Source organism: Nerophis lumbriciformis, linkage group LG11, assembly GCF_033978685.3.
Source record: "Nerophis lumbriciformis linkage group LG11, RoL_Nlum_v2.1, whole genome shotgun sequence".
NCBI lineage: Eukaryota > Metazoa > Chordata > Actinopteri > Syngnathiformes > Syngnathidae > Nerophis > Nerophis lumbriciformis.
Window position 1 is genome coordinate 30,061,910 of NC_084558.2, and position 144,179 is coordinate 30,206,088.

The 144,179-nt window shown below is 42.2% G+C and overlaps 8 protein-coding genes across 16 annotated transcripts in view; 6 read left to right on the forward strand and 2 right to left on the reverse strand.

The window, feature by feature from the left end:
• Positions 1 to 11,679: 11,679 nt before the first annotated feature.
• On the forward strand, positions 11,680 to 20,503 carry LOC133610058 (serine/threonine-protein kinase SBK1). The gene is made up of 5 exons (XM_061966119.1): positions 11,680 to 11,856; positions 18,889 to 19,033; positions 19,106 to 19,308; positions 19,380 to 19,541; positions 19,606 to 20,503. The coding sequence occupies exons 1-5, from the start codon at positions 11,851 to 11,853 to the stop codon at positions 20,233 to 20,235; spliced, it is 1,146 nt and encodes a 381-aa protein (XP_061822103.1). The 5' UTR covers positions 11,680 to 11,850; the 3' UTR covers positions 20,236 to 20,503.
• Positions 20,504 to 31,076: 10,573 nt separating this feature from the next.
• LOC133610528 (uncharacterized) lies at positions 31,077 to 41,409 on the forward strand. Of its 3 annotated transcripts, none has more exons than XM_061966869.1 (10): positions 31,077 to 31,157; positions 33,115 to 33,182; positions 33,273 to 33,375; positions 33,449 to 33,604; positions 33,672 to 33,800; positions 35,221 to 35,341; positions 35,432 to 35,607; positions 35,684 to 37,322; positions 39,925 to 40,008; positions 40,189 to 41,409. In XM_061966869.1, exons 3-10 carry the CDS (start codon positions 33,307 to 33,309, stop codon positions 40,200 to 40,202), a joined length of 2,388 nt encoding a protein of 795 aa, XP_061822853.1. In that variant the 5' UTR covers positions 31,077 to 31,157; positions 33,115 to 33,182; positions 33,273 to 33,306; the 3' UTR covers positions 40,203 to 41,409. The 3 variants fall into 3 exon arrangements, with proteins under 3 accessions (XP_061822853.1, XP_061822854.1, XP_061822852.1); XM_061966870.2 differs by having other exon boundaries at positions 31,080 to 31,157; positions 33,299 to 33,375; XM_061966868.1 differs by lacking the exon at positions 31,077 to 31,157 and adding an exon at positions 31,231 to 31,367.
• Positions 41,410 to 41,547: 138 nt separating this feature from the next.
• LOC133610529 (germ cell-specific gene 1-like protein) lies at positions 41,548 to 50,884 on the forward strand. Its single transcript, XM_061966871.2, has 6 exons — positions 41,548 to 47,499; positions 48,149 to 48,343; positions 48,413 to 48,472; positions 48,783 to 48,941; positions 49,011 to 49,122; positions 49,206 to 50,884. Exons 1-6 carry the CDS (start codon positions 47,304 to 47,306, stop codon positions 49,699 to 49,701), a joined length of 1,218 nt encoding a protein of 405 aa, XP_061822855.1. The 5' UTR covers positions 41,548 to 47,303; the 3' UTR covers positions 49,702 to 50,884.
• A 5,767-nt stretch (positions 50,885 to 56,651) lies between these two features.
• On the reverse strand, positions 56,652 to 61,221 carry LOC133610526 (recoverin-like). The gene is made up of 4 exons (XM_061966866.1): positions 61,088 to 61,221; positions 60,489 to 60,979; positions 57,320 to 57,431; positions 56,652 to 57,066 (listed from the first exon to the last, which is right to left on the reverse strand). The coding sequence occupies exons 2-4, from the start codon at positions 60,867 to 60,869 to the stop codon at positions 56,981 to 56,983; spliced, it is 579 nt and encodes a 192-aa protein (XP_061822850.1). The 5' UTR covers positions 60,870 to 60,979; positions 61,088 to 61,221; the 3' UTR covers positions 56,652 to 56,980.
• Positions 61,101 to 90,131, forward strand: LOC133610525 (coiled-coil domain-containing protein 106-like). Of its 5 annotated transcripts, none has more exons than XM_061966865.1 (7): positions 61,101 to 61,225; positions 76,325 to 76,426; positions 76,569 to 76,760; positions 88,828 to 88,998; positions 89,064 to 89,270; positions 89,332 to 89,492; positions 89,652 to 90,131. In XM_061966865.1, exons 2-7 carry the CDS (start codon positions 76,381 to 76,383, stop codon positions 89,805 to 89,807), a joined length of 933 nt encoding a protein of 310 aa, XP_061822849.1. In that variant the 5' UTR covers positions 61,101 to 61,225; positions 76,325 to 76,380; the 3' UTR covers positions 89,808 to 90,131. The 5 variants fall into 5 exon arrangements, with proteins under 5 accessions (XP_061822849.1, XP_061822848.1, XP_061822844.1 ...); XM_061966864.2 differs by lacking the exon at positions 61,101 to 61,225 and adding an exon at positions 73,668 to 73,747; XM_061966860.1 differs by lacking the exon at positions 61,101 to 61,225 and adding an exon at positions 73,737 to 73,879.
• tmem238a (transmembrane protein 238a) lies at positions 68,674 to 73,646 on the reverse strand. Its single transcript, XM_061966867.1, has 3 exons — positions 73,484 to 73,646; positions 69,342 to 69,521; positions 68,674 to 68,975 (listed from the first exon to the last, which is right to left on the reverse strand). Exons 2-3 carry the CDS (start codon positions 69,490 to 69,492, stop codon positions 68,812 to 68,814), a joined length of 315 nt encoding a protein of 104 aa, XP_061822851.1. The 5' UTR covers positions 69,493 to 69,521; positions 73,484 to 73,646; the 3' UTR covers positions 68,674 to 68,811.
• A 903-nt stretch (positions 90,132 to 91,034) lies between the features above and the next one.
• Positions 91,035 to 113,748, forward strand: LOC133610524 (CCR4-NOT transcription complex subunit 3-like). The gene is made up of 19 exons (XM_061966859.2): positions 91,035 to 91,211; positions 91,798 to 91,878; positions 95,614 to 95,681; positions 95,914 to 95,988; positions 96,116 to 96,205; positions 96,563 to 96,691; positions 96,802 to 96,897; positions 100,815 to 100,943; positions 102,551 to 102,641; positions 102,724 to 102,857; positions 102,990 to 103,046; positions 103,159 to 104,044; positions 104,132 to 104,237; positions 104,318 to 104,468; positions 104,570 to 104,666; positions 104,780 to 104,978; positions 110,771 to 110,903; positions 110,982 to 111,107; positions 112,657 to 113,748. Exons 2-19 carry the CDS (start codon positions 91,854 to 91,856, stop codon positions 112,753 to 112,755), a joined length of 2,691 nt encoding a protein of 896 aa, XP_061822843.1. The 5' UTR covers positions 91,035 to 91,211; positions 91,798 to 91,853; the 3' UTR covers positions 112,756 to 113,748.
• Positions 113,749 to 120,845: 7,097 nt separating this feature from the next.
• Positions 120,846 to 144,179, forward strand: part of shisa7b (shisa family member 7) — a 54,318-nt gene continuing 30,984 nt past the window's right edge. Inside the window, exons 1-2 of one of the 3 annotated variants that reach the window (XM_061966850.2) lie at positions 120,846 to 120,908; positions 143,374 to 144,179. The exon at positions 143,374 to 144,179 is cut by the window's right edge and continues 621 nt beyond it. The gene's annotated coding sequence lies outside the window, so the exon portion shown is untranslated. Of the gene's footprint in view, positions 120,909 to 130,323; positions 130,510 to 143,373 lie in introns of those variants that run through there. The other 2 variants (XM_061966849.2, XM_061966851.2) reach the window with 2 other exon arrangements.

Here is a 144,179-nt window from a genome sequence, read left to right on the forward strand (position 1 = left end):
ATGATCCATATTTCCCTTCTTTCTGTGCACATTGGCTCTTTGCCTATCACAACAGCTTAACCAACTATGTGTGTGTGTGTGTGTGTGTGTGTGTGTGTGTGTGTGTGTGTGTGTGTGTGTGTGTGTGTGTGTGTGTGTGTGTGTGTGTGTGTGTGTGTGTGTGTGTGAGTGATGCAATTTTCAAAACTAGCAATCTAGCATTAACAGTCAAAAGCAGAAATCAGCTGATTTCTATAAGAACTGATAACAGATTTCCAATCAATGCTAAACTCAGACAGCGAAAGTCACTAGATGACGTTTTGAGTCGCCAGTCATGTATGGCCAAAAGTCTCTAAATCGAATGCCAACGTTGCTTAATCGCCAACACACTGGGACTCACTGAAGGACTGACAGTGAATAAAAAAAGATGATTAAGATAATTGTGTACTTTTCTCTTCTGATATTTTCACTAAGGACCCTAAGCTATCTGCATGCAGCAACAATGTCTGACAGACAGGAGAGCGGAGTGGTCAGTGATGAATGGCAAGGGAACAGACTGATTTGTACTGAGGAGAAAGAGAGAGCCAATTACAGTGAAATAAATTCCAAAAGAGCCAAGTGACTAGCTGAAGGCAGGGACAAATGCCTTGGAGTGACCAACAAGAGTGCAAAGTACCAAATGGCAAAATGTGGGAAGACCAACAGGCAGATCTGCTTTTACCACTTATCTTCACAACCAAAAAGTCGCTAAATGATGTTTTCAGTCGCTAGCCAGGTATGGCCAAAAGACGCAAAATCTAGCGGTAAAGTCGCTCAATCACACTGACAGTGAAACAAATAATTTTTAAAAAGATAGTAATCGTACAATGTCTTGTACTTTTGTCTTCTTTCTTAATATTTCTCAAAGGACACCAAAATGTCGCTATCTGCAGGCAGCTTGCTAGCTATGATGGCAGCAACAATGTACCTTAGAGTGACTGACCAACAAGAGCTCAAAGTACCTAATGGCAAAATGTGGAGAGACAGACACAATAAATTGCATTAAGATGAAGAGAACTGTTGCTATTATTAATTTTAACAACAACCAGAAAGTCGCTAAATGTCACCAGCCAGGTATGGCCAAAAGTCGCTTAATTGGCCACACACAGTAACAGAGAAACAAACAAACAAAAAAAAGATCATAAAGATAATAGTTGTACAACTTTGTGTACTTTTGTCTACTTTCTAAATATTTTCACAAAGGACACCAAAATGTTGCTATCTGCAGGCAGCTTGCTGGCTATGATGGCAGCAACGATGTCTGCCAGACAGGAGAGAGTGGTCAGTGACGATCGAATCGAGAAAATGACAAAATGGGTCAAAGACCAAAAAGTTATTAACTGACAGCAGTGACAAATGTCAGACTGTAAACTTTTTTGAAAGAAAAGGACAAAATGGGAAGATGCTGATAATAACAGCAAAATGGAAAATATAAGAATTTCCAAGTAATGCTCAACTCAAGTGTGTGTGTGTCGTGTGTGTGTGCGCGTTAAACTTCTTGTGGAATGATTTCAAATTATCTCTGAGTCTGAACTGAGGGAAAGGAAACCAAATTTTGAGCAGTCACTCACGAGTTCAAAGTACCAAATGAGGAGATTCTAAAAGAACAGACCGGTTTATGAAAGACTCGATGGAGGAGGGGCACAGCTAAGAATACTTGAGTGAGATTCTGTGATCCAAATTCGAGATAGAGCTTTTTGATAATGATCATTTGTCAGAGTAAGGTTGTGTAATCAAAATTTGAGAATGAGCTTTGCCAATCAATCAAGAATATTTGCATTAAGTTCTGTGATCAAAATTCAGAAACAACCTTTAATAATTGATAAAGAATATGTGAGTGAGGTTGTGTGATCCAATTTGAGAATTAGCTTTGATAATAATGATTGAGAGCCTCTGGCCCTCTGTGGATCGTGGCCGCGGGGCCAAGTTGGCCTGGCCCCTTGGAGCCTCTGACCCTCTATGGATCGGGGCCAAGTTGGCATGACCCCTCGGGGCCTCTGGCCCTCTATGGATCGTGGCCGCGGGGCCAAGTTGGCCTGACCCCTTGGGGCCTCAGGCCCTCTGTGGGTCGCGGCCGCGGGGCCAAGTTGACCTGGCCCGTTGGGGCCTCTTACCCTCTATGGATCGTGGCCGCGGGGCCAAGTTGACCTGGCCCCTTGGGGCCTCTGGCCTTCTGTGGGTCGCAGCCGCGGGGCCAAGTTGACCTGGCCCCTTGGGGCCTCTGACCGTCTATGGATCATGGCCGCGGGGCCATGTTGGCCTGGCCCCTTGGGGCCTCTGGCCCTCTGTGGGTCGCAGCCGCGGGGCCAAGTTGACCTGGCCCCTTGGGGCCTCTGACCCTCTATGGATCATGGCCGCGGGGCCAAGTTGGCCTGGCCCCTTGGTGCCTAAGATTATTATTTTTGCAAAAGTAGTTTTGCATGCGTCGCGGCCGCGGGGCCAAGTTGGCCTGGCCCCTTGGGGCCTCTGGCCCCCTGGGCCTGGGCCCAGTAGGCCCGTTCATTAATCCACCTATGTTTGACCCTCACTAAAATGTCTGTCAAAAAGAACTGTGAAAAGAAATGCAACAATGCAATATTCAGTCTTGACAGCTAGATTTTTTGTAGACATGTTCCATAAATATTGATGTTAAAGATTTCTTTTTTTGTGAAGAAATGTTTAGAATTAAGTTCCTGAATCCAGGTGGATCTCTATTACAATCCCCAAAGAGGGCACTTTAAGTTGATGATTACTTCTATGTGTAGAAATATTTATTTATAATTGAATCACTTGTTTATTTTTCAACAAGTTTTTAGTTATTTGTATATCTTTTTTTCCAAATAGTTCAAGAAAGACCACTACAAATGAGCAATATTTTGCACTGTTAAACAATTTAATAAATCAGAAACTGATGACATAGTGCTGTATTTTACTTCTTTATCTCTTTTTTTCAACCAAAAATGCTTTGCTCTGATTAGGGGGTACTTGAATTAAAAAAATGTTCACAGGGGGTACATCACTGAAAAAAGGGTTGAGAACCACTGCTGTAAAGCAGCACCAGTCCTACAGAAGTTTAGACTGCGGCATGAAAGGGGACCGGGAGATTTTCAGTGACTAGCCCACAGCTAAAGGGATGGCCTGTGGCCGAACAAAAGCCAAGGCATTGTGCGAGAACGTCATCGCTCACTATTCAGTACAGGAACATACCGACTACATAAAAGAAAACAACCTACCCTTTTCCGTGGCAACCGACGCCTCAAATAAAGGAACAAACAAGTGTTTTCCCATTGTGGTAAGGTATTTTCACTTTGATGAAGGCATCCAACATGTCCTGTTGGACTTTTATAGTGACAGCAACGAAACGTCAGAAGCCATAACAAACCAGCTGCTGGCAAAACTTGAGATGTCTGGCTTAGAGGTGAAAAACATGTCTGCATATGCAGCAGACAATGCCAGTGTCAATTGTGGCAAACATAACAGTGTGTATCAGAAGCTGAAACTGAGCCAAAAAGATGTGCTCCCTGCAAACTGTTTGGCCCATATTCTGCATAACGCAACCAGATATGCAGCAAGCAGCCTTGATGTTGATGTGGAACATTTTTTGTGGCATTTTTCTTTTTATTATATATGTTAACTACATTTAAGTCCACACATGTTATGCTTTGTGGCACTCTGCACTTGAAAAGATTCATCTCAGTGGTCACTTTTTGAACACCACAATGTATTGAATAAATACAAATACTGTTAACAAACACTTGACTTTAATATTTTTTCCTATTCAGCCACACAAACATCATCTTTAAACCACTCAAAATTGTACTATAAATAAGGTATACCAGAGTCCTATGTACACCATAGTAATTTATTGATATGCCGCATAATGTCCTCCTTTTTGGTGTCATGGAAGTGGTCACCCTAGTGTGAATGCCTGAGTCGAACTGAGATGCTAACGATAGCATGCTTAAAGTTAGCATGTGTCAGGTACCAAGTTTAATGACTGTAAGGTATATTTCTGAGAAAATGGTTAAAAAAAAGTTAGCATGCTAAAATTAGCGTGCTAACAGTTAGCATGTGACACGTGTCAAGTTATATGACTCGGAAATTAGCAAAAACAAGTGTAAAATTAGCTGAAAATGTTTGCATTCTAATGTTAGCATGCTAGCAAGCTGACGGTAGCTTGCTAGTTGTTAAGTAACAAAAGCTAGGAGCATTTTGTTTTTGAAGACGTTCAAATCCATTGAGAAATGTGGAGTATGTACAAGTTTGTAAGTTGCCATTCATTTTCAATGGGGGGAAAAAATTCTGGTAATTTTGGATAATGCAGGAATTTTCGTATCCGGGAAAGAAGCTGGCTCAAAAGTCCAGGATGAGTGAAGTGTGTGGATAGTGCAGGGGTCGGGAACCTTTTTGGCTGAGAGAGCCACAAAAGCCAAATATTTTAAAATGTATTTCCGTGAGAGCCATATAATATTTTTTAACACTGAATAAAACTAAATGCGTGCATTTTTAAGTAAGACTAACATTTTTAGAATATAATAAGTCTCTAATTATTTTTAATAACATTATTCTGAAGCTAACCAATAATAAATAAAATATTTCTTACCATTAATGCGACTTCTTGAACAGGTGCGCTAGAACACAGATGGATGGATTAAAAATGCATGAGAATGTTTTATATTTTGAACGTTATTTTTAACACTGTGATTACCAGCGCAATTATTTGTTACTTATCGTGTTAAGCAATGTCAGCTAAGATTTATCTGAGAGCCAGATGCAGTCATCAAAAGAGCCACATCTGGCTCTAGAGCCATAGGTTCCCTACCCCTGGGATAGTGGAACGGTTTGACTCGGGTGAGAAATGTGGGAGTTGTAGAAGAATTCCACAACAATTCCATTTTACATGTCGCGGTAAATAGTTTTTTTTTTGTTTGTTTCAATTTTACATACCGTATATTACCAAATAGTAGCCCGGGCATTTATTTCACAAAATCGATTTTGGAGACAGGCGTTTAAAAGAAGCAGGCGGTTATTTGCACAAGGCTTTTATTTATTTTTGCACCAGCCTGCACCAGGCCATTATTTGGTTACAATGGTTACTGTCCAGTATTTTTTTTTCGTACAAAAAACTTTAAATGTAAAAGCTATTGTAAACATACAAACAAAAAAAATAAGAGATCAACATGATGTAGGCTATCAAAAGACAAGAGATCAACAAGGCCTCAACATGGCAGTAGTGCAACAATTTCCCCTAGGGGGGGGGGGGGTTACCCACATATGCGGTCCTCTCCAAGGTTTCTCATAGTCATTCACATCGACGTCCCACTGGGGTGAGTTTTTCCTTGCCCGTATGTGGGCTTTGTACAGAGGATGTCGTTGTGGCTTGTGCAGCCCTTTGAGACACTTGTGATTTAGGGCTATATAAATAAAGATTGATTGATTGAGATTGATTGATTGTCAAATAGAATACCAATACTAAAAATAAATAAACTTTTTAAATAAAGCAGCCTACCGGTAAAAATAAAATTATGGTACCAAGTACTCAAGTATAAAACCCACCATCAAAACAGAACAATAATACTGTCACTTAAATAAAATAAAGGCTACATTACTCCAAGTTTTAAATAAAGCAGCATACAGGAAAAATAAAATTATGGTACCAAGTACTCTATAAAACCATCAAAACAATAATACGGCAGCAAATGCAACCCCAGTAGCATTTTAATCTAAATTATGCAAATAACAGCCCATGGGCGGCTATTTGGACATAGGCGGTTATTAGGAAGAGGCGGTTAATTCACAAAATGGGGTCAGACCCCAGGCGGCTATTAGGACATGGGCGGTTATTTGCCCAAGGGCGTTTATTTGGTTGTATACGGTATGTTAATTTAGCCCTGGAAAGGGACAAGCGGTAGAAAATGGATGGATGGATGGATATCGTCATAGGTGAATGTAAAACGTGCATCCTTTTTGGTACATGCTGTAGAAGTGTCTTTCTGTCACACACACACACACACACACACACACACACACACACACACACACACACACACACACACACTAGTTATCATTTGGAACAGACCCGGCCCTAACCAATCTGGCGCCCTAGGCAAGATTTTAGGTGGCGCCCCCCCACATCGGCAGTGAAGTGTATATACTCACAAGAACCCGAATAGCTTTGTCTTTGACCTTTTTTTACTTACAACTATACCTAATATTTAAAGGGGTGGAAAAGTGACTATTACCTGCAGGGCAAACATTAGCTAACCAGAAGGCAATAACAATGTAAACAAAAAACACCTGCTTAAAAGATCTAATACAAATGTCCCTGAGGAATGTAAGGTGGGAGTACTGTAATTACCTAACGTTACATTATTATTTTCCATAACAATTTAGCCCCCTCCACAATATTAACCCGACGTTAAAACAGAACTAGCTATTTATTGATTAGCAATTGCCGAATCATGTAACATTAGCTTAATGCTAAAAAGCCAGGTTACTATCACATTCTGTAACAGACAAATAATTTCATGTAGGCTAACGTTACCTACCTGCTACCTCTGTCTTTTCTCGTTTCTCCTCCTCTTCTTTTCTCTTTTTTCTTCCCTGGGCACCTGACAGTTTTGGCCGTTTTGACATCTTGTGTTGATTTTTTGATGTGGTGACGTCCAAAAAGAGTCATGATACGGAAAGGGAGGGGGCGCACCGTGCGGGGGGAGGAGGGGAGGCGTAATGTTGTAACAAATAATATTTCTATTAAATAGGCTTTACTTTGCATTTTAATTAACGTGGGATTATGTTTTGTATTTAGAAATAATAGTACCAACTTTTTTTTTCTCCAACATTTGTGGCACTGGCGTGGCGCCCCCTGATGGACGGCGCCCTTAGCATTTGCCTATACGGCCTATGCCACGGGCCGGCCCTGATTTGGAATGGGGACCAAGTTTTTGCTCATCACTTGTGGGGACCACCCTTTCTACAGGTTGTGGAGGCATAAACAAAATGGTGTAAAATGGCCACTGCCCAGTTAGCTCATACACGTCTTTAAATCTCTGGATTGATGAAGTAATGTGCGGATCATTTTTACTGGGGACCCTGGGGAAAAAGAGTTAATATGGTTCATGGGGACCAAATTTAAATAATTTTGCATAATTCACACAAATTTGTACGTGACTACTGAGGACCATTTAAAAAATAAAAAAAAATAAAAAAGTTCTAATTAAATATGACACAGCGCCCCCCGCGACCCCAAAGGGAATAAGCGGTAGAAAATGGATGGATGGATGGATGATCCTCAGAATCATTTAAAAAAGTTTCCCTTTAGGGGACCTGTTTTTTTGTCCCCATACCGTCAGTGGTCCCCTAAAGGGGACACACACACAATTACTACAGTTGTAGTACCATGAAATACATCAGTCACAAGTTTTTTCACTTAATACTTATCTTACTCCAGTAATTATTTGGATGACTACTTTTTACTTGTATTATTACTCTAAAGCAGGGGTGTCAAACTCATTTTCACTGAGGGCCACATGGCAGTATCGGCTGCTTTCAGAGGGGCGTTTTTTTAAAATTAATTTACATTATGCATGCGGGTAATAACCTGTGATTGTGTGTGTCGAAATGCATATGCATTTGATAATTCGATTTTTTTATGTACAACTTGCTTTAAAATCTTGAATAATGGTGACAAGCAACTGTTTGTTTTTATCTCACAAAAATAGCTTTGCAATACAGTACCGGTATATAATAATATAATTGGCATGATCAGATAATATTAAAGTTTAAAATATGCTTTTTTTTTTTCCCTGTCAAAATTGAAATAACGAATTAATTAAAAAAAAAATTTTAAAGTATTTTATTGAAACCCATTTTTTCCAGGCTTTCGCGGGCCACATAAAATGATGTAGCGGGCCAGTTCCCCCGGGCCTTGAGTTTGACACCTGTGCTCTAAAGTAACGATACTCTTACTTGAGTACAATTTGTGGCTACTCAATGAACCATCACCTACCTGGTCTGACCACACGCATGCAGGAAATAAACCACATTTTTGGAAAAGTGCCATTCCGTTTTAAATCCTTCCGTTATGCAGCAGGCATGCATGTTCCAACTTTTGTGACACTTGTAGATATTTTTTTTAGTAACCATACTAGTAGTTGGTGGTGTTTTTGTACAGTGCATCCGGAAAGTATTCACAGCACTTCACTTTTTCCGCATTTTGTTATGTTACAGCCTCATTCCAAAAAGGAAAGAAAACACTTTTGTCCTCAAAATTCTACACACAATATCCAATAATGACAATATGAATTTAAAAATGTATTAAAAACAAAACATAAGTATTCACAAGGTTTGCTCAATGCTTTGTTGATGGACTTTTGGCAACAATTACAGCCTCAAGTCTTTTTGAATATGATGCCACAAGCTTGGCACACCTTTGGGCAGTTTCGCCAATTCCTCTTCGCCCATTCCTCCTTGTAGCACCTCTCAAACTACATCAGGTTAGATGGTAAGCGTCGGTGCACAGCCATTTTCAGATCTCTCCAGATATTATCGGATTCAAGTCTGCTCATTTCTATGGCTTTGAGGCATGCTACTGATTAATTTTAATTGTAAAATATTACAAGTCGATTTCCACACCTCCAAATTTGGTAATGAAAACTACAACTAAGATGCACGTTACGATCAAACAGCTGGTGTGTAATAAGTAGAATGCTTACAGTATAAACACATTGCGGGGCTCAACATGAGACTAGACTGGCACATTCAACAAGACTACTTGCCAACATTTTGTAGTGAGGTAAATTATACCGCATACAATTTTCTTATATGAATGTGAAGTAGCATGTATTTGTGTTTAGTCACAGAATCCTTTAGAGCAGTGGTTCTTAACCTGGGTTCGATCGAACCCTAGGGGTTCGGTGAGTCAGCCTCAGGGGTTCGGCGGAGGTCAAAACACACCCGACTCATTGTGTAAATAAAAACTTCTCCCTATCGGCGTATTACGGATACGTCAACAGCAGAAGTCAGACTGATTTGCAGGTGTGTAATTTGTTGTGAGTTTATGCACTGTGTTGGTTTTGTTCTTTGAACAAGGTGATGTTCATGCACGGTTCATTTTGTGCATCAGTAAAAAAAACATGGTAACACTTTAGTATGGGGAACATATTCACCATTAATTATTTGCATATTAACATGCAAATTAGTATCATATTGGCTTTTAACTAGTCATTATTAAGTACTTATTAATGCCTTATTCGGCATGGCCTTATTATAACCCTAACCCTCTAACCCTAACCCTAACCAAATAACTTAAATTAAGTCTTTGTTAATTAGAATATGTTCCCCATATTAAAGTGTTACCAACAACATATAACTTTGTCTTGAATTTGAAAAAAAACATTTTATTTTTCACTAAAGAAGGGTTCGGTGAATGCGCATATGTAACTGGTGGGGTTCGGTACCTCCAACAAGGTTAAGAACCACTGCTTTAGAGGATTATTCTAGTAAGGTCAAAAGTGCACATGTCCAGCACAAGCGTTCCAGAGAGTGGGTTTTTGCCGCCAGGACATTGAGGAACTTAAAGGACAGCAGTAGTTGGATTTTAGGAGCGATCATGAAAACATTAGCAACATCTGGTAAGAAACCCCCACAGGTAGAAGTAGAGGATAGGGGTCGGAGGTCACCTAACTCAAACTGATCAGAGGAATAATGTCAAGGAAAGCTTGAACCGGCCAGACTGGCCATCTAAAAGGCTAGAGTTAAGAACCCCGTTTCCATATGAGTTGGGAAATTGTGTTAGATGTAAATATAAACGGAATATAATTATTTGCAAATCCTTTTCAACCCATATTCAATTGAATGTACTACAAAGACAAGATATTTGATGTTCAAACTCATAAACTTAATTTTTTTTAGTCACTGTGGTCCGAGAGGACATCAGAAGAGATTCGGCCCATTCTTTCTCCGGAAAACTGCAGTTCCTGTCTGAGGCTCACTGAAGCAAATAAAGCGTTTTGTTTGACGATTCCTCTTGGCGTTTTCTTGGCTCATCACCCATCACACGACCATCAAATATACAACAGTAGCCTATGCATTACTGCCATTTAACATCTGAGAATGGCAATTGCAAGCAAAGTCTACTATTTAATACTTGCAAATGGACTTATAAGTATAATAAACAACCGGACCACACAGTTATTATAATCAGCTCATTTTTAAATGTCACATTAAAAAATCAATTAATCAATCTGTCATGTCTGTGTGATCATGTTTTGTTTTAGTCATGTTCGGTTTTGTTTTTGGACTTTTTGTGCACTTTTGTTTGTTTTGTCACCATAGCAACCATTAGTTTTCACCTGTCACGTCACGCACCTGTTTCACGTTTTGAGTCACGTACCTGTTTTCACTAATCATGTCTGTAGTATTTAAGTTCATTGTTTTCAGTTTGTCTTTCTGGCGACATCCGGATTCATACCCCTGTCACACTCTGTTTACCTCTGCGCACTTCATAGTCCATGCCAAGTAAGTTTTTGTTCATTAATGCCACAGTTAGTGTTTTTGTTTCATTGTTCACAGTTTCTGCCTATGTGCAAGTTTTGTTTTCAATAGCCTAGTTTTGTACCTCCGCCATTGTGCGCGCTTTTCGTTTGTTCTTTTTTGATATCCATCCATCCATCCATTTTCTACCGCTTATTCCCTTTGGGGTCGCGGGGGGCGCTGGAGCCTATCTCAGTCTACAATCGGGCGGAAGGCGGGGTACACCCTGGACAAGTCGCCACCTCATCACAGGGCCAACACAGATAGACAGACAACATTCACACTCACATCCACACACTAGGGCCAATTTAGTGTTGCCAATCAACTTATCCCCAGGTGCATGTCTTTGGAAGTGGGAGGAAGCCAAAGTACCCGGAGGGAACCCACGCAGTCACGGGGAGGACATGCAAACTCCACACAGAAAGATCCCGAGCCCGGGATTGAACCCAAGACTACTCAGTACCTTCGTATTGTGAGGCAGATGCACTAACCCCTCTGCCACCGTGAAGCCCTCTTTTTTGATATATTAAATAAAATATGTACTCACATTCCCGTCTCGCCCGAGCCAACTTTCCGTTGCCTTCAGGAAAAACAAAACCCCAGGACCAAGTCGTGACACAATCAATCAATGTTTATTTATATAGCCCTAAATCCCAAGTGTCTCAAAGGGCTGCACAAGCCACAACGACATCCTCGGTACAGAGCCCCCATAAGGGCAAGGAAAAACTCCCCCCAGTGGGACGTCGATGTGAATGACTAAAAAAATGACATTTTATCATCAAACAATTAACATTTATTAACAAAAGCACCGAAAATTGTATCGGGAAAAGCATATTGGTTTAAATGTGAAAAGGTACCCACCCCTAGTGATGGCATACACAGATTTACATCCACACAAGGATGGTTGACAGGGGGTGAAAGAGAGTGTGCCCTGTGCGTTTGTGCGTGTGTGTGTGTGTTCGTGCGAGTGTGAGTGTTCATGTGCGTGTGTGTGTGTTCGTATGTGTGTGTGCATGTGTGAGTGTTCATGTGCGTGTGTGTGTGTGCGTGTGTGAGTGTTCATGTGCGTGTGTGTGTGTGGGTGAGGAGAGATCATGTTGGCTAAAGTGTTGCAGCCTCCATCCTGCCGCTCACACACATTTTGCTCTTTGGCTGCAGAGAAGCTGGACTGACTGACTTTTGTGGTTCTGCTTTGAATGGTTCTTGTGGTTTATTATTTTTTAGTGGTTCTTGTGGTTCTGCTATCCAGCACGCCTGCAGGCGCTGAAGGGAAGACGCATTGTGGGAGGTTTTCTGACCAAAGAAAGTCGACAACGCGAGATGACGGTAAGAAAACTTTTAGTTTTAGAAGCCTTTTTGCTATCAATTCCCAGCATTTTGATGGTAGAGATCTGACAATGACAATGAATCAAGGTGAAAAAGTTAATTAGAAATTAATTGATATGCCACAAGGCGTTTTTACTTTGTGAGCGTACTAAAAATACACGTTGTTGATTGTGCACGCTAACAATGACTTGTGCGCTTACAAACGTGACGCGTTGACACACACTAAATATGTTGGACATTCTAAAGGTTCTTCCTTTCCTCGTTAACGTCGCCAGCTCGGAGCGCCAGCTTTCACTCTCCGCAAATACCATCTGGACGTTTAGGATGCGCCTCTGAATGTTGTTACATCACCTTACGTAAGAAGCGCCCGTAATAAACACGCTTTAGGAGGGAGACATTTTTAAAGTTTGTTTCCTGGACGAGAGCCAGGCACAACACAAACACACACACACACACACACACACACACACACACACACACACACACACACACACACACACACACGCACACACACACACACACACACACACACACACACACATTTATGTAACCTGAGATTCCCGCAAAGAGAAAGTACACAACTTGATGCTGTCAGTAAAACCTGAATAAGTTCACAAACTCAGTGACCTCATTTCTGTTTTTTCACCACATGGGTTATTTGTCCAACGTCAAAGGTGACATATCGTTTGTTTGTGTGGGTCACCGTTCAACTTCCCTGTGTGCATGAAAGTGTGCACTAATGGTGGACATGAGGACCCCTTTTTGGATGACGGCAGTCACTTTGATGACTCATCAAAATCCACATTTATTGCATCACTTGTGTACTCACGCTGAGTTTCTTGCTTGCAAAACAGTCAAAATGGTGAGTGCGCAGTGACGGACACTTGCCATTCTCAGTAGTCGTCATCTTGGCTCTGTAGTCGAAAGGGGAAGGATTAACTCGAGTGGTTGCAATTCACAATTAAAAAGGAGAGAAGAAGTGGACGTTGTTTCTGTTAAGTGTGGAACGACAGAACAGTATCAGGTTTGGGACAGCAGTGCACTACACTGTCAGAATTTGCACACTTAGCAGGTGCATAGTGTACATAAGTAAGATAATTGTTGTTTTTTTAAGCACATTCTACAACATTTTTGCCCTAAATTAAGCATTTTCAAGCACAAAAATGGCTAAATGAACTAAAAATATCAATAATAGTATAATATTGGCCACTTGATAACCGATCAGATCACATGGTTCATTATTAGGAGCGATAATGAAAACATTAGCAACATCTGGTAAGAAACCCCCACAGGTAGAAGTAGAGGATAGGGTCAGCATTACTATTGTTACATTCGGGTCGCATTGCTGCGATGGTGGTGATGTTCTTACGATGCGGAGAAGGACAGGAAGCTCCAGCGTGCAGGTAAGATTAGTTTATTCCATTAAAAGGCAAAAACATTTTTTTTTAAATGTGTCGCTCGGGGGGCGCAGTAAGCCACAAAGCAAAAACTTAGCTTAAAGGGGAAGTGCACTATTTGGGGAATTTTGCCTATCGTTCACAATTATTATGAAAGACATGATGACGGATGGATTTTTTAAAAATCATTCTAAATATTAAATAATCGTAAATAAAAGTCAGCTTACAGCGGAGCCAATGGGTGCGGCACTATTCCGCCCATAAAATCCAATAAATAGCCATCCAAAAAGCACCAACGCTACTCAATTTACATTTTGTGACTTGAATATTACCCAAGTATTAGTGATATTGTTATTATAAACGCTAACACAGACAAACTATCTATAGCGGCGATGTGCTCAATTCTGTGTGTCCCTATGTTTACATTATCGAGTGGTCTCTTTGCTCCCTGTAGGTTTATTGTAGATCATAAATCATGCATCTCACCTGAAAAATAGATCATTGAGAATATAATCCGACAAGTTGGGACACTCTGACAGCCGTTTCTGGCGAGGATGACACAAAAAGTGCTTGTCCTAATGACACTGAACACTCAACGGAAAACAGGTGTGATCGTTTAGTGTCTACGGCAACCAAAAGTAAACAAAAGGAAAGAGGGTAGGGAACAGAAACAGACTTAAACATAGGAAAAAAGCTCCGGAACATAAATCAAGACCTGACACGGCAACAGATCATGACAACTATATTGTATTAAAAGAGTGTAAAGGTGACTGAAGGGTGACATACTATATGTAGAAGTCTCTCATATTTGGAAGGTCGTAAACATTTTTTACTCCAGCTTTGAAAATATCCATCCATCCATCCATTTTCTACCGCTTGTCCCTTTTGGGGTCGCGGGAGGTGCTGGAGCCTATCTCAGCTGCATTCGGGCGGAATGCGGGGTACACCCTGGACAAGTCGCCACCTCATCACAGGGCCAACACAGATAGACAGACAACATTCACACTCACATTCACACACTAGGGCCAATTTAGTGTTGCCAATCAACCTATCCCCAGGTGCATGTCTTTGGAGGTGGGATGAAGCCGGAGTACCCGGAGGGAACCCACGCAGTCACGGGGAGAACATGCAAACTCCACACAGAAAGATACCGAGCGTAGGATCGAACCCAGGACTACTCAGGACCTTTGTATTGTGAGGCACATGCATTAACCCCTGTTCCACCGTGCTGCCCTTGCTTTGAAAATATTTAAAATGATAAATGGGTTGTACTTGTATAGCGCTTTTCTACCTTCAAGGTACTCAAAGCGCTTTGACACTACTTCCACATTTACCCATTCACACACACACTCACACACTGATGGAGGGATCTGCCATGCAAGGCGCTAACCAGCACCCATCAGGAGCAAGGGTGAAGTGTCTTGCTCAGGACACAACGGACATGACGAGGTTGGTACTAGGTGGGGATTGAACCAGGGACCCTCGGGTCGCGCACAGCCACTCTTCCACTGCGCCACGCCGTCCCTGATTTATAAATACTAATTCCTACTTTGCGGAAATTAATTTACGGGCCCAGAACCAATTAACAGCGATAAACAAGGGTTTACTCTAATGCAGGGGTCCCCAAACTACGGCCCGCCAGTGTCCAAAAAAAAAAAAAAAAATATTATTATTATTATTTTTTTTTTAATCTGTCCTTTGTAATCCATTTTCTACCGCTTGTTACTCTTGGTGTCTCCTAGCCGCTCAGGCAAATCATATTATCCAAAAATGCATTTTCCCATCGATAACGCAAGTGCGCGCTCTTTAAGTCAATTAGTGCGCGAGGAATATATATATCCATCCATCCATCCATTTTCTACCGCTTGTCCCTTACGCTGCCCCGGAATATATCTCTATATATATATATCTATATCAGTGGTTCTTAACCTGGGTTCGATCGAACCCTAAGGATTCGGTGAGTCGGCCTCAGGGGTTCGGCGGAGCCTCCGCCGCGGAGGTCAAGACACACCCGACTCATCGTGTAAATAAAAACTTCTCCCGATTGGCGTATTACGGATACGGCAACAGCAGAACTCACACAGATTTGCAGGTGTGTCATTTGTTATGAGTTAATGCACTGTGTTGGTTTTGTTCTTTGAACAAGGTGATGTTCATGCACGGTTCATTTTGTGCACCAGTAAAAAAACCTAACTTTGTCTTGAATTTGAAAAAAAAAACATTTTTATTTTTCACTAAAGGATTGTTCGGTGAATGTGCATATTAAACTGGTGGGGTTCGGTACCTCCAACAAGGTAAAGAACCACTGTGTTACGATCCGCTGCCCGGATCAGAGTTTGTTTATGTTTGTGTCACGTGTTTTCAGCACCTTGAGTTTAGTTTGTTTCTGTTGCCATGACGGCAGATTGTGCGCACCTGCCTCTGGTTAGTGTTCGGGACGCGCACCTGTTGCCCGGGCGCTAATCAGAGGGCTATTTAGTCTTTGCTCTGGCCTCACTCTGTCTGGCTTCGTAGTTTGTTCTCACACAACTGATGACGACGATTATTTACTGTTTCTTAGCTACTAGTTCTCACGCTAGGCTCTTTTGGTTTGCTAGCTCCCACGCTAGCCCTTTTGTTTATTCATCATATTATTTATATTTAAAATAAATAATTTTTCCTACCTGCAAGCTGTGTCCAAGCCGTCTGCATCCTTGGGAGAACCACACCCGCATCACTATGCGACCACGAGGTCACAGTACGAAGCCAGCAGAAAACAATTCTCCCGCACTGGCTAACGAGGAGTTGGACGAAGGTACGCTCATGGTGTTGCGAGCGATGGAAGCCGAGACGCTTCGCTATTCGACGGAGGAGAGGTCGAATCTCATGTGGGGACCTGGAGGCTCTCTTATCCCCATCGATTCCCTCTGGTCGGAAGACATCGCCGCTACACCGCAGTACCGTGCGCGCCGTCAAAGACGGAAGCCGGCCAGGAGGTCTTTCCCTCGCCGCCAAGACGCGCCGCTCCTGCAAACTCCTCCCCCGGACCGAAGCAAGCTATATGCAGCTCAAACTTCCCCTCCTCAGATGTTTGGCAACCCCATCGACCACTTTGCCAAACAGTTCTCCGATTGGGCTGTAAGTCACATGGACAGTTGCAACAGTAATGTCATGTCAATGGCGCCTCCCGAAGAGGTAACTCCGCCCACTTCTGATGACATCATTGAACAAGATTTTTTTTTTCCATCTTCTAATTCTTTCTGTCAGCCGATACCAAATGACTTTCATTGTAAGATAAGACATTATCAGGACATTTTTATTAAGTGTAAGTCTAGTCAGTCACATTCTGATTTTCAGACTCCACCTCCAGTGACTTTGGTTCCGCCCCCAGTGACTATTGCTCCGCCCACTGCACATATTTTTTCCCCCTGTGCTCCCACCCAATCTCAAGTGGGGGATGATAATAGTCAATTTGGACAATTTGAAGAAGAGTATACCCCCCTCCATACCTCCCCCCACCCACCCTTGAAGACAGTTCCAAACCGCAAAGAGCGCGTCTGGTATCCGCGTCTTGAGGGGGGGGCTAGTACTGGGAACTGTGCTAGTGCGGTGGCACAACTTCGGCGTGCTAAGCCGCAACCTCCTGCACGGCCACCGCCACCAGTTTTTCGGCGTGCTAAGCCGCAACCTCCTGCACGGCCACAACCGCCAGCTAGGCCACCTCCAGCTGCACCTCGGCTAGCACCTGTTCCTGCACCTCGGCTGACACACCAAGCTTCGTCTCCAGTACCTCCACCACGCCAAGCTCCACCATGCCAAGTTCCTCGGCTGGTTCCCACACCAGCGCCGGCTCCAAGGCTGGTTCCCACACCAGCGCCGGCTCCAAGGCTGGTTCTCACACCAGCGCCGGCTCCAAGGCTGGTTCTCACACCAGTGCCGGCTCCAAGGCTGGTTCTCACACCAGCACCGACTCCAAGACCAACCCCTGTCCCGGCTCCAAGGCTGGTTCCCACACCAGCGCCGGCTCCAAGGCTGGTTCCCACACCAGCGCCGGCTCCAAGGCTGGTTCCCACACCAGCGCCGGCTCCACGGCTGGTACCCACACCAGCGCCGGCTCCACGGCTGGTACCCACACCAGCGCCGGCTCCACGGCTGGTACCCACACCAGCGCCGGCTCCACGGCTGGTACCCACACCAGCGCCGGCTCCACGGCTGGTACCCACACCAGCGCCGGCTCCACGGCTGTTACCAGAACCTGCACCTGCTCCACGGCTGGTACCAGAACCTACACCTGCTTCCACGGCGACGACGTCTCCTCCTGCCTCCACGGCGACGTCGGCTCCTCCTGCCTCCACGGCGACGTCGGCTCCTCCTGCCTCCACGGCGACGTCGGCTCCTCCTGCTTCCACGGCGACGTCGGCTCCTTCTGCTTCCACGGCGACGTCGGCTCCTCCTGTTTCCACGGCGACGTCTGCTCTCTCCTCGTCTTCGTCTCAGCGACCTCGAGTGGTCTGGCTGCGCAAGCGGCGCTCTCGGAGGTTTGTTTATGGACGCCAGTGGCGCAAACAGCAGCGACACCCGAGACGTAGTCGTAGAACTCTCCGGCTGCTGAACTTCTGGCGCCACTCACGCCCACCTTCTCGGCAGCCACGAATGTGGCCTTTCCGTGGTCGCCCGCCTCGCCTGCGGCAGCGGCGTTCCACTCGCCGCCGCCACCTGACTCTTCCCCGGTGGATTCGGGGACACGTGGCCTGGCGACCCACCACCAAATCCTCCCTCCACCCTCCCTTGACTCTCGAACTATTTCTTGTTTTTTGGGTTCTAGTTTTATTTAGTGTCAAGGGACATCTGGAATCTGTCCTTTAAGGGGGGGGTACTGTTACGATCCGCTGCCCGGATCAGAGTTTGTTTATGTTTGTGTCACGTGTTTTCAGCACCTTGAGTTTAGTTTGTTTCTGTTGCCATGACGGCAGATTGTGCGCACATGCCTCTGGTTAGTGTTCGGGACGCGCACCTGTTGCCCGGGCGCTAATCAGAGGGCTATTTAGTCTTTGCTCTGGCCTCACTCTGTCTGGCTTCGTAGTTTGTTCTCACACAACTGATGACGACGATTATTTACTGTTTCTTAGCTACTAGTTCTCACGCTAGGCTCTTTTGGTTTGCTAGCTCCCACGCTAGCCCTTTTGTTTATTCATCATATTATTTATATTTAAAATAAATCATTTTTCCTACCTGCAAGCTGTGTCCAAGCCGTCTGCATCCTTGGGAGAACCACACCCGCATCACTATGCGACCACGACGTCACACACTGGTCTATATATATATATATATATATATATATATATATATATATATATATATATATATATATATACACAGCCCGGCCCCCGGCCAAATTGGAGACCCCTGATCTAATGAGTTTGGCACAGCAGTACACTACACTGTCAAAGATTGTACACTTAGGTTCTAAGTATTACTTCTTGAAGTTTACTAACAAAAATACTCTAAGTGAGACGCAGCAATTGTTGTGTTGTTATTGTGGTTACCATGGTTACCAGACAAACATGAGTATATCCGTTGATCTGGATTGCCTTACCAGTGTGTGTTTGTGTTTGTGTGTGTGTGTGTGTGTGTGTGTGTGTGTGTGTATGTGCAGGCCGCCACCAGGCTCCTGGAGGACATGTGTCACCTGAGCGCTCAGTCTCTAAACAGACTAGACACGGCGAAGCACTTCAAGGTGGTCAAGCTGCTAGGTCAAGGGTCGTACGGGAAAGTCATGCTGGCCGTGCACAACAAAAGCGGTGAGTGAGCTTGTCCGCCCCCCATCCCCCAGTCGTGGTAGCAACACGTCCACCTCCTCGTGTCCCCCTCAGGTACTCCCATGGCCCTGAAGTTCTTCCCTCGCAAGTCCACTCCCCTGCCGTCCTTTCTGAGGGAGTACAACCTCTCCTTGTGTTTCTGCACGCACCCGTCTCTGAGCCGCGCCGTGGGCATCGCCTACTTCACGCCCTCGCACTATGTCTTCGCCCAGCAGGCCAGCCTCTTTGGCGACCTCTTCGACATAATCGTGCCCGAGGTATTGGAATGCGGCCGCTTGCCTTTTTCTGCTCCCGTCCTAAAGCGCTGCTGCCGTCTTGTGTCCTTCAGGTGGGGCTGGAGGAGGACTGCACCCAGCGGGTGGTGTCGCAGCTGTGCGGCGCCCTGTCCCACCTGCACTCGCTGGGTTTTGTCCACAGAGACGTCAAACCTGAAAACGTCTTCCTGTGTGACTCCGCCTGTCGATGGGTCAAGCTGGGCGACTTCGGGATGGTGTGTTCACTGCTTAGCGTGCAGTGGTTGTTTTTGGCATCCACCTAATCTATCATCTCCGCAGGTGAAGTCCAAAGGCAGCAAGGTACCAGAGGTGTGGTATTGCTCCCCCTACTGCACCCCTGAAGCTGAGGTGGCCCGCGGCAACGTGGACAGCCGGAGCGACCAGAAGCCAGACAACAGAGTCCAGGTGAAGACAGACGAGGAGAAGAACCGGCGCCCGCGGGTTTTGTCTTCAGTGGAGCCCAGCACGGACACCTGGGCCTTGGGCATCCTGACCTACGCCATGCTGACCGGCACCCACCCTTGGGCTCAGACCTGCAGCGACTGCAGCTCTTACCTCAAATACCTCCAGTGGTTCAACGCTGCCAAGAGCCCTGAGGACGACCTGGACGTGTGGGCGGAGCCATCGCATCCGGACGCGGATTCACCGAAGGCGGACACCGGTGGGAAAGAACGCCCCCTCTTGGCGCCCCAGTTTGCTTGCTTCACCCCGTTGGCCCGTGCTTTCTTCCATTTGCTCCTTGACCCCAGCCCAGAGACTCGCGGGCGACCCGAGGACGCGCTGGCGTACCTGGGAGGGGCGTGGCTACGGGAGGGGGAGCGCACTCGGCTGGACGAGGAGAGGAGGAAGAGCAGAGGGAAAGGAGCCATGAAGAACGTGAAGGAGACGGAGGGGAGAGGACAGAGATGAAGTCATTGGTTATGGTTACTTGCTCAGAGGTGCTAATGCTAATTAACCTGTAGACCATGGGTGTCAAACTCTGGCCCGCGGGCCAAATTTGTAATTTCATTTGGCCCTTGAGGCGATATCAAATTAACACTAAAGCTGGCCCGCCGATCCTCCCGGTAGTCTTCCAAACGCCAGCCAGCCAGCTAGTGCTGGCCCAGTCACATAACATGTGCAGCTTCTGCACGCACACACATTAGAATGCAACGCATACTTCATCTACAGCGATACAGGTTACACTGAGGGTAGCCGAATAAAAAACTTTAACACTGTTAGAAATAAACGCCACACTGTGAATCCACACCAAACCAGAACCCTTTGCAGCACTAACTCTTCTGGAACGCTTCAAGGTGTGTGTGTGTGTGGGGGGGGGGGGGTTGGTGGTAGCGGGGGTGTATTTTGTAGTGTCCCGGAAAAGTTAGTGCTGCAAAGGATTCTGGGTATTTGTTCTGTTGTGTTTATGTTGTGTTACGGTGCGGATGTTCTCCCAAAATGTGTTTGTCATTCTTGTTTGGTGTGGATTCACAGTGTGGCGTGTATTTCTAACAGTGTTAAAGTTTTTTTATACTTGCACCCTCAGTGTAACCTGTATCGCTGTTGATGAAGTAGAGTATATTAAAGGTTAATTTGTTCAACCATGGCCCACGGCTTTGTTAAGTTTTAAATTTTGGCCCACTCTGTATTTGAGTTTGACACCCCTGCTGTAGACTATAGCAAAGCTTTGCATTGAACACTGCAGCAACGATACCTCCACCAAGGCTTCCACGTGTGAAATGGTGAGGATGAAAATGAATTAGATCTGGATTCATTCTTGAAATCCTGACCTAGGTTGCTGACGGCTGCTAGCTAACCGTCCATGCATAGGCGCCGATCCCCTGGGTGCTTCGGGGCCCCAGCACCCACGGACAATGCCGAGCACCCACGTGGGATTGATGGCAAATTCTTTCTCACCACATGCTCAGAAAAGTAGCGTCAGATTGACCGCCCGTCCGAGCACCAACTGGCAGAAATGGAGATCGGCGCCTATGTGTCCATGTTGTTGATTAGAAAAGTGTTGACAGGAAGTCCCACGGCCTCCTTGCACACATGATGCAACAGGTGAGGTTCTGTAGAGTTGTGCTGCTGGAAGGCCATCACGTCCTTGTCTGTGTCTATATTTGGATGTTTGAGGGCTGCTGGCAACTTTTCCTGGCCAGCGTATTCAGCCGAACACACGTCTGACTTCCCTGACCTCCTCACATTTGGCAGCTGGCTCGTTTGCATTCAGCTTTAGCGGCACTTTAGCACTGACACTTAGAATAGGAACAACTTTCTTAAAGAGTTTATTTATTTTTTTATCTTCTAGATCAGTGGTTCTCAAACTTTTTCACCAATACTTGGCTCTCTAAGTACCACCATTAAAATACATTTGCGCAGTAGGCTTAAATATTCATTGAAAAACACGGCAGAAGTTTTATATGACAAGTATATTTAATATTTTGGCCACTGTAACGTTACACACAGTTTGACTGTAACAGTGTGTTTTAATTATGTGATTCTTTCTATTTCGGTACAACACAGACACACACACACACACACACACACACTTAAACCATTGTGGGTGGCCCTGGGGGCAGGTGGGTAAAGTGGCTTGCCCAAGTACACAACAGCAGTGGCGAGGATGGCGGAAGCGGGGATTGAACCTGGAACCCTCAAGTTGCTGGCACGGCCGCTCTACCAAGCGAGCCACACCGTCTCAAAAATAAATGCACAGTTGTTTAGTTTAGTCTTTATTTGAAGGGACAATGCACAGAAACATGAAACTCAAAGACAGTTATGTTCTGTACCAGATTAAAGCTAAATAGCTCATTTCCACCTGCAGTACCTGGCTACCTAAATTAAAGGGATACAAAAATCATGCAATAAAATTATAACAATAAAATCATACTATAGCATGTAATCAAATTAAGAAAAGTCATAAAATTCCCTTTCATTGACACATACTTAATATACAATACAACCACACCCCATTTACATCATCACACAAAGACAATACATGCTGTTGTCATGATTTATAAAAACAACCATGATTTTAACAGACACACCTCACAATTTACAACAAAATGCTCTCAAGGATAAATATAACTTGTTGTAAACTCGATACGACATCTTTCAGCAGAGGCTCGCAGGTTTGAACCCTCGGCGTGTCCTGACCCACTTGACCAAATTCTAGTGTGGACCACCTCCAAACTCGATGGAGTTTGACCTTTGTTTTGTGCTCCTATCGTAACCATGACAACCTGCCTAACCGGGACTTTTATTTTGGAAGGAGTTCTTCAGGAAGTGCTGTTGTTTTGTTGGACGTACTCACTAAAATGCGACTAAAAACCAATAAAAGTGATTATATTATCTTTCTCACCTCTTCATCAAAAGGTTTTCTACAGAATGTTGGAGGCCTGAGCATCAGCTCCCTGCCATGTTGCAAGTGGAAGAACGTGGTCATGAATTAGCAGGCTGGTTAATGGCTGACACTTCAAAGCTCAGCAGGAAAGCTGATCCCATTCCATGGCCGGCATGTTAGTCGTCTCCTGACATCTCGGCTGAGAAGTTGCATGAAGGAGACACTTATGGGAGTCATACCAAGCCATCAACATTTGGACTTCTTCTCGGGGCTAAAACCACCCAGCATGAGCTGTGCAGAGGTGACAACGTGAACTTCCTGACCTAAAAATGTATCAATAAATCAAGTCATAATTGAGAGCATCTATTGAGCAAAGGATTCAAATTTGGTTGTCAGCAAAAGATTTAAAAAAAAACCTGTGATGGTTTTCATGTTTTAATTGGAACAAATTATTATCACATTTAGGGCAGAAATAAAGCATATAGAAATGTAGATATGTGTTTTCTTTTCTAATCTTGAAGTAATTCAAATCAAATCAAATCAAATCAACTTTATTTATAAAGCACATTTAAAATTTACCACAGGGGTAGCCAAAGTGCTGTACAATGAACAGGTTAAAAGATAAAACGAGTACCGAGCAAACACAACACAACACAAACAGAACACGATAAAAAATAAATAATTAAAATAGAATAAATAAAAACATAAAAACAGGTTCACAGCAGGTGTATTATGGGGCGCCATTGCAGAATGGATATCACTCAGTGTTAAAAGCCATGGAATAAAAGTATGTTTTTAAGAGAGATTTAAAAACAGGAAGAGAGGAGGCTTGTCTAACACTCAGGGGTAGGTCGTTCCAGAGCTTGGGAGCAGCAACGGCGAAAGCTCTGTCACCTCTAATCTTCAGCCTTGTGTCAGGGACCGTCAACAGCAGCTGATCGGCTGATCTTAAGGATCGGGTGGGGCAGTAAGACTGAAGGAGGTCGGAGAGATAGGTTGGCGCGAGGTTGTTTAGACATTTAAAAACAAATAAAAGAAGTTTAAAATTGATTCGGTAACGCACAGGGAGCCAGTGAAGGGACGCTAAAATAGGGGTGATGTGCTCACGTCTGCGGGTCTGTGTTAGCAGACGAGCAGCAGAGTTCTGCACGAGCTGCAGGCGGGTGAGGGAGGCCTGGCTAATGCCTACATACAGGGCATTACAGTAATCAAGACGAGTCGAGATAAAGGCGTGGATTAATTTCTCAAGATCATGTCTTGATAGAAGCGGTTTCACTTTCGCTATTTGGCGTAATTGATAAAAGCTTTTTTGAACGACGCTGCTGATTTGTTTTTCGAATTTAAAATCTGAGTCAAACTTTACCCCCAGGTTTGTGACACAGTCGCTGAGATACGGGGTCAGAGTGCCGAGGTCAACGTTGGGGGAGGGAGAGCGACTTGGACGGAACAACATAACTTCTGTTTTATCTTCATTTAGGCTCAGGAAGACTTTGATGTCGTGCAGGCAGTCAATAAGACGTTGAACCGTGTTATTTTGTGCCATGGGAAAATAAATCTGGCAATCATCGGCGTAAAAATGAAATGCAATACTGTACTTCCTAAAAATAGAACCAAGGGGGAGAAGGTAAAGCGCAAATAAAATTGGGGCAAGGATTGAGCCCTGGGGGACCCCATGTGGTAAAGGAGCTGTGGATGACATAAAACTGTCTACTTTTACACAAAAACTCCTGTCGGTTAGGTACGACCGGAACCAGTTGAGGGCGGCGCCCTTAATGCCCACACAGTTCTCAAGACGAGTGATTAAGGTGGCGTGGTCGACGGTGTTGAACGCAGCAGACAGATCTAAAAGCACCAGGACAACATATTTACCAGAATCAGTGGACAGGAGGATATCGTTAAAAACTTTTAGAAGCGCTGACTCTGTGCTGTGGAGGGCTTTAAAACCGGACTGGAACAGCTCAGTGATACCATTATCCTCTAAGAAGGGCAACAACTGACTGTAGACAACCTTCTCTAATATTTTGGAAATGTATGGAAGATTAGAGATAGGTCTGAGGTTAGAGAGGAGAGAGGGGTCGAGGCTGGGTTTTTTAAGTAGAGGTCGTACCACTGCATGTTTAAACTCTACTGGAACTATTCCAGAAGAGAGGCTACTATTGATAATGTTAAGGACACTTGATCCAATAGTAGCAAGTACCTCCTTAAACAGGCGAGGTGGGAGGGCATCTGCAGGAGAACCAGAGGGCTTCATATGACTAACTGTGTCACTTAAAAAAGAAAAGGACACCGGCTCAAACTGATGGAAAACAGAAGAGAAATGCAGAGGAACAGAAGGGTCATATGAAGGCTGAGATAGACTGGCTCTAGTTGACACAATTTTGTCAGTGAAAAAATTGAGACAATTTTCACAGAATTCACAAGAAGCATCAAAACCAACAGATTTGGGAGCATCAATGACAGTGTTAATAGTTTTAAACAGAACTCTGGGGTTGTTACAGTTAGAAGATATAATCTGAGATAGATATATATTCATTTCTGCTTTTACAGTCATCTGAAAGGAAAACAGGCTTTCTTTAAAAATGGCAAAGGACACATGCAGTCTGTCTTTTTTCCATTTTCTCTCTGCTCTTCTACATACGCGCCTGGCAGCCCGAGTGACGTCATTCAACCAGGGCTGAGGCGTGCCTTTAGAGCGGCGGCATTTGAAAGGCGCGATCGTGTCCAGTGTTTGTAAACAAATAGAGTTGAACCCAGAAACCAACTCTTCAGTATTCAGACATACAGAGGCTGCAGAATTATCATCACAAAGAGTCGAAAAAATAGAGGAGAACCGAGCAGGAGACGAAGAATTAAACATGCGAGAGCGTTGGGGCGGAGCGCACAATTTAACTGGACACTGCGTGGGAATATCAAACAAGATCGGCATGTGATCAGAGAACACAGCGTCGCAAATGTCCAAATTAAAAACACACAAACCATACGAGAGCACTAAATCGAGTGTATGCCCGCGTTCATGTGTAGAACCACACACAGACTGTACTGTAAGTTAAATGAGTCGATTATATTCAGGAAGCTCCTGGAAAGCGGCTCGTCTGGACAGCAGGTGTGAATATTAAAATCACCCACAATAAGGACACGATCATATTTGGGCAGGATATCAGCCAGAAATTCAGAAAAGTCAGTTATAAAGTCTTTGTGGTACTTGGGTGGTCGATAGATGACGGCACACAGGACGACATCAGAAAGACCCAGTTCAAACATGCACAGTTGGAAGCTTGAAAAGGAGGATTGTAGGCGGATCTGACGGCATTTAAAGTCATTTTTAAAAATGACTGCTAATCCTCCTCCTTTTCGACCGGACGGCCGTGGGGAATTAAAGTAGGAACACTCCGGAGGCAGAAGTTCATTAAGAGGGGCGGACTCACCGGCTCTCAGCCATGTCTCCGTCACACAGAGGAAGTCCAGTCCGCGGGAAGTGAAGAAATCCTTCAGGATAAACGTTTTGTTTGTCAAAGATCTTGCGTTCACAAGACCGAACCTGGCGGGGGCCAGCACGTCCAAGGCCGCAATTAATCCGGGTGGGGCCCGACACACAGCCCGCAGGTGGCGGGAATCCACCCCGCGCCTCCGGGGGCGGGGACAGCAGGAGCGACGACGGCAAGGCTCTTCCTCCAAACCAACGATAGGAACCAGCCAGGAGCCGATGGGATCGAGCGAGCGTGGGTGCAGGAGGAGACCGGATACCGCACCATTCCTCATTCGGGAAGCCACGGGAAGTGCCCTAACTTTCACCAGCTGGCCGCCACGTTTACCGCGGCGCCGGAGACGCTTCCGCCGGGGGAGAGGAGCCAGGGGGCGGGAAAGGAAGGCAGGAATTCGGCCAGGTGAAAAAGCTGACTGGGACGTCGAAAAACCAACGTCGAAGTTGATCATATCAGTGGGAGAGGGGCAAAGATCCAACAGTGTTTGGCGGTCATACACAAGCAGTGAGCTGACAGAGACGAAAATAGACGCAAAAAACACAAAAACGAACAGAGCTGACAGCGAGAGACGGCAGGCCAAAGCACATACTGGCGCCATCTTGGTCACAAAATTTGTAGTCCACTGACACATGCAAGTTAATGCAAGCATTTTAACAACAATGCAACAACTCATTGGAGAACTTGCAGTAGACGTATGCTTCACAGCTCGAAGCAGATTGCAATTAGCTGAGTGTACTTATGCTAAAAGGTAAAAAAAAAATCTATTATTAAAAAGGTACATAACAACAACTTTCTACAATGCTTAATGTGCACACTGTCCCACTCGGCAGCCATGTTGTTATACGTTCCAAGGCATGGTAGTGGCGCACACTAATTTAATTATATTACTACTTTAGTATGTATCCTCTGTTTTGTTTTTTTTCATAGTACTTAACTTTATTTGTGTGTGTGTGTGTGTGTGAGTGTGTGTGTGTGTGTGTGTGTGTGTGTGTGTGTGTGTGTGTGTGTGTGTGTGTGTGTGTGTGTGTGTGTGTGTGTGTGTGTGTATTTATATATATATTTTTTTCTTTTTTCCATCCTAATTATTGATATTAATCTTATTGAAATGTGTCTTGCGGGGTCGTGTGGGCCTGCGGTGTGTTCCCTGGTTCCGGCCTGGCGGGCTGATCCTTGGTGGTCTAGCGGTCGGGGATGGTTGGGGGTGCCTAGGCGGGGTTTGGGGTGGGGGTGGGGCTGCGGGCGGCCGCCTTGGGTCGGGTGGGGGGGCTGTCCCTCTCGTAGGTGGTTGGGCGGGGGCCGGCCCGTGCCCCTCTGGCCTCGGGTCTCCTTGGGCTTCCTCCTTCCCCTGGAGGGCGGAGCGGGAACTGTCTGTATATATATATATGTATATATATATATATGGTAAAATCTGTGTGTATGTATATATGTACATATATATGTGTTGCTGCCCCAGTGTGCATTACTGATCGCAGTGCCAGATCTGCTGAGGTGCCATGGCATGCCGGCTGTGGGCCCGGGGCTGGGCCCTTATGGCCTTTTGCCGGATGGGATGCCTGGTGGGTTGTGAGCGGGAGGCCCTGGACGTGCGGGATGGGTTGCGGGGTTTGGTGGCGCTGGGCACTGTTAGCGACCAGGCCTCTTGTTTGTTTATTTTTTCATTTTTTTATTTTTTTTATTAGTTGCAGGTCGTTTCCTCCCCTAACCGGGGCAGCTGCGTACTGTTCGCCTCTCGGTGGCGTTCCTCGGCGCTGTCTGCGGCTCTATGGAGCTGTGGCGCTGGGTGTGGTTGGCGGCGCGTTGGAGTGTTTGGTTGTGTGTCAGCGTGTCTGTGATCTTCTTTTAATAATTATTTATATATATATATATATATATATATGTGTGTATATATATATATATATATATATATATATATATATATATATATATATATATATACATATATTAGAGATGCGCGGATAGGCAATTATTTCATCCGCAACCGCATCAGAAAGTCGTCAACCATCCGCAATCCACCCGATCTAACATTTGATCAGAACCGCATCCGCCCGCACCCGCCCGTTGTTATATATCTAATATAGACGATGCAAGGCATTAGTGAGGTTATAAAGCTTTTGCCTGTTAAAGAAAAGAGACTGATCCAATGCAGCATTCGCGTGCCACGCTGTCACGACCCAGACGTACACCAGTGCGCAATCATATGGGAGCCGCGCTGAGCGCACCTCCAAGCGCGTCTCGCTGCCGGCGACGGCCGGGTATATGGGCCCGACGCTCCAGCGCCATCCATTTTCAGGGCTAGTTGATTCGGCAGGTGGGTTGTTACACACTCCTTAGCGGGTTCCAACTTCCATGGCCACCGTCCTAGCTGCTGTCTATATCAACCAGGGTGAGCCCCACCCCTTTCGTGAGCGCACTGCGCGCGGAGTGACCCCTGTTACGCGCCCCCGGCAACAGGGGTGGCGGGCAGGTAAGCTGCGCGGGCTGAGCGCGCGGAGTGACCCCTGTTACGAGCCCCCGGCCACGGGGGTGGCGGGCAGGTAAACTGCTTATCTGCTGCGCGTGACGCTGGCCGCGGCGAAGGCGGACGAGGCGGGGTGTCGGTGCGGTGGGCGTGGTGGTGACCGTGGACGTGCGTCGGGCCCTTCTCGCGGATCGCCTCAGCTACGGCTCCCGGTGGGGCCCTCTCGGGGGAAGGGGCCTCGGTCCCGGACCCCGGCGAGGCGTCGGGGGCCTTCTCCGCTCCGTAAAAGTGTCCATCTCTTTTTTTTTTTTCTTCTGTTGTGGCATATGCTGCAGGTGCCTGCTCGTTTTTCGTATGTGGGTAACAACATTTAACTATGTATATATATTTCCGAATTGGTTTAACTGCCACCCGCCTGAATCTATTTAAAATCTAATTTTTTTTTATTTCAATCGCCCGACCCGACCCGACCTGACCCGCTGATAAAATCTAATTTTTTTAAATTTCATCCGCCCGATTCGCGGATAATCCGCGGACTCCGCGGTTGTGCCCGCAAACCGCGCATCTCTAACATATATATATATATTTTTATTTTTTTATTTTTTTTATCTGTATTAAAAAAATGTATCATTATTTTTTATTTTTTTATTTATATATATTTTATTATTATTATTGAATTTTTTTTTTTTCCGACAGGGCAGTTGCTGATTGTTCCATCTCCATCGTTGGGGTCCCTGCAGGTGGGGTGGGTGGTTCCCAGAGCCCCGTGCTGGGCGGTCCTGTGGCGGCTGACTTGGGTGGGAAGGCCTGGGGCGGGCCGTGCCGTGCTCTCCGGGAGCTGGGGGGTGGGCTTGTGGGGGCCTGCTTGCTGGTGGGGCGGGGACAGTCTTCCCGTCCGTTTGCAGGGAGTCTCTGGGCCACTTGGGCGGGGCGTCCCGCCTTTCTGCCCGTGTGGGGTGTGGTCTCTCGCAGGCTTGTTGGCTGGCTGTCTCCTGCTTCTCCCGTGCCTTGTCCTCTGCCGGGCGCATCTGTCTACGGCCTGCTGCTGGCTCTTCCGGGCGGAACGGTGGGCCAGGCTTTGGGGTTCCTGTCGTTGGCCGGCTTGGCTGCGTGGGGCCGGTGGTCCCTTGTTACCTGGGCGTCACACCTGCTGTTTTGGGTTGGGCTCTCTAGGTGGCTGGGGCCGTACTCTGGCTCCCGCACATACTGGGAGTCAAATATATTGTACATACAAATACACATATATACTCACATACACACAGTTATTCATACATGTATACATACATACGCGCACACATAGGTAACTACGCTCCCACATACATACACAAATACAGTACATACCTACACGCTCAAAGTCCGTACATTCACACGCACATTCACTGTACAAATATACATATACACATACTGTACATATACATTCACTGTACAAACATACATATACACATACTGTACATATACATTCACTGTACAAACATACACACACTGCATGTACATATACATATTAACGTGGTTGCCCTACGGGAAACTGGGTAACACATGGCACACTGACAAAGCTTAACTTATTGTTACTATAACAATCTACAAGGTTAATATAGTTTGCTTCTCTTTCTTCTCCTCCATTTATCTGCTTTATTTTGTATTTCAAGTTATCATTACATATATGTATTGTTGCATTTGAACAATTGCATTGTTGATAATAGAGGTAAATTATTGGTATTATTCATTATCAATAGTGCTATTTCTATTGGTATTTGTATTGTTCCATTTGAAGTGTAATAATGTTCATTGTCATATCTGTATTATTATTTATTTCACTAACTGCTTCTTTGCTATCACTTTTACCATCTTATTTGTACATATCATATTTGCTGATGAGGTGGCGACTTGTCCAGGGTGTACCCTGCCTTCCGCCCGATTGTAGCTGAGATAGGCTGCAGCGTCCCCGCGACCCCAAAGGGAATAAGCGGTAAAAAATGGATGGATGGATATTTGCTGATGTTGTTCTATTATTGTTGCTGTTGTTGTTGTTGTTGGTTTTGTTATTGTTATTGTTGTGTTTGCTGTTGTTGTCTCTCTGTCTTATCCCTCTCTTGTCCCCACAATTTCCCTCTCTGTCTTCCTTTTTTTCTCTTTCTATCCCCTCCGGCCCGGCTGCACCAAATGATAATATAAATCCATTTAATAAAGTCAAATACAAATAAGGCAACAAAAGAAGTATCCTACACTTCTTTTTTGTAAAGTAAATGTGTACAGACGATATGGGCATCTACATCAACTATATGATCTGCCTGAGTAGCTGGACTAGACAAACAAACAAACAAAACAAAGAAATGTGTCTTGTTGTTGTTTGTCTCTCTCCCCCTGTTTTGTGTGGTGTTTTGTTGGCATTTACATTGCCAACATTTCAATGTATACTAAAAATTTTAAATCCTGAATAAATCGTATATAAAAAAATCATAGTGTAGTAAATGACGCTGCAGTAAGTGGGGGCGTGATCTCACCAAGAACCGGAAACGGAAGCTTTCGTGTCGTGTCGTCACCTCGAAGATCTCTGCCTGTTTTCAGGGTTAGTAGCATCATTTTGCTTATATTGTGCACGCTGTCGTCACATTTCAAACGCACCAGATGAGCACGACTTGTAAACATTTACTGGACGACGTTTATTGTAATCTAGCTGTCGTCTCGTGTCCCAAATGGAGCATGTTACGACGAATGTCGCGGGTTGACAGCGAAGCTTCTGCGCCGCCATGTTGGCTCCTCTCTACCGCTCTCCGAGGTTCTGAAAGACGGCGACAAACATGCTAGTTTTGTTCTTTGTGATAAATTAAGTCCTATATTAATGTCTTTCTCACCTTGGAAATTATTTAGTCTGTGGTGGCTTACTCGACTAGCAGTTAGCTTAGCCTCGGAGGCTACCCGAAGCTAGTTACGATTATACAAACCCCGTTTCCATATGAGTTGGGAAATTGTGTTAGATGTAAATATAAACGGAATACAATGATTTGCAAATCCTTTTTAACCCATATTCAATTGAATGCACTACAAAGACAAGATATTTGATGTTCAATTTCATAAACTTTATTTTTTTTTGCAAATAATAATTAACTTAGAATTTCATGGCTGCAACACGTGCCAAAGTAGTTGGGAAAGGACATGTTCACCACTGTGTTACATGGCCTTTCCTTTGAACAACACTCAGTAAACGTTTGGGAACTGAGGAGACACATTTTTTAAGCTTCTCAGGTGGAATTCCTTCCCATTCTTGCTTGATGTACAGCTTAAGTTGTTCAACAGTCCGGGGGTCTCCGTTGTGGTATTTTAGGCTTCATAATGCGCCACACATTTTCAATGGGAGACAGGTCTGGACTACAGGCAGGCCAGTCTAGTACCCGCACTCTTTTACTATGAAGCCACGTTGATGTAACACATGGCTTGGCATTGTCTTGCTGAAATAAGCAGGGGCGTCCATGGTAACGTTGCTTGGATGGCAACATATGTTGCTCCAAAACCTGTATGTACCTTTCAGCATTAATGGCGCCTTCACAGATGTGTAAGTTACCCATGTCTTGGGCACTAATACACCCCCATACCATCACAGATGCTGGATTTTCAACTTTGCGCCTATAACAATCCGAATGGTTCTTTTCCTCTTTGGTCCGGAGAACACGACGTCCACAGTTTCCAAAAACATTTTGAAATGTGGACTCGTCAGACCACAGAACACTTTTCCACTTTGTATCAGTCCATCTTAGATGAGCTCAGGCCCAACAAAGCCGGCGGCGTTTCTGGGTGTTGTTGATAAACGGTTTTCGCCTTGCATAGGAGAGTTTTAACTTGCACTTACAGATGTAGCGACCAACTGTAGTTACCGACAGTGGGTTTTTGAAGTGTTCCTGAGCCCATGTGGTGATATCCTTTACACACTGATGTCGCTTGTTGATGCAGTACAACCTGAGGGATCGAAGGTCACGGGCTTAGCTGCTTACGTGCAGTGATTTTTCCAGATTCTCTGAACCCTTTGATGATATTACGGACCGTAGATGGTGAAATCCCTAAATTCCTTGCAATAACTGGTTGAGAAAGGTTTTTCTTAAACTGTTCAACAATTTGCTCACGCAATTGTTGACAAAGTGGTGACCCTCGCCCCATCCTTGTTTGTGAATGACTGAGCATTTCATGGAATCTACTTTTATACCCAATCATGGCACCCACCTGTTCCCAATTTGCCTGTTCACCTGTGGGATGTTCCGTGTTGCTGGCATCAAATTCTAAAGTTAATGATTATTTGCAAGCAAAAAAAAGTTTATCAGTTTGAACATCAAATATGTTGTCTTTGTAGCATATTCAACTGAATATGGGTTGAAAATGAATTGCAAATCATTGTATTCCGTTTATATTTACATCTAACACAATTTCCCAACTCATATGGAAACGGGGTTTGTACAACCAAGGTTTACTGGAATGTTCTAGAATATTTCCAAGCCACTGTCACTGATTCTACTGTTTGTGTTGACTCCTTGCAGCCTTCAGGAAGAGGGCAGAGCAGCGCAATGAGCCATTAGCTGCTCTCACGCGTGCCTCATAGATTTAGGTATGTGTTGTGGCTACACCACACATGCCTACATACTGTACTTGCTGTACATATACTAATAGTGTATGTGTGGTAACACCGCTTACTCAGACTGTGGACTCCTGGTTCTCCATCAGCAGACATCATGACATCCTCAATGCTTCGCAGACAACTGAAGAACCTGGTCCAGAACTATTCTGAGGCCGAGGTTAAGGTAGAACAGCCTCTGGTATATTTCCTCAGCAGAAAACGTTGTTTTATGTGATACAGTTAATATTCCGTTGCAGGTTCGAGAAGCCACCTCCAATGACCCCTGGGGGCCCTCCAGCTCGCAGATGGCCGACATCTCCGACCTGACCTACAACGTGGTGGCCTGCAATGAGATCATGACCATGCTGTGGAAACGTTTAAAGGATGACAGGAACTGGAGGCACATCCACAAGGTAACACTGAGGCTAATTGTCACAACATTGATGTTTTCTAGCACTTTCTCTACTTTGTCAATTCCAGTCGCTGACCCTGCTGGAGTACTTGCTGAAGACTGGAGACGACCGCGTGCTCCTGAAAATGAAGGACAACGTCTACATCGTCAAAGCCCTCACAGAGTATCGCTTTGTGGAGAAAGATGGCAAAGATCAGGTAGATGCAACTTCCTTTTTATGGATGGGGCTTTGTGGGTTCCACAGTAACCATAATGACGTGTTGACTCCATTAAATTTTTAACTTTTACATAAGGCTGGGTGATATATCAAATATACTCGATGTATCGCGGGTTTGTCTCTGTGCGATGTAGAAAATGACAATTTCGTGAGTATTCGAGTATACGTTCCCACACAGTTGCTTTTAGCTGCGGTCATTACACTACAGGCTTTTCTCACTCTGTCTTGTCGCTTCTTCTCACAGAGACATAAAACAAGCGCACCTTGTTACATACGTCACATACTGTCACGCATGCAACGTCATACGCCCTTGCCGAGCAGAGAGGTTAGCGGCATGGGTAACGTTAGCTGTGGCAGGTGGTGCAAGCGGAGCAGCGCGAGTGGTAATACGAGAGAGAGAATGTGTGAATCTGGTAACAAATGGATGAAGAAGAATGAATTCCCAAGAAAAACAGCATGGGGTCAATCGTCTGGCGGTGGTTTGGCTTCAAGCGGGAAGATGTTGAACAGACAATCATAATATGTAAAGTATGCGGCAAAAGCGTTGCTACAAAAAGTAGCAGCACTACTAATTTGTCACCCGCTAGGAGAATGAAGAGTGCTTAAAACTCCACATGTCAACATCTCCGGCCGGTGCCACACCCAACAAAAGGTCCCAGCAACCAGCACTCATCCAATTGAGCCTGGCATCTTCCATTTCCAGATCAACACCGTATGAAAAAAATAGTCTACAACAGAAGGAGATAACGTCCGCAGTAACCTACCACATAGCAAAGGACATACACTATTTGATTTCCTTTAATGCAGTTAATTTTTATTTTACAGTTTTTGAAATATCTTGTGTAACATCATGCACAAAAGTGCACTTTATTTGTTTTAAAATATTGTAGTGGCGTTCTGTACAAAAAGTCATCTTTGTGACATCATGCACAAAAGTGCACTAATAGCTTGTACTTTCTGCACTTTCTGTTTTGAAATTACATGAACGTTTGTGCCACTACTTAGTAACTGTTTAATAAATACTGTTTTGGTAAATTGACTTAGTTGTGAGTTCCCTCTCTGCATGAAAGTTAAAAATTAGCATATATTAATGCAATAATGTTTTAATGTAGACATAGAGAATCCTCATACTGGTGTGATTATATACATCAAGTGTTAATTCAAGGCATAGGCAAAATATCGAGATATCCATCCATCCATCCATTTTCTACCGCTTATTCCCTTTGGGGTCGCGGGGGACAATATATATCGTGTATTGTGACATGGCCTAAAAATATCGAGATATTAATAAAAGGCCATATCGCCCAGCCCTACTTTTGCACATAGCAGCATAGCTAGCTTTCAGTTGCTATTTGTACTAATTGCCTGTGTGTGTGTGTGCATGTGTGCGTGCGTGTCAGGGTTCAAATGTGAGAGAGAAGGCCAAGGTGGTTCTTGTTCTCATGGAGGATGATGAGAAACTAAAAGAAGAACGAGACTTTGCTGTCAAGACCAGAGAGAAGACATCTAAAGGTGCTGCAGGTAAGACTTTAGTTAAAAGTAACACAAGATTAATATCTTGGCCCGACTGTTCCTGTCTGACGGATTGACTAACTAACATTGACGTGACAGCCTCATCGTCAGACAGCGTCATGGATCCTAACTACAAGCCGTGTTACGTTGCCGGATCCTCGGGTCTTCCATCCCTAGACAACATTCCCTCAGTGGCCGACCTGACTGCTTCCTTCGCCGCCCGCAAGGAGGAACGCATCAAGCAGGAAGTGCAAAAGAAAGAGACTGAGAGGAGGGTGAGCTGTGGTGCAATGTACTTGTGGGTAGAAGTCAACAAGAAGTAAATGTTTCGTGTGTGCTTCACTTCTCCAGGCAAAATTGTCCGAAGATGAGCTCAAGTGGGAGGATGCAGGAAAAGGAGAAGGTGATGTCCAAGACGCCTGGGGGGGAAACAAGAAGAAGGAGGAGGAGGTCAAAACAGAGCCCTGGGGGGCGTCAAAGGAGGCCACTGATCCTTGGGGCGCAGCTTCCAGACCCGACGCATCCGAAGCTGGTTCTGCTAAAACTGATAAGAATTCTTTTGACTTTTCATTAAAGAACGGAGACGCTCCTCAGGACAAGCCAGACCCATTTACTGCTTCACCCGAAAGAGGCGATCCATTTGTGGCCCAAAATGACTCCACGGCAAAAACAATGTCACCAAATGACAAAGAGGATATATCGACTACTCCCGAAAATGAAACGCATCCATTCAGTTCATCTAACAGCGACCCATTTATTGCCCCCAAAGACGGCCCATTCAACGCCCACAAAGAAGACCCATTCAACGCCTCTAAAGACGACCCATTCAACGCCCCTAAAGACGACCCATTCAACGCCCCTAAAGACGACCCATTCAACGCCCGTAAAGACGACCCATTCAACGCCCCCAAAGACGACCCATTCAACGCCTCTAAAGACGACCCATTCAACACCCCCAAAGACGACCTATTCAACGCCCCCAAAGACGACCCATTCAACGCCCCCAAGGACGACCCATTCAACGCTCCCAAAGACGACCCATTCAATGCCCCCAAAGACGACCCATTCAACGCCCCCAAAGACGACCCCTTCAACACCCCCAAAGACGACCCCTTCAACGCCCCCAAAGACGACCCCTTCAACGCCCCTAAAGACGACCCCTTTAACTCCCCTAAAGACGACCCCTTCAACGCCTCCAAAGACGACCCCTTCAACGCCTCCAAAGACGACCCCTTCAACGCCCCCAAAGACGACCCCTTCAACGCCCCCAAAGACGACCCCTTCAACGCCCCCAAAGACGACCCCTTCAACGCCCCCAAAGACGACCCCTTCAACGCCCCTAAAGACGAACCCTTCGGCTCCCCCAAAGATGACCCCTTCAGCACCCCTAAAGACGACCCGTTTAATGCTCCCAAAGATGATCCACTCAAATCCCCTGGAGATGACCCGTTCAACGCCCCCAAAGATGACCCATTTGATTCCCCTAAAGACGACCCGTTTAATGCCCCTAAAGACGACCCATTCAGTGCCCTTAAAAACGGCGACAAGTTTAGTGCCCTGAAAGACGACTCATTTAGTACCCCAAAAGATGACCAGTTTAACACCCAGGAAAACGACGACCCCAAAGCTGACCCTTTCAGCGCCCCTGAAGATGGCGACCCTTTTAGCACACCTAAAGAAAAATCCCCCTCAAAAGAAGATGTTTTGTCAGCAACGTGTGCAGATGCTGAAGAGAAGCCCCCCTGCAAGGACGAGCCTTTTTCTGCCTCCGCTAAAGAGTACCCCTTTGCAGTCCAGTCTGACGCATCGTCAGACCCCTTCATTGTCCCTCCATTGAGCTCGCCCCAAGACGGGGGAGACATGTGGGGTGCCCCCCCATGCTCTGCACCCACCCCTGGTTCGGATCCTTGGGGGACTGCACCCGTTGATGGTGGCGATCCGTTTGGGGACGGTGCTACCAAAGCAGACAATGACCCATGGGGGGGCGCAGGTAAGGAAGTTGATTGTGTTCCAGAATGTTCTCTAGTCTTTGGCCTCGTTTACACTGCACACCAAGTCTGATTTTTTTTTGCCCTCAAGTAACACAGTTCTGATTTTTTTTGTGCCAGTCTAAACGCTCCAAAGTGCTTCAAATCTGATCTTTTGGCATCAGATTCAGGCCACATCAGAAGTTAGTCCTGAATCCGATTGGAATCTGATATTTTCAAATGTGACTGCAGTCTAAACGCAATCCACCTTGTATGTGACCTGACTCTGATTTTTTCGTCAGCTTTGGGCAAGCTATGTCACACGTAGATGCCATGGCTATTTCATCACATCTGGATTCGGTTTTTATTTAAGACGACCAAATTCCCGGTGCATCACTTGTGAATACTGCACAGATAATAGGCTATATGTAATATATTTATATATATTTTGATTCCGAAGAAATAGCGATTGTTGAAAGACGGAATTTGACGCTGTGGCGCATTTGCTTACATGTGAGTGGAAAAATACAGCTCACATAGATCCACACTGATGTCCGTGTTTCCTCTACTTAACAGCCATAAAAAGATTACAACCCTCCCAAATATATTACACTATATTCATCCATTCATACATTATATTAATTACATTTACTTTCTCATAAAAACACTAAATTTTAAGGTGTTGCGACTTTTATTTTATTTATTAGTCCAAAACAAAACCAGTGAAGTTGGCACGTTGTGTGAATCGTAAATAAAAACAGAATACAATGATTTGCAAATCCTTTTCAACTTATATTCAATTGAATAGACTGCAAAGACAAGATACTTAATGTTCGAACTGAGAAACTTAATTTTTTTTTGCAAATAATCATTAACTTAGAATTTAATGGCAGCAATACATTGCAAAAAAGTTGCCACAAGGGCATTTTTACCACTGTTACATCGCCTTTCCTTTTTTCCTTTTAACAGCACTCTGTCAACGTTTAAGAACTGAGGAGACCAATTTTTGAAGCTTCTCAGGTGGAATTCTTTCCCATTCTTGCTTGATGTACAGCTTAACTTGTTCAACAGTCCGGGGTCTTCGTTGTGGTATTTTAGGCTTCATAATGCGCCACACATTTTCTATGAGAGACAGGTCTGGACTACAGGCAGGCCAGTCTAGTACCCGCACTCTTTTACTTCGAAGCCACGCTATTGTAACACGTGCAGAATGTGGCTTGGCATTGTCTTGCTGAAATAAGCAGGGGCGTCCATAGAAAAGGCGTTGCTTACATGGCAACATATGTTGCTCCAAAACCTGTATGTACCTTTCAGCATTAATGGTGCCTTTACATATGTGTAAGTTACCCATGTCTTGGGCACTAATACACCCCCATACCATCACAGATGCTGGCTTTTGAACTTTGCCCCTATAACAGTCCGAATGGTTCTTTTCCTCTTTGGTCCGGAGGACCCGACGTCCACAGTTCCCAAAAACAATTTGACATGTGGACTCGTCAGACCACAGAACACTTTTACACTTTGCATCAGTCCATCTTAGATGAGCTCAGGCCCAGCGAGGCTGGCGGCGTTTCTGGGTGTTGTTGATAAATGGTTTTCGCTTTTCATAGTAGAGGTTTAATTTGCACTTACAGATGTAGCGACGAACTGTAGTTACTGACAGTGGTTTTCTGAAGTGTTCCTTAGCCCATGTGGTGATATCCTTTACACACTGATGTCGGTTTTTGATGCAGTACCGCCTGAGGGATCGAAGGTCCGTAATATCATCGCTTACGTGCAGTGATTTCTCCAGATTCTCTGAACCTTTTGATGATATTACGGACCGTAGATGGGGAAATCCCTAAATTCCTTGCAATAGCTCGTTAAAGTTAAAGTTAAAGTTAAAGTACCAATGATTGTCACACACACACTAGGTGTGGCAAAATTATTCTCTGCATTTGACCCATCACCCTTGATCGTTGCGAAATGTTCTTAAACTGTTGGACAATTTGCTCACGCATTTGTTCACAAAGTGGTGACCCTCGCCCCATCCTTTTTTGTGAATGACTGAGCATTTCATACGAAGCTGCTTTTATACCCAATCATGGCACCCACCTGTTCCCAATTAGCCTGTTCACTTGTGGGATGTTTCAAAAAAGTGTTTGATGAGCATTCCTCAACTTTCTCAGTCTTTTTTGCCACTTGTGCCAGCTTTTGTGTAACATGTTGCAGGCATCAAATTCTAAATCAGCGAATATTTGCAAAGAATACAAAGTTTACCAGTTCGACCGTTAAGTATCTGGTCTTTGCAGTCTATTCAATTGAATATAAGTTGAAAAGGATTTGCAAATCATTGTATTCTGTTTTTATTTACAATTTACACAATGTGCCAACTTCACTGGTTTTGGGTTTTGTAGTAGCGATTTCCTTTGTTTTCACTTTATGGAAGCGCACATGCAAGTGACGTCAAGGCCACATTGGGGCCTGTGCACGTTTACACTAGAGTCTGATAAAAATCACATTTTACTTGCAGAGTAAACAGTCAGCTAGAAAAAAATCGGATCTCAAAAAATTCAGATTTGGGCCACTTTGGCCTGGGGTGCAAACATAGTCATTGTGGTCTGACACATCCTCCTCCCTGTGAAGGTTCCGATGACGCTTGGGGGGCGTCTTCCCCCCCAACAAACGACCCATTTGGAGATGGCGCCTATAAAGCCAAAGGAGGTGCAGGTAAACATGGTGACTATTGTCTTGTCTACTGTCTGTCCTCCAGAACGCTGACCTTCACTTCTAGAACATTCTCTTGCCTGCTTCCTTCTGCCTTGTCAGCTCTCTATGTTAACTAACTAGCTCACTAACTCGCAGACTAACTGACCAACCCGCTGCTTTGCTCTCTTTTCCTTTTTCAAGAAAAAACCTTCTAGAGTCCAATGGAGCTTTGTTTGCTGCGCCACAGGACGTGTTCACAAAGACTGTTTGGTTTTTGGATCTGTGTGGGGGGGTGTGGCTGCTTGACTCGGACCGCCTGCTTTGTTGTCCCGCTCCTAGCATGACACGGCCCCAAATAGGAATGATGAGTGATAGTCTCCATGGTTACAGGCAGAGAGGAGCAGAGACAGTGAATATTAACCAGTGGTGTGTATGACGGCGTTTATTGTGTTTGTTAGTGTTACGTGTGTGTAGATGTTAGCAATAGTATTAGCATTAGCGTTGTCTTGGCTCTTCTCTGCTGGCACCAAGTGTCCAGAGCTGGTGGTTTGACTTGTGTTTACATTTTGTCCTAGCCCCCTGCTTGTCACCACGTTAATGACCGAGTGTGTGTGTGCTTATGTAAATAGTGCTGATCACAGATGAACCTTACAATCATTATTTGTTGATTTGTAGCTTGATTATTTATTGATGCCATGATGCAGCAAATGTCAAAATTCAGGTAGATGTTTGTTGTGGTTGATGTAGTGATGATGGCGAAGATGAAATGATTGCAAATCAACTCGGCAACCAACGGTGTCTTTATCTTCCGTCTTTGTCGCTAACATGCTAACATTCTCCTCCATTGTATGAATCATTTGTTATAACTACCCAACCAATCATCTTTGAATAAACGGTCATTTAAATACACAATTAGGACGCATCATGAAATAAATGCGCTTGTTAACTTGGTCAAACTACATTATCCATACAAATGAGGAATGAAATGACAAGAGACTTAATAATTTGCATATGAAATACAAATTATGAGTGCACTACAATGAAGGATGCAATAAGAAATATGTTGGCTGAGGCAAAAAAAATTATTTGAATGGTCTCCTTGTTTTTTTTACTGTGACCACAAGAGGGGGACAAATACACACTCGCGAGAAATAATTAAAGTGTGATGGTCACTGAGTTGGTTGTGTTACCTGATTTATTTTTGTATTGTTTAATGACAGAGTCATGGAAATAGTGTGTGTGAGACGTGCTTGCATGTACATGATTAGTATTGGTTGTTGCTGATGTAAATAGTGAAATACTGTATATTTCTGTATATTATCAGGTGAATATTTATTGTTGGAGCAAAGTTCAGCTTTTTGTGGCTCTAAAAGAAGCAATGAGGATAAATAAAGGATAAGTCAACCATGACTTTATTGAAAATATTGCAGTATTTCCATCCTGCATTCATCACATTTATTAATCAAATAAAAAAACAGCAGCACAAATTTCACAATGAAGTTTTTGTGGGTCAATCAAACTACAAGACTGGCTGACCCAGAGGTGTCAAAATATTAACTTATTCAGGTAGTTAATTGTCCATGGCACATGTGCTTGTGAGTTTTTATGGACGGTGTGCGAGACAAAAAGTGAGCAAAAAACATGAAAAGCAAAATGTTTAGAAATACCAATTAACTTTTTTATGTCGCCTCTTTTTGAGTTTTTTGATGTCACTGGCAAAACAAAGTCACATGTGAGAGCTGTGTTGGGCGGTGGGTTGGATTTAATTAGGACATGAGTCTTAAAGATGAAGATGACAGCTAACGTTGTATTGGTCTAAAGTGACGAGCTGTCTGAACTGGGCTCTTATCCGTTCCTAAAGCCTCCAGATGTCAGACGGTTCAAACACGCCAGCTCGTTCTCTAAAGCCTGATTGAAGATGCGAGTCCACCATGAGACCTCCTCGTCCTGTATTAATCGCTATAGGAGAACAGGTCAGGGGTCAGGCGTGTGAGAGGAAGAGGACGGGCGTGGTCCGGGAGCGAAGGGGTTTCGGAAAGTGACAGATGTACTTGTGAGGATTAGAAGCAAAGCTGCTGCGTTTGTGATGTGAGAAAGAAGGACGACGGAGAGAAAGTGGAAGACATCATCGGCTGGACTGAAGACCACATCTGTCCCTTCAGGTGAGTTCACCTTTTCACATTCTTGTCGATGATGAGCGACCATGTGTCCAACTTGACTGGACACAGTCTTTTCATACCAGCAATTTTTAAAGATGATTGTTAGATTGAAATGTTTCATTTAAAGAGTGAAGATTATTTTCTGTAATGGAGGTGAAAGTTACATGTGACATTTCATTTTTGGCTCAAACATCTTCGGTTTAAGTTGTCAAACATGAGCATTGCTGTTTTATTGTCTAAAATGTGTATGCACTTCTATTGGCTTACATCGCCAACTAGTGGTCTGGCATGCACATTACCATTAGGGGTGCAGCGTACAGTATTGATTTTCCCTACGGAACATTTGGAATGGTGCAGAGGAACACTGAATTGCCACATTAAATAAGGAGCAGTAAGTGTACATACTAGTACTTAGTTGTACTTCTACAAGAAAAATATTATATTTTTTATCCGCAAGTACTGCAATTCTACGAGAAAAGTTATACTACTATAAAAAAAAGAATTGTTTTATGTGTAAATACTGCAATTGTACGGGAAAAAAGTTTTCCTCCTGAGAAAAAAAGAATTGTTTTTCTGCATAAATACTGCAATTGTAAGAGAAAAAAAGTTGTACTTCTCTTGAGAGGAATATTTTATTTATTAAGGCTGTGAAGCCTCGGGCACCACATGATTTGATTTGATTCTTGGTGGTAACGATTCGATTCAGAATTGATACTCGGTTTAAAAATATTCTTGATTCAAAATTTATATTTTTTAATAACATTGAGTGCTAGTTCTATGATTAAAAGTCAAATAGAAATAAGGCAACTGGAGAAGTATCCTGCACTTATTTCTTCTAAAGTAAAACTGTCCAGCAGATATGAGCATCTACATCTACAATATGATTTGCCTTAGTGGCCGGACAGGACAGATTAAAAAAAAAAAATTAAAATTGACTTTTGATTTTTTTTTTTTTTTTAATCGATTAGAATCACTACAAAAAGGAATTGCGATTCATTCGAAAATCTTGTTTTTTTTCACCATAATTTCATGAGAAAAAAATTTGTCTCTTGAGAGAAAATGATCGTTATTTTTCACGAATACTGCATTTTACCAAAATAGTTGTCTTTGAGAGAGAAACAAGTTTTATATTTGCAAATACTGCAATTTTACAAGAAAAAAGTTGTATTTCTACAAGAAAGAAAATACTAAAATTTTAGGCAAGGCAACTTTATTTGTATAGCACTTTTCATACACAAGGCAGACTCAAAGTGCTTCACAGCACAACATGTGGTACAACAAAGTGAAATGAAAGAAAATAAAAGCAAAATTAAAATGCAGACAATAAAAAATAAAGACAGTGCGGACGTTAAAAGTTAAAAGATTAAAAGATCTAGCTGAAAGCTAAGGTGAACATAAAAGTTTTCAGTCTAGTTTTAAAAGTAGTCAGAGTTGGGGAAAGTCTGACATCTTCAGGAAGTTTATTCCAGCTATTTGTTGCTTAGTGACTGAATGATGCTTTCCCTTGATTTGAGTTTACTCTGGGAACTGCTAACAGATTGGTCTCAGAAGATCTTAGTGATCTGGAGGGCTTATATAGTGGGAGCATATCGGTGATATACTTCGGCCCCAGACCATGTAGTGATTTATATGTGAGCAGGAGGATTTTGAAATCAATTCTCTGATGTACAGGGAGCCAATGTAAGGATTTAAGAATTGGTGTAATGTGCTCACATTTTTTGGTCTTTGTTAGAACTCTAGCAGCAGCGTTCTGAACCAGCTGTAGCTGCCTGACAGTGTTTTGGGGAATACCTGCAAGGAGACCATTACAATAGTCTAGCCTACTGGTAATAAAGGCATGTACAAGTTTTTCTAAGTCTTAAACTGACATGAGCCCTCTAAGTCTTGTTACATTTTTGAGGTGATAGTAGGCCGATTTTGTTACTGATTTGATGTGACTGTCGAAATGTAAATCAGAATCTAAAATAACCCCAAGATTTCTGGCTTTATTTGAGGTTTTCAGGGACAGTGATTGAAGGTGTTGGATGACTTTAAACCGTTCTTTTTTAGCACCAAAAACAATTATCTCAGTTTTATCTTCATTTAGTTGTAGGAAATTTTGGCATATCCAGTGTTTGACTTGCTCAATGCACTGGCACAGAAAATCTATGGGGCGATAGTCATTTGGTGATAGCGCTACATAGATTAGGGTGTCATCAGCATAGCAATGATGGTCAATGTTATTTTGCATGATTTGTCCTAGTGGGAGCATATACATGTTAAATAAAGTTGACCCCAAGATTGAACCTTGGTTCTGATACAAAGTCACCAATGGAAACAAAATAGTTCCTATTCTGTAGATGTGACTTGAACCAGCTTAAAACTGTACCTGAGATCCCCACCCAGTTTTCCAACCTGTCCAAAAGTATTGAGTGGTCGACAGTGTCAAATGCAGCACTGAGGTCCAATAGCATTAATACTGAAGTTTTGCCAGAGTCTGTGTTTAGACGGATGTCATTTATAACTTTAAGAAGGACCGTCTCTGTGCTATGAAGAGGTCGAAACCCTGACTGGAAGTTGTTGTGGCAGCCAGTAGAAGCCAAGAAGTGATTTAGTTGTTGGAGGATAACTTTCTCAATTATTTTACTTATGAATGGTAGATTTGAAACTGGTCTGTAGTTGTTGATAACAGAGGCATCTAGGCTCCACTTTTTTAGAAGAGGTTTAATGACTGCAGTTTTGAAAGCCTTCGGGAAATTGCCCAATTGAATAGAATTATTAACTATTTGCAATACGTCTTTTGATAGGCAGTCAAAAACATTCTTAAAGAAGTTGGTAGGTAAAACATCAAGGCAGCAGGTGGATGACTTTAGAGCTGTCACCGTTTCTACTAGAGTTTTAGAGTCTATGGCATTAAAGCTTGCCATCATTGCTGTGTTACTTTTGTCTAAATGGGGTGGTGATCCAACTTTTTTGCTTGAGATATTGATGGCGCGTCTGATGCCTTCAATTTTATCACTATAAAAGAATGCAAACTCATTGCATTTCTGCGTGGAATGAGTTCGGCTGGTATTTGTGTTGGGGGGTTGGTCAGTCTGTCAACGGTTGCGAATAGGGTTTTGCACTCTCTTCTCTGGGCTGTTACAACAGTAGATTTTCTCCAGGGTGCCTTTTGCTTACCAGGTGCTTTTAGGTGAAAAAAGTACTACAAGAGAAAAGGCAATCATTTTTCTTAAGAAATACTGCAATTTTCCGGTCAAAAATGTGCACTACAAAAAAATTGCAGTGTTCTTGCATTAAAAAAATATTTTTTCAAAGTACATATGTGCAAATACTGCAATTTCACAAAAGACATTTTTTATGTGCTAATGCTGCAATATTACAAGAAAAAAAGTTGATGTTTGCTTGAGAAAAACATTGTTTTATGGGCAAATGCTGTAAATTTATGAGAAAACAGATGTACTTCTACAGGAATAAGTTATTGTTTTTATGTGCTAATACTGCAGTTTTACGAGAAAAAATTTTGTCCCTCGCTTGGATTTTTTTTTTATGAGCATATACTGTAATTCTACAAAAAAAAATTGTATTATGAAAAGTTTTTATAAGCAAATAACTGCAAAAAAAGTACATCTACAAGAAAAAGTAATTGTTTTTAAGTGCAAATACTGCAATCTTATGAGAAAACAGTTGTAGTATGAAAGCAGTAATTGGTTTTACGTGCCAATACTGCAATTTTACACCAAAAAGTTGTACCATGAAAAAAGTAATTGTTTTTATTGGCAAGTACTGCAATTTTCCGAGAATAAAGGTTATACAAACAAGTGGAAAAGTAAATGTTTAGAAAAGCGAATACTGTACTTTTACGAGAGAAAAATTGTATTACAAAAATTATTGTTTTTATGCGCAAATACTGCAAAAAAAAGTTGTACTTCTACATAAAAAATAATTTGTTTTTCAGTATATGCAATACTGACATCATACAAAGAAAAACAATGTACCTCAAAGAGAAACATTTTTTTATGGGTAAATACTGCAATTTTATTAGAAAAAAATTATGCTAAGACATGAAAACGTAATTGTTGATGTGAGCAAATTCTGCAATTTTACTAGGAAAAATTGCAGTATAGTTTTTATGTGCAATACTGAAAATAAACAAGGAACAAAGTTGCACTTTTAAGACAAAACATTTTATTAGGGAAATCATTTATAAAGTAAAAAATTACTTTGATGAGAAAAAGTCATCTTTTAATCTACAAACACTTAAATTTTACGAGGAAAGGAGTAGCCATGTCATGAACAAAATCTGGATTTTTCTAGAAATTATTGGGATTTTACAATATATAAATGTCATAAAATTGTACAAAAAGAGCCAATTAAAAACACATAATCTATGACTGTTTTTATTAGTGTGTGTCGTTTGCTAAAATGTCTTTGTTTAGGATTACACAAAACTCACCAGACGCATGTTAAACTCTACCTTCTACCTGCTTGGTCATTTGACTTCATGATGTTTGTGTTCCTGGTTCAGGTGGTGGTCCTCACACGGAGACAAAGACCGGGTGAGATTAAAACGGATTACGAGGCACAGAGGTGGTTTTGAGACTCAATCCGCCGGCGAGGAAGTACAGGAGCAGGCGGGTCTTGTGCTGATTAATTGCGGCGAGCGGAGGATAAGACTTAGACGTTTATCTTCATCCCTGGGAAGACACGGTGGTCACAGATGTGAGCGTCAGGATGGGATAGTTTGTGCGTTCCATAAGGCCAGAATGTGCCGGAAGAACAGAGCGAAGCTGGGCTGCTTTCTTCCCGCCTCCAACCTCTGGCCCGCACATCTGGATCTTTGAGTGATTAAATCTTCATCTTCCTCCACGCTGCCCGACCCCTTGACCTCCGCTCATCCACTGTTCTCCTAGCCACGCCCCCTTTCCTCCATCGTTACACACATCCTCTTTTTTACTTCCCCTCTGACCTTTGCTCCACTTCTCAAACATTCCTAATCCCCTTTCCTCGCTCTCCTACTCTTCACGCTCGCATCCCTCACCATGTCGGCCAAGTCATCAACACGTCTCTCCTCCCCGCTCTGATTTTTTTGCCCACGGTAGCACGAAGCCTACCGCCCCCCCGCCACCGCCACCCTGACTCCTCTGAGCCTCATCCAGGACCGCCGCCCGGGCCGCCATGTTGGAGAAGATGTCCAGACGCAACCGGTCGCTGCTGTCGTTGTCGCTGACCTCACTGGCGCTCACCTTGTCCGTGTCGGCCTTCTGCACGTCCTATTGGTGCGAGGGGACCCACAAGGTGGTCAAGCCGCTCTGCCTGTCGCCCGTCAAGATGAAGAACTGCGGTCAGAACAACAGCCAGCCCTACACTACAGGTGAGCGCGCCCCCTGCTGAACAGGAAGTAACCAAGGGTTATTCATGCACGGGCCACCACGGCAAACAAAGAAGACGAAACAAATCGTCGACGATTACGACGATTCATCACTTGATTCCTATAATCCGGCTTTGTTGCTAATCTCAGAACTCTCTGCTATCTGGATTTATCTATGCTAATCCTGTTTGTTTACATGTGCCAAACACTCCTATAGCAAGGGGTCCTAACCTTTCACTAAATCTAATAATAGCAAGCAATCATTTAGAATTTAAAATGATTAATAAAGTCAATCATTTATTCTGTAATTTCTATCATTTTAACAACTAAAATTGTAATAAAAATCAGCATTCTACTGCTTAAAAAAAAAGTGAATTGTTTGCCAAAGCCTAAAGATTAGCATCATGCTAGCAAGCTGCTTCCTGGTTGATGGAGGATGATGAACAGACATTCTTGTAGGTTTATTTCGCGACAGAAGTCGTGTCAAAGCTATGTGACATCATAACTTAAATTGCATAATCAGTAGAACAGAAAGTTCCATGCCTCCACATAAGGGAGGACCTTGTTGTGATGCTAGGTGGCTACATATTAGCGTCACTACTTCAAGCGTCCTGCCTTTTTTCGTCCATTGTTCTGCGTCTCTTCATCTCAGAGGCACCCACGCCGGACCCCAGGAACCCACCCTCCAATGTGACGCTGACGCCCAGGCAGAAGGAGGAGTTGGCCATCATCAGGAGGAAGCAGCTGGCCAACGCCGTCCACTACATCTGGGAGACGGGAGAGGACAAGTACATGCTGCGCTACTTCCACACCGGCTTTTGGCTCTCCTGTGAGAAGCACAACGAAGGTGAGGGACGATGACTGCGGTTTTTTGGAGGTTGCCATGATGTGTACTGTGATGTGTCGGATCTTTCAGGTGAGGACCAGGAAGAAAAGTGTCGCAGTTTCATCGAGCTGACGCCAGGAGAGACTCAGGGTCAGTGTGAAGTGAAATTTATTTATATAGTGCTTTTTCTCTAGCGACTCAAAGCGCTAAACCCATTATCTACATCTTGAAGTTACCTATAAACCAGTGTGGTGGCACTGGGAGCAGGTGAGTAGAGTGTCTTGCCCAAGGACACAACGGCAGTGACTAGAATGGCGGAAGCGGGAATCGGACCTAGAACCCTCAAGTTGCTGGCATGGCCGCTCTACTAACCGAGCCACGCCGCCCCAGTGGTCACGTCCAACAGGCACCGGCCATGCCACGTCGCATTGACGTCCTTCCCCTCTGACTCCGCCCACAGGCGTCCTGTGGCTGTCGGTCATCAGCGAGTTCATGTACATCGGCCTGCTGGCCATGGGCTTCCTGCTCATGTGGGTGGAGGCCATTTGCCTGTGTGCCAAGAGGGAGATGAACGCCCTCAAGATCAATGCCTATGCCGCCATGTGCACCGTGCTGTCAGGTGACCCACGACTGCGTCTCCCATGAAGTCAGCTGAGGACCCCTAACCCGCGGCGGTGTGTGTTTGCAGGCCTGATGGGCATGATGGCCCACATGATGTACACCACCGTCTTTCAGATGACCGTCAGCATCGGCCCCAAAGACTGGAGACCTCAGACGTGGGACTACAGCTGGTCCTTCGCGTAAGTCCACTCCACCTCCACTGAAGAAATGTTCCAATCAGTCCGCCGCTAATGACTCCCCCCCCCCTCTGCATTCCCCCCAGCATGGCGTGGCTGTCGTTCAGCTGCTGCATGGCGGCCGCCGTGGCCACGCTCAACTCCTACACCAAGACACTCATTGAGATGAAGCACCGTGCTCGCTTGCGGTTGGAGGAGGCCCGCGCCACCGCCCGCGCCCCTTCCTACGAAGATGTGGTTCGAGCGGGTGGTGGGGTCTACTCCGTCAGCCAGCTGATCCAGCTGGGCCAGCAGGGGGCACTCATGGACCCCCTTTGGCCGCGGGGAGTGGGCCCGGCCGTCGGGCCACTGGCCTGCAGTGCAGGCGGGGCACTGCTCATCGGTGGCGGAGGGATTGGAGTCGGCGGAATGGGAGCCATCGCGATAGGATCAGGGGGACCTTTTGGGGAGCAGCCTGTGGGAGACCCTCGTGGCTTAGTTGTGGTGGAAGGGTGCGGTATCGACGGCTGCGAAGACTGCGAGAGAGAGCTGGATGACATGGACTACGCTATGCAGGAGGAGAGAGAGGATTCGCTTTGCTAGCACTTCTTCTGACACCTGCTGGCTTGGGGTGATACCATGGCTCTCACATGCTAGCTGCTTAGTAGCAAACTTTTCAGCCACACTGGAGCAAACAGGTGTGCTGCTTTGTAGCAAACATGCTAGCTTATTTGTAAGAAACAAGCTAGCTGATTTGTCGCAAAAATGTTAGCTGCTTTGTTGCACGCTCAGGTGAGCTTAAGGTTGAGCGTTCAAGCAACATGAACAGGTGAGTACTCTCTACCGGATCAGGTTTTGGGGATTTGTGGGTTAAGGACTTGGGAAGCAGTGACTCACTTGTGTTGTATGGATGATTCTTTCTGGCAGTGTAGTTTTTTTTAAGTGTATTTATGGATTGAAGTATTTCATAGTGCCCCCAAATCCTAACTAATCTGCAGTGTGAACAATGTGTGGACTTTTGTTGAGAGTATTTTGCTATGCTGGAGGATTAAAGGGCTATTGTGTGAGAGTTTGCACATTGTAGACAGTGCATTGAATTGATCTATATGCACATGCTGGTGTACATTTTGTGAACATATATCAGGGATTAAAGAGCAGGACATAAAATAAAACATTTTTCTTTAAATAGCAAACATGCAATATTCCCTTGTGTAACTTCAGGATTTGTCCAAGTTGAAGCATTTAATGAAAGAATGAAAGCTTTGGACCTGAGACAGATGCTCTGCTCAAGCTTATTGGAATAATCTGCACGCAGGCCGTGATTGACAGACAAACAAGGTCACCGTGTGCTATGTGGCCACTAATTACAAGTAGAAGGTAGAATTATACAACACTTTACAAACATAAAGAAACAAAGGGTTAACGTGGTCCATGAGAAAGATGTGAAATAAAACCGCAGATAAGACACAATGCATCTGTTTTGCGTGAGCGAAGGAAAGAAAAACAAATGTCGCCATCTGTAGGCACACGCCACAAAGGTAAAAAGAGAAAAAAACAAAAGAGAAACCTGTCTGGACTTCAAAATCCTCTTAAAATGTCAAGACTTTACTCAAACGTCACACTGTTGGGAGGTACCTCATTGGGTACACCAGCTCGTAGAAAAATATTAATAATCACTAAATAACTACTGGCACATAAGCAACAAGTTCCCCACACTTTGTCGAAAACCCATGAGTTCATCTCTGTTTTTTCATGCAAGTATGAGGATTGAAAAACTGCATTATCCTATGCATGTTTAAACAAGTGCAAATTCCTACCCATAGATGAAAGAATGTTTATTCTTACTCATGGTTGAAAGACTGCATATTCCTACAAATGGTTGCAAGAATGCAAATTCCTACCCTGGTTAAAAAGAGTGGGATGGATGAAAGAGTGCATATTCCTACCCATGGTTAAAAGATTGCTTTTCCTACGAATGGTTGAAGGAGTGGGAATTCTTACCCTTGGATGAAAGAGTGCGTTTTCCTACGGATGGTAGAAAGAGTGTGAATTCTTACCCATGGTTACAAAAGTGTGCTTGATGGAAGAGTGCATATTCCTACTCATGGTTGAAAGACTGCATTTCCTACAGATGGTTGAAAGAGTATGAATTCTTACCCTTGGATGAAAGAGTGCGTTTTCCTACGGATGGTAGAAAGAGTGTGAATTCTTACCCATGGTTACAAAAGTGTGCTTGATGGAAGAGTGCATATTCCTACTCATGGTTGAAAGACTGCATTTCCTACAGATGGTTGAAAGAGTATGAATTCTTACCCATGGATGAAAGAGTGCGTTTTCCTACACATGGATGAAAGAATGCAAATTCTTACCCATGGTTGAAAGACTGCATATTTCTTTGTATGGTTGAAAAAAATGCAAATTCCTACACATATATAAAAATAATGTGTATTCTTACTCATGGTTGAAAGACTGCATAGTCCTACGAATGGTTGAAAAAAATGCAAATTCCTACGCATGGTAAAAAGAGTGTGATGGATGAAAGTGCACATTCCTACCCATGGTTGAAAGCCTGCTTATTCTACAGATGGATGAAAGAGTGTGTTTTCCTACACATGGTTGAAATAATGCAAATTCCTACCCATGGTTAAAAGAGTGTGAATTCTTACCCATGGTTTAAAGACTGCATATTCTTCAGTACGGATGAAAGAGTGCATATTCCTACTCATGGTTGAAAGACTGCATATTCCTACGGATGGTTGAAATAATGCAAATTCCTACCCATGGTTAAAAGACTGCTTTTCCTACGGATGGTTGAAAGAGTGTGAATTCTTACCCATGGTTTAAAGACTGTATATTCCTCTGTATGGATGAAAGAGTGCATATTCCTACTCATGGTTGAAAGACTGTGTATTCCTACAGATGGTTGAAAGAGTGTGTTCTCCTACACATGGTTGAAAGAGTGCATATTCCTACAAATGGTTGAAAGAATACAAATTCCTACCCATGGTTAAGAGTGTGATGGATGAAAGAGTGCATATTCCTACCCATGGTTGAAAGAGAGTGAATTCTTACCCATGAATAAAAGTGTGTGTTTTTCTACAGATGGTAGAAAGAGTGTGAATTTTTATCCATGGTTAAAAAAGTGTGATGAAAGAAATAGTGCATATTCCTACTCATGGTTGAAAGACAGCATATTCCTACGGATAGTTGAAAGAGTGTGAATTCTTACCCATGGATGAAAGAGTGTGTTTTCCTACACATGGTTGAAAGAGTGCATATTCCTACGAATGGTTCAAATAATGCAAATTCCTACCCACGGTTAAAAGACTGCTTTTCCTACGGATGATTGAAAGAGTGCGCATTCTTACCCATGGTTTAAATACTGCATATTCCTCTTTATGGATGAAAGAGTGCATATTCCTACTCATGGTTGAAAGACTGCATATTCCTACGGATGGTTGAAAGAGTGTGAATTCTTACCCATGGATGAAAGAGTGCATTCTCCTACACATGGTTGAAAGACTGCATATTCCTACGAATGGTTGAAAGAATGCAAATTCCTACCCTTGGTTAAAAGAGTGTGATGGATGAAAGAATTAAAGAGTATGAATTCTTACCCATGGATGAAAGAGTGTGTTTTCCTACACATGGTTGAATGAATGCGAATTCTTACCCATGGTTGAAAGAAAAGACTGCATATTTCTTTGTATGGTTGAAAGAGTGCAAATTCCTACACATATATAAAAATAATGTGTATTCTTACTCATGGTTGAAAGACTGCATAGTCCTACGAATGGTTAAAAAAATGCAAATTCCTCCCCATGGTTAAAGGAGTGTGATGGATGAAGGAGTGCATATTCCTACGGATAGTTGAAAGAGTGTGAATTCTTACCCATGGATGAAAGAGTGTGTTTTCCTACACATGGTTGAAAGAGTGCATATTCCTACGAATGGTTAAAATAATGCAAATTCCTACCCATAAATGACTGCTTTTTCTACGGATGATTGAAAGAGTGCGCATTCTTACCCATTGTTTAAAGACAGCATATTCCTCTTTATGGATGAAAGAGTGCATATTCCTACTCATGGTTGAAAGACTGCTTATTCCTACGGATGGTTGAAAGAGTGAATTTTTACCCATGGATGAAAGAGTGCGTTCTCCTACACATGGTTGAAAGACTGCATATTTCTATGAATGGTTGAAAGAATGCAAATTCCTACCTTTGGTTAAAAGAGTGTGATGGATGAAAGAATGCATATTCCTACCCATGGTTGAATGACTACTTATCCTACGGATGGTTGAAAGAGTGTGAATTATTACCCATGGATAAAAGAGTGTGTTTTCCTACAGATGGTAGAAAGAGTGTGAATTCCTACCCATGGTTAAAAAAGTGTTATGGATGAAAGAGTGCATATTCCTACTCATGGTTGAAAGACTGCATATTCCTGCGGATGGTTGAAAGAGTGTGAATTCTTACCCATGGATGAAAGTGTGTGTTTTCCTACACATGGTTGAAAGAGTGCAAATTCTTACCCATGGTTGAAAGGGTGTGTTTTCCTACACATGGTTGAAAGAGTGCAAATTCTTACCCATGGTTGAAAGACTGCATATTCCTACGAATGGTAGAAATAATGCAAATTCCTACCCATGGTTAAAAGACTGCTTTTCCTACGTATGGTTGAAAGAGTGTGAATTCTTACTCATGGATGAAAGAGTGCGTTTTCCTACAAATGGTTGAAAGAGTGTGAATTCTTACCTATGGTTTAAAGACTGCATATTCCTCTGTGTAGTTGAAAGACTGCGAATTCCTACTCATAGATGAAAGAATGTGTACTCTTACCCATGGTCGAAAGACTGCATATTCCTACGAATGGTTGAAAGAATGTAAATTCCCATGGTTGAAAGACTGCGAGTTCCTACTAATGTATGAACGAGTGTGTATTCCTACTCATGGTTAAAAGATTGCACATCCTTATGCATTGTTGAAAGAGTGCATATACCTACGCACTGTTTTCCGCGTTGAATCTTTCTATTTGCAGTAAAAGTTACCGGTACGCACATTTCACCCTGCTGATGTGACTTTCATGTGACACAATGTTTGTTTGTTTTTTAACAGGGCTAAAAGATGAACACAAACACAGTTCGAGTAAGTGTTGCACAATTAGCGACATGGTTTACGCGTTTAATCCAGCTGGCATTAGCAGGGCTGGGCAACTGAACAAGTTAATGAATAGGAGTACCCGTGAGTCCCGATTTAGTAAGAAAAATTTGTTATTAGTGCTAATATTTTTTTTTTTTTTTAGATATATGTAACTTAACAGCATATTGGCCTTAAAGCTTTTTATATTTTTTTTACACCTTTTAAAATATGAAAATGCCTACTGCGCCCACCCCTTTGATGGTGTACCTAATGTTGTGGGCATTGACTATATAGTACTGGGTGTTGCATACTGAAAAATCTAATTAAACAGGGGTCACTTTGCCAATTTTTTTATTGTGTATAAACAATCCAATATGCTAATAAGTTATATTTTAAGAAAAAAATCAACCTTCATGTCTTTGTGTTATTATTAGCATGAAATTGTCAATCCCCAAATGAATCGCGAGCGCTGCACCGGTGCTGCTCACTGCTCCCCTCACCTTCCAGGGGGTGAACACGGGGATGGGTCAAATGCAGAGGATAATTTAACCACACCTACTGTATGTGTGTGTGACTATCGTTGGGACTTTAAAGGCCTACTGAAACCCACTACTACCGACCACGGAGTCTGATAGTTTATACATCAATGATGAAATCTTAACATTGCAACACATGCCAATACGGCCGGGTTAGCTTGCTAAAGTGCAATTTTAAATTTCGCGCAAAATATCCTGCTGAAAACGTCTCGGTATGATGACGTCTGCGCGTGACGTCACGGATTGTGGAGGACATTTTGGGACAGCATGGTGGCCAGCTATTAAGTCGTCTGTTTTCATCGCAAAATTCCACAGTATTCTGGACATCTGTGTTGGTGAATCTTTTGCAATTTGTTCAATGAACAATGGAGACAGCAAAGAAGAAAGCTGTAGGTGGGAAGCGGTGTATTGCGGCAGGAGTTCTGCCGGATAACGCACCCCCGCCGTAGAATGCACCCCCTGACTGTTGTGCCGGATAACACAGCCGGTGTTTCATTGTTTACATTCCCGGAAGATGACAGTCAAGCTTTACCATTGGCCTGTGGAGAACTGGGACAACAGAGACTCTTACCAGGAGGATTTTGATTTGGATGCGCAGACGCGGTACAGTGAGTACACATGCAGCTGCGGCTTCCAAACATTTGATCGCTTGCCCGTACGTACGTGCCGCTATGTGCGTGTCACGTACGTAACTTTGGGGACTTCAGGGAAATATATGTGCTGTATGAACTTTGGGGAGGTGAACGGTACTTTGGGCTGTGGGATTGAGTGTGTTGTGCAGGTGTTTGAGTTGTATTGGCGGGTTATATGGACGGGAGGGGGGAGGTGTTTGTTATGCGGGATTAATTTGTGGCATATTAAATATAAGCCTGGTTGTGTTGTGGCTAATATCCATCCATCCATCCATTTTCTACCGCTTATTCCCTTTGGGGTCGCGGGGGGCGCTGGAGCCTATCTTAGCTACAATCGGGCGGAAGGCGGGGTACACCCTGGACAAGTCGCCACCTCATCGCAGGGCCAACACAGATAGACAGACAACATTCACACTCACATCCACACACTAGGGCCAATTTAGTGTTGCCAATCAACTTATCCCCAGGTGCATGTCTTTGGAAGTGGGAGGAAGCCGGAGTACCCGGAGGGAACCCACGCAGTCACGGGGAGAACATGCAAACTCCACACAGAAAGATCCCGAGCCCGGGATTGAACCCAAGACTACTCAGGACCTTCGTATTGTGAGGCAGATGCACTAACCCCTCTGCCACCGTGAAGCCCTTGTTGTGGCTAATAGAGTATATATATATGTCTTGTGTTTATTTACTGTTTTAGTCATTCCCAGCTGAATATCAGGTCCCGCCCGCCTCTCACAGCATCTTCCCTATCTGAATCGCTCCCACTGCCCTCTAGTCCTTCACTCTCACTTTCCTCATCCACGAATCTTTCATCCTCGCTCAAATTAATGGGGAAATCGTCGCTTTCTCGGTCCGAATCGCTCTCGCTGCTGGTGGCCATGATTGTAAACAATGTGCAGATGTGAGGAGCTCCACAACCTGTGACGTCACGCGCATATCGTCTGCTACTTCCGGTACAGGCAAGGCTTTTTTATCAGGGACCAAAAGTTGCGAACTTTATTGTCGATGTTCTCTACTAAATCCTTTCAGCAAAAATATGGCAATATCGCGAAATGATCAATTATGACGCATAGAATGGACCTGCTATCCCCGTTTAAATAAGAAAATCGCATTTCAGTAGGCCTTTAACTTTAGCATTTTTTCACTTTTGCAGGCTTTTGTTTTAAAACTGTATTTTTTTTTATATGTCCACCGGGTGTCGCACATCGAACATCCATAATATAGGATGATTTATGCTTATGAAATGGTTTATGACAGCCTTTATTGACAATATTTCCATGGAATTGATGGGGTGCGGGTCTGGGTGGTGCGTGTTGTGCAAAATGACAAAACACTTTTAGCGACACAAAGGTAGCAAATAAGGTTTGGCTGAGGAGACACGACTACACACTTGTTGGTCACGCAACCTTGCTAGAGACAAACTCATTGTCATGACACAAAAGAGGAAGTGGAACTAGTGCACATGTGCACTCTCTGCCGAGCTGCTGCCAGACGTCTCACGTGAACGCGAGTGGATGCTTCGCCAGTTGGAAGGTGCCGTCAGAGGTCAGACAAAGTTGGAAGGAGGGGGGGGCTACTGCGGGGGCTGGTACTGGATTAAGCGAAGGGCCTCCTCATTCTCCAACACCCCCTTGATGAACTCGCCCTCCGCCACGCGGTCTGCAAACCCAAACAAGCCCGTTTAGTCGTCTGTGTTTTTGTATACTGTTGCTGCAAGACCAGGGCATTGCAGTTACCACTTAGATCCTGAGGGGGCAACAGTGAGCAGGCGCTTCAAATCACTGCTCGCTCATGCTTAGACAGTTAGCATCTTTATAGGATATTTTCATCTATTTAATCATGTCACCATGACTTTCTTCAAACACTTTTATACTCCAAAAACAAAAGAGATTTGAATGTTCTTTTCTCTCACCGTTATCTCCTTTCTCGAAGAACTTCCACAATTTATCCGCCCTCTTCTCTGCAGTGTTTTCGTCAGACGGCAGTTTGGACAATTCATCCTTGGGAATCAGCTTAAAGATCGCCTGCAAGCAGAAATAGTCATCATGGAAGCTGAAGTCATAATACTATGTAGTAAATGGATGGATGGATGGACGTAAGGAAGGGAGTCGAAGGAGGATTGTCAAAAAGGTGATGTAACTGTTTTAATGACATTCAGCAACTTACAATTACCATGGGGCAGTACTCTACATCCGTGCCTTTCTCGAGTCTGTGCACAACAAGAGAAATGCGTTCCCTTCAAACTCGTCCATAACCATAACTCAAGTTCCGTGGGTGAATTATATAAACCCACGGCCTGGGAACGCCCCGGGATCCCCCGGGAAGAGCTGGACGAAGTGGCTGGGAAAAGGAAAGTCTGGACTTCCCTGCTTAGGCTGCTGCCCCCGCGACCCGACCTCGGATAAGCGAAAGAAGATGGATGGATGGCACTACAAAAGTACTAATTAAAGGCAAGCACGGAAAACCGTTGTAATATTAGTAATAGTAATATGAGCGCTAAACACAGTACTACTAGTAAAATAAGTAATAGAATAAGTGATAGTATGAGTAGTATTAATGATAAAAGCACAGAACAAAGTTCTACCACCAGAAGATGTAATGGCAGTAGCAATAGTGTTACAATATAAGCACAAAACACTATACTGCTAGTGAAATAAGTAATATACTCATAGTAATAGAAGAAACAATAGCAGTAGTATTAGTGACAGAAGCACATAACACAGTACTACTAGATGAAGAAGTATTAGTAGTGGTCTTGATGGTAGGGAGCCTTTTGGTCTGACTAGAAGATGAGAAATAGCGAAGCAATAATGAAAGTCATGATGATGCTTTTGTGTATGTGTCTGGTCATTGTATAGAATATACTAGTATAAAATATAGACTAGTATAATATATAGACTAGAATAATATAGCTATAAACTTGTATTAAAAATAAAGACTTGTATACATTTAGACTAGTATAAAATATAGACTAGTATAATATATAGACTAGAATAATATAGCTATAAACTTGTATTAAAAATAAAGACTTGTATACATTTAGACTAGTATAAAATAGACTATTATGAATATAAACTAGTACAAAATATAAACTATTATAAAATGTAGACCAGTATAAAATATAGACTATTATGAATATAAACTAGTATAAAATAGACTATTATAAATGTAGGCTAGTATGAAATATAGACTATTATGAATATAAACTAGTATAAAATAGACTATTATAAATGTAGGCTAGTATACAATATAGACTAGTATAAAATAGACTATTATGAATTTAGACTAGGATAAAATATAGTATAATATAGCCATAAACTTGCATTAAAAATAAACACTATTATACATTTAGACTAGTATAAAATATAGACTATTATGAATATAAACTAGTAAAAAATAAGACTATTATAAATGTAGACAAGTATAAAATATAGACTATTATGAATATAAACTAGTATAAAATAGACTATTATAAATTTAGGCTAGTATACAATATATACTAGTATAAAATAGACTATTATAAATTTTGACTAGTATAAAATATAGTCTAGTATAATATAGCCATAAACTTGTATTAAAAATAAACACTATTATACATTTAGACTATTATAAATGTAGATTAGTATAAAATATAGACTATTATGAATACAAATTAGTATAAAATAGAACACTATTATACATTTAGACTATTATAAATGTAGACTAGTATAAAATATAGACTATTATGAATATAAACTAGTATAAAATAGACTATTATATATTTAGGCTAGTATACAATATAGACTAGTATAAAATAGACTATTATAAATTTTGACTAGTATAAAATATAGACTAGTATAATATAGCCATAAACTTGTATTAAAAATAAACACTATTATACATTTAGACTAGTATAAAATATAGACTATTATGAATATAAACTAGTATAAAATAGAACACTATTATACATTTAGACTATTATAAATGTAGACTAGTATAAAATATAGACTATTATGAATATAAACTAGTATAAAATAGACTATTATATATTTAGGCTAGTATACAATATAGACTAGTATAAAATAGACTATTATAAATTTAGACTAGTATAATACAGCCATAAACTGGTATTAAAAATAAACACTATTATACATTTAGACTAGTATAAAATATAGACCGTTATGAATATAAACTAGTGATAAATAGACTATTATAAATGTAGACTAGTATAAAATATAGACTTTTATGAATATAGACTAGTATAAAATATAGACTATTATGAATATAAACTAATATAAAATGCACTATTATAAATCTAGACTAGTATACAATATAGAGTAGTATAAAATAGACTATTATAAATTTAGACTAGTAAATGTAGACTAGTATAAAATATAGACTATTATAAATGTAGACTAGTATAAAATAAAGACAAGTATAGAATATAGACTATTATGAATATCGACTAGTAAATAGATAAGTCTAGACGGGTATAAAATTGCATAAACTGTCAGCAAATGCCACAGAGGAGATTACCAGACGAGCTCTTCAGGCTTTGTTCTGTGATTACATCAACTTCCATCCCCTGAATTAAAGTACGGCGACTAAAAATAGCGATCATTGACTAACGAAGCAAGCGGCACTTTGATATCACGACTTTAACCGCGGCTTCAGCAGAGAGGGGATGAGTCGGCTCGCTGACTTGCAAACACGCAGAGCAGGAAAACGGTGACGACGGCTGTCCAAAGCCACGATTAAATTTGGACCACCACAGAAAAATGTTGCCTTTTCGGACGACTTTAGCTCTCAAACATCTTATAATGGGACTGCCTGTGTGTCATTCCATCGTAACTCTGCTTCCTCAAACGACGCATCAGGTCGTCTAAAGTTAGCGTGCCAGCTCCTTCATGTGTTCAATCTGTGGGCTGCATTAGAAAATGTGACAGTCTGACCCGCAAAGCCCTGCTGATTTACCACTTAGCTTAACCTGTTTATCAGCAGCAATTAAAGTCTAATCCCGACTTCCCATCGCTTCGAAGCAATTCTCCTCCCTCGCCATCCTCGCGTCCTAAAAACGAATTGAGTAGCGAAACCACGCTCACCGTGCAAATTTCCTTGACCTCGGACTTGGTGATGTATCCGTTCTTGTCCACATCGAAGAGCGAGAAGGCCCACTCCAGCTTCCTGGTGGTCTTCCCGGTGGAGGTCATGTGCAGGGCGATGATGTACTCCTTGAAGTCCAGCGTGCCGTCGTCGTTGGTGTCGAAGGAGCGGAAGACGTGCTGCGCGTACGTGTTTGCGTCGCTCTCCGGGAAGAACTTGGAGTAGATGGTCTGGAACTCCTCCTTGCTGATGCGTCCGGTGGGACACTGCCTCTTGAAGTTCTCATACCACTGGGCGATCTCGGTCTCGGAGAACTTGGTGTTGAGTTTCAGGTCCTCCAGGATCTCCTTGGACACGGCGCTGCTTTTGGAGTTGCCCATTGCTGCTGCTGATGCTGCTGCTGGGTTACCACTACGATGCTTATGACCTTCTCTGCCGGACGGTAGACTCTTCCCGAAGAACGCTCCTGGTGTGGGCCCTTAGCTCAGCCCTGGAAGAAGCAAAGCTTATTAAGTCAAGTATGCCTGGTGAGTGTCCACAAGGTCGAAAAAGGCTCGTCGGTCATCTCCTGACATTTAATACTCCATCTTTTTCCTACCTGTGTGAGAGCAGCAGATCCGTGCGGGACCAGCGGGAACGTCTTGTCTGATGGCAGCGCAGGGAATCAGCCTCCACCTGCCGAGATAAGTCAATTAAACCTTTGTCACCCTGAGGCGGAGCCACGGGAAGCGTCCACGTGAGAGAGGCCCACACACACACACACACACACGCTTATCATATTGATCGCTAATCTCCTGTCAATTTCTAATATTAAAACCTTTCACTTGATTAGAACCTCATTTTAGAGGTCAAATGTTTTGGTGAGAGTTTTAACTCATAAATAGCTTGAACTTGGTTAATTGGTTCTGTGACGGACCTCTTAACTCAGAACACTTGCATCTCAAATCAACATCTCCCATTAAAATTAATTTAAATGACCCCCTCCCCCCCAAAAAAACAGAAACATTTGAACATGTAACATGCCTTTTAAAAAGCAAAACAAACTTTTGGATAAGAAAAAAACGAATACGGTACAACACTACATACTAAAGTAGTTTCATGAAGTCGTTTAATAATAATGTACAAACCCCGTTTCCATATGAGTTGGGAAATTGTGTTAGATGTAAATATAAACAGAATACAATGATTTGCAAATCATTTTCAACCCATATTCAATTGAATATGCTACAAAGACAACATATTTGATGTTCAAACTGATAAACATTTTTTTTTGTGCAAATAATCATTAACTTTAGAATTTGATGCCAGCAACACGTGACACAGAAGTTGGGAAAGGTGGCAATAAATACTGATAAAGTTGAGGAATGCTCATCAAACACTTATTTGGAACATCCCACAGGTGAACAGGCAAATTGGGAACAGGTGGGTGCCATGATTGGGTATAAAAGTAGATTCCATGAAATGCTCAGTCATTCACAAACAAGGATGGGGCGAGGGTCACCACTTTGTCAACAAATGCGTGACCAAATTGTTGAACAGTTTAAGAAAAACCTTTCTCAACCAGTTATTGCAAGGAATTTAGGGATTTCACCATCTACGGTCCGTAATATCATCAAAGGGTTCAGAGAATCTGGAGAAATCACTGCACGTAAGCAGCTAAGCCCGTGACCTTCGATCCCTCAGGCTGTACTGCATCAACAAGCGACATCAGTGTGTAAAGGATATCACCACATGGGCTCAGGAACACTTCAGAAACCCACTGTCAGTAACTACAGTTGGTCGCTACATCTGTAAGTGCAAGTTTAAACTCTCCTATGCAAGGTGAAACAACACCCAGAAATGCCGTCGGCTTCGCTGGGCCTGAGCTCATCTAAGATGGACTGATACAAAGTGGAAAAGTGTTCTGTGGTCTGACGAGTCCACATTTCAAATTGTTTTTGGAAACTGTGGACGTTGTGTCCTCTGGACCAAAGAGGAAAAGAACCATCCGGATTGTTATAGGCGCAAAGTTGAAAAGCCAGCATCTGTGATGGTATGGAGGTGTATTAGTGCCCAAGACATGGGTAACTTACACATCTGTGAAGGCGTCATTAAGGCTGAACGGTACATACAGGTTTTGGAGCAACATATGTTGCCATCCAAGCAACGTTACCATGGACGCCCCTGCTTATTTCAGCAAGACAATGCCAAGCCACGTGTTACATCAACGTGGCTTCATAGTAAAAGAGTGCGGGTACTAGACTGGCCTGCCTGTAGTCCAGACCTGTCTCCCATTGAAAATGTGTGGCGCATTATGAAGCCTAAAATACCACAACGGAGACCCCCGGACTGTTGAACAACTTAAGCTGTGCATCAAGCAAGAATGGGAAGGAATTCCACCTGAGAAGCTTAAAAAATGTTTCTCCTCAGTTCCCAAACGTTTACTGAGTGTTGTTAAAAGGAAAGGCCATGTAACACAGTGGTGAACATGCCCTTTCCCCAACTACTTTGGCACGTGTTGCAGCCATGAAATTCTAAGTTAATTATTATTTGCAAAAGAAAAAAAAGTTTATGAGTTTAAACATCAAATATCTTGTCTTTGTAGTGCATTCAATTGAATATGGGTGGAAAAGGATTTGCAAATCATTGTATTCTGTTTATATTTACATCTAACACAATTTCCCAACTCATATGGAAACGGGGTTTGTACATCATTTACCATGTAGAGCAGGGGTGTCAAACTCATTTTACATCGGGGGCCACATGGAGAAGAATCTACTCCCAAGTGGGCCAGACTGGTAAAATCACGGCACGATAACTTAAAAATAAAGATAACTTCAGATGGTTTTATTTGTTTAAAAATAGAATATGCCCATTCTGAAAATGTACAAATCATAATGTTGTTGGGGTTTTTTTTACACTTACATGTTGCGGTTAATAGTATTCTATCTTTATTTGTCGTTATTTATACTTTCTGAATACATTATGTGATAATGTTCATCAGTCAACTCATTGGTGTTCATTTTCAATCTACCTCGATAAAAAAATAATATCAAAATCAAATTACAGGATGTTATTTATGTTATTTATTTTATCTCAAAATATTCTTAAGGAGAGGTACCACGGTATAGGCCACATTTTGGAGTGGTCGTCATGTGACGGTCATGTGACTATCCCAGGATATGGCTTTACCATTTGGGGCGGCATGGCGTAGTGGGTAGAGCAACCGTGCCAGAAACCTGAGGGTTGCAGGTTCGCTCCCCGCCTCTTACCATCCAAAAATCGCTGCCGTTGTGTCCTTGGGCGGGACACTTCACCCTTTGCTCCCGGTGCCACTCACACCGGTGAATTGAACGATCAATGATAGGTGGTGGTCGGAGGGGCCGTTGGCGCAAATTGCAGCCACGCTTCCGTCAGTCTACCCCAGGGCAGCTGTGGCTATGAAAGTAGCTTACCACCACCAGGTGTGAATGAATGATGGGTTCTACATGTAAAGCGACTTTGGGTACTTAGAAAAGCGCTATATAAATCCCAGGTATTATTACCAAAATGGCCGTATGTCAGGTAAACCAGCTTACCAATTCTATCAATTTTAATACCTTAAAGGGGTCATATTATAATGTTTGTTCTACATTTAAAGCGATTCCTTGTGGTCTACATCAGTGTTTTTCAAACACTGTGTACCGTGAGATATTGTTTGGTGTGCCGTGGGAAATTATGTAATTTCCCCTAATTGGGTTAAAAATATTCTTTGCAAACCAGTAATTATTGTCTGTGCTGTCAAGAGATCGGCAGAGTAACCGTGTAATACTCTTCCATATCAGTAGGTGGCAGCAGGTAGCTAATTGCTTTGTAGATGTCAGGAACATGATTTGTCGTGATCACAATATGCAGACGACAGCGGGAGGCAGTGTGCAGGTAAAAAGGTATCTAATGCTTAAACCAAAAATAAATAAAAGGCATTGACGCTTAGGGATGGCTGTGCAAAACGAAACTAAAACTGAACTGGCTGCAAAGTAAACAAAAATGCTGGACGACAGCAAAGACTTACAGCGCGTGGAGCAGAAGGCGTCCACAAAGTACATCCGTACATGACATGACAATCAACAAAATAGGAGCGCCAGACAAGAACTAAAACACTACACACAGGAAAACACCAAAAAACTCAAAATAAGTCACAGCGTGATGTGACAGGTTGTGACAGTACACCTACTTTGAGACAAGAGCTATAGTGATGCAATTTTTGGTTATGGTTTGAATTAATATCCAACAATTGCGAGAACGACTTTTTACTGTCATTATCGGCTGCTGAGTTGAATTTTTTAATGTTTTCTGCAAGTGGTATGCCTCTGGATTTTTTCAATGAAAAAATGTGCCTCGGCTCAGAAAAGGTTGAAAAACACTGGTCTACATAACATGTAATGGTGGTTCTTTGCATAGTTTAGGTTTTAAACCGGGCGGTATAGCTCGGTTGGTAGAGCGGCCGTGCCAGCAACTTGAGGGTTGCAGGTTCGATCCCCGCTTCCGCCATCCTAGTCACTGCTGTTGTGTCCTTGGGCAAGACACTTTACCCACCTGCTCCCAGTGCCATCCACACTGGTTTAAATGTAACTTAGATATTGGGTTTCACTGTGTAAAGCGCTTTGAGTCACTAGAGAAAAGTGCTATATAAATATAATTCACTTCACTTTTACACTCCATCTTCAAACCGCTTTCTGACCGTCTCTTCAGGATGCACCGTTCTGTGGGCGGTCCTATTTACGTGCCTCCATTTTGACTGTGTCTTCTCCCCGCCAGCCATGTCGTTGTTTTTAGCACTTCCAGTTCAAACTATACGCTACTTTGTATTAGAAATGGCAACAGTGGAGGATGCACGAGCATGTACGAGCCAGTCTGCCTCACAACAAGAGGATAGAGAAAAAGAGGGATCTTATTAACTACAATGGCGGACTCTCGCAAAGCACTTTGGGTAAATTTCTACCATATGGTAAGCCACTGACGTCACACTTATAATAAAAAAATGTCGGGACTTATGCCGAACACAAAAGCAAGGATGTCCGATAATGGCTTTTTGCCGATATTCCGATATTGTCCAACTCTTTAATTACCGATACCGATACTGATATCAACCGATATTTACAGTTGTGGAATTAACACATTATTATGCCTAATTTGGACAACCAGGTATGGTGAAGATAAGGTACTTTTAGAAAAAATTAATACAATAAGATAAATAAATTAAGAACATTTTCTTGAAATTAAAAAAGAAAGTAAAACAATACAAAACATTTACATAGAAACTAGAAATTAATGACAATTAGTCAAATTAACTGTTAAAGGTTAGTACTATTAGTGGACCAATCATGTGTGCTTACAGACTGTATCCCTTGCAGACTGTATTAATATATATTGATATATAATGTAGGAACCAGAATATTAATAACAGAAAGAAACAACCCTTTTGTGTGAATGAGTGTAAATGGGGGAGGGAGGTTTTTTGGGTTGGTGCACTAATTGTAAGTGTATCTTGTGTTTTTTATGTTGATTTAATAAAAAAATAAAAAATAAAAAAAACGATACCGATAATGAAAAAAACCGATACCGATCATTTCCGATATTACATTTTAACGCATTTATCGGCCGATAATATCGGCCTGCCGATCTCTAGCAGGTACCAATAGGTAAGAAAAGTTGGTTTCGCATAATAGTTCCCCTTTAATGGGGTGTCAAATATTACAATTCATCTGTTATTACTGTAGTATATTTTTCTTGAAAGAGTTCTTATATCACAATAGCTGGCGTTTAGGTTTAAAAATGATATTGTCACAATAACAAAAATGCTAATAAGCCACTCATTAAAAGCCATTGCATTAGTAACTGTGATAATTTTTTAATGGAAATTTTCCGCCAAAAGTTTTTTTTTTATATCATATTGCCATCTCGGTCAAACACTGCGGGTAACAAACTGGTCCGTGTGCCCACACATCGTTATGCAGAACGGAGTTGGTGACTCAGCCTCACGACCGCCCCAGGCTAAAATGGAGCCAACACCACCTCTTGCCCCTTTACAAAACACATCACACTTTTTATTTCAATTTGAATTTAATTTGATGCCTGTTTTGAAAAAATGGTTCAATAATACATTTTTTGTGTGCAAAATAACAAAAAAGTATACATTTGTGAATTTTCTGACGCAACTATGTTCAGGCATCGAACCCAGCAAGATTGATTGATTGATTGAGACTTTTATTAGTAGATTGCACAGTACAGTACACATTCCGTACAATTGACCACTAAATGGTAACACCCCAATAAGTTTTTCAACTTGTTTAAGTTGGGGTCCAAGTTAATCAATTCATGGTAGACTGCCTTCTAAAACAAGCACTAAGGCTGCGCACCACAGGAAACAGTGATAATGTAAGGGGAAATGTTTTGTTCTATTATATTCTCATCAGTGACGGAGTAGAAAGTGGCTAGGAATACATTTGCGATACAACATCATATGAATTGACATTTTATATCTATGGGGGGGGGGGGGGGGGGGGGGGTAACCGCAAATAATGTGTGTCTATAAGAAGGGGCAGCCCTGTTCTGTCTGAATACTTTTTTATTGAGTACAATTGCAAAATAATCCACAATGGGGCCAAAGAAAGTTGATAAGGCGAGAAGCACATTTTAATTCAAGAAAGAACTCAAAACACAAAGGTGGCGAATGCTTGAATAAAAACGTTCATTTATACATTTCATTCATCATTCATGTGTTTTTCATATTTTTTTCTGCATGTAAAACTAAAATTATTCTCTATAAAATGTTTTTTGTGTTTCTATTTTTGGCTGTCTTACTTGGTTTGGAACTGGATCAATTTATGATATTAAAGCACAAAAAAATGCCGGGTTGGGTTTTTTGTTTTAATTAAGGTCAACATTTGTGGGTGTCCCCACATCTGCAGCCCCCTCCAAGGTTTCTCATTACGCCCATTGGGTTGAGTTTTTTCTTGCCCTGATGTGGGATCTGAGCCGAGGATGTCGTTGTGGCTTGTGCAGCCCTTTGAGACACTTGTGATTTAGGGCTATATGAATAAACTTTGATTGATAGATTGATATACTGTAGAGCAGTTGTTCTCAAACTTTTTTCACCAACTACCACCCCAAATCTTGGGATAGTCACATGACTGTCACATGACAACCACTCCAAAGTGTTGCCTATAACGTGGTACCTCTCCTTAAGAATATTTTGAGATAAGAGCTGTCCCTCAGCTAGTTGTTATGCTTTATGTTGCACGCAATATTTCTGATAGCTAGAGCAGAGGTTGTCAAACTTCTCACCAAGTACCACCTCAGAAAACTATTGGTTCTGCAAGTACCACCATAATGACCAACATTGAAATACAGTAGCGTAGTAGGCCTGAGTATTCATTAAAACAAGGCAGAGGTTTCGTTCAATGAGTATATTTAATATTTTTGGCCTATGTAACCTTACATACAGTTTGAACAGTAACACTGTGTTTGAATATTTTATTAAGTGATTCTTTGGCGTTCCACACCTTGACAACCAAGTACCCCGCCCTTTTACTTGAAGTACAAACGGCTTCCTTTGGGTTAAAATGTTTAAGTTTGGGTTATATATTTAATTGTGTATGATAGTTGACTTCTAGTATTATGGGATGTATGAGGACAGTGGCCTAAGAAGAAATGGCCGCTGTAATCCACCGTAAAAATACACCTGATGGAGTGATGCAGTACCCTTTGGCCTTCCTGCAGGCAAGGACTTAGCCTTCTAAATCCGGCAGGTGAGAGCAAGTAGCTTAACATGGCGGCTGGCTGATCAGCGCCATCTGCGCTCCACGCGGCAGCAGACTTCCCGCCCGGTGCATGATGGGAAAACTTGTCGCTGACAAAAAGCTCCCCGTTGTCACCTTCAGCTTTAAGACTTCTCAGGAAGGGAATCCTCTGGATAGAGAGAGCGAGGCGGTCAAGGTGGTGAGCTGAGGCGGCCTAAAGAGGATTTGGCAGCGGAACAAAACAAAGGAGCGAATGGAAAATCCGCCTCCCTCACCTCTACCCATTGGGCAGGAGTCTTGTCACGTCTCCAAGACCAGACTTTGAGAAAGCTATTTTGGAAAAGCAACGTTCAATCTAATTGGAATCAAGTCTCATCAGGCACACGAAACATGCCAGCACCAACAAGAAACGCCACCACAGTGATCCATAAAAGACGCAGATATCTGCGTACAAAAAGGCTTTTATTTTGCCACCATGAAAAACAAAAGTGTCGCGGTAGAAATGTGTGTGACCATCAATAAGGAGGAGAAGAACACTTGACTGAAGCGGAAGCCCCTCCCCTCAGCGGGGGCTCCTGTAGGAGAGGATCTTGCGGCTGAGGTTGCGAGCCAGGCGGTCCACGGCGCTGTTGATGTGTCCCAGCTCCTTTTTGGACGTCAGGCCCTCCATGTTGCCGCTGTACCACAGCACCCAGCCCCACAATGACATCAACACCAGGAGTGCGCCTTCACACACAAACACACACATTACCATCATGCGTGTTTGACGACAGGTCTTGACTGATTGATTGATTGATTGAGAAGTTTATTGACATCTTAAAGAATTGAATCCATGCAATGGTTTAAAAAGGCAAATGAATGGCACAAAAAGCCAAAAGGCTTGTTTCCATTGTGGTCCATTAAATATTCATCACATTTGATACATACAATAATAAAAGATATATAACCTGTAACGTGTATATAAAAAATTACGTAAATGATGTACATATACACAGTATACATGTCAGGTGATTTGAAAAACAATATATACAAAAAATGGGGGGGGGTTGTATATACACTATGTACATGGACAACATGACAATGACAACATACCAGTATAGACGAGCAGATCTCCAAAATCTCGGCCTTTGATTTCCAGAGGGGCAAAGACCCCCAGCAACAAGGCGGTGCCGCCCAGGACGTCCAAGAAGACAGCGAAGGCCAGAGCGAACTTACAGTGGGACAGACCTCCACACAGCCCCATTGTGACCGTTAGATAGGGGAGGGAGATCCCTAAGGGAAAAAAAAACACAATTCATTTTTTTTATATCAGATTAATCACACTTTGACTTTTAAATAATACCGTTCAATCTCAGTAAATTATTTGCCATCATGATTCAAATTATTTTCGCACAAATGCAATGACATTGTCAGAATGACATATGAGCAAACACTGTTTTAATGTTTTACTTAGATGTACAGTAGAGGCCAAAAGTTTGGACACACCTTCTCATTCAATGGGGTTTCCTTATTTTCATGACTATTTACATTGTAGATTGTCACTGAAGGCATCAAAACTATGAATGAACACATGTGGAAAAAACGGTGAAATAACTGAAAACATGTTTTACATACTAGTTTCTTCAAAATAGCCACTAGAGATGTCCGATATCGGCCTGCCGATATTATCGGCCGATAAATGCGTAAAAATTTAATATCAGATATTATCGGTATCGTTTTTTTATTATCGGTATCGTTTTTTGGTTTTTTTTTATTTTTTATTAAATCATCATAAAAAACAAGATACACTTACAATTAGTGCACCAACCCAAAAAACCTCCCTCCCCCATTTACACTCATTCACACAAAAGGGTTGTTTCTTTCTGTTATTAATATTCTGGTTCCTACATTATATATCAATATAGATCAATACAGTCTGCAAGGGATACAGTCCGTAAGCACACATGATTGTGCGTGCTGCTGGTCCACTAATAGTACTAACCTTTAACAGTTAATTTTACTAATTTTCATTAATTACTAGTTTCTATGTACGGTAACTGTTTTTATATTGTTTTACTTTCTTTTTTATTCAAGAAAATGTTTTTAATTTATTTCTTGTTTTATTTTATTAATTTTTTTTTTAAGTACCTTATCATCACCATGCCTGGTTGTCCAAATTAGGCATAATAATGTGTTAATTCCACGACTGTATATATCAGTTGATATTGGTATCGGTTGATATCGGTATCGGTAATTAAAGAGTTGGACAATATCGGAATATCGGATATCGGCAAAAAGCCATTATCGGACATCCCTAATAGCCACCCTTTGCTCTGATTACTGTTTTGCACACTCTTGGCATTCTCTCGATGAGCTTCAAGAGGTAGTCACCTGAAAGGGTTTTCACTTCACAGGTGTCATAGTTTTGATGCCTTCAGTGACAATCTACAATGTAAATAGTCATGAAAATAAAGAAAACGCATTGAAATGAGAAGGTGTGTCCAAACTTTTGGCCTGTACTGTACGTCTTTTTTTTCCCTCGAACTTGACCTGATCACTGACCCATAAGAGCACAATTAATAGCGTGATTAATCAGCGTTTACACGTGATTAATGCAATCTTTTTGTAGCTTTGACAGCCCTAATATACATTGAGTGATATAAGACCATACTCTAAAAAAACATAAAATTATACATACAATAGTGTTGTCGTTTTTTAATCAAATTAAATCACACTGGTGACTTTTGAATATCATGATTAATCCCAGTAAATGACTTGCTTGAATAATTAAAAGTGACTTTGAAAAGACCCCAATATTTAGACAAATGGAAATATGTTACATATATTTACAGCATTTATTTGCTCAAAACATGACCTGATCACTGACTGCGGAGCATATTTAATTGCATGATTAATCTGTGCTTATGCATGATCAACTCAGGGGACAAATAATTATTTCAGTAATTGCTTGCTGTATTTTCGCCATGTTTTTTTATGTTACATTTTAAAATGTCAGTGTCTAATTCTTGTATGATACACTGGCAGTTATTTTATAATACCCAAAGAATATTAATTCAGCATTTTTCAGAAGGCCTAAAAACATTTTAGACTATTTTTTTTTTTAACTTTCTGAGCTCAAATCTGTCAATTAACTTCAGCCCTACACAGCCCTGCCCTTTACGGGGCCTTTTGATCTGATAATGTCACATTTGTCAATTAGTAAAAAAAAAAGAAAAAAAAGCATAACATTAGTTATTTTACTTGTTTAAAAATGTGACATTAGTTGATCAAAAGGCCTCCAAAAGTGTGAAAAAAAACCCAAACATGTTGGCTATTTTTGTCAAGGACTGAAGTTTGAGAAATTTGAGCAAAAAAGTAATTTAAAAATTACATGAATCCAAAATATTTTAAGCCCTTTAAAAACGGTTTGTCCTGTTTGGCTGTAAAAATAATTGTAATCGAATATCCCCAAAGAGTTAATCCAATATTTTTTTGTAACTTTTACAGCTCTAAAGTACATGAAATGCCCATACAAAAATGAAATTATTTACTTTACTGCTCGCTAGTGTTACCATATCTGAGTTATTGAGTAGAAATATGGGGAAACAACTACAAATGTGCGCTTCATTCACTAATTGTGTTACAAAAAAGATCAATTAGAATAATACATACTGTTGGATTTAGAAAACATACAAACCCTTTATTTATTGAATCACAAATATTGTAATTCAATTATTTGGTGCATTTGTAAACAGCTAAAATTATGTATAAAGCAAACTATAACCTGCTACCCAAGAATGTACAACAATTATTCTCAACAAAAGAGGAGAAAATCGAGGAAAATCTAATTTAAAACATTTGTATGCTCGTACAACACTTAAAACTTTTAGCATATCAGTATGTGGAATTAAATTATGGAATGGATTAACCAAAGAAATCAAACAAAGCACCAATATCATTCAGTTTAAGAGACTGTTCAAACTACAAAGTGTTCACAAAGAACACAGAAGAAGAATTACGATGAACATCTTGAACCCCTTTTTTTTTTGTTCTTGAGACAAAGATTAATTATGTATTTAATATTTGTTTGCGTACTATGGTCCATCCATCCATCCATCTTCTTCCGCTTACCCAAGGTCGGGTCGCGGGGGCAGCAGCCTAAGCAGGGAAGACCAGACTTCCCTCTCCCCAGCCAATTCGTCCAGCTCCTCCCGGGGGATCCCGAGGCGTTCCCAGGCCAGCCGGGAGACATAGTCTTCCCAACGTGTCCTGGGTCTTCCCCGTGGCCTCCTACCGGTCGGACGTGCCCGAAACACCTCCCAAAGGAGACGTTCGGGTGGCATCCTGACCAGATGCCCGAAACACCTCATCTGGCTTCTCTCGATGTGGAGGAGCAGCGGCTTTACTTTGAGTTCCTCCCGGATGACAGAGCTTCTCACCCTATCTCTAAGGTAGAGCCCCGCCACCCGGCGGAGGAAACTCATTTCGGCCGCTTGTACCCGTGATCTTGTCCTTTCTGTCATGATCCAAAGCTCATGACCATAGGTGAGGATGGGAACGTAGATCGACCGGTAAATTGAGAGCTTTGCCTTCCGGCTCAGCTCCTTCTTCACCACAACGTATCGATACAGAGTCCGCATTACTGAAGACGCCGCACCGATCCGCATGTCGATCTCACGATCCACTCTTCCCTCACTCGTGAACAAGACTCCGAGGTACTTGAACTCCTCCACTTGGGGCAAGATCTCCTCCCCAACCCGGAGATGACACCCCACCCTTTTCCGGGCGAGAACCATGGACTCGGACTTGGAGGTGCTGATTCCCATCCCAGTCGCTTCACACTCGGCTGCGAACCGATATAAATTGCTATGGTATTAAAAGGGGTAGGATTAAATAAGCTCATCTTCTTCCTACTCCTTTTCGGATGTGCTGTAATGAAACTGGAAATATGTGACGCATTACATTGTATCGTATGCATGTTCGAAATAAACTGAAACTGAACTGAACTGAACTGAATTTAAAACGTTTAATGATATCATACTCAACAACACATGAAAGCATACATCATTTATATTGTCTATAATAATGTATTTATATGTATTTTAAATGATAAAAGGCCTCAAGCAAATTCAAAATAATATAAACATCAAATGATACAGCCACGTTCACATAACCAAAGTTTGGGCTTTAAAAAGAGCGTTTCTGAGTTTAAGTGTACTTCAGTTCATCTGTATGTGGTGAAAAAAGTGACTTACTTGCTGTTGTTGTTTAGTCAACGACACAAATCAGTCCTTTAAAGCTTTTCCTACTTTTTTCCTCTTCGCCATTTTTGTTTCACCTCTGTATTTGTCGTCCACGCTCACCTCCCTGCTCCGCCCATACGTGACGTGTTTCCGGTGGTTCAAACATGCGCGCGCTTACTTACCTTTCACGAGCGCTCAGCTACTTCCGGTAGAGACTGGGCTGTGGTGCGCACGCGCGACGAGGCCAGCACCTGTGCGCGGCGGTCTTATAATCAGGTAATTGTGCTGCGTGGGCCGGGCTGTGTTACAAGAATATTAACGTCAGCGAGGGACAACTTTCTTTTGCGTTATTAAGCGTCTTTAGCGCAATGAATCCCGCCAGCAGCACAGATGATGCAAACAAGCCAGGTAACAAAAACACGATAAACTTAATGGGAGACTTTTTTAAACCGCTCCTGAGACGAAAAAGCGTAATTAGCAATTAGCAATAACGCGACCGCCTCACTAATCACTAGTAGTGACACATTTATGGATTGTTTATCACTTAATCAACTACAAAATAGACCCTAAATGATATTGGTAGACTGTAGGGTTGCGTTATGGCTAATTTATTTAGTCGTTTTTGCTCGTGAGAAAAATTATTTTGCCGATATCACGGTAGTATTGATACCTGGTCGATACCAAATTGATGCGTTCCCAATAATATCTATATTCATGTTTCTGGTGTTTATACGCACATATTTACTGTACATACACTGTAGTTTCAATTGTATTGAGCAGGTTCTCGGACACAGCTGGAAGTCAAAACGCCAATTAAATTGAATAAGAGCCATTACGAGTTGTACTTATTTTCCATTGATTGATTGATTGATCTAAACTTTTATTAGTAGATTGCACAGCACAGTACATATTCCGTACAATTGACCACTAAATGGTAACACCCGAATAAGTTTTTCAACTTGTTTAAGTCGGGGTCCACGTAAATCAATTCACTATTTACTTATTTTTATTTTAAATTATATCAGTTAATTTTTTGATAATGTCTGCTTGATTCACAATGTATTATTTTGTTGAAATTGTGCATCAATAATATTAGACTTAGACTTCATTTTCTTGTCATTCAAATTTGAACTTTACAGTACAGATAAGAACAACATTTTGTTGCATTAGCTCGTGGTAGTGCAGGATAAAAGAGCAATAATATGCAGATATAAATACATAGATTACTGTACACATAAATATATTGCACTTTTGCATATGCATCCATGTTTATGGATGCATGTTATATTGTCTTTATATTCCAGCGAGTTAATCCGTTTTTTGGGGGGGAATTGAGGGAAATATTTTGATGCGTTAAAGAGTCTGATGGCCTGAGGGAAGATGCTGTTACAGAACCTAGAGGTTCTGCTGCAGAACATTAATATATCATCTATATTAAATTACTATTCTTATATTTGTAAAACCAAGCTCAAGACCTACCGTTTTAATTTGGCGTTTAATTAATATTCTTATTCAACTCATAATTTCATTACATTTTTACTTCTTTGATTATCTAGTATTCATTTGCTTTTATACTACGTCAATGTATTTATATGTATATATTTTTTACCTACATATTTATGTAATATTGATACATTTTATAAATTATATTGCATCATATTAATATATTTTTTTCATTTGATCTTATCCTCCTATATTTGAGTTATTTCCAGCGTTTCCTCAGCGGAAGCCTTCTGCATATGTTTTTACATGGCTTTTTTAATGTGTGTACGTGTCATGGCGAGAAACGAGGGTGTTTTTTTGGGGCGGGGACTGACAGTTTGAGCCTGGAATTATTTGTTTATTAAATATTTTTAAATGTAAAGCACTTTGTGCTACATTTTATATGTATGAAAAGCTCTATACAACTAAAATGTGTTTGATATATTTTTTTAGAAATAAGTGTGTTCATACATACAGTACAGGCCAAAAGTTTGGACACACCTTCTTTTCATTCAATTCGTTTTCTTTATTTTCATGACTATTTACTTTGTAGATTGTCACTGAAGGCATCAAAACTACGAATGAACACATGTGGAGTTATGTACTTAACAAAAAAAGGTGAAATAACTGAAAACATGTTTTGTATTCTAATTTCTTCAAAATAGTCACTCTTTGCTCTGATTACTGCTTTGCACACTCTTGGCATTCTCTGGATGAGCTTCAAGCACATCTGTGAAGGAAAAAACATTTCAGGTGACTACCTCTTGAAGGTCATCGAGAGAATGCCGAAAGTGCAAAAAAGTAATCAGAGCAAAGGGTGGCTATTTTGAAGAAACCAGAATACAAAACAAGTTTTCAGTTATTTCACCTTTTTTTAAGTACGTAACACCACATGTGTTCATTCATAGTTTTGATGCCTTCGGTGACAATCTACAATGTACATAGTCATGAAAATAAAGAAAACACATTGAATGAGTGTGTCCAAACTTTTGGAATTTTAGATGTAAATCATTTCATTATTTAATGATGATATTTTATATAATACTGGCCCTGTATTCATTGGTTTTTGGTTGATAATACTCGTATTAGACTGTGTCATGTTGAATCGCTGACGATGAAGATTGCTCTTTTCCATTGCTCTTTTCCAATAATAATCATTATCATGCTCACAGTTATGTTTATTATTGTGCTCACATCATACTGAGAGCAGTTTCTGATATTTGGGGAGAAGCAGCTGTACAAGCACAATAATAAACATATTGTTCAGTGAGTACCTGTCAATCAAAAGTCAGCATTGTTAATGTTATTATAATTAGATAGTCGTGTTTTAATTATATATTTTTGTGTCCGCGCACTACACGCCTCCTGCAGAAGGACAAGATTTGTACCTGGGGTCCTACGAGGTTTCTTTCCCCCCGACGGAGAGCATGGAGAGGCCCACCTCCTACCACCACGGTCAACAGATGATGGACGGTACGCCTGTCAATCACGTTGACAGCGGGCTTATTACTGCCGCATTATTGATGGCTCACAGCGTCCATTGTTGTTTATCATACTGTCAATGGACACAATTACATCACAGCTACTCCATCTCTGCTCATGTTCTTTCTCGCAGAGCACGCCATGCAGGAGCCTTCCCCATCGCAGTACAGCCCCTTCATCCTGGTCTCCAACCTGCGAGCGCACCTCTACGTGGCGCTGGAGAAGAACGCCTGGCTGCAGAAGCGCGTCGAAGAGCTGGAGGAAGAGCGTAACTTCCTGCGCTGCCAGCTGGATCGTTTCATTGTCAGCATGTGGAGTCACGAGGGTGAGCCAGTGGGGCGGGGTTTTATGCTTCTGATTCCGATACTGATAATCCATGAGTGAAATCAGCCGATACCAATACCAGTCACATGTATTAACTACATTGTTCAATGTATTTATAGAGAGTACTATTGACAGTTTAACAATATCAACACAATATTTAAAATAGTTCCTTATGGTATTCAATTACATACAATGGTTTCAGCAAAATAAAATCAGTGGTACACAATAACTAAAAAAAAGCATAAACTCCTATCGACCACAGTCTTCCCTCGTCACATTGCACTTCAAATATTGCGGCTTTACTACATTGCAGATTTTTTGGGTATATTTTTTTCAAGCATATTCCACAATGTTTTCGTCCTAAATTAAGCAATTTTGGCTAAATTTAAAAATATTAATACTACTATAGTAGGGGTGTAACGGTACACAAAAATTTCGGTTCGGTACGTACCTCGGTTTACAGGTCACGGTTCGGTTCATTTTCGGTACAGTAAGAAAACAACAAAATATAAATGTTTTGGTTATTTACCAAATTTGTAATCAATGGCTTTATCCTTTTAACATTGGGAACACTATAATAATTCTGCCCACATTAATCAACCTTAAACTGCCTCAAGTTGTTGCTCAGATTAAATAAAATGACAAAACTTTTCTTCTACATATAAAAAGTGCAACATTAAACAGTTTCAAGTCAACTCATCATGCTTAATTTATTACAGCATTTGGGAAGCCTGTAGTTGATTTTTATTATGTAAATGTTATATTTTTATCAACATGTGATAGCAGGGACCCTGCCATTCAAAACTAGGCTGCTGCATTACTAATGATTAATGTAACTATAGCTGGAAAATAGTACAATAGCAATAGGAAAGACTATTCATCCCTGAACACCATGGAGTTCATGTAGGCTTAATGATGCAGTTACATTATTATATCAAATATCAGCGACAAACTCTTCATTTAACATAATGTCCTTTTTTGCTGCTTCAACACAGCTCAATCAACACAGAAAAAGGTAAAGTGAAATAAAAGACAGACAAGGCTTTGCTGTCCGTAACACACACACACACACCGCAAAATGAGCTAACGTTACGCTAAAAGCGAATTAGCCTTCACCTCAAGCCAGGACTGCGAGCGAGCTGAGCTGCCTTTTATATTTGTAGAAGGTCAACGGGCTCATAGTGATGTTACTAGTAGTAGACTGGGAGGTGTTTATTATCATTTGGGGAGATTCCGCTGCCTGATGCTTACCTGCACTGACTCCATGCGCTCTGAATACGCACTGCTGATTGGCTGTTACCGCTCTGTTTGTAACCAATCAGATGGTTGTGTGGGTGGGACAATGCTGGGTGCTGTGTAGAGTACTGACAGAGGTAGAAGGAAGCGGAGGCGGCTACTTATTATTTTCGTGTGGTAACTCGTTCGGTACACCTCCGAACCGAACCGAAACCCCCGTACCGAAACGGTTCAATACAAATACACGTACCGTTACACCCCTATACTACAGTGTTGGCCATTGTAGGACATCCGAGCCAATCAGAGCGTGCTGTTCAGTATCCTGTCCACTGATTGGCTCAGCCTGAGGCAGCATTACTATATTGGATTACAAAGCATGTAAAGGTATCTAGAGGGTTCACATGATGTTGAAAAACACATTTAGAAGGTCACAAAGAGGTTTTTTATGCTTTAGCTATAAAAATATTTGATTTATAATTACCGGTAATAATACCTACTTGCCAAAAATTCCTTTATCTGGAACCAATTAACAGCATTAAACAAGGGAGGACTATACTCATGAGGAGGGTTCCAATCAGGATTTTATGCTGCCAATTCTGATACCGATTATCCATAAGTGAGATTGGCTGCTACCAATACAGATCAAATGTATTAACTGTAACTTTTTTATATTTATTTATAGTGACTGCTATTGATAGTTGAACAATATAACACAATATTTTAAACTAGTTCTTTATTGCATTTTATTACATAGAATTGTTTGGGCAAAACAAAATTAATAGTACACAATAACTAAACAAAAGGAAAAATTACTCTCTAATACTTATTTAAATAATTAGTTTTTTGCCCTGAAAGTCCTCTTGTAACCAGGGAATTATTCCCCGAGTTAGGACAATAACTAAAACGACAACAAAATGATTGGAAAAACAACAATATCCTTATAATTACTTTAGTATCAATCATATACTGATAGTACAGTGCATCCGGAAAGTATTCAGTGCTTCACTTTTTCCACAATTTGTTATATTACAGCCTTATTGCTGGGTTGCAATCACATGACCTAGAGGCACTTCCAGGTGTCAAACGATGGTATAGAGCACCATTAGGCTACTGTTTATTTACCTTCATCAGTGCAGATTTGGGTGTATTTTGAAAGGTTTTGCGGCAAATATATAGGCGATCATGGAACAAAAATATGTGAAATTGGATGGAGTGGATTCTTAAGGAAAATATTTTTTTAAAGATTTAAACCATTTATCATCACAAAGAGGTTACTGCCACCTCACTTCACTTGACACTTACGGTATTTACAGAAGATTGGAGGCACATCATGTCTTTACATTTGGAAGGGTCCACAAATGAAACATTAATCCATGAAAGACAAAGTTGGACTTATTCGTGCATCGGTAAGTAACTGGTTTGATTAACATAACGACTGCCGTGCTGCTGTGATCGTGACGCGAATGAGAAAAAGGATAAGGTTGTTTGCAGTTGATTTCCTGCTACAAATATTAGTCTCATCTACAATTCATGTCTGCAGTTGTTTTTTTGGTGTAAAGTTCCTATTTTGTTTCATTATATACCTATAGATGTTCCTGTTGTTCAAAAATGTTTGCTCGCAACATCAAGATTCCGTATATGCTTTTGAGCCTACCAGAGATGTATTCATCTAGTTTATTAATACTATTAAGGATATTTTCTTGATGCTTACAAACAACGCTATAATGTGGTCAGCTTTGTCGAAAAAGCACCTGGTTTCCTGCACAACAACAACTAAGCTTTTAATTTCTGTTATGAAAATCGACAACAAAAATGTGGTGGATTGGACCAACAATCACAATATTTATTAGTAGGAGTTAACATGATGTTAGTTTATTTGCACAAGCAGGTCTTCGTAGTTATATTTAGGCATAGCAACCACAAAAGAACACAAACTAATGCGATCTATTGTCTTTTCTTTACGTATAGTTCTGCTATCAAACACTACTAATATAGTAGAGATTAAACTTGACTGCAACACAAAGTTTCTCAAACAAATCAGATGTTCAACCAAGCATTTTACAAAGTGATCGCGCATGGTCCAATTGTATTTCACAAGATGGTGAAAACAATTTTTTTTAGAGTCATTTCCTTCAACGCAGTTTTGTTTTTTCCCTGACTTTATTACCTTTATGAACCACTTCTTTAGGGACTCTATGAAAGCTCTTTCCTGTCTCTCTACTTGAACGACTGGAACACCCAAGAACTTGTTGACCATCATGTGAATTAAGCCCCGGCGCAGAAACACAGATGTGACGTCATATGCAACCAAGCAATTCTAAGATTAAATAAATACATTTTTGTCCTCAAAGTTCTACAGACAATACCCCATAATGACAATGTGAAATTTATCTATTTTAAACATTTGCAAATTTATTAAAATAAAAGTTTTATTATTTTTATTTACATCATTTTCTCAATACTTTGTTGATGCACCTTGGTAGCAATTACAGCCTCAAGTCTTTTTGAATATGATGCCACAAGCTTGGCACACCCATCTTAGATCAGTTTCGCCCTCTTTGCAGCACCTCTCAAGCTCTATCAGATTGGATGGGAAGGGTTCTTTCATCCAGGATGTCTCTGTACATTGTTGCATTTATCTAAGTCTAATCAGGGTGGTGACCAAGAAACTGACGGTCACGCTATATTCTGTGGAGAGAGGAGAACCTAGTAAAAAGGCCTGTCGTGTAGGGGGGAAATGTTAGGTGATGGCAATTTTAAGGGTCCACAGCCCGCTAGGGCCCACACATAGATCCCAGTAACCTCTATGACAAAATGATTCTGCATACACTGAACTATGATATTTATGTATATGAATGAATCCGAATTAAAACAAAACCACAAGTCATACTATATTGTAATTGTAATAATTTCAATAACCCTCCTGACCCCTTCTTTAAAAATCGTTTGGTCTATCCACACCGCGGTTCGTTCTTCACATGATTCTTCCTCATCTGAAATGAAGTCAGCGCGACTCATGAGCGAACTCCAGCAGGCTTAGGATGTCCCCCAAAATGCACAAATCCAGACATCAAAAAAGAGTTGAGAAGAATGCTAGTAGTAGGAGCAGTAGAGCAGTGGCCCAGGATACTAAAAAAAAATGTTCTCAGATTGGTGAGAATAAAACGATTAAGGTTGGCTAAAATTGTCTGTAACATTACCCCAGATGGGGCACAGGCTGGACTCTTGAGCCTACGTTAGCTGTCATCTGGCCGCACTCCACTCTGGACAAGTCGTCAGTTCATTAAAAAAAAAATGTCACCAGTTCATTGTCGAGCAACGGTGTCACTGTATGTTACACACATATCACTGTCAGAAAGTGCTCCAGTATGCGCCCATCAGAGGTTGTGTTGAATTGAAATATGACTCATTTAAGTTATAGTCAGTAAGTAAGATTTACTCTGTAATTATTAAACATTATTATTAATAATGAATAATTACAGAGTAACTGAAAAATTACCTTCGTCAGATGCCCATAATTAATAACTAAAGTGAGCTACGTTATCATGATGTGTTTAATGTGGTCTTGTAAAGTGGGTTCCTAGTGGTGAATTTCAATAGGCTAAATACAAAAAAGTTCAAACTAATAATACATTTAGGGCTGCAACAACTAATCGATTAAATCGATTATAAAAATAGTTGGCGATTAATTTAGTCATCGATTCGTTGGATCTATGCTATGCGCTGAGGCAAGGTTTTTTTTATTTTTTATTTGTATTTTTTATAAACCTTTATTTATAAACTGCAACATTTACAAACAGCTGAAAAACAATAATCAAAATAAGTACAAAAACAGTACAAAAGTAAAAGGCTACGTCTCATGAGGTGGCAGTAAGCCAGCCAATGATGTGTCATGTGCAGCTCACGTGACGACGCCGTCTCCTTTGCCTGGAAACATTCGAAAAATGGCGGAGGAAAACAGTACGGATAGTTCAGCGGAGAAACATCTTGAGGTTATTGCTTCAATGGAGAATAGTGTACGACCTAAGTCTTCAAAAGTGTGGGAACACTTTACTTCAAAGACTTCAAAGAAGACAGTTTCCTGCAAAATGGCACGGAAGTACAACATTGCTTCTGGGGCACCTGAAGAGGAAACATGTTGGAGCTATGGATGAAGGGAACTCACGGTACGTAACTTTTTAAGTCCATAGTCCGGGTACATTGATCCGTTGTGTCTGTCTTTGTGTGTTTTTAGTATTTTGTTAACGAGGAGATTTTTTTAAGGAAGCGAAGCAGCAAGTGTTGTGTATTAAATTTCAGAGTGTTCGGAACGTCTTGGAGAGTGCATTTTCTGTGTTGTTTTGAGTGGCAACAGGCATTCATGAGTTCAGCTTGTTTGTGAGTAACGTTAACGTGATCCCTTTGCTGCAACGCGGCGCTGATAATGTGTCTCCGGCACATTTGACTCAGTTTTGAGAGAGAAAACGCACGGTTACCAATTTCGAAATAAAGGTAACGGACAGAAATATCTCAGGTTGGTTTCATAATGGATCAATGTAGCCGGGCCCGATAAAGATATATAAATATATTTAGATTTGAGTGACGCTTTAGCATAACTAAACGTTACGAATGTGCTGGAATATTTCATGCTATTATTCAGAGGCAGCCTAAAATGAATCCTTTATTATTCACAACAGAAACGTGTACAATATCTGATTCAGTTCTGATTTGATGAGTTACATTTCTGTGTTTTTACTAGTGTATGCTGCATCCCCAATGTCCATTTATTTAATGTATCTTTTTTTTTTAATGTGGTGGCGTATTTGCCTTTTACGTCAGAAATTATTAATTAAATCAACTATGTATGTATTGAGTTACATGTAAATGATGCTACTATGTATGTTCATTAAATGGTTTCTCTCATTTCAGAAAGAAACAAGCCAGCATTACAAAGGTACAAAGGAAGGTGTTCACACCACAGCAAGCGGCTGCATTGACTGATGATATCCTGAATATTTTGCTAACTGACATGAGGCCACTTATCAATGGTGGAGGATGAAGGTTTTAGACAAATAATTCACCTCCTCAACCCTGGTTCCACTCTTCCCTCGAGGACCTATTTTACCAAAGTGATGGAGAGGAAGTAGGAGCAGACATTCCAAGCAGTGTAGACTGACATAAAAGCCACCCAGAGCAAAATTGCTCTCACTTCACTACTGATGTGTGGACAAGTGTAGCCACGGAAGCCTACCTTGGCAATACATGCCATTACATTTGAGACGAATGGAACATGAAATCAATCTGCCTTACAACCATGCCAATAGAGGAAAGACATTCAGCATCCAACATTGCAGAATGGTTGGAATAAGTAGTAGCCATGTTTGAAATTCCCCCAAGCAAAATGATTGCTATTGTGCATGACAATGGTGCACTTTATAAAAAAACTAAACATTTTTGTAACATTTTCCTTGTTTTATTTGGCAAGTTGAAAGAACATGGTGCCAGTATGCTGGGTTTTTTTTCCCAATAAAATACTGGAAAGGATAGAAATTTAGTTTGTCTCTTTTATCCGATTATTAATCGATTAATCGAAGTTACAATCGACAGATTAATCGATTATCAAATTAGTTGTTAGTTGCAGCCCTAAATACATTATTTTCAAAATACTATGACTTGTTAAGTGGTTAATCGTAAAAAAGGAAACACATTAGTTGTATTACACCATCGATTCCGTTCAGTTCAGTTTCAGTTTATTTCGAACATGCATACAATACAATGTAATGCATCACATATTTCCAGTTGTTTCGTTACAGCACGACCGAAAAGGAGTAGAAAGAAGCTGAGCTTATTTAATCCTACCCCTTTTCATATCATAGCAATGTTATCCTTGTTTTCCTTGTTCTGTGTAACAGAACAGTGAATAAATAAATGATGAATATACCACAGTAAGTAAACAAATATTAAATACATAAATAATCATAATCTTAAAAAAAAAAAAAAAGGTTCAAGATGTTCATTATAATTGTTCGTCTTTGTACTTTGTGAACACTTGTAGTTTGAACAGCCTCTTAAAATGGATCATATTAGTGCTTTGTTTGATTTTTTTGGTTAATCCATTCAATAATTTATTTCCACTTCACTTCCACTTTATTTGTATAGCACATTTAAACAACAAAAATGTTTCCAAAGTGCTGCACAACAATATTAAAAACAATATTCAAATATTATCTTTAGCTCCACCAATGACTGAATAAAAACAATAAATAAATAAATATAAAAACAATATAAAAATAAATATGATTAAAAACGATTTTAAAGGGTAAAACCAATTAAAACAATAAATAGAAATCAAAATTAAAAAACACAGAGGACCACACATCTCACGTAGTGTTAAAAGCCAGAGAATAAAAGTGGGTCTCAAGACGAGACTTAAAACACTCCACTGTGGGAGCAGTTCGAACATGGAGGGGCAGAGTGTTCCAGAGCTTAGGGCATAAGGATATGTCCAGGGTGTACCCCGCCTTACACTCATGTGCAGCTGGGAAAGGCTCCAGCACCCCCCGCGACTCCATAAGGGACAAGCAGTAGAAAATGGATAGATGGATGGATATGCTAAAAGTTTTAAGTGTTGTATGCGCATACAAATGTTTTACATTAGATTTTCCTCTAAGGTTATATTTCTAGTCTTTTGTTGAGAAGAATTGTTGTATATTCTTGGGTAGCAGGTTATAGTTTGCTTTGTACATAATTTTAGCTGTTTGCAAATGCACCAAATTGTTGAATTTCAATATTTGTGATTCAATAAATAAAGGTTTCTCTATATCCAACATTATGTATTATTCTAATTTTTTTTTTTTGTAACACCGTTAGTGAATGTAGTGCACATTTGTGGTTTCTTCACAATAACTCCGATATGATAACACTAGCGAGCAGTAGAGAACATGAAGTGATTTTTGGTCCATAACATATTTTGCTTTATTAATTATTGATGTGTTTCTTGTATGTTGTATATTTTTTAGCTGCAGTTTCAAATTCATTTTGTCATCTAATATTACACCCAAAAATGTGTTTTTATTTTACTCTTTCAATGTCTACTTCGTCTATTTGTGTTTGACTTTCCCTTCTACTGTTACTAAATAACATTTATTTAGTTTTTCTGAGATTCAAAGATAGTCTGTTTTTGTCAACCATCCATTTTCTACCGCTTATTCCCTTTGGGGTTGCGGGGGGTGCTGGAGCCTATCTCAGCTACATTCGGGCGGAAGGCGGGGTACACCCTGGACAAGTCGCCACCTCATCGCAGGGCCAACACAGATAGACAGACAATATTCACACTCACATTCACACACTAGGGCCAATTTAGTGTTGCCAATCAACCTATCCCCAGGTGCATGTCTTTGGACCAATCTTTTTAATTTATTCATTTTTTCTATTAATTGTATTAGCTTTTGTGTTTTCTCTCCTGAACAAAACGCAGTTGTATCATCTGCAAATAATACAAACTTTAAGTCCTTTGTAACTTTACAAATGTCGTTTATATAAAGATTGAACAATTTTGGTCCAAGTATTGATCACTGAGATACGCCACAAAATATTTTCAGCTCTGTAGAAGTGTGTTCGCCTATCTTCACGTATTGCTTCCTGTCGGTTAAGTAGCTTCTAACCCAGTTCAAGACGAACCCTCTGATTGCATACCTTTCTAATTTGTTTATTAAGATATTGTGATTAATTTTGTCAAATGCTTTTGTTTAATCCATAAACACTGCAGCAGCACATTTTTTGCTATCTATTGCATTGGGGATCCTTTCCGTTATTTCGATTAATGCCATTGATGTTGAGATGTTGGGTCTGTATCCGTATTAGTTGTTTGTGAGTGTTCCATTTTTATTTGTGAATTTTAGAAACAGGTCTGAAGTTTGTAAACTGGTGTTTGGTACCAGTTTTATAAATCGGTACGACTTGCTATTTTCATTTTATCTGGGAATTTGCCTGTTTGAAATGATAGGTTGCTGATATATGTTAAAAGTTCTGAAATCTCTTTAATAAACTTTTTTTTTATCGTTTCAATATCAATTCTGTTACAATCAGTTGAGGTTTTGGATTTACAGTTGTTCACAATATTTCCTCTCTTGTCACACCATCGAGGAACATAGAGTTGCAATTTCTGTCTTTAGTGTCATTCAACTCCTGAACTGACTCATGATCTGGAATCTTTTTCTCCAGGTTTGGTCCAACGTTCACAAAGTACTTATTGAAGCTTTCAACTACTTTGTTAATATTGCCATTTTTTACATTTCCATCTGAGAAGTATTTATACATAGATATAAACTCTGGCTATAGATTGTGTCAATAAAGTAATATATGAGCTTTGGTTTGTTAGAGTTCAAGAGGTCAATGTTGAAGTCTCCACACAATTTTTTGACTGAGTAAAAGTTGTCGTAATCCAGTTCTCAAACGTATCAAAGTTTGACTTCGATAATCTATATATACAACTGATCAGTACGTTTTTACTTTTTTCATGACCTATTTCAATGGATATACATTCTAAGATATTATCAATAGCTAATTACATATTTCTTACTACTTTGTAGTTTAAGTTCTTCATCACATACACAGCTACTCCCACTCCGTTCTTGTTGGTTCTGTTGATATAATTTAGTTCATATCCTTCCAGATCAAAATCCATTTCATTTTTAGCATCCATCCATGTTTCTGAGATAGCAATAACTTTGAAAGGTTTGTTGAATTGTTCCAAAAAATGCTTCACGTTGTTGTAGTTTGCATACAAACTTCTGCTGTTTAAATGAATAATCGACAGTTTGTTGTCCATTTTAATGTTTCCGTTGTATTGTTTGTCTGTATAATAAAAACAATTTTTCCTATTGTAATCTATGCTGCTGAAGATTTTTAGTTCCATACATTCTTGTTCAACAATGATGTGTTGCTCTCTGAATGTCTGAAAGTGGAGATGAATGTGCACCTGAGTGAAGATCATCTTGTTCGGTAATCCCTTGGAGCGTTGTAATTTTGTAGTCAATGTTTGTTTTCTATCAGACTATCGTTGTTGTTGTAGTTGCTGGGAGTTCTGATATTCGCCCAGATCCTTGATGTCTTTAACAACTAGGACTATTGCTTGAGGACCTCTATTCAGCTTTATGTAGGTTTTGCAGTTAGAGCTCCTAGTTCCTTGAATTTCCCCCCGTTTCCTGAAGTCGCGTGCTTTCTTGGCGATTTCAGCATTGCGTTTAGTGAGGTGCTCGTTCATGTACACATTTGTGCCCTTCAGCTTTTTTCACTGTGGCAGCAATGCTATTTTGGATTTCCTGTTTGCGAGCTTAATAATGGTGACTGGTGTGATGTTGTTGCCTCTTCCATTCAGTGAAATGCACACATCAATGGTGTTAATATCCACATCAATTCCCTTTTGATTGCAGAAAGTTGACCACTTGTTGCTCTGTTGAAGCAGTGTCCATGTCATCTGGTCCTCTGTTGTCAACTGCTCTTGCATAGGATCGAGAGTTGATGCGTAGCCCTGCAATGATGATGTCATTCTGTTGTGTAAACTGATCCATTTCCTCTTTGAAGTTTTCCAAAACAGTGATATTGCCCAGATTGGTGATATCTTGTTGTGTGGCATTGGGCTGTTGTCTCAATGCAGCCATCTCCCTGAAGTTCTTCAAATCAGTGTTATCTTGTTGCTTGGCATGCAACTGTTGGCGCACTGCTGCTATCTCCATTTTAATATTCTCCATAACACTGCTGTTGCCCCAATAGCTGTCGTCTTGCTGCTTGGCATTTGACTCTTGGCGCAATGTTGCATTCTCCTCTTTCAGCTTCTCCACCTCCTGTTTTAATGCATTGTTTTCTTCATAGAAAATCTTAATTTATTCTCTGAACTTTCTAAATTCCATCATATCTTTACGATATTCTTTTCTGTATTTGATAATCTGTTGTTGGATATCTGCAACATCTTTTTCTACACAGATTATCATCCGTTCCTGGAGAGTGCTGACATTGCTTTGTGTCTTATTTGTATTGTTTTGTACAGTCCCTACTAACTCTTAAGTCCGATTCCACCCCTGATAAAGGTGTATTGCCCTGTTGACGGCCTCTTATCGTGCTCATGGTTGCTCAGTGAAGCCGTTGGTGTTGCTAGCTTCTGCGGCAAGCGGTGGCTCTGTTTTTTGTTTTGTTTTTGTCTTTCACTTATTTTTCACCAGCCAGAGCTGTGTCAGCCTTTCTTGTTAATCACTTGTGTGGTCAGAAGCGTTTAAAATATGTCCAACTCCTTCGGTTTTGTTGTTTAGCTTTGGGTTGCTAGGCAACGGCTTTGCGCTAGCATTAGCTAGTTAGCCACCGGCTTTGCTGCCCTTTCGGTTCTTAGCAAATCTGTGCCTCCTGCTGGGCAGAGTTGAAGTCGAATATGTTAGCAAGCTGTCCTGTTGCTGTGATCACAATCAGTAGTCGGGAAATTGCAGTTTTTTGGTCAAAACCGTAGCGTCGGGAGCAGAGCTCTTGTAGTTTACGTCTTCCCTCGGAAACAGTAACGCATCGTCAAGAAAAACGGGAACATTGAAGGTGGCAATGAATGGGGTAGAGGGGCCTACACTGATATTCTTTCAGGGGACCCAGTATTCCTAGCAACGGCCCTGATTTGTCATAATGGAGGTGATTGATATTAGCTTCTGGGAAGGGCTACACACTTTGTATGGAGACAGATAGTAATATGTTAGCTGCTTGTCAGCCAGAAGATTAAAATTAAATAGTGTCAGCCAGAGAGGATTGGTGTTTGTCATAGTTAATGGCGATCACTTACTTATTGATTGGGCACATCCCCATTGACATGTCCTTAGCAGTCATGGGTCGTTCGTTTCCAGACTGGTGCGGTGATGCCCAGCGTGGTGTGAAGGTCCAGCCTGCCGGCACTCCCAGCCCACCCTCTTCCATGACTACCAGGTCCGGAATGACCCTAAAGCGCCTGCAGGGACCCGGATGTCGCACCCGCCACGGAGCCGCTGTCCCTGGTGAGGAAGGTCCTATAAACAAAAACAAGTTTGAAGTTTAACTTGTGATCTTCTCACCCCTCCAGCCACAGTCAAACAGGAGTTTCACCTGGAGGAAGACAACTACTATACTGACCAAGAGTACCTGGAAGAGGAGGAGGTGGAGGAGGATGAAGAGGCAGACTCCTCGGTGGAGGCGGGGTCAAAGAAAAAAGGCAGAGGACGCACGGGGGAGCCCAGGATGAAGATGAGGAGGATCTTCCGCATCACCCACGGGAGGGAGAGACAGCGAGGTGAGTCATGTAATCACAACTGCACCACTTAAAATGACCAAACCTCTGCCGCCTCCCCTAGTCAAAGACCCAGATGGTGTTTTGATCCGCTACAAGAAGATCCTGACCACATACCAGCGCGTCAGGAGCATGTCCAGAGCCTTTCAGATTCACGGAGTTGACCGAAACACCATGGCCTCCACTTCCCCAATCGCTGAGGTCCTGCTGGTGGCACCAGAGAAGGTCCGAACTGCTTAATTTGTCTCTAGGAACACTCCCATTTGTGTTTTTTTTATTTTAGCTTATAGTTTAGCTCAGTTTAGCTTATTATCTCATGTGCCTGTGAGCACCCGGTCAAATACGTAAGCTTTTGTATTCTCCATGTTTGGTTTTGTTGCACAGATGGAAGATGTGGGCGAGTTTGAGGCATCAAAGGAGAAGCTGCTGGATTACGCCAGACGCTGCTACAAAATCATGGACGAGCAGACGCACGCTAAAGTCCAGACTATGAAGAAGACTCACAAGCTGCTGCCCATCTCCTATCGTTTCAGAAACTGAGCCTTTTTTGTTTAAAGTCTAGATAGTTTGTATTTTGTTCTACAATTTATGTTTGTTATGAATGCAACTGAGATAGGCTCCAGCACCCCCCGCCACCCCAAAAGGCACAAGCGGTAGAAAATGGATAGATGGATGACATAATATGGCATTTTGTTGTTTGTAACTTCAGCAGTTGTTGAACTTAATTTGTTCATTTGTGTCTGGTGACCCAATTGTGTTGTACTTTGATAAATAATTTATTTTCTGAATTTCTTGAGGTTTGAACAATATGTTTTTCGGGAAAAAAGTTGGTCTCCGAGTTGAAATATTAAAAATGCATGCATAAAGAAGAATGCCTTTGCGTTGTTTATGCTGAGCACTGAAACAGTACTAATAGACTACAGCGCCCTTTAGTGGATTAGGATAGTAGTACACTTACTTAGACTTCCTTTTATTGTCATTCAAATTTGAACTCTACAGTACAGATAAGAACGAAATTTCGTTGCATTAGCTCGTTGTAGTGCAGGATAAAAGAGCAATAAGGTGCAGATATAAATATATAGATTACAGATAAATATATTTCACTTTTGCATATGCGTCCACGTTTATGGATGTATGATGTATGTTATATTGTCTTTATATTCCAGCGAGCGAACGCTTGGAAAAGTTATTCTGAAATAACCACATAATGTCTTTAATTAATGCAAAGAGGGCCGTCAATCAATACAGCTACTTTATTTACCAAAAATATAAAGCCCGAAGAAATTCCTTAAGGATGCATTTTTAAAAACACTTTAAAGAATCACTAAGTTCGGAACTTTATTCCTTCCTCATGTTTTCGTTTTATGATATATTACATTTATGACACATGCTCTTTTCTTTGAATAGTAATGTTCAAGTGTACAGTTACTTCCGAGTATTCGCGATTAGTTCGGTCAGATTGTACAATTCAAATAATATGCATGTTTGTTGTAGTATGTCGTTGTTGCGTAAATTAATCAAATACATTAAAATTATACAATTAAAGTAAACTAATAAAATCGAAGTTGTAGTTCCTCTCCCAGAAAGCACTGTGACGTTATGGTTAGTAAACATTTCTTTTAACCTTTGACCTATCCGAATTGTCCAATCCGAACTGGAGTTGGACTGGAAGTTGTAAAACCAGGCCTTCGTTAATGACAGCCTTTTCCAGCCAATAGGCACGCAGACGAGTCCTCAGGCCACCAATGAGAGGCTAAGTAGGCGGGACTTCTGTCCAGCAGGGCATGGAAGGAGGAGGTGTTCCTGGTAGCCATCTTGGATGTGCGGGCTGATTGTTTGCGAGAAGAATTGACAGTTTTGGGAGAAATAGTCTTTTCACTTCACCGTCGAAGATTAACCAGAGTGGGAAGACCGAGGGGAAAATTGCACCCGGGACACATACAGGTAAATAGCTTCCAGACCCAGTAATGTAGTGCATCTGTGTCCCTCATCTCTGCCTCACTCTGCTTGGCAAGAATTGTGTCCAACATCCAATAGCGACGCCACTGGAAACTGCAGCTTCCTCACTGACATTCGTGTCCTCTCTGCTTTCCTCATGGAAAAAAATGCTAGTTGCTAAGGAACGCTCGAGCGGGAACTTTGGTTTAATTCATGTCGATTAGCTGCTACTGTTTATAAATATCGCCCCTTTTCCTGCTACTACGTCTCTTGCTGTAGCATAGTTGGCTAGCTTGCTTTGCTGCAACTAAGTTAGCACAACTGGTTCGCCGCCTTTCTGTCATTTCGAGTGCACAAAGTGACAGCCCGGCCAAATGACAGCCCTTAACATGCATTATTAAAACTAAGCCACCCTGCTTTGTGTGCGGCTGCACCTCTTTAATGTAACAAAATATACATTACATACCATATTCAGCTTTTGATGCAGCACAGCTGCGAAGTAAAGGTGAAAGAGTGAACTTGTTTGCCTTACCAAAAAAAAAAAATCAACAAGCCATTCTGACTCTGTACTCTTCATATCTTTCAACTGCAGTGAAAGAAGGTATGAAGACATCATCTTAGTCATCATCTTAGTCATCAGTGGCTGGCATGGCCGATAAAAGGAAACTACAAGGTAAGCCCTGCACCACTACATTATTGTTGTTGCATCAAGGTTTCAACAAGGCCAGCAACACTACAATACCTGGCCTAAGCTAACCTGACTTTTTTTTTGTCTGCGTAACTGCAAACTACTTTGACATGTTTTTTAGCGTGTGGATGAAAATAATCTTTTTGACTTGTGCAGTCTGATGTGGGCCAAAAGTTTTCTTCAAGAACAAACAGCATTTCATCCCAGATTTTCTCTGGATGTGTAACGTCTCCGCTGTGGAAGGTGTCCATGCTCCATGCGGTCTGTCAATACCCACCGGCGGCGTCTTGTAATGCGCACGGACTTCACTTGACCTGCTGAAAAGACTACAGCTTTGCCTTGCAGAACGACTACCTTTTTATTTTTCTATTTGTAGCAATGCAACAGCAAGCAGCAAGAATGCCTCTGGCGAGCTATGCACATGCACGTTCAACTCCCGCTAACCACTCACCTGCTTCTCCCACCCCAGTGTCAGGTCTGAATTCACAAAGACCCTCAAAATAGCTGTCACAGGCTCTGCCTGTAGCACAATTTGTTGATTTTTGTCCTCCGAAATAAGCATTTCCTCATCAATTGTGTGAATAGGGTAGAATAGCATCTGAAAAACTGACCAATTTGGCTTCAGGTCTGTCCCTGACCATCAGGACGTTTCGAGGTGTTCAATACGATCCATCTTGAACGCGGAGTTAGGGCTGCACCTATTAACCGATTTAATGCGATTAGAAAAAGCTTCCATTTATATTTTGTTGTGTCGATCATTCGCTTAATGAGTGTATATAATAAAAATAGATCAAATTTAGACCGCATAGAGTGGTCGGAACTTTAAAAAAGCGGACATAGTTACTGCACGGCCACTGCAAAAGCGCGCACATGAGAGCGCTGGTTTGTGGGTGCTGTGAACTGTGGCGGCGAATGGCAGATATCTTTAAATGTTTATTATCGCACACATTTTAAAAGTGCAATTTTACTGTTAATGTGTCTTTATTAGAACAAATAATGAAGGTTATGACAATTTGTGTATTTCAACAATTTTCTCTAAAATACGCATTATAAAGTGTTTTGTCCGATTACTTCATATATTGAAAAACGATCGATCAATTTCTTAATGACTAGAATAATCAATAACCGCAGCCCTACATGGAGTATTTTATTTAAAAAAATACACTGGATGTTTTATTTTGTTTCTGTGCATGACTTCCTGTCCCGCACGGGCAGATGTTTGCTGCATTGACTTGCTGTGTCTCGGCGTCTGCCAAAAATAGAAACTATGTGTATGTGGCAGAGGGCCGGTGCACATTGAGTAGAATTGAAATGTATCGGCTGTGCCACAATCAGCAGACATTCCGCATGCAGTGGGAATCCAGTAAAATTCTAAGTGTTTTCCCACAGGACTGTAATCTATCGATGGCATGAGGGCATAGCGGGACTCATTGCTTGTTAAGAAGAACGATGCATGCTTTCACCTTAGAGTCTCCAGAAGTGTCGAATAAGACCAGAAACAGTTGCTACATTTGTGTAGATTGTCTTCTTCAAAAAAGTGTACAGCAGTAGTTCTCCGCTTGATCGGCTTTGCGACCCGTCATCACCCTTTAATGACAAGTGGCAACCAAAATAGGTCATCACTACACACGCAATGAAATATTTTAAGAATGTATTTCTTAATAAATTGAATGATTACAGCCACCCCCGCGACCCCGACAGGGACAAGTGATAGAAAATGGATGGATAGTTTACAGCTAATAAAAAATTCAGAATCTCATAAAATTTGAAAAATTATCAAAAACTTTAATAATCTCAACTACCAGTTTACGCTCTAATCAAAAAAATCAACTGCAAAAACTCTGAGTCTCATTGTTTTTATTTAACTCGCAACAACAAACGATTTGCAACTGGGAATCAACTTTAATTGGTTGCTTAAGAGAGCTGTTCAGAAGACTCAACTCTTTCACGAATGCCACATCTCTACTAAGGATGCACGATAATAGAAATTTGAACCGATGATTTACAGACCGATATTTAGGCAAGATTTTGTGAGAAGAAATTAACAAGTCACACTTTTGCCCAAAATGTATACACTCTAACAAAAATATACTAGGATAAGGGTAATATCAACTGATATTTATTTACTTAAGTAACTAATTTGAGTACAAATATACTTCCGTCTTTAATTCTGACCCATGCAGACAATTAAAATAGTTGCGTAGAGCAAAACAATTTAGAATTTATTGATATTTCAACTTGTCAATTGTTTCATTCTAAATATTAATCCATAAAATGAAAAAAGCAGTCTGTCCAACACAACATACATAAATGAGGTCAATAGAATGAAGCCAATAAGATTCTGCATTGCCGTTAGCAACAACACTGAAACAAGTAGTCACATCTCTTGTGGATTGACAAAAATAAAATTAATTTAATTATATTTTTACCTGCCGGGAATAAAATAGTGCAACAAGTGCCTGCCACTTAGAAAGGCAACATTCAATTGTTGAACATAAAGAAATCAAGGTTCAAATAGTAAAGTCCATTTTTCCACTAAAAAAACATGAAAGGTAAACTAACTCAAGCCTGTGCCTCTAGATGAACCATGAAGTTAAACATGAACAATTACTCATTTTATCATCAAATTCTTTCTCTCTAAGGTATTTTCTTTCAAACTGTTGCCTCTTATCAAACGCTTTCTCATCATCCATCCATCAATTTTCTACCGCTTGTCCCTTTCGCAGTCCTGTGGATTTACGCTTGCTGTGATCGATGGATGGATCGCCGCTATTAACGCTAGGTCTCGGCTTAGCAGCGCAGGCAACTTCATGATTCATTAGTGAATTTAAAGGTGATTTATCAGATTTTATGGTGTTGAAGCTCGCCTTTAACCCTCTTCGTTTAATTTCTGCAGAACATTTTTTGCAAACAAGCTAAAGAAATCCCACACTGGTTACCGCTGCGCCATATTGCTTTTTTCTCTCTACATAACAGGCCGCGCAGACGGTTTCATGACATCAGAAATATGCGAGCATACCGTAGGGGAAGGGTTGAGGAGACAGGCGGCAACACAAGCCACAACAGTGAGACCAACGACAAACACAGAGATGATAAGCCTTTATTATCGGCTGATTTATTGGTTGATATTTCATTATCGATGTGACGTCATAATTACCATTAACGGTCGATAATATTGTGCATCCCTAATCTCTACCAGCCAAAGACCCCCCACCTAGTGAAAATGGTCCTATTACCAGGAGAGAATCACTGATCTACCGGGTTCTGTAACTCACTGAATATAGCAACAACACTAATTAATCCCTTCTGCTCCATCTTCATATTCTCTGGCAGAGCAGGTGTGTTAAGAAGTGGGGTTGAGATGTAATTTTGTGTACAGAGTTATAATGACAAGCTACCATTAGCAGACAGCCCCATTATAATTTGTTTATGAGCGAGGGCCAAATATTTTTATGGCAGCCAAAATGTATTTGTGGTGCCCCATTACTAATAAATAAATATACAGGAAAAACGGAATGTATTAGCCAGGAGGAAAACTTTGATCCACAAATAACCTTTACAGCAGCGTCATTGCCTTGAAGTCAACTTGCTCCAAACTTTTGTACGCTCTGCTCGCTTCTGATGAGCCGGCAGGTGAAGATGAAGCAGCAGCTTGGATGCAGAAGAGTGTGTGTCTCACGTGCGTCCGCGTCATCTCCATCTGCTCTTGTCCTCGTCCAGGTGAAATAGATCGATGTCTGAAGAAAGTAGCGGAAGGAGTGGAGCAATTTGAAGACATTTGGCAGAAGGTAAGAAAATTCATCATAATCATTTATCACCAGCATGCTCGAGTTTAGTACAAGGTTTAAAAACACATTTACTAACATGTTTGAAGTAGTACTTATTTATTTGACCACCAAGCACAATGACAAGTATGTATGTATTTGTGTGTATATATGCTCTCAAAGGTGAACTTAGAAAACGGGTCTACTGAGCATGTTGCGTCGTTTAAGAGTTTGACCCGTTTGGTCGTGTGTACAGCTTCACAATGCAGCCAACGCCAACCAGAAGGAAAAGTATGAAGCCGACCTCAAGAAGGAGATTAAAAAGCTGCAGGTGAGTTCCAGAAGCCTAAAAACACAATAAACATGGTTTGTGTGTTAGCCAATCAGCATGCTGGGACTTGAAGCATTTCATTTAAAGTTTACCTTCCATGATGGCTCTATCTTTTCCTCCGTCTCAGCGTCTTAGAGACCAGATCAAGACGTGGGTGGCGTCCAACGAGATCAAAGACAAACGGCAGCTGGTGGAGAACCGCAAACTCATAGAAACTGTGAGTCGGGACATTCATCATGGGATCCGGCTTGTAAAGCAAGATAATGTTTGGTCGTTTGATAACATTTGATGTGGACGCGTCTTAAGCTGTCTTACATAGGAAACATCAACCACCTACAGGTGGTCAGTTGTAACTTGTTAAGTAAAACACAGAGAATAATTTTTTTCTAAAATACTACTAGTTAATGTCAAAGATACGGCATGTACTGTGCATCAATTCAATAATTAATGAGTATAAGTGAAACACAAAACTGTAGCACACATTTTATGACATTTAAAGACTAAACTCAATAAGCTCAAACCATAAACAGTCTCTTAAACTCATTACTCATCCTTGTTGGTGTGGTGCCCGCAGCAAATGGAGCGTTTCAAGATTGTGGAAAGAGAGACGAAGACCAAAGCGTACTCCAAAGAGGGTCTAGGTCTGGCACAGAAGGTGGACCCGGCCCAGCGGGAGAAGGAGGAGGTCGGCATGTGGTTAACGGTCAGTCTTTGGTTCAGCTGCCTATCTTACTGGAGGTCTGCGTCCATAATGGAAGTTCAGACACTCACCTGGACCGTTTTTGATTTCATCTTCATCCTGTTCTCCCACAGAACACGATAGACACGCTGAACATGCAGGTGGACCAATTTGAGAGCGAGGTGGAGTCTCTGTCTGTCCAGACGAAAAAAAAGAAAGGAGACAAGGAGGTCAGTCTTTTCTCTCAGCCATGTGTTTGCTAGGCTTACACCTTACAAACCCTTTATCGCTACTCTATAGTAACATTTGGGGTGCACACATGCACGTGTATATGGCTAACGAACGAGGGAGACGAACACACACATGTACGCGTGCACCGTAGTCTACTGTATTGCAATTGCTCCTCCCCAGTTATAATTTTATAAAGGTTCATTAAAGAAAGGAATTGCATTATTTGCACGTTTCCCTTAAGAATATTCAGTTAGCAAACTTTTCTCCATTTAAATCAGGGGTCATGTTAAACATGCGCCCCACAGGTCCATAGTTTGTGGCCCTCTACTTAAATTTAGTGTAATTGCAGCCTTGTACCCTGGATGGCTAAAAGTTAATTACAGTATATTATCACTGTTTTGTATCCCACTACAATAACGGTGCAGGCACAGAAAGGACAGCACAGCAAACACACAATTGGCAACACACAAACAACTACCTGTAAGCGAGCTGAAGTGTCTCCGACCATCTCAACAGTATCTATCCATCTATTTTATACCGCTTGTCCCTGCCTCTGTTGCGGGGTGGCTGGAGCCTATCCCAGCTGCATTCGGGCAGAAGGCGGTGTACACCCTGGACAAGTCGCCACCTCATCGCAGGGCCAACACAGATAGACAGACAACACTCACATTCACACACTCTGGCCAATTTGATGTTTCCAATCGACCTATCCGCAGGTGCATGTATTTTGAGGTGGGAGGAAGCCGAGGTACCCGGAGGGAACCCACGCAGTCACGGGGAGAACATGCAAACTCGGCACAGTGTCAAAATATAAAATGTGTACAGTTAATTTTACAGTTATGACACAAAGGGGCTGTTTGCAACTTGCTCACAGTTATATTTTTCAAAGCAATATTACAACACCATCGGCTATCGTATGTTACCATTAGTGGTTTACCAGAACACGTCTGTTAAAAATGCCTATATTTTTAACAATTACTAAGCTTGTGTAATAACAATTTTTACCGGCCCGAAAAGAATTATTGTTGTTTACGGCGGTCGCTCACCCTATCTCGTCAACACGTACGTAAAAGCAGCACATGCACACATATAAATGTAGTCCAAGTGAAGCAAAGAATAATTTGCAGTCACGTTGTTGTTATGATAGAATATATATATTTAACGATAGCTGACACTAACTATCCAAATCACTTTAATTAGCTAACAAACCCAAAGGTTTGTGTGCGTACGTACGTAGTTATGTCATTACACCCTAGAAGCCGTTAGAGGGCAGTATATAACGCTTAAAATACATTGGAAATTTAGCGCCCACTTGACACCTGTGTAAATGTTGCAAACAGCCCCTTTAAAGGGGAACTGCCCTTTTTTGGGAATTTTGCCTATCGTTCACAATCATTATTAAAGACATGACGACGGATGTATTTGTTTTTTTAATGCATTCTAACTCGTAAATAAAAGTCTGCTTACAGCGGAACCAATGGGAAGTCCTCTATTCCGCTCATAAACCCCCACCCAAAAAAACATCCAAAGAGCGCCAACAATACTCCATTTACATTTCGTGTCTTGAATTTGAACCAAGTATTAGTGATATTGTTATTATAAGCGCTAACGCACACAAACCATTTTCGCAGCGCCCTTATAACGACCGTGTCTCCCTATATTTACATCATAGAGTGGGAAGCTGTTTCCTCAGTTCCTTTGCTCCTGAAAGTTTGTTGTAGATCATAAATCATGCTTCTCACCTGGATAGTAGAAGTACGAGGATGTAATCCGACACGTTGGTACACTTTGACAGCCAATTTAGACCCGGAAATTGCGAGAACGACACAAGACGCTTAGTTTCACCCCCCCTTTTCTTCGCGAGGATTATCAGTCATTTTTCCTCTAAAACGGGAATAAAACAAGAACCTATCAGTCGGCATCCTAATGACAGCAGACCTTGCACAGGAAGTGATATTTTATTATGTTTGTTGGCTCTCATGAAGTCTGCAGTGAGTAATAATCAGGGATGTAGTGGGGGGGGAAGCGAACGTTGTGATGCGTTTTTGAAATTAATGCACCGCGTATTCTTAAAGTGATCAAAATGCGTAAATATTTAATGTGATTATAAATGTGCCCTTTACCACATTACATATATACTTACAGCATGTACATAAAACCTTAATAGAGGGGTTTGGGTGTTTTTTAAGAGCTTTTATAGGCAGAATAGAGCGACTCCGTGGGCTCCATTGTAGGCAGACTTTTGATCGCATTTATTTAATATTTAGAATGTATTAAAAAAAAAAATCATATGTGTTCTTGTCTTACATAAGGATTCTGAATGATAGGCAACATTCCCAAAAATGTGCAGTTCCCCTTTTAAGGTCCACCATAGTCAGGACCGCTATAGCTACTGGTAGAAATAGTTAACACATTTAGTCACATGGTTAAAATGTGATTCTGTAGTGAATACTTTGTGCAGCCCAGCCTTACCCAGACTCCACCTCCAGCAGTGCCCAGTCTAATTGCATTTGAGACCTCTGATTTAAACGTATGACTTGCTACTAGGACTGCATTATTTTGGCCATTTAGAATTTTTTGCTCTGAAAACTTGATTTTTAATTACCTTTTTTGGTAAAAACTACAAAAGACAACTGTGGGAAGCACGCTATCTGGGCTGGTGGTGGTGGATCTTCTCTTGCTTAGCAAATACTTGGGCTTTCGTGCCTGCCTGCTTAGTAAATGCACGACGCAAGACTAATTTCTCTTTTTCATCTTTAATACTGTACATACGGTACTTCTAATCACTAAATGTAGCGACAATGTCGCAAAATTGGCAACACAGATCACTTCTGCCATGTCTTGTTCTCTGGGTGTTGAGAAGTGGAGTTACGATACATACCGCAAGAGTACCATTATAATTTGTTTACGAGGAATGGCGAACCGAACCACATTTGTGACGGGGTAAATTTAATTTGTGGCCACAAATAAATTGATATGTCTATGCGCTGTATGTTTATAGACAGCACTCTCGCAGGAAGGCGCAGCTGACATGATATAGAGGAAAATTGATTTAACAATTTTATTTTTTTTTAACATTTGTCATACTTAAAAATTCCAATTTAAAATGTAACCAGTCGTGCTGCCATAGTTGCTGCGATAATTATTTTTAATTGAATCACAACCTTCCAAAGATGTGATGTAATTTCCTGGGATCTTTCAAACTCCAACAGTCAGCAAAAGTTGTCTTCCTTCGCTGTGTTGGTGAACGTAGTGTTGATGTTTAATAAATGAGACGGTCCACACAAACGTTCTTTTATTTAGTGCCACACTTTGCAGCTAGGCATGGTGCTCAGTCAGCATTAAATGTACACAGAGTCTTGAACGGACATGTACGTGGACCCTGATGGAACACAATAATAATGGCTTCTGGTCAAGCAACAACATGCTGCCATTGTTTATTAATGACATCACATGAGTTGAGTCCATGTGACTACAGCAGTCAAGAGTTCTTTCTTGAACCCGTTGGGACCCCACAACCCTATTGAGCTCACCCTAATAATGAAATGAGAAGCATGTATGATAGAGCGGATGATTAAATATTAAATGAACATCGAACTGGTTTGATGTGATCCCTTTAGCCATAAAGGTCTTAGCATGTAACAACCTCTTTGTCCTATGTGCTGTTTTTAAACTTTCTACATGCTCCTACTTTGATTTTACACTCTCTCCTGATAATAATTGAAATTGAACATAAATGACATGGTTCTGATGGGTCGCTCCATTCCACAAACATGTGATTAATATCTGCATCATGCAGTTGTCACGTTGGCTTTACTTAAAACTATTACATGAACATCGCACCTCACATTTTTCCTCTTCTTCTTCTTTTTGTCCTGCCGCACCCGGCTGGTTCTGGTGATCGGGTGTTCCACAGAAGCAAGACCGTATCGAGGAGTTGAAGAAGTTCATTGAGAAGCATCGGCACCATATTCGCATGCTGGAGACCATACTGAGGATGCTGGACAACGACTCTGTGGAGGTGGATGCCATCAGGAAGATCAAGGTTGGTTTGAGGCACCACCGGGAACTGTTGATATGTCTCAAATGTCCCACTTCCATAAGTACACTGTGTACTTCATTCCTGAGTGTGCAAATTGTGATAGTGTAGTGCTGTCTAGAATCTAACCTCTGAAAATGACTATAACTTTTTAATGGTGAATTGCAACCCCTCAATGCAGCATTATATAATGCAGACAGGCCTTGAATTGTAACTTTTTAATGTCAAGGCAATTGTTGCCTTAAAGGAGGGCTCATATTGTAGGGCACCAAGACAAACATTTATCTTTCGTGCGTGCGTGTGTGCGTGCGTGTGTGAGAGAAAATAGTGTTCGTGTATGAGATGCTGGTAAATTTTTTAGGACATTACGGTCAAGTGCGGTCGTGGCACGTGCTGCGGTTGCCGTGGTTAAATTCGAGCCCTGTGCAGGCGCCAACATTTGGATCGCTCATTAAAATATCAGCCTTTTACCCTACTTCTAGATAGTACAATAATTACCTCAGCATTACCTGATAGCATTCTGAGTTATTTTGCATCAGTTAGTTTGCAAAATAACTCAGAATGCTATCAGTGGATTTTTGTCTAACTTTGAGGAAATGTCTGAAATGGAATAAGGAAGTCATCACATTTTGGGGCTGATCGAAACTTTTTATACTATTTTACCTTACGTTTACATCACACGCCTTAACGTCTGTGTGTATGCTCTGCTAGGACTGCACGATTATGGCCAAAATACTGTAATAATCCCAATATGATCAATATTGACATCACGATTATTCATATGTTAGGTTAAACATAATGTTTCCCACAGCAAGTTATTTGCGGTCCCGAGGGTGGTGGGCTGGAGGGATACGTGTGAATGTGACGTCATGTAATTTGGAATTAAATAGTCTTATATTTAAATACAAAACTTTGTGTTTTTCTTCAATAGCATTAATATTCCCTTTTTTTCTCATTGCATGAGGCTTTTAGCTCTATATATCCGTTTTTTATGTTTTTTGGGGTGCAAAAAAAAAAAAAAAGACACATTCTGTGAGTAGCCCGAGCGTTATCAATTGAACACCTCTGCTTGACCTAATCATAGTTTATAAATTGAAACATGTATATTAAATGTCACAATAAAAAACTATTGCGTTGTTTAGTTTAATGATTGTACTCACGTGGAAGAATTATTCAATGCACAATTACATTTTCGCATTCTCTGAATTCATACTCTTGCACAGATGCAGGGGGTGCATGATTTCACAAAGGGGAGCACATCTTGGCAGTGTTTGCACTTGAGGGAAAAGTGTCTCCAGACTTTATTCAGCACGATTGCTAGCCTTTTGTCCTGCTATTGTGACTCCAAAGAGACGAGCAGAACAGCAGTGTTGTGCAAGCGCCCACACCTGCTGCCATCTAATAACAACGGTGCTATCTTTAACACACGCTGAAGACTCCACAGAAGTGAAACAAAGTAAAATAAGGGGATTACAGCATTTATTTTTTATATATACACGCAAATCTCGAGTAGATCGGGCCTTTAGTGTGAGTACGGAAGTGCGTATCATCCTCTTCATCAGGTATCAGCCATTTTGCAGTATGTTTTATCCACATCTTCTTTGCCGTGCTAGGATGACGTGGAGTACTATCTAGACTCGTCACAGGAGCCAGACTTTGAGGAGAACGAGTTTCTGTACGACGATCTTGACCTGGAGGACATTCGTAAGGAGGCATTCCATGTCGTCCATGTAGCACACAGGACGTCCCCGCCACTGATGTGCTTTCTCTGTGTGTCCCCTTTCAGCACCGTCACTGGTCGCTACCTCCCCACCGGGAAATTCTCAGTTGGAGGACGAGCTCTTTCAGCACTCCAGCAGCACGCCCACCTCCACCACCTCGTCCTCGCCCATCCCCCCCTCGCCCGCCACTTGCACCACGGTGAGGGAAGCTTTTTATCTCGTTGTCCTTGAGATTCGCTGGGTAACGAAGTTTGAGCCTGCATTGTAACCTTTGTTTTCATAGGCCACACATTTTGTGTATATACTGTATAACATATTTTTATTCTATTAGGAGAACTCGGAAGACGACAAGAAGCGAGGGCGCTCAACAGACAGTGAAGTTGGTCAGGTGAGTTCAGTGAGCGTCCATCACTTGATTGACCAATCAGGGCGGAGAGAGTCACTGCATTTTCTGGATTTTGTCGACACAACCATCAAGACAAGTCTTCTTCCCCTTTCAGTCTCCCGTGAAGAACGGCAACCCCTCTTCGTCGTCATCCTCTTCATCGTCGTCATGCTCCTCTTCCTCTTCGTCATCTGTCTCGGCACTGATGTCTTCTTCGTTGGTCTCCATGGCGGCGATGGCTACTGGGGGAAGCGGTTCAGGGGGGCTCCTCTCCAACATGTCGGCCGGCAGCTACAGCAACGCCACCCAGCAGCTGTCCCAGGCTGCGCATCAGCAACAGTCCAAAACTTGTGTTAGCTCCTCTTCCTTAGTGCCCGCTACCAATCCTGGCAGCTCAATCAATAGCTACCCTGCCCCCTCTGCCTTGTCTCCTCCCAACAACAGCACACTGGGGTTCTTCACATCCAACTCTCAGCTTCCGGTACCTTCGCGGCCCACACCCACTTCTAACAGCCTCGGACTGGGCCTGGGTATGTCACTAGGGAAAGGCAGCATGTCCGGTTCTACCAGCCCGATGTCTGCGGGTCTCGGCCTGTCAGGGATGCCGGCGTCCCTAAGCAGTATGGCTAGCCTACTGTCCAACTCCACCCCGGCACCCTACGCTCAGGCAGCCGTATCGGGCGCAGTGGGCTCCAACCTACTCAGCTCTTTGGGCGGCATCAGCACACCAAGCACCAGCGGATTAGAGAGTTCTGTTGGCGCCGGAAGCATGACAGTCGGCGGGCCGACATCCTCCACAAGTGGTCTACTGGGTTCGATGTCAAGCTCAGGGATTCTGGGTTTGGTTACCAGCCATTCAGCGGTTCAAGGGTCCGCGTTGGCAGCACAGAACACGGCAAGTTTAACACCAGTAGGCGGCGTGGGTGTGATCGGGAGTAACGGGGGCAGCGCCGGACTCTCTGTCAGACCGCCCAGCAGACAGAAGCAGAACGGATCCAGCAGTAAGTGTTTCAATCATATGTTTACTAATACAATCATATATTACTACTACTTTGCAATAAATAAATAAATAAATGCTTATGTTGCAGGTTACAGTGCTGTGGTAGCAGACAGTGCAACGGACTCCTCACCCGTCAGTGCCAGCCAATCACAAAGCTGCCAATCTCTTTCTTTGACCTCAACAGCAAACCAGCTGTGAGTGAGAGACATTGGCGTTTACATTCATGCTTATATCGTCAACTCAGACTCACCCGCTCATGCTTTGTCCCTCCCAGGAAGGACACTGGCCCCTGTTTACTGGGCTCCTTGACGTTGTCTTCCAGCTCGCTGTCTCCGGCTTCCTACAGCGAGGCCAAGATGGTGACCAGCCTTGGCGGTCTGCTCAACGGACCGCTGTCCTACTCGACATCCTCTGACAGCATCAAGGTGAGAATGCCATCCTTTTAAGGAGACTTGCTACAATCCGCGGTCTACTCCGAAGTCTTGTGACATCACAACTGATCTGTCCTCTTTTGTATCCACATCAGCCCCAGGAGCCTCTCAGCAGTCTGAAGTCCATGGCCGAGCGAGCAGCCCTCAGCTCAGGGATGGACGGAGACATGCCCCCTCTGCACCTTGCCTCGGGTAACACACACACATCAAGTAGCAGGTTGGGTCAGGGCAGACATAGAAGAAGTTGAATGAAAACAAAATGAGACACCTATGAACAAAACTTGATTACGATGATGTCTCTGCAGATATTTTTCCCAGCACGACAGCATCTTCGGGCCCCCCCTCTGCCTCACAGTCCTCCCTGTCGGAGGTCAACATCCCGCCCTCGCTGGGCGTGTGCCCTCTGGGGCCGGCGCCCCTGTCCAAAGAGCATCTCTACCAGCAAGCCATGGAGGAGGCCGTGTGGACGCACATGCCCCACCCGTCTGACTCGGAGAGGATCAGGTGAGACACGACACATTGTTATACAATGATTAAATGTATTGGCAGTGTATTCGTAAAATCTGGTTTTACGGTACAATTCAGAGCTCCCACGTGGTGCACAAAGTGAGAGGCAGGGACAAAATTTAAAATATGGCTTGCGTGAAGGGGCCGTTCTTTGAACGGATTAGATACATGTTTTGGTGTAATATGAATGGGAAAAAAATTGTTCAATAATTTATTTATTGTACGAAATAACATTTACAGAATAAAATAACTACCTTGTAGTCCAATTAGTTTCATTAGGTCTTCAGAGAATTATGCAATTTGTTATTCTTTTGGCCAGACATGTGTTTATTTGTTACGTGACAACCTCTGAGGAAGGCCACAGTTGTCGCCGAAACCGTCAGGTACAGAAATAAACACACAGGTCTGGCTATAAGAATAACACAATTGCATAACTTACCTTGGTTTCTCAAGGTTTTCATTATGATTTAGATTCATGTTTACCTTGTATGTCCTGGCTGGAATTTGCAACTGGGAATTGACTGGTTTGTGCATCTACTCTAATCAAAAGCAGTCCAGCCTTTGGCTAGCAAGACTCATGACTAGGGAAAGTGCCAAGGAGTTGCTAAAGTCACCTTTTTGGAAACACTTGGCCTTCCTGGTGAAATAATCAGACAAAGACAAGCGGATAGGACGAAAGGAAGGTGCCGCCATGGTTCAGTAGAGATGGGGAACGGGGCTACAAACTGGAACTATTTATGCTGCGATTCAGCCGATAAGATACTTTATTTTAAATAAAATAATCATTCACACTTTATAAACTGATACTGTTGCATTTTACTCAAAGGAAATCTTGTTAGTTATTTATTGGCAAATAAATAGCACTTAAAGCTGTTTGCATTCAACATTACATTTTCCGCTACACGCTGAGCAAGGCACCAAACCGTGTTTATGGCATACCTTTAAACCCATAATATATAGACTAGATGTTTGTCGGGGTTAAGTTCCAAACCCCATGTGAATTATTGATGTTGCCAAAAGAAGCCCCCCCTCCCCAATTGCTTGTATTACGTTAGGTCGCTTCTTCCCGGAAGTGAAAAACTGTGGTGGGCAGCCAAGATGGCTGTTGTGCAGCAAGCAGTGCGCAAACTATCTGAGTACGCAAGGGGGTTAGATCTTCCTGCTAAAAGCAGATACAAGCAAAAAAAAATCTTAACTATACAATGGAATAGATCCCTATACTTTATCAAAAAAAAATTTGTCGAGTAATATGAAGTGTTATACGTTGGTGGAATTCCCAGGTAGGTCGAACTATCTTGTGCGCCGACGTCATTCTACACGACAAAACGGATGAAAACTTGGAAAAGCATGGAGGTCGACATACTATTTATAGTCACACTGGAAAATGGGGGGGGCGTGCAATATTTTATTCTTCCTAGCCACATGACAGAAAATATTTGAGAAGCTCTGCTTTAAACTGGGTGGCGCAACATCCCCGCCCCACAAAAAACAACCATCGCGCCTCTTTTACAATGACAAACAATGCAGTCGGTGCCAAAAATGTGACATCGAGTTAGCAAATGAAGTGCACCAAGGTATATGTTTGAATAAGATGAAAAAAGGCTGTTTAATTACAGCTTACTATTAAAACCTATTCCTTCAATCGTATGTGCAAATATATATAAGGAATGTATCTGTCCGTATGTATGTATGTATTTCTGATACATGTATCTATTAGGGATGTAACGGTAAACGGTACAATGATAAACTGCGGTAAAATTCCCAACGGTTAGTAATACCATTAAAAAAAATGTATTAAGAAAAAACTTCATTTACTAATGCATTTTAGGCAACACTGCTTACTTCCTGGAAACAAAGTCACAGTAGCGCTGGCGCATTTGCACTAGCGTCGTTTGGCCTGAAAATCATGCCGGACAAACTATACGAACTTTGCTCCGGAGATTCGCTTAATTTCTGTGGAGTCTCAGCGTGTGTTGAAGAGCGCACTGCTGTTTTTACATGGAGACGGGTGTGACAATATTGGAGACAGACACATCTGTCCCACACTAAAAGTATATAGCAAAGGAGAAAACTATTTGAGGTTGCTTTCATTCTCTCAGTACAGCATCCATCAGATGTCACTTGAGTTAATGAGGTGAGATGCAGCAGTCGATGTGTCAGGAACGTTGCGACAACTTGTTTATAAAGTCTGTAGTTTGTTTTCTGGGATGCTCACTCGTCCTTTATTTAACTTCAAACTGTATCGGTGTTCAAATAACATAAATATTAGCTATAATGTTTTGTGAAGATTGTGTATTCGATGTGAGAGGTATCACTCTGTTTTTTTTTTTGTTGGCCAAACTGATACACTGAACCACTAGAAGGTGTTGTTGGAGAAGAACAAAATATTGTTTATTAGACTTCATCTTCATTAGCCAAACTGCTTTGAGTTTTATGATGATTTAAAAAAAGTAAACACCATGTTTTTTTTTTACATTACTTGCCTTTTTTTCATGTCTTAAACGTATTACTTTTTCTTATTGCCGAGAGCTCAAATCACTCGTAAACGTTTTTGTGTGTCTGTATGCGGAGTAAAACTATGGAACAAACTGGACTTACAACACAAGCAATGCCAAACTATGAATCGATTCAAACTACTATATATCAAATATAGAGATGAGGGTCTTTAAATTGACCTGCTGCTATACTCTGTCTCAAAGTATTAACATTTGCTCAATGTTTCTTTACCATTATTGCTATGTTGTCTATTACCATTGTTGGTATATTCATTACTCCTGCATTGTTGATACAAATTATTGTTACAGTGTAATAATTATTGTTACCTGTGGTAATTCCACTATGATACAATATCTGTATTATAATCCTTGAACAAAGTAAGAGTGAAACTCATGTGAATAATCACTGAATGGAGAACTGGGGGTGGGATTAAATAAATTATCTTCTTCCCACTCCCTTTCAGGCAAAACTGGACAATCATGCATTACATACTATACATTACCTTTTGCACTATATTAATTTATTTTATTATGTGTTGTCAACTTTGTACTTTTTTATGTCATTGCCTGAAATCAATAAATAAAAAATAAAATAAAAAAAATTACTTTAAAAAACTATTATGTGACACAGCATTTTGTTAATGTGTTATTGAGTATAGTTAATTCCTATACGACATATTTCTACTTAAACGCTTTATGGATCTGTCCCGATACAGCACGTACATGTACATATAAATGTAAATAACTCGTATAACTAAAAAAAAATACCTCCCTCTATCAAAATGTAAAAATAGACATAAAGCATCATGTAATGAGAAAAAGAGCTGACACATTGATAATATTATTGAACAAAAAAAAAATACTTGTCTTTAGATATATATGGATAACGTTGATCTGTAGCCTTTTCATTCGACATTACAAATTGCATGATGGTATTGCGTTCACACCTCACCCCAACACTGCTTTACCTATTGATAAAAATAATCGTACTTATTATTTTGGCCGTAATTGGCAGCCCTGTGTTTAAGACTAGATCTCATACATGAACACTAGGGGTGTGGGGAAAAAATCTATTCGAATTCGAATCGCGATTCAGAATCGATTCTCATTTTTTAAAAATCTATTATTTTTTTAATTATTTTAAAAAATATTTTATTTTTTATTTTTTTAATTAATCAATCCAACAAAACAATACACAGCAATACCAGAACAATGCAATTCAATTCCAAAACCAAACCCGACCCAGAAACACTCAGAACTGCAATAAACAGAGCAATTGAGAGGAGACACAAACACGACACAGAACAAACCAAAAGTAGTGAAACAAAAATTAATATCATCAACAACAGTATCAATATTAGTTACAGTTTCAACATAGCAGTGATTAAAAATCCCTCATTGACATTATCAGTAGACATTTATAAAAAAAAAAAAAAAAAGAAAGAACAATAGTGTCACAGTGGCTTACACTTGCATCGCATCTCATAAGCTTGACAACACACTGTGTCCAATATTTTCACAAAGATAAAATAAGTCATATTTTTGGTTCATTTAATAGTTAAAACAAATTTACATTATTGCAATCAGTTGATAAAACATTGTCCTTTACAATTATAAAAGCTTCTTACAAAACCTACTACTCTGCGTGCATGTCAGCAGACTGGGGTAGATCCTGCTGAAATCCTATGTATTGAATGAATAGAGAATCCTTTTGAATCGGGAAAAAAATCGTTTTTGAATCGAGAATCGTGTTGAATTGAAAAAAAAAAAATCGATTTTGAATCAAATCGTGACCCCAAGAATCGATATTGAATCGAATCGTGGGACACCCAAAGATTCACATCCCTAATAAACACTATTTTTATCTACCAGTATATGGACAACAAGTGTAGTTACAATTTATGGTCATCGGGTGCCATTTTCAAAAATTCTTACATTGGTTTTTATTTTTGAATCTCTTATGTCCATAAAGTGCTATCTTGCACAATTTTCACATTTATTTTAGTTATTTTTTTCTATCATATTAATTTGTTTATAATGCTTATGTTGATTTAATATGCACATTCAATTTCGTCACTCAGCCAACACGTTGCCATTCTCACAAACACATACGCTACTGTCATGAATTAACCAGCTCCTCTGTTGTGCACATGTAGATACATAACATGTAGATATGTAGACGCACACACAGCTGCTTGGCTCATAGGCACCGATCTCCATTTGTGCCAGTGGGTGCTCGGACGGGCGGTAAATCTGACCCTACTTTTCTGAGCAAGTGTGGTTTTTGCTTGGTGGTGAGAAAGAATTTGCCATCAATCCCATGTGGGTGCTCGGCATTGGATCGGCGCCTATGGCTTGTCTTGATGCCAAATATTAGCGGAGTTAAGATCGCTCGATCATAGCGTCAACTAATACAAGTGAAATTACTGAATATTGTAACAAATTGCTACAATTTGTGTTTTGTCTTTAACAATCTGTGTTTTACCTGCTACATGGCTTATCTGTGTACATTTATCCATAGTCTTGTTTTCAGTACTTAGTAATAATTGCATTTTTCTTAAAGCACAGACAAGGAGTTGCAACCATAAACTTTCTGTTCTATTCTGACCTAATCCTTGATTATGGCTGACTATATGCAATATGGAAAATTGTATATTGTTCTTTGACTGCAATAAGAAAAGCCCAATGTGTTTAATGCCTTTTAATTTATATTTTAGCATTCTAAAATTATTATTTAAGTGCAATAGGAAACATGTGTTTAATGTAATGTAAGTATTCTGTTAAAATAAAGCCAATATTGACATTTTTCGTAGTTCCCTTTACTTGGAAAATTATCGATATACATTTTGGTACCAGTACCAAATTATTGGTATCGGGACAACCCTAATATATACACACATTACAATGTCTGAAAGGTTGATTTGTTTGAACTAAAATAGGGACATTTGTCGAGGCTAGAACCAATTATTCATGTTTACATTGATTCTTATTTGGAAATTTGCTTTACAATACGAACTTTTCGGTTTACGAACCGTGTTGAAGAATTTATTACATTTGTAAATCAAGGTTCCACTGTAAAAATGACAGCGTCCTATTATACTCCATTGGCATGGTTTGACACTTATTTTGTCCTGTTAGGGTGGAATCAATTGGCACGTGCACACACACAGCCTTCATTGGAGTTTGCATTGTAGGCAGCCCACAAGGGAACAACTACCATTTAAGAGTAAATGCACAGGCTGTGAAATATTATCACCATTGCTTGACGTGTGTTTTTCTCCCTTGTCCAAACAGGCAGTACCTCATGAGGAACCCCTGCCCCACCCTGCCTTTCCACCACCAGATGCCGCCACCCCACTCGGACACCGTGGAGTTCTACCAGAGGCTTTCCACGGAAACGCTCTTCTTTATTTTCTACTACCTGGAGGTAAGCGGGGCCTGAGCACCGATGATGATGATGATGATGATGAAGATATATTGTTAAAGTCCAAACGTGTGTCCTCAGGGCACCAAGGCTCAGTACTTGGCGGCCAAAGCCCTAAAGAAGCAGTCATGGAGGTTCCACACCAAATACATGATGTGGTTCCAGAGGCACGAAGAGCCCAAAACCATCACGGACGAGTTTGAACAGGTCAGCTTGTCTCGTCTGAGCGCACCTGCAAAAACATCTGGACTGTCCAAAGTAAAGATGTCCGAAAATGTTTTTTTTGCCGATATCCGATATTGTCCAACTCTTAATTACCAATTCCGATATCAACCGATACCGATATATACAGTCGTGGAATTAACACATTATTATGCCTAATTTTGTTGTAATGCCCCGCTGGATGCATTAAACAATGTACCGTAACAAGGTTTTTCAAAATAAATCAACTCAAGTTATGGAAAAAAATGCCAACATGGCACTGCCATATTTATTATTAGGGATGTCCGATAATGGCTTTTTGCCGATATTCCGATATTGTCCAACTCTTTAATTACCGATACCGATATCAACCGATACCGATATCAACCGATACATACAGTCGTGGAATTAACACATTATTATGCCTAATTTGGACAACCAGGTATGGTGAAGATAAGGTACTTTCAAAAAAAATTAATACAATAAAATAAGATAAATAAATTAAAAACATTTTCTTGAATAAAAAAGAAAGTAAAACAATATAAAAACAGTTACATAGAAACTAGTAATTAATGAAAATGAGTAAAATTAACTGTTAAAGGTTAGTACTATTAGTGGACCAGCAGCACGCACAATCATGTGTGCTTACGGACTGTATCCCTTGCAGACTGTATTGATATTTATTGATATTTAATGTAGGAACCAGAATATTAATAACAGAAAGAAACAACCCTTTTGTGTGAATGAGTGTAAATGGGGGAGGAAGGTTTTTTGGGTTGGTGCACTAATTGTAAGTGTATCTTGTGTTTTTTATGTTGATTTAATAAAAAATAAAAAAAAGAATAAAAAAACCGATACCGATTATTTCCGATATTATATTTTAACGCATTTATTGGCCGATAATATCAGCAGGCCGATGTTATCGGACATCTCTATTTATTATTGAAGTCACAAAGTGCATTATTTTTTTTAACATGCCTCAAAACAGCAGCTTGGAATTTGGGACATGCTCTCCCTGAGAGAGCATGAGGAGGTTGAGGTGGGCGGGATTGGGGGGGCAGGGTTGAGGTGTGGGGGGGGGGTACCGGGGGTTGTATATTGTAGCGTCCAAGAAGAGTTAGTGCTGCAAGGAGTTCTGGGTATTGGTTCTGTTGTGTTTATGTTGTTACGGTGCGGATGTTCTCCCGAAATGTGTTTGTCATTCTTGTTTGGTGTGGGTTCACAGTGTGGCGCATATTTGTAACAGTATTAAAGTTGATTATGCGGCCACCCTCAGTGTGACCTGTATGGCTGTTGACCAAGTATGCAGTGCATACTTTTTGTGAAAAGCCGAAGGTATTATGTGACTGGGCCGGCACGCAAAGGCAGTGCCTTTAAGGTTTATTGGCGCTCTGTACTTCTCCCTACGTCCGTGTACCACTCCGTACAGCGGTGTTTCAAAAAGTCATACATTTTACTTTTTGAAACCGATACCGATCATTTCCGCTATTACATTTTAAAGCATTTATCTCTAGTCCAAAGTTCTAAAGTGTGCTTTTTCTTGTCTCCTCCTCAGGGAACCTACATCTACTTTGACTATGAGAAGTGGGGCCAGCGCAAGAAGGAAGGCTTCACCTTTGAGTACCGCTACCTGGAGGACCGTGACCTCCAGTGACGGCTCGCTGGTGACGAGGAAGGAGCAGACGAGCAGGTTCTACATTGTCCTCTTGACATTCATGGATTGGCCAAGGAGGATGCTCTGAGCCTGTCTTTGTTGGCACCCCTATCACACTTTGTCACGTCACACAATCCCTCAAGTTTAGAAGCCCAATTCTGCTTTTGACCCAGAACACCAAAGATGATTGGCTGTCAAAAGAACACAGGCTCCGCCCCCTCCTGTTTTTAAACTAGCTTCAGCACCAGTGCAGGACAATGGTTTGACTTCCTGTTCTGGTTCTGCTTCAACAAGGGCTCGTCTTGCCACCAGGCAGCATGCACCTACCAGGACTGTGTCCTGTTACGGTCGCCGCGGAGACGCCACAATATTTTTTTGTGGCCTGCCAACATCTGAATGTTTTTTGAGCTACTGTACTTGAGAAGAATGTACGTCCTCGTGGCCATGAAGACACTTTAACGGACGTTCTTGTTGAAATGTGCACTTGTGTCCTTTCGTGTTCTCGCCGGGTGCAAACAAACAAGCGTGACGCCGCTTGGCTTTTCACCGCCTGCCGTCCTCTCTGACGCCACCTCGAAGTTTCCTTCACGTCTCAGGAAGTGTTTGATGGTTCTTTGTAGAAACCTCCAGCGTGGCCCTTTTCATTTCACTAAAGGCTTTTTTAAAACCACAACTTTAATCCTCCAATGTTTGGAGCAGCAGCTGGACGAGAGACCATCTTTATATTTTATATTTTCTATTTTGTTAGAGTGTATATTTTTTTGGTTTTAACCTCGCAGCAAACAGAGGAAGCGTCTTCTTTTAAGGAACGCCTGACTGACTTTTTAACCTTTTGTTGACGTTTGTGACGCGGCAGGAAAAAGAGGTCAGCGTCAGCCTCTTCTCCTGCCTTCCTTTCTTTTTGTTGCCGGGACAGCACGGAAAAAATAAATCATGACACAGCCACCAATAAAGGATTGTAAAATATGAATAAAATAACTACTTTTCACAAAACCGCTTTTCACAAAACCGCTTTTGTTTTGTGCTTTCATACATGTAACGTCAACAACCAAGTGCAGTTTGCCCTCCATTACAACAGGGGGCAGCACATTGACACTAACGTAATGTCAAACCTTGTGTTTAAAGGGATATTTGAAATGTTTACCATTCACAATCCTCACGTTAGACAAAAACATGTTTTTCTTTTTTTATGCATTCTAAGTTGTAAATAAACTTTAGCAAAAGTCAGCTAGCATTGAAGGTAATGGGCGTCACTCTATTCCGCCTTGAAAGCGCTCTTTAAAACATTCAAAAGCCTCCAAACTTTGACATACATGATACGAGTATATATGTAATATAGTAACAAGCACATTAGCAATGGAACATTTCCGTATTTTGGTTACTTTAAGTCTACAGTGGTTTATTCATTTATATAGATGCATCACATTTAGACTATTTATATACCGGTAGGCTATTTAGACTAGACTTAGAGACTTAGACTTCCTTTTTATTGTCATTCAAATTTGAACTTTACAGTACAAATAAGAACGAAATTCCGTGGCATTAGCTCATGGTAGTGCGGGATAAAAAAGCAATAAGGTGGACTTTATGAGAGCCTGATATTTTTGAGCGTGAATATACAGAGAATGAGCTACAAGTTTTAGAAGCTGAGTAATAAAAAGATCGAGCATGTAGGACTATTGCTAAGAGCTGAATAAAAAAATACAAGCTACAAATAAAACATCAAAATCACTTACTGTACAAAGTCACTCACATCGGGGTGCCGTCTGATAAGATGTTTGTATCATGTTCAGGTAAAGACTTAATGAAAATCCTCACACAGGTTATACCAAAAAAAAGTGGGTGCAAACGAGCGTCTTCGTGTCTTTTTGCCATCCCTGGGTCTAAGTTGAATGTCAAAGTTGACCAACTACTCTGTTTATGGCCACATCCTTCTACCATACAAGGGAGAGGCAGGATTTATCTAGCACAAACTTTTAACAACTCAGAGGCGATGTAGACTCAATATGTCAACAGCTGCATAAACTAGTTCCCTCTCTGGGATTATAGTGCCACCTGTGCATCTCATGCATCTCACACTTCCCATGCATTTGATGCATCTCACACTTCCCATGCCTCTCGCGCATCTGATGCCTCTCACGACTGCCATGCATCCGATGCCTCTCACGCCTCCCTCCCATCTGATGCCTCTCACACTTCCCATGCCTCTCGCGCATCTGATGCCTCTCACGCCTCCCACACATCTGATGCCTCCCACACATCTGATGCCTCTCAGGCCTCCCACACATCTGATGCCTCTCATGCCTCCCACACATCTGATGCCTCTCACGCCTCCCACACATCTGATGCCTCTCACGACTGCCATGCATCCGATGCCTCTCACGCCTCCCTCCCATCTGATGCCTCTCACGCCTCCTATGCATCTGATGCCTCCCACACATCTGATGCCTCTCACGACTGCCATGCATCTGATGCCTTTCACACCTCCCTCACATCTGATGCCTTTCACGCCTCCCTCACATCTGATGCCTCTCACGACTGCCATGCATCCGATGCCTCTCACGCCTCCCTCCCATCTGATGCCTCTCACGCCTCCTATGCATCTGATGCCTCCCATGCATCCGATGCCTCTCACGCCTCCCTCCCATCTGATGCCTCTCACACTTCCCATGCCTCTCGCGCATCTGATGCCTCTCACGCCTCCCACACATCTGATGCCTCTCACGCCTCCCACACATCTGATGCCTCTCAGGCCTCCCTCGCATCTGATGCCTCTTACGCCTGCCACACATCTGATGCCTTTCACGCCTCCCTCACATCTAATATCTCTCACACCTCCCTCACATCTGATGCCTCTCACGCCTCACACACATCTGATGCCTCTCACGTCTCCCTCACATCTGATGCCTCTCACGACTGCCATGCATCCGATGCCTCTCACGCCTCCCTCCCATCTGATGCCTCTCACGCCTCCTATGCATCTGATGCCTCCCATGCATCTGATGCCTTTCACGCCTCCCTCACATCTGATACCTCTCACGACTGCCATGCATCTGATGCCTTTCACACCTCCCTCACATCTGATGCCTCTCACGCCTCCCTCACATCTGATGCCTCCCACACATCTGATGCCTCTCACGCCTCCCTCACATCTGATGCCTCTCACGCCTCCTATGCATCTGATGCCTCCTATGCATCTGATGCCTCCCACACATCTGATGCCTCTCACGACTGCCGTGCATCCGATGCCTCTCACGCCTCCCTCCCATCTAATATCTCTCATGCCTCCCACACATCTGATGCCTCTCACGCCTCCCTCCCATCTGATGCCTTTCAAGCCTCCCTCGCATCTAATATCTCTCACACCTCCCACACATCTGATGCCTCTTACGCCTCCCATGCATCTGATGCCTCTCATGCCTCCCATGCATCTGATGCCTTTCACGCTTCCCTCGCATCTGATGCCTCTTACGCCTGCCACACATCTGATGCCTTTCACGCCTCCCTCACATCTAATATCTCTCACACCTCCCTCACATCTGATGCCTCTCACGCCTCACACACATCTGATGCCTCTCACGTCTCCCTCACATCTGATGCCTCTCACGCCTCCCTCGCATCTGATGCCTCCCATGCATCGGATGCCTTTAACGCCTCCCTCGCATCTAATATCTCTCATGCCTCCCACACATCTGATGCCTCTCACGCCTCCCATGCATCTGATGCCTCTCACGCCTCCCTCACATCTGATGCCTCTCACGCCTCCCTCCCATCTGATGCCTTTCACGATTCCCTCCCATCTAATATCTCTCATGCCTCCCACACATCTAATATCTCTCACGCCTCCCACACATCTGGTGCCTCTTACGCCTCCCACGCATCTGATGCCTCTCACGCCTCCGTCACATATGATGCCTCTCACGTCTCCCATGCATCTGATGCCTTTCACGCCTCCCTCACATCTGATGCCTTTCAAGCCTCCCTCGCATCTAATATCTCTCACACCTCCCACACATCTGATGCCTCTTACGCCTCCCATGCATCTGATGCCTCTCATGCCTCCCATGCATCTGATGCCTTTCACGCTTCCCTCGCATCTGATGCCTCTTACGCCTGCCACACATCTGATGCCTTTCACGCCTCTCTCACATCTAATATCTCTCACACCTCCCTCACATCTGATGCCTCTCACGCCTCACACACATCTGATACCTCTCACGTCTCCCTCACATCTGATGCCTCTCACGCCTCCCTCGCATCTGATGCCTCCCATGCATCGGATGCCTTTAACGCCTCCCTCGCATCTAATATCTCTCATGCCTCCCACACATCTGATGCCTCTCACGCCTCCCATGCATCTGATGCCTCTCACGCCTCCCTCACATCTGATGCCTCTCACGCCTCCCTCCCATCTGATGCCTTTCACGATTCCCTCCCATCTAATATCTCTCATGCCTCCCACACATCTAATATCTCTCACGCCTCCCACACATCTGGTGCCTCTTACGCCTCCCACGCATCTGATGCCTCTCACGCCTCCGTCACATATGATGCCTCTCACGTCTCCCATGCATCTGATGCCTTTCACGCCTCCCTCACATCTGATGCCTTTCAAGCCTCCCTCGCATCTAATATCTCTCACACCTCCCACACATCTGATGCCTCTTACGCCTCCCATGCATCTGATGCCTCTCATGCCTCCCATGCATCTGATGCCTTTCACGCTTCCCTCGCATCTGATGCCTCTTACGCCTGCCACACATCTGATGCCTTTCACGCCTCCCTCACATCTAATATCTCTCACACCTCCCTCACATCTGATGCCTCTCACGCCTCACACACATCTGATGCCTCTTACGCCTGCCACACATCTGATGCCTTTCACGCCTCCGTCACATCTAATATCTCTCACGTCTCCCTCACATCTGATGCCTCTCACGCCTCCCTCGCATCTGATGCCTCCCATGCATCGGATGCCTTTAACGCCTCCCTCGCATCTAATATCTCTCATGCCTCCCACACATCTGATGCCTCTCACGCCTCCCATGCATCTGATGCCTCTCACGCCTCCCTCACATCTGATGCCTCTCACACCTCCCTCCCATCTGATGCCTTTCACGATTCCCTCCCATCTAATATCTCTCATGCCTCCCACACATCTAATATCTCTCACGCCTCCCACGCATCTGATGCCTCTCACGCCTCCGTCACATATGACGCCTCTCACGTCTCCCATGCATCTGATGCCTTTCACGCCTCCCTCGCATCTAATATCTCTCACACCTCCCACACATCTGATGCCTCTTACGCCTCCCATGCATCTGATGCCTCTCATGCCTCCCATGCATCTGATGCCTTTCACGCTTCCCTCGCATCTGATGCCTCTTACGCCTGCCACACATCTGATGCCTTTCACGCCTCCCTCACATCTAATATCTCTCACACCTCCCACACATCTGATGCCTCTCATGCCTCCCATGCATCTGATGCCTTTCACGCTTCCCTCGCATCTGATGCCTCTTACACCTGCCACACATCTGATGCCTCTCACGCCTCCTATGCATCTGATGCCTCCCATGCATCTGATGCCTCCCATGCATCTGATGCCTCTCACGCCTCCCCCGCATCTAATATCTCTCACGCCTCCCATGCATCTGATGCCTCTCACGCCTCCCATGCATCTGATGCCTTTCACGCCTCCCTCACATCTAATATCTCTCACACCTCCCACACATCTGATGCCTCTTACGCCTCCCATGCATCTGATGCCTCTCACGCCTCCCTCACACCTGATGCCTCTCACACCTCCCTCACATCTGATGCCTTTCAAGCCTCCCTCGTATCTAATATCTCTCACACCTCCCACACATCTGATGCCTCTTACGCCTCCCATGCATCTGATGCCTCTCACGCCTCCCTCACACCTGATGCCTCTCACGCCTCCCTCACATCTGATGCCTCTCATGCCTCCCACACATCTGATGCCTCTCACGCTTCCCTCGCATCTAATATCTCTCACGCCTCCCACACATCTGATGCCTCTTACGCCTCCCACACATCTGATGCCTCCCACGCATCTGATGCCTCTCACGCCTCCCTCACATCTGATGCCTTTCAAGCCTCCCTCGCATCTAATATCTCTGACACCTCCCACACATCTGATGCCTCTGATGCCTCTCCCGCCTCCCTCACATCTGATGCCTCTCATGCCTCCCACACATCTGATGCCTCTCACGCCTCCCACACATCTGATGCCTCTCCCGCCTCCCTCACATCTGATGCCTTTCACACTTCCCTTGCATCTAATATCTCTCACGCATCCCGCACATCTGATGCCTCTTACGCCTCCTATGCATCTGATGGCGCCCATGCATCTGATGCCTCTCACACCTCCCTCGCATCTAATATCTCTCACGCCTCCCACGCATCTGATGCCTCTCACGCCTCCGTCACATCTGATGCCTCTCATGCATCTGATGCCTCTCACGCGTCCTATGCATCTGATGCCTCTCACGCGTCCTATGCATCTGATGCCTTTCACGCCTCCCTCACATCTGATGCCTTTCAAGCCTCCCTCGCATCTAATATCTCTCACACCTCCACACATCTGATGCCTCTTACGCCTCCCATGCATCTGATGCCTTTCACGCCTCCCTCGCATCTAATATCTTTGACGCCTCCCACACATCTGATGCCTCTCACGCCTCCCTCACATCTGATGCCTCTCACGCCTCACACACATCTGATGCCTCTCACGTCTCCCTCACATCTGATGCCTCTCACGCCTCCCTCGCATCTGATGCCTCCCATGCATCGGATGCCTTTAACCCCTCCCTCGCATCTAATATCTCTCATGCCTCCCACACATCTGATGCCTCTCACGCCTCCCATGCATCTGATGCCTCTCACGCCTCCCTCACATCTGATGCCTTTCACGCCTCCTATACATCTGATGCCTCTCACGCCTCCCGTGCATCTCATCCCTCTTCCTCCCGTTGCTCTCATGCACGTGTGACTTCGCGGCTTCCAAGCAGCTCTCGCCTGACGTAGCACTCTGGAGAACAATAAAGCTTTAATGAAGCTTTAGCGTGGCGCTAGCGGGGGAGACTCATTAGCGCTGAGTTCCACTTACAGACCTGCTGGACTTAAACACCTTTCATTCTAAGCAGCTCATATTTTTTGCATGAAGTCTGCTTTTTGTCGTTTGGTAGGCAGAGGTTGTCTGAAGTCTTCATGAAATATGGACGCGCTACTCGTGCTGAAGTACATTTCTATTTGCTGACGCCGCACAACTATTGAGTGATGATGTCATCGCCGGTTCAGTCCCACGGCTCTCATGACGAATGCTGATGTGTTTACTTTGTGTTGTTTTGCTCACGCGGTTACGCAACCAAACAAAAATGGCGGATCCTGTTCAAGCGGTATTGAAGTGAAGCGATGCTCTTCATCACACCTGCGATTCTGTTGGTTTTTTTTTTTTACGTCCTCAGGGAACACTAGACCTCAACATGCCCCGCACCCCCACCCTCGCCTCCATCTTCCCCCACACACTCTCACCCCGAGTCAACCATGGGGGCTGTAGCGAGGGGCCAGCGGGGGGGCTTCATACGAGAGGAATGAGGCGCCATATGGTGTTGTTTTGCTCTTTGGAACAGTTGCTGCTTGCTTGACTTAGCAACACATTTCAAAGAACAGAACACACACACGTCCACTTTTGGTCTGATTCTGTATGAAGTTGACCCGAAATGGGTTTATTTGAGCGTGCTGCCATTGTTTCCTGCAGAAGGACACATCTTCTACCACCTGTGTCTCCTCAGGCAGACGCACATTGACCTCGGCCAGTGCTGCGTACGCTCCTACACGTCCCTTCCCCCGCCGCCCCCCAGGCCACCTTGACTCATCCCGTCTACTGACTGGACCGAGGTCTGGCAGTTCCACCCGGGGGGGGAGCGGCGCCAAACGCGCCCCCTCACCCGTGCCCTGCAGGAAGTGACGTCATGGCCAACAGGGAGGCCAGAAACATGTCAAAGTAAAGAAGCCCTGCGTGGAGACGACCACAGCTTGACCTTCCTTAGCAGCGTTCTCATCCTGGGCATCTTCCATGGTCCTTGAAGCAGCGTTGCCATGGCGTCACAGAACCATTGATGTCATTGGTGAGTCCTTGCGGCCATCAACGATTAATGATGGTTTTGAATGATATTCTATTTACACTGCCATTGATGAAAGTATCGATCTCTGGTCTTCTGAAGAATCTGCCGGAATCTTCTTAGAGTCCGTCAGAACTTCCTGGTGTCTTCGTCAGCTGATTGGTCGTCCTTAATTGTCGCTAGTTCTCCTCCATGCTTGCAGTAGACCAGTGTTTTTCAACCTTTTTTGAGCCAAGGCACATTTTTTTAATAAAAAAACAACAACGTAGGCACACCACCAGCAGAAAAGGTTAAAAAATTAAACTCCACCAGGTTGTCATTAGGGATGTCCGATAATGGCTTTTTGCCAAAGCCCTAAAGAAGCAGTCATGGAGGTTCCACACCAAATACATGATGTGGTTCCAGAGGCACGAAGAGCCCAAAACCGTCACGGACGAGTTTGAACAGGTCAGCATGTCTCGTCTGAGCGCACCTGCAAAAACATCTGGACTGTCCAAAGTAGAGATGTCCGAAAATGTTTTTTTGCCGATATTCCGATATTGTCCAACTCTTTAATTACCGATATGGATATCAACCGATATATACAGTCGTGGAATTAACACATTATTATGCCTAATTTGGACAACCAGGTATGGTGAAGATAAGGTACTTTTTAAAAAAATTAATAAAATAAGATAAATAAATTAAAAACATTTTCTTGAATAAAAAAAAAGTAAAACAATATAAAAACAGTTACATAGAAACTAGTAATTAATGAAAATGAGTAAAATTAACTGTTAAAGGTTAGTACTATTAGTGGACCAGCAGCACGCACAATCATGTGTGCTTACGGACTGTATCCCTTGCAGACTGTATTGATATATATTGATATATAATGTAGGAACCAGAATATTAATAACAGAAAGAAACAACCCTTTTGTGCGAATGAATGTGAATGGGGGTGGGAGTTTTTTTGGGTTGGTGCACTAATTGTAAGTGTATCTTGTGTTTTTTATGTTGATTTAATAAAAAAAAATAATAATAAAAAAAAAAAAACGATACCAATAATACAAAAAAACGATATCGATAATTTCCGATATTACATTTTAACGTATTCATCTATAGTTGTCATGCCTTATTTTGAGTTTGTTGTTGTTTCCTGTGTGTAGTGCTTTAGTTTCTGTCTTGCGCTGTTAATGTGGTTACCCTTCCTGTTTTGTTGGTGTTCTCCTGTAGCAGCGTCACGCCTTCCTTTGAGCGCTATTGCCCGCACCTGCTTTGTTTTCGCAATCAAGACTATTTAAGTTGTGCGTACGCTATCCTTCTTTGTGGGGACACTTTTGATTGTCATGTCATGTACGGATGTACTTTGTGGACGCCGTCTCCGCTCCACACGCTGTAAGTTTTTGCTGTCGTCCAGCATTCTGTTTTTGTTTACTGTATTTTTCGGACTATAAGTCGCAGTTTTTTTCATAGTTTGGCCGGGGGTGCGACTTGTACTCAGGAGCGACTTATGTGTGAAATTATTAACACATTACCGTAAAATATAAAATAATATTATTTAGCTCATTCACGTAAGAGACTAGACGTATAAGATTTCATGGGATTTAGCGATTAGGAGTGACAGATTGTTTGGTAAACGTATAGTATGTTCTATATGTTATAGTTATTTGAATGACTCTTACCATAATATGTTACGTTAACAAACCAGGCACGTTCTCAGTTGGTTATTTATGTGTCATATAACGTACACTTATTCAGCCTGTTGTTCACTATTCTTTATTTATTTTAAATTGCCTTTCAAATGTCTATTCTTGGTGTTGGGTTTTATCAAATACATTTCCCCCAAAAATGCGACTTATACTCCAGTGCGACTTATATATGTTTTTTCCCTTCTTTATTATGCATTTTCAGCCGGTGCGACTTATACTCCGAAAAATGCGGTACTTTGTAGCCAGTTCAGTTTTACTTTTGTTTTGCATAGCCATCCCTATGCCTCAGTGCCTTTTCCTAGCGGGACTTGCCTTTTGTTCATTTTTGGTTTAAGTGTTGCATACCTTTTACGTACCAAAAAAGGTTGAAAAACACTGCACTAGACAACGGCACATTATTATAATTATTGATTTGCAAAAAAATATTTTTTGGACCAATTAGGTGAAGTTGCATAATTTCCCAAGGCACACCAGACAATATCTCACGGCACGCTAGTGTGCCGCGGCACAGTCGTTGAAAAACACTGCAGTAGACATCCCACATGTTCACTAGTTGAGTTGCTTTTTGCTGCTCAAATCTTTGTTGCCGTAACAACCGGGATGGAGATGTTCTCGTTAATATTCAAAGGGCAACAAAATGCATTATGGCTAAAATCGAACATTGGCACGGGAAAAGAGGCTGGAAAAAGTGGTTCATTAATATTGGCGTGGTTTGCTGGTAATGTAGAGACTCGCTTCTTTCATAATATACATGTAGTGGTTCACTACTCTGATAGTATAGTAGTTTACCATGAATTGATTATCGTGGACCCCGACTTAAACAAGTTCAAAAACTTATCGGGTGCTACCATTTAGTGGTCAATTGTATGGAATAAGTACTGTACTGTGCAAATCTACTAATAAACGTTTCAATCAATCAATTAATTGCTGATAATGTGGTGGTTTGCTTCACTATAATATTGTAGTGGTTTACTGATAATAAGTGGTTCACTTCTCTGATAATACAGTAGTTCGCTGATAATGCAGGGGTTCGCTTCACTGATATAGTGGTTCGCTTTTCTGATAATGTAGTCGTTCACTGACACTGTAGTGGTTTGCTTCTCTGATAATATCATAGTTTGCTGATGATGTGATGGTTAGCTTCACTGTTTTAATAGTGGTTCACTGATAACATTGTGGTTTGGTTTACTTATATTATAGTGGTTCATCCATCCATCTTCTTCCGCTTATTCGAGGTCGGGTCGCGGGGGCAGCAACCTAAGCAGGGAAGCCCAAACTTCCCTCTCCCCAGACACTTCGTCCAGCTCCTCCCGGGGGATCCCGAGGCGTTCCTAGGCCAGCCGGGAGACATAGTCTTCCCAACGTGTCCTGGGTCTTCCCCGTGGCCTCCTACCAGTCGGGCGTGCCCAAAACACCTCCCTAGGGAGACGTTCGGGTAGCATCCTGAACCACCTCATCTGGCTCCTCTCGATGTGTATAGTGGTTCACTTCCTTGATAATATGGTAGTGCACTGATTTAGTGGTGATTTGCGTCACTGATATAGTGTTTCACTTCTCTGATAACAAAGTAGTTCGCTGATAATGTAGTGATTCGCTTCACTGATTTTAAAAGGGTTAAATGAAAATGTAGTGGTTTATTTTTTGATAGTATAGTAGTTTGCTGATAATGCAGTGGTTTGCTTCACTAATATTATAGTGGTTTACTGACAACGAGTGGTTCATTTCTCTGATAATATAGTCGTTCACTGATAATGTAGTGGCTCGCTTAACTGATAGTATAGTGGGTCACAGATTATGTAATGGTTTGCTTTGCCGAAAATGTAGTAGAGTGCTCATAATTTAATGGCTCGCTTCACTGATAATATAGTGTTTCACTGGTAATGTAGTGATTTACATCTCTGATAATATAATGATTTGCTGACAATGTACTGGTACACTTTAGGGGTTAATTTCCCTGAATGATCATGTAATGAAGTAGTTATCAAACAATGTAGTGGTTAACTTCTCTGATAATATAGTAGTTTGCTGATAATGTGGTGGTTCAATGTTAATGTTGTGGTTTGCTTTACTTATATTATAGTGGTTTACTTCTTTATTAATATAGTAGAACACTGATTTAGTGGTGATTCGCGTCACTGATATAATGTTTCACTTCTCTGATAACAAAGTAGTTCACTGTTTTTAAAGGGGTTCAATGAAAATGTAGTGGTTTATTTTTTGATAGTGTAGTAGTTTGCTGATAATGCAGTGGTTTGCTTCTCTGAAAACGTAGTAGTTTGCTCATAATATAGTGTCTCGCTTCACTGATAATATAGTGTTTCACTGGTAATGTAGTGATTCTCTGATCTCTGATAATATAATAATTTGCTGATAATGTGCTGGTTCACTATAGGGGTTAATTTCCCAGATTATCGGGGTCCACGTGTAATGAAGTGGTTATCAAACAATGTAGTGGTTTGTTTCACTGATATTATAGTGGTTCACTGATCATGTAGTGGTTAAGTTATCAGATAATATAGTAGTTTGCTGATAATGTAGTGGTTCATTGATAATGTTGTGGTTCTTTCTACTTATAGTGGTTCACTTCTTTATTAATATGGTAGAACACTGATTTAGTGGTGATTTGCGTCACTGATATAGTGTTTCAGTGCTCTGATAACAAAGTAGTTCACTGATAATGTAGTGATTCGCTTCACTGATTTTAAAGGGGTTCAATGAAAATGTAGTGGTTTCTTTTTTTATAGTATAGTAATTTGCTGATAATGCAGTGGTTTGCTTCTCTGAAAACGTAGTAGTTTGCTCATAATATAGTGGCTCGCTTCACTGATAATATAGTGTTTCACTGGTAATGTAGAGATTTACATCTCTGATAATATAATAATTTGCTGATAATGTGCTGGTTCACTGTAGGGGTTAATTTCCCAGATTATCGGGGTCCACATGTAATGAAGTGGTTATCAAACAATGTAGTGGTTTGTTTCACTGATATTATAGTGGTTCACTGATCATGTAGTGGTTAAGTTCTCTGATAATATAGTAGTTTGCTGTTAATGTAGTTGTTCACTGATAATGTTGTGGTTCGCTCTACTTATAATGGTTCACTTCTTTATTAATATGTTAGAACACTGATTTAGTGGTGATTCGCGTCACTGATATAGTGTTTCACTGCTCTGATAACAAAGTAGTTCACTGATAATGTAGTGATTCACTTCACTGATTTTAAAGGGGTTCAATGAAAATGTAGTGGTTTCTTTTTTGATAGTATAGTAATTTGCTGATAATGCAGTGGTTTGCTTCTCTGAAAATGTAGTAGTTTGCTCATAATATAGTGGCTCACTTCACTGATAATATAGTGTTTCACTAGAAATGTAGTGATTCACATCTCTGATAATATAATAATTTGCTGATAATGACAATAATTATAATGATAATGATAATTTCCCTGAATTATAGTGGTTCACTTGTAATGAAGTGGTTATCAAACAATGTAGTGGTTTGCTTAACTGATATTATAGTGGTTCACTAATAATGTCGTGGTTCGCTTTGCTTATATTATAGTGGTGCACCTCTTTGATAATATGGTAGTGCACCGATTTAATGGCGGTTTACGTCACAGATATAGCATTTCACTTCTCTGATAATGCAGTGGTTCACTTCACTGACATTATAGTGGATTACTGATAATGCAGTGGCTCACTTCACTGATAATATAGTAGTTTGCTTATTGTATTGTGGCTCACTGATAACATAGTGTTTCACTGATTAATGTAATTATCTCTTACTTTGCTGATAATGTACTGGTTCACTGACAGTGTAGGGATTAATTTCACTGAATTATAGTGGTTCACATGTAATGAAGTGGTTATCTAACCACGACATAGTGGTTCACTTCACTGATATTATAGTGGTTTACGGATAATGTAGAGGTTCACCTCCCTGATATTCATGTCACTAATACTATTGTGTTTCACGCAGTTTGCTTCTGTGATAACATAGTAGTTTGCAGATAATGTAGTGGTTCGCTGACAGTGTATGTGTTAATTTCACTTAACTGGTTGGTGGTTCACATGTGATGCAGTAGTTAGCTGACAATTAAGTCGTTTGCTGTTTGTTAATTAGCTTAATGATAATGTAGTGGTAGACGTAGCGCGTACAAAGTCAGGTTGGATAGCCCCTAAATGTGCAACTGAATATAAATAAGTAAAATGCTCATTTAGGCTGCATGTTGGCACAGAGGAACCTTTTGTGATGTTCAAACTGGATAAGATGATGATGATGGTTTTCTACGTTGAGAGCTGAAGCATATACTAGGCCAGGGGTCGGCAACCCAACATGTTGAAAGAGCCATATTTGACCAAAAATCGGGGTTTGGTGGTAGTGGGGGTGTATATTGTAGCGTCCCGAAAGAGTTAGTGCTGCAAGGGGTTCTGGGTATTTGTTCTGTTGTGTTTATGTTGTGTTACGGTGCGGATGTTCTCCCGAAATGTGTATGTCATTCTTGTTTGGTGTGGGTTCACAGTGTGGCGCATATTTGTAACAGTGTTAAAGTTGTCTATACGGCCACCCTCAGTGTGACCTGTATGGCTGTTGATCAAGTATGCATCGCATTCACTTATGTGTGTGTAAAAGCCGCATATATTATGTGAATGGGCCGGCATGCTGTTTGTATGGAGGAAAGCGTAAGTGACGACTGGTTGTAGAGGACGCTAAAGGCAGTGCCTTTAAGGAACACCCCCAATTTTGTCATCCGGTTGGAAATCGGGAGACATTCGGGAGAATGGTTGCCCCGGGAGATTTTTGGGGGGGGTACTGAAATTCTGGAGTCTCCCGGGAAAATCGGGAGGGTTGGCAAGTATGAATATACCTGAAATACTAGGCATAATGATGCATTGTGTACATACAGCTAGCATAAATAGCATGTTAGAATTGATTAGTTTGCAGTCATGCACTGACCAAATATGTCTGATTAGCACTCCACACAAGGCAATAACATCAACAAAGCTCACTTTTGTGGATTCACGCACAGTATAAAACGTTTGATGGACAAATAGAGACAAAGAAGGAGCCGTTTGTGGCTCGAAAGCCGCAGCATGTTGTCGACCCCCGTCCGAGGTGGACTGATTTGCATCTTTGACTACAAACACAATGCCAAGCTCAAAAAGCTAAGCCATAGAGCAGTGCCTCTCAATCTGTAGTATGCGTACCATGGTCTCCATGTAGGGGTACGCCAAAGAATCCCTTCATTAAATACTCAAACGCAGTGTTACTGTTCAAACTGTGTGCACAGTGGCCATTTCTTTTTAAAATATACTTGTTAAATAAAACGTCTGCCTTGTTTCTAATGAATACTTAGGTCTACTACGCTAATGTATTTTAACGTTGGTCAGTTTGGTTGGTACTTAGAGAGCCGAGTGTTTTCTGAGGTGATACTTTGTGAAAGAAGTTTGAGGACCTAGAGGCACTATAATCATGATAAATATTACAACACGTCAAAGAGGCAGCAAGCTTTGCTGGGTTCCCCCAAAGACAGAACAAAAAGCTTCATTAAGTCGTTAGATGCAAAAGCGGCAGTTGTCATGGCGATTGATGACAGTGACAGTCCCCATCTTTCTCCTGTCATTCATCACACAGCAGGCAGGCCTTTAATTAATTACACAATTAATTATTGCAGGTGAGATTTTAATACATCACCAACAGATCTCTTAATGACTAATCCAGCATAATGCAAACACTATTTGGCTGTTTTTTAATAGAATAGCATAGAATAGAATAGAAAGTACTTTATTGATCCTTGGGGGAAATTCAGCACCACAGTTCGCTCACAATGGACAAGAATAATAATAAATAATATAATATATATATATATATATATATATATATATATATATATATATATATATATATATATATATACTACATATACTTTACATTTAAGTGCAGTCAGGAAGGAACATATGCATTATACAGTGATGGCTGTCGGTATGAAGGACCTCCTGTGTCATTCCGTGTTGCATTTTGGGAGTCTGAGCCTTCCACTGAAAGTGCTCATTCTCCCCGCAAGGTCCGAGTGTAGTGGGTGGGAGGTGTTGTCCGTAATGGCTGGGAGTTTTGCTAGACTTCTCCTCTCTGACACCACCGCCAGAGTCTAGCTCCACTCCCACCACGTTACTGGCCTTCTCTACCAACTTGTCCAGTCTGTTTGCATCCCTCGCTCTCAGCCCGCTGCCCCAGCAGGCCACGCACGGCGTACAAGAAGGCGCCCGCCACCACCGACTCGTAGAACATCTTCAACATCTTTGTACAGACGTTGAAGGATCCTCGCCTCCTGAGGAAGTAGAGGCGGCTATGTCCCTTCTTGTAGAGTGCCTCAGCGTGTTTTGACCTATTCAGCTTGTTGTCGATGTGTACTCCGAGGTATTTATAATCCTCAACCATGTCCACATCGACCCCCCTGATGGAAACAGGGGTCGCCGGAGTACTCCTCCTTCCCAGGTCCACAACCAGCTCCTTGGTCTTCATCACATTAAGCTGGAGGTGGTTCTTTCCACACCATGTGACAAAGTCCTCCACCAGTGCCCTGTATTCCTCATCATCACCATCCTCAATACACCCCACTATCACAGAGTCATCAGAAAACTTCTGAAGGTGGCAGGACTCTGACTGATAGTGGAAATCGGTGGTGTAGATGGTGAAGAGGAAGGGGGAGAGGACTGTGCCCTGTGGGGCCCCGGTGTTGCTGACCAGCTTGTCAGACACACAGTCCTGCAGTCGCACGTACTGTGGTCTGTCAGTCAGGTAATCAACAACCCAGGACACCAAGGGGGTCTCCACCTGCATCGTCTCCAACTTCACAGCCGGGCCGTATGGTATTAAAAGCACTGGAGAAGTACAAAAACATGACCCTCACACTGCTCGCAGGCTTGTCTAGGTGGGTGTGGGCTCGGTTCAGCAGGTAGATGACTGCGTCCTCCACTCCCAGTCGGGGCTGGTAGGCGAATTGGAGTGGGTCCAGGTGGGGCTTGACTGTAGGGCGGAGTTGTTCCAGGACCAACCTCTCCATGGTCTTCATTATATGGGAGGTTGGAGCCACCGGCCTGTAGTCCTTAAACGTGCTGGGTCTCGTGCACTTGGGGATGGGGACCACGCATGAGGTTTTCCACAGTGTGGGGACTTTCTGCTGTAGTAAGACAAAACCTGATTCAAATAAGTACTTTTTATCGTGTTCGACTACAGACTGAAATTAGAAATATTTTCTCTCTCAACATTCACAAGATGATGGTAAAGAACACAAAATACATGGAAATAAGCATTTTATCATACGAATGTGTAAAGATCAATACAATAACGTTTTAGCAGTGTATGTAGCTTGTCGCTAACAATGCTAACAGCTAGCTGCTATTAGTGATAAAAACACTTGTTACACGGGTATTGGACGAGTGATGTACAAAGTGGATGTTTAAAATTACACTTAGACTTACACTTAGTTAATGATGTGTTTTATTGTCAACATTTGCTAAAACTACACAAAGTGTTTTGGCGCATTAATATTTACAAGCAAGCGGCACCGGAACGACGTCTTATCCAATCAGCTGGCAGATCGAGGATAGCTCGCCGCTGATTGGCTGACTGGCCTGGCTTGAAGACGGCTGCTCGTCGTTCCTCGGAGGCGGTCAGAGAGGAAGCGACGCCCGGCAGGAGCGTCACACTGAGCCCGCTCAGGTCCGCCGACACGTCCCGGACCGCCAAAATCGGCTCCTTTTTTTTTTTTTTAATATACGTTCTTTGTCTTCATTTATTTCTTTACTTTTGTTGCTTTTTGTACCTGGGCTCGAGGCGCGTGCGAGGCGCCACTGCGGCTGTGAAGTGTCACGTGACCCTCCTTTATGAACCACGAGCCACACACCGCAAGGCGACAGGTGCGTTTTTTTTAAAATCATTTCTGCTTGATTGACTGCTGTCACTCGCACCTGCGTGAAGTGTCAGCGCGTGGGAGCCCACAGCCGAGTTTAGTTTAGCATAGCATGTGTTTTGATGTTTGGGGGGGAGGGGTGAGGAGGAGGGGGGGGGGGGGGGGGGGGGGTGCAATGGTGCTGATGCTGAGGATGCTGCAGTGTTGGCGCCACACGAGCACGCTCTTCCGTGCACAGCGACGCCTCGGCACAATGCAACACCCTCCCCCCATCGTGTCTCCACGCCGTAGTGTGTGCGTGAGACTGTGCGTGTGCATGAGTTTTGAGCCCGCGCGATTGTGTACGTGCGTGCGCATGCACCAGTAGACAACAGACGGGCACGCACGCACACAATAACGGCTCTGTGAATGCACCATGCTGCTGGCCTTTAAACATACGCTAACTGCTAGGTGCGTGTGTGAGGTGGTCGCGGTGAACACGTCCACCTGCCTGCATGATGCCGTGCACTTGAACGCATCACAGTACATGATGATGTCACAGGTTTACACACACATGTGCCGTTCAATGAAGCTGCAACCACACACACGATGTCAGTATGTTTTGCTGTAAAATCATTATTATTGTTTATTCCACACAAATCACAGAACAGAATTGCAGCTGCAGTGGCGTCATAGCGTGGCTTGAAGATCATAGCACTCACCAAACGACCTCTGATGTCAGCAATTTACTGCACTCCTCGCAGCTAATATGCTGTGTGTGTCTGGGGATTGCTATGATATGTTGTGATGTATTATTTACCGTGGTGGTGGCATCATCTCTCACGTTGTCATCTAAAATGACATCAGCAAAAAAAGTTTATCTGCATTCATGAAAGCTGTCAGTGTTTCACTTCCTCTTTGTCATGAAGCAACAGGAGGCAGTAATTAATTTTTTTAGTTGGCTCAATATGGATCCTTTTAACTCTTCTACAAGCTTCTTTTATTTTGGTAGTAAACTCTTTGGTAGCCCTACTTATATTTTGGTAGTCATCCTTTTGTAGTTACTACGGGATGGCAATGACGACTCTCAATTTTAATTCCGATTTTTGGAGTTACGTTTCGATTCAGAATCGATTCTCGATTCAAAAACGATTCTTCCAATATTTTATTTGGTTTAAATATTATAATAGAACCTTTTCAATATAGGTTTCAAAAACTTTTCTTGGCTACTGATGTTTTGACATATACGCCCAGCGAGTAAGCGTAGAGTTGGCCTGAAAAAACTATTTTTAAAAGTGATTCTTAAAAAAAAAAATTAAAGTTAGTGCCTTTATCTTTTTTTTTTTAATTGATTCTTGAAAATGATGAATCATTTTAGAATCAAAATTAATAAGAATTGCAATTTTCATGTGACTCGATTTTCTTTTGGGCATCCCAAGGAGTCACCCTTTTATTTTGATGGTGAAGCTTTTTGGTAAAGATCACCTTTCTTTTATTTTGGTAGTGACTCCTTGTATTTTGGTAATCAGTCTCCCTTGATTTTTTTATTTTGGTAATCACCCTTTTACTTTGGTAGTTAACATCTTTGTTAGTCACTCTTTTATCCATCAATCCATTTTCTACCGCTTGTCCTGTTCGGGGTCGCGGGAGTGCTGGAGCCTATCTCAGCTGCATTCGGGCGGAAAGCGTTTTGGTGGTTAACCTTTTTAGTAGTCATCCTTTTATTTTGGTAGCGACCCTTGTATTTTAGTAGTCAGTTTCCATTCTTTTATCCAGGTAATCAACCTTATATTTTGATTGTCACCCATCTGTTATTTTGATGACAATCCTTTTATCGTGGTAGTCAACCTTTTATTTTGATGGTCAGTCTTTTACTTTGTTAGGCACTCTTTTTTTGCTGTCACCCTCCTTTTATTTTTGTAATTACCCTTTTAACTTGGTAGTCATCTTTTTAAATTTGGTTTATTTTGGTAGTCAACCTCTGAGGTAGTCACCTCACCCGTTTTTTGTATGACCCTTTTTTCCAGTAGTCAGTCTCCCTGTTTGTAATCAACCTTTTATTTTGGTTGTCACCTTTTTATTTTGATGGTCATATTTTTTTATTGTGGTATGGTGTACCCCGCCTTCCGCCCGAATGCAGCTGAGATAGGCTCCAGCACCCCCCGCGACTCCGAAAGGGACTAGCGGTAGAAAATGGATGGATGGATGGGTATTTAACCTTTGATTTTAATGGTCATCCTTTTATTTTGGTAGTCACACTTCTTTGCTGATGACACTTTAATCTTGGTCATCATCTTATTTAGTGGTCACCCTCCTTTTATTTTGGTGGTCACCCTTTTTAACTTTGTTGTCATCCTTTACTTTTGCTAGTCTCCTTTTTATTTTGAAAGTCATCCAAAAGACGGCATCATTCACCCTTTTATTTTTTTATAGTTGTCCTTCACACTTTTTTATTCTGTCTGTCACTCTTCCTGTATTTTGGTAGTCATGATGTGCGAGGAGCCCAGGCGTTGGTGATGATGATGATGATGATGATGAATGGTCCCACTTGGAAGCGCCTCCTTGTGGCCGGCATGCACCCACGGTTGAGTCGAGTCAACGAGCGCACGCCCCCTCTGTGTGGGTGGGTCAAGTGCATTGTGGGAAATGCTGGGAACACCTGAGTCAAGTAGCTGGCAGCGTCAGTCTCAGGAGGCTGCGTTCTGATTGGCTGTCAGTGTTTAGTGCGGACATAAAACTATTTTTATTCTCAATTAAGATGATTTGTTGTGGTTACATCACAACAGTTATCTTGACAACCACACCAGCCATCATCAGGACGGCAGACCTTTCATCGTCCACTGCGTCTTCATGTTTTTGTCAAGTCCACCAATCAACACGCTGCACTTGTGTCTAGCTCCGCCCCTTCGCGCTAACCACAACAGTGTTGCTGGTGGAGGCAGGCGGGTCTAAAAGTGTTCCTGACTATAGTTGGGTGCGAGGGAGGTGTGGCCTTCAGCCAGCAAATATTGGGTAGAGACGGAATGGCGGAACGGTTTCTTCTGAGATGTGAAGGAATAATTATCACCTCCAGCCGACCGGGAACCTCGTGATAGAAGTTCCCACGGGCTGCCACAGAGGAAAGGAAACGTGTGAGACGTGTTGCAGCGTTTCACAGCGTCTCAGGGAGACATACGGCGTGATGGACAACAGTCACATGACAACACACACACACAACATCCTGCTGATGTGATGGCGTCACCTCAAGAAGAGCACAAGTCCTAACGATTTGATAGCACGAGAGGCGACGTTCTCGTCTTTGGGACAGGATGCTAAGTGAGGACACGTCCTAAAGTGGGACATTTGGACCACCACCAAGGAGTGACAGCCCCTTGTGGACCACATCCAACTAGAGTGAAGAGTCCAGGACAAATTAAGTGATGCTGGGATCAGGTTGTTTTTCTCCACATTTGTTTATTATAAATGTTCAGATGAATCCACATATATGCAAAAATTAGTTTTATATATACCAAGAAAGCACAGCCTATTTATTAGTCTTATTAAGTCAACGTCCCTCCGACTCATGTCGACATAAGCCTTTGTTGACATAACCAAAACTAAACATTTCCTGCGCTTTACTTGTGACTAAGGCCAGAAATTGTACATGCTTTCTGTGATGAGGTGGTGACTTGTCCAGGGTGTACCCCGCCTACCGCCCGAATGCAGCTGAGATAGGCTCCAGCGATCCCCCGCGACCATACTTGCCAACCTTGAGAATTCGGGAGATGGGGGTGGGAGAGGGGGGGGGGTATATATTTTCAAGTATTTATTATATATACATATATATACAGTATATATAAATAATCCGTTCATGAATGAGTATATCCGTTCGGCACCGTGTTCAATGGAGAAGTCTGATCTCCAAAATTTGCAGGCAGCATACCCCTTCCCCTTCGAGCTGTCCTGGATGAACTGAAATTATTTTTTCCAATCATTTTGGAACTTGCAAGCGTACTTCTTCTTCTTACTCGTCGTTGCCATGTCTCTTCTTCGTTCTTCTGCTTCGTCTCTGTTATGTTTTTGGACATTACTACTTGCCGTAGTTTTGAAGCAATGCATGATGGGAATCCGGATGTTGTGTGTCAGTGTTTTAACGTGCCGGCTGGAATAAACACACGCTGAGAAATAGCTCTGTTCCTGCCTACTTTAAGGGTTATAGATAAACCTATGGATAACGGAGACATATATAACAGTCTCCTTTTCAGGTGAGAGAGGACGCTAAAGGCAGTGCCTTTAAGGCACGCCCCCAATATTGTTGTCTGGGTGGAAATCGGGAGAATGGTTGCCTCTGGAGATTTTCCGGAGGGGCACTGAAATTCGGGAGTCTCCCGGGAAAATCGGGAGGGTTGGCAAGTATGCCCGCGACCCCGAAAGGGACAAGCTTTCATACGTGCACAAATCTCTCTTCCAGTGGCTAAAAATCTAAAAAAATTGCTATTAGTTGCTGTGGTACAAGCCTGGTTAAAGTTAAAGTACCACTGATAGTCACACACACACACTAGGTGTGGTGAAATTACCCTCTGCATTTGACCCATCCCCTTGTTCCACACCCCTGGGAGGTGAGGGGAGCAGCGAGCAGCAGCGGTGGCTGCGCTCGGGAATAATTTTGGTGATTTAACCCCCAATTCCAACCCTTGATGCTGAGTGCCAAGCAGGGAGCTGAAAATGGGTGAAAGCATGGCGATATTGAGCAAGGCCTGCTCAGTGGCCTTGTGGTTAGAGTGTCCGCCCTAGGTCGTGAGTTCAAACCCCGGCCGAGTCATACCAAAGACTATAAAAATGGGACCCATTACCTCCACTCAGCATCAAGGTTTGCAATTGGGGGTTAAATCACCAAAATGATTCCTGAGCGCGGCCACCGCTGCACCCCTCACCTCCCAGGGGGGTGGAACAAGGGGATGGGTCAAATGCAGAGGGTAATTTCACCACACCTAGTGTGTGTGACTATCAGTGGTCTGAGTCTCTGGTGTGACTCGGCGGGAGGTTTGAACTCACGACCTACCGATCTCAGGGCGGCCACTCCAACCACAAGGCCACTGAGCAGGCCTTTCTTAATATCGCCATGCTTTTATTTTTAGGCTTACGTTGCACTGACCGGGAACCCACTGTGTTACGCAGCTGTGTAACTAGAGAGTACTTACGTCGCTGTTTAACAATAACGATGACGCAACAAATCGGGGTGGCGAGAATGCTACATTGCGTTGAGGACGCGTTTGTTGTCGTCACATTTGCGGGACACAGCGAGAATGTGTCATCAACAGGCATTATCACGATATAACGATCGTATTAAAAGATCTATTTTCGGCCAAATTTTTATCATTTATATCGCCTGTGTCATGCAACCCTACTAACAGCACTGCAACACGTGTCGACAGAAACTGACCCGTTTTTCATAGAAATTAAACCTTTGGGTGTCAAAGTTTAATGTCGACATGGAATGGAATTTTATTGTCAGTGCACTTAAAATAAAATAAAATTTTCGGTACAAACCCGTTCAAGATCAGACATACATCATCCAGGGTATACAGAACAGAAACACTACTGGAGGACAGAGTAAAACAACTTGCACTGAGCCTATTCTATAAAATCCGCTACACCTCCCTGATACCGAAGTACATGTCAAACTACTTCCTTAACGTAAATGACCGCCATAACCACAACACCAGAGGGAGCTCCACTAACCACGTTAAACCCAGATTCCGATCTAACAAAGGTCTTAACTGATTTTCTTTCTATGCCACATTAATGTGGAATGCACTCCCAACAGGTGTAAAAGAAAGGGCATCTCTATCCTCCTTCAAAACCGCAATAAAAGAACACCTCCAGGCAACTTCAACCCTAAACTAACACCCTCCCTTCTACATCATACCTCTTCGGATTGTAAATAATCAAATGTAAACAATCAAATGTAGACACTTTTTCTTATACTTTCTGATCTCTCTCTCTCTGTGTCCACTACCTGCTGTACATATCCTACCAAGTCAGTCTTACACTGTTCCAATGTCCATTTCTCTGATGATGCAATTGTTGATGACTGAAGTGTTGATACCAACCAATCCTAACCCCCCCCCCCCCCCCCCCCCCCCCCCCGTCCATATCCCACACCCCGGATTGTAAATAATGTAAATAATTAATTGTATATACTCTGATGATTATCTTGTGTGATGACTGTATTATGATGATAGTATATATCTGTATCATGAATCAATGAACCCCGACTTAAACAAGTTGAAAAACTTATTCGGGTGTTACCATTTAGTGGTCAATTGTACGGAATATGTACTTCACTGTGCAATCTACCAATAAAAGTTTCAATCAATCAATCAAAAATGGGTCGCCATGTGGGCGACGCCCCGTAAAAGGTGGGATCAGGTAAATGCGGGGATTCGGGGGAGGATGAGTAAAAAAAAAGTTGATCCCAGACTAAGCTCTTATGGGGGGGTTCAGTTTGGCCCCAGGAGAAACACTCTCGCCAAGAGATACGTAAAGGGAGGGAGTGTGACCGCCTTCGCCAAGAGCCAGAAAGAAAATGCATAAGCACTTTACCATTTATGTCATTATCCACTTCAGCTGTGTTTTTTTAGTCTTGAGGAGAAATTGTGAGTGTGACCGTGACTTGGTCAACATAAGCGGGTTGCACAGTCACAATTCTACTGTTTTTTTTGCTAAAATAAATAGCTGCTAGTTGCCCAGCTGAGATCAATACATGGTCAGAAGTATTGGGACACACCCGGAAAGTAAAGTGTCTATCCTGTGTTGCAGGGAGACTTTGGAGTGTCTCAGAGCATTTTTGTGAGGTCATAGGTCATTTGTTGCGGTTCTTCCACACCAAACTCATCCAAGCACGGTCGTCTTTCTGGATAAGACAAAGCACTGTGGGGTTGTGTTGTCGTTACGATGATGGCTCAGCCTGCTCAATACCAGCTTTTTTTTTATTCTCATGAGAGCTAATGGAGGACTCCACATAACCCCCCAACCCCCACCCCACGCCTCCACGCCCACACACTCATGTTGAAAAGCGAGGCCGCATTGATGGATTTGTGTTCCTAAAGCGTTTGGTGACCTTTTAACGCCACGGTTCACAGCGCCACCGCAGACACACGGCGGCGGCCGCCGCGCACCCTTATGCGCGCTGGCGCGTTTCCTAGCACGCTTCACAGGAAGAGGGAAGGCTTTGAGAGGCAAGATGGAGGACGCCAGCGGAGTCATGATGCAACCTCAGCTGAGGGGTTATAGAGGCGATCCAACGCGATGCGGGCAACAACAGGAGAAGCATTGCCTCTCGTCAGTGCTGCAGTCCTACAGCCACGCTTCAGCCCCCGCAACACCAGGCAGTGTGTGTGTGTGTGTGTGTGTGTGTGTGTGTGTGTGTGTGTGTGTGCTGCACTAACCCACTCGCCATGAGGGAACTTTGAAGCTCATGTGTTCCTGGGAGCGTGAATACTGCATATATATTGAATATGTGTGCGTATATTCCAACGTTCAACTGGAGTAATTAACGGTTGTCACTGCAATGCAATGTTGGAGGCAAGCAATAAATGCTGCCGTCCAACGGGAGCTGACGATACTCTTGATAGATGAGCGTAGCTGGAGGAGTTACCATGGCAACCTGAGCTGGGACCGTGGGCACACAATAAGGTTGACACACAATCGGACAGAGGGAAGCTAACTGGGATTTGATGCGTGTGATATTTGTGTCATGTTGTGTCGTCGCGACGCTTTGAAGGCGCGGAGACTTCAGGCCCAACTGTTGTGCTGCCTGAACGGGCTGCTGTAGAAAACAACAAACTCGTCAAGATGGTAACAATGTTGATATGTTGTTTGTTATGTTGCTTTTTGACGCCTGTTCCTCTCAGACGTCAGCAGGCTGTTGAGGTTTTACCGTGATCCAGGAAATAGTCCCTGCCGACCACTCAAGACGTTTCCTGAATACCCTGAGTAATGAATGAATGAATGACTGAGAGTGACACACACACTCACCTGGGGCCTTCCTTGCCTTCCGCCTCCTGTCAGTCTGTGTGTGCATGAAGACATTGTGTGTGTCCACATAGAACCAGAAGAGTACAAACTTTTACCATGACTTTCATATACAGTATTACTGTTTACCTTTCATGTCAACAATCTAAATAGTCTTGTCCTATTTACCTTGTTTACATTACAGCATGCCATTTGTGGATTTTTTTTTTTTAGTCTTTATTACTTTCTGTTCCCAGTGTGCAGGACCCCCTTCTTCAATGCTGCCCTGTACACATGCCAGAATCCGACCTGTATGACGCTGGCTACCCTTGTCATTGCAAATATCAAAATAACACTGACATTTGTTTTGTTAAGGTTTTTAAGTGATTCTTTTTTTATTGGCCTCCCCCCACCCCAAAAAAAAAAACATCCAAAAAAAAAAATATATTGATGTGGTATTGTCAGATATGATATAATTGATATATAATTGAGATATATTGGTATTGACATTTGCCAGGATTATGTAGACGTGTTCCCCTCAACAAGTAAAATTGATAAAGAAAGGTCATGTTAAAAGTGATGATGGAAAGTTAACTATAGAGTTTAAAATGGATTATTGTAAAAATTAGGGGTGTGAATCTTTGGGCTCCAAACAATTCCGATCCAATTTGGATTCCTGAGGTGACGATTCGATTCAGACTCAATTCCCGATTCAAACTGATTCTCGCAATGTATTATTTGGTGTAATAATTATAATTAAACGTTTTCAAAACCAGTTGCAGGTTAGAAAAGCTCCTTCCCTTTGCATGGAGATGGCCTAAAACATATTTTTAATAATGTAATATTATGAAAATTGATATGTTTTTTATTTTAAATTTATTTTTGATAATTATGAATCCATCCATCCATCCTTTTTTTTTTACCGCGTGTCCCTTTCGGGGTGGCGGGGGGTGCTGGAGCCTATCTCAGCTGCATTTGGGCGGTAGGCGGGGTACACCCTGGACAAGTCGAATCGATAAATAATAATCGTGATGAATAAGAATTGCGATTCAGATGGGAATACATTTTTTGTGCACCCCTAGAGTATAAATAGATCATGTTAAAAAATATGAATACATGTTAACTAGAGTATAAAATAGATTATGGTAAAAATTATGAACAAATGTTCAAAAGAGCGTAGTATATAAGAATTATTATTATTATTATTATAGAAACATTTATTCAAATTATTATTACTGTAATATAATCAATTTTAATAATAGCTCCAATTACTTTAACTATAAGTATACTGTACTACTATTCGTATGCACTATTTAACATACTACTAATAATTAGTATTGTCTATGAGCTAGTAGCTTCCATTGTACCATACCACCATCATTTGTATCACTGTGTACCTTTTTCAATCAATCTATCAATCAATGTTTATTTATATAACCCTAAATCACAAGTGTCTCAAAGGGCTGCACAAGCCACAACGACATCCTTGGTACAGAGCCCACATAAGGGCAAGGAAAAACTCACCCCAGTGGGACTATGAGAAACCTTGGAGAGGACCGCATATGTGGGTAACCCCTCCTCCCCCTCTAGGGTAGACCGAATGCAATGGATGTCGAGTGGGTCTGACATAATATTGTGAGAGTCCAGTCCATAGTGGATCCAACATAATAGTAAGAGTCCAGTCCATAGTGGGGCCAGCAGGAAACCATCCCGAGCGAAGACGGGTCAGCAGCGCAGAGATGTTCACAACCGATGCACAGGCGAGCGGTCCACCCCGGGTCCCGACTCTGGACAGCCAGCACTTCATCCATGGCCACCGGACCTGTGTGTTTCCCCCTCCACAAGGGAGAGGGGGGAGCAGAGGAGAAAGGAAAAGAAACGGCAGATCAACTGGTCTAAAAAAGGGGGGCTATTTAAAGGCTAGAGTATACAAATGAGTTTTAAGATGGGACTTAAATGCTTCTACTGAGGTAGCATCTCTAACTGTTACCGGGAGGGTATTCCATAGTACTGGAGCCCGAATAGAAAACGCTCTATGGATCGCAGACTTTTTTTGGGCTCTGGGAATCACTAATAAGCCAGAGTTCTTTGAACGCAGATTTCTTGCCGGGACATATGGTACAATACAATCGGCAAGATAGGATGGAGCCAAACCGTGTAGTATTTTATACATAAGTAGTAAAACCTTAAAGTCACATCTTAAGTGCACAGGAAGCCAGTGCAGGTGAGCCAGTATAGGCGTAATATGATCAAACTTTCTTGTTCTTGTCAAAAGTCTAGCAGCCGCATTTTGTACCAACTGTAAACTTTTAATGCTAGACATAGGGAGACCCGAAAATAATACGTTACAGTAATCAAGACGAGACGTAACGAACGCATGAATAATGATCTCAGCGTCGCTAGTGGACAAAATGGAACAAATTGTAGCGATATTACGGAGATGAAAGAAGGCCGTTTTAGTAACACTCTTAAGGTGTGACTCAAAGGAGAGAGTTGGGTCGAAGATAATACCCAGATTCTTTACAGAGTCGCCTTGTGTAATTGTTTGGTTGTCAAATGTTAAGGTGGTATTATTAAATAAATGTCGGTGTCGAGCAGGACCGATAATCAGCATTTCATTTTTCTTGGCGTTTTTGCTACTATAGGGTATTCTTCTGGCCTCTTAAAGACCAATATCATACTTTTGAGAGAATATTCTTTAAAACATGTCCGTATCTGTCTTGTACCAATATTTTTGAGAGTGTACGGTGGGGGATATTAATAAAATATGAATTGGTGAGATTTGAAACAAGGTGGTAAGGGCTGGGTGACATCACTGCTCAGAAAATGTATTTCAGAAATACTTTAAAATCCTTAAAGCAGTAGTTTTTCAGCCTTCATAAAATATTTTCATAACTTTTGGGGTGATACATGGACTTACAACTAGTTAAATGACACCTCTGTCATGGCTTGAGTGAGTCGGTTTCACTTTTCCTGGCACTTACAAGTTTGTGTAGGGTGGTAGGAACCCTGCCACACAAAAAACTACAAATGTGCTGACCTGCTTTACAGCATACGTCACTTCCCCTTTCACCATTCATTAAAAAGACAAAAGTTGATGCAAACGCCTTCATGCGGGCAGAAAACAAAAAGAAGTGCCATCATGGAAAGAAAAAAAATGTAAAAAGAAAAAATAATAATTAAATTGTTATATGTATCCAGTGATTATACTATAAAGTTATTTTCCATTTAACTTCACCAGTTTTAGATTATTTTTATTCAAAATCGCTGAATTTTCACATTTGCCGTTCAAATACTGAGAAGAGACTTGCGGTGAGTCAGCAGCCAGTGGAGGCACGTCACTGAGTTGAGCCTCACCATGGATTGCGCAATGACTCGGCTAACTGCTGGCCTGCTGTGCAGTGAGACCGTATTGCTATATGAATTATATTATACATTTCCATAGTTTAGTTAGCTGAGGTATATAATGTACAGTGTATTTTGTCAACATCTGTATGTATGTAACGTATTTCTTGTGCTGAGCAATCATAAAACGGCTGCGAAGACGCACTGTGTGAAGCTCGCAGTAATCCCGCCTCCTGGTGGTAGAGGGCGCTAGTGATCCCAGAGATCATTCTTGCGACTACTCGGCTGCAGAAGAAGTGACAACAAGCAGCAACAGTTAGCAGCGATCATTTATTTTTTCCTCTTGCCTGGACTTTTAACATGGAGGATTACATAGCTAAAATAAAACCGTTTTCTAAACTGGACTTTCAATTGAAGCATGAGGTAATAATTAAAGGAAGATCTCCATCGAGACAGAGAGACTTTTAAAACTGAAGAAAGATAAGGAGGACTTCTATAAACAAGTTATCAATGTTTTTGTTCAAAAGGAGCAGCGCATGGACTTCATTTATAAGTAAAGGTAAGACCATAATAACGTTGTTTTTTTAAATTAAATGTGCTTTTTTCTATGCTACAGTTTGTATGTGTAAAGTTAAAGTTAAGTTAAAGTACCAATGATTGTCACACACACTAGGTGTGGTGATTTTTGTCCTCTGCATTTGACCCATCCCCTTGATCACCCCCTGGGAGGTGAGGGGAGCAGTGGGCAGCAGCGGCGCCGCGCCCAGGAATCATTTTTGGTGATTTAACCCCCAATTCCAACCCTTGATGCTGAGTGCCAAGCAGGGAAGAATGCTGGTATGAGCTTTTAAACATAACCCGTTAACTGCTGCCAATCAAATGGTGAATAAGATACTCTTTAGGGTTCATATGTTTGTAAATCTGACTGTGATGAAGTCAGTGCCTCACCAGCCATGAACCTCACCGCACGTCACTGGTCAGGATAAACATTGGCCCGGCTTTCAATCACTGGCGTGAGCTCAAAAATGAGGAGGGATATCAGACCAATGCTGCCTTGGCTCTGTTCCTGCTAAACTAGTAAGTGACTTTCGATGCTCAAATCAAAATGATAATGCTAATGTTAGCTATCGGGAATGTGCGTGGTAGCAACAAATAGCCACCGGCTTGATAGTTTCACATTACTTCCTTCTTTGCTTCCGACCTGATACATTCGTCATGTTCGTAGCGCAATCCAAGGGGCGGGTGTGGGAGGCACCAGGTGCTAAGCACAAATAATTATGAATATTTTTTCCAACATCCCCTTGAGAATGCCTGCCAGGTCCTCCAACACACTCGCACACAGACCCCTTGTTCTTGTGCACCCCAAATGTAACATGTTTGCATGTTTGGTAACGCAACGTTATATTATTTCTTTTTAATCTTTTTTCCATTTTTTCTGCTTTCTTGTTTAATTCCATATACTGCTGGCAACTTTGGAGACCTATATGTGTGTCATTAATGAAGCATACTGTTAAAAAAACAACAAATAAGTGTGCGCTTTTCTTTCTTACAGCGTGACACCTGCTGAACATTGAAGAACCGGAGGGAGCTTCAAGAACTTCAGTGCGGCTGGAAGCCCCACCTCCTCACCTCCTCGTGAACCACAAGTGGAGGAGCCAAAGTGTCAGGAGAAGAAGCCATCTTGTTCGTTGTCCATCATGAAGAAAGTATTCAGCGTAGTGGACGAGGAGCAGCATCATCATCATCACGCTTTGAAGCTTCTCGACATGACAAACTGGTGATTTGATGGATTAGCACGTGCTAATCCCATCACTGTTGACGTCCATCCTCCTTCCTGCGCCGCCAAATGCGTGACCAGCCCTTTATCCAACGCCAGCGACCTCGTGACGTTCGTACTCGCTCCAGGATGCAGCGCGCGGTGTCGATGAAGCCATAGAGAGCCGCAGCCATAACACCTCCCACCCCCTGAGGAGCATCCATGCTTCACGCCTGCTCAGCCTGGACCTGACCCGTCTGAGCTGACGGATGAGTCCGGACACTTTCATGTCTGTTGTGTGGGCGGAACCACGCTGCCCCGCTCGAACCGGGCCCAAGCCCTCCTTCGTTCTTTACTGCTGGCTGGAGTTGAATTCCGAGCAGAGACACTCGCACAAGGGCGTCCTACGCACATAGGTCCCGCCCCCTTTTCTCCTCGCCACTCACTCGTTTGCCTTGACGTTCGTCCGGCTGCCAGCGAAACCGCCAAAACTTCACCTGTCCTCTCTCTGACTTTTGTGGCCAACTCGTGAATGTGAGGACTCGACACAAGTCTCGTGCCAAACGTCCATTGGCTGAGATCGTTTACAAGACGCCAAAACC

Excerpts from the sequence above, each read along its gene's own strand:
- LOC133610529 (XM_061966871.2), top strand. The coding sequence starts at position 47,304 with ATGTTGGAGAAGATGTCCAGACGCAACCGGTCGCTGCTGTCGTTGTCG. Across the intron at positions 48,473-48,782 it reads GACGCCAGGAGAGACTCAGG|GCGTCCTGTGGCTGTCGGTC; the intron begins GTCAGTGTGAAG and ends CTCCGCCCACAG. Across the intron at positions 49,123-49,205 it reads GACTACAGCTGGTCCTTCGC|CATGGCGTGGCTGTCGTTCA; the intron begins GTAAGTCCACTC and ends CATTCCCCCCAG.
- LOC133610524 (XM_061966859.2), top strand. The coding sequence starts at position 91,854 with ATGGCCGATAAAAGGAAACTACAAG. Across the intron at positions 96,206-96,562 it reads ACCGCAAACTCATAGAAACT|CAAATGGAGCGTTTCAAGAT; the intron begins GTGAGTCGGGAC and ends TGGTGCCCGCAG. Across the intron at positions 102,858-102,989 it reads CGCCCGCCACTTGCACCACG|GAGAACTCGGAAGACGACAA; the intron begins GTGAGGGAAGCT and ends TTATTCTATTAG.
- LOC133610526 (XM_061966866.1), bottom strand. The coding sequence starts at position 60,869 with ATGGGCAACTCCAAAAGCAGCGCCGTGTCCAAGGAGATCCTGGAGGAC. Across the intron at positions 57,432-60,488 it reads AGGTCAAGGAAATTTGCACG|GCGATCTTTAAGCTGATTCC; the intron begins GTGAGCGTGGTT and ends TTCTGCTTGCAG. Across the intron at positions 57,067-57,319 it reads CTTCGAGAAAGGAGATAACG|ACCGCGTGGCGGAGGGCGAG; the intron begins GTGAGAGAAAAG and ends TTGGGTTTGCAG.
- LOC133610528 (XM_061966869.1), top strand. The coding sequence starts at position 33,307 with ATGACATCCTCAATGCTTCGCAGACAACTGAAGAACCTGGTCCAGAAC. Across the intron at positions 33,605-33,671 it reads ACTGGAGGCACATCCACAAG|TCGCTGACCCTGCTGGAGTA; the intron begins GTAACACTGAGG and ends TGTCAATTCCAG. Across the intron at positions 35,342-35,431 it reads GACATCTAAAGGTGCTGCAG|CCTCATCGTCAGACAGCGTC; the intron begins GTAAGACTTTAG and ends TTGACGTGACAG.
- LOC133610058 (XM_061966119.1), top strand. Across the intron at positions 19,309-19,379 it reads TCGACATAATCGTGCCCGAG|GTGGGGCTGGAGGAGGACTG; the intron begins GTATTGGAATGC and ends TGTGTCCTTCAG. Across the intron at positions 19,542-19,605 it reads AGCTGGGCGACTTCGGGATG|GTGAAGTCCAAAGGCAGCAA; the intron begins GTGTGTTCACTG and ends TCATCTCCGCAG.
- tmem238a (XM_061966867.1), bottom strand. The coding sequence starts at position 69,492 with ATGGGGCTGTGTGGAGGTCTGTCCCACTGTAAGTTCGCTCTGGCCTTC. Across the intron at positions 68,976-69,341 it reads AGATCTGCTCGTCTATACTG|GCGCACTCCTGGTGTTGATG; the intron begins GTATGTTGTCAT and ends TTGTGTGTGAAG.
- LOC133610525 (XM_061966860.1), top strand. The coding sequence starts at position 73,840 with ATGAATCCCGCCAGCAGCACAGATGATGCAAACAAGCCAG. Across the intron at positions 89,271-89,331 it reads CGGGAGGGAGAGACAGCGAG|TCAAAGACCCAGATGGTGTT; the intron begins GTGAGTCATGTA and ends CGCCTCCCCTAG. Across the intron at positions 89,493-89,651 it reads TGCTGGTGGCACCAGAGAAG|ATGGAAGATGTGGGCGAGTT; the intron begins GTCCGAACTGCT and ends TTTGTTGCACAG.